This window comes from Varanus komodoensis, unplaced genomic scaffold, assembly GCF_004798865.1.
Source record: "Varanus komodoensis strain SLA01 unplaced genomic scaffold, ASM479886v1 scaffold12, whole genome shotgun sequence".
Lineage (NCBI taxonomy): Eukaryota > Metazoa > Chordata > Lepidosauria > Squamata > Varanidae > Varanus > Varanus komodoensis.
In genome coordinates this window covers 25,238,338-25,354,136 of record NW_025335349.1, presented here as the reverse complement: position 1 = coordinate 25,354,136, position 115,799 = coordinate 25,238,338, and the positions used below count along the sequence as shown (strand labels likewise).

The 115,799-nt window shown below is 43.5% G+C and overlaps 3 protein-coding genes across 11 annotated transcripts; all 3 read left to right on the top strand.

Annotated features, from left to right (window-relative positions):
- The first annotated feature begins 5,633 nt into the window (after positions 1 to 5,633).
- Positions 5,634 to 63,385, top strand: TIMELESS (timeless circadian regulator). 9 transcript variants are annotated; one of them, XM_044421951.1, is made up of 30 exons: positions 5,634 to 5,726; positions 23,608 to 23,733; positions 25,737 to 25,890; positions 26,465 to 26,579; positions 26,956 to 27,018; positions 28,273 to 28,374; positions 29,102 to 29,257; positions 30,050 to 30,183; positions 31,142 to 31,229; positions 34,559 to 34,738; positions 35,366 to 35,583; positions 35,721 to 35,824; positions 36,695 to 36,864; positions 38,938 to 39,072; positions 40,827 to 40,978; positions 42,001 to 42,098; positions 44,093 to 44,216; positions 44,535 to 44,736; positions 45,628 to 45,779; positions 46,456 to 46,541; positions 48,222 to 48,345; positions 49,947 to 50,029; positions 50,417 to 50,559; positions 51,253 to 51,484; positions 53,547 to 53,615; positions 53,860 to 53,978; positions 55,914 to 56,022; positions 58,683 to 58,731; positions 59,862 to 59,941; positions 63,148 to 63,385. In XM_044421951.1, the coding sequence occupies exons 2-30, from the start codon at positions 23,637 to 23,639 to the stop codon at positions 63,321 to 63,323; spliced, it is 3,714 nt and encodes a 1,237-aa protein (XP_044277886.1). In that variant the 5' UTR covers positions 5,634 to 5,726; positions 23,608 to 23,636; the 3' UTR covers positions 63,324 to 63,385. The 9 variants fall into 9 exon arrangements, with proteins under 9 accessions (XP_044277886.1, XP_044277894.1, XP_044277893.1 ...); XM_044421959.1 differs by having other exon boundaries at positions 38,941 to 39,072; positions 62,095 to 63,290; XM_044421950.1 differs by lacking the exon at positions 5,634 to 5,726 and adding an exon at positions 6,566 to 6,981.
- Positions 63,386 to 64,347: 962 nt separating this feature from the next.
- APOF (apolipoprotein F) lies at positions 64,348 to 68,829 on the top strand. Its single transcript, XM_044421924.1, has 2 exons — positions 64,348 to 64,374; positions 67,554 to 68,829. The coding sequence occupies exon 2, from the start codon at positions 67,573 to 67,575 to the stop codon at positions 68,647 to 68,649; it is 1,077 nt and encodes a 358-aa protein (XP_044277859.1). The 5' UTR covers positions 64,348 to 64,374; positions 67,554 to 67,572; the 3' UTR covers positions 68,650 to 68,829.
- Positions 68,830 to 70,813: 1,984 nt separating this feature from the next.
- On the top strand, positions 70,814 to 108,460 carry STAT2 (signal transducer and activator of transcription 2). Its single transcript, XM_044421474.1, has 17 exons — positions 70,814 to 70,894; positions 80,394 to 80,563; positions 83,647 to 83,806; positions 85,621 to 85,719; positions 86,973 to 87,065; positions 88,128 to 88,206; positions 89,602 to 89,690; positions 89,912 to 90,060; positions 92,887 to 92,901; positions 93,049 to 93,412; positions 93,508 to 93,596; positions 94,791 to 94,930; positions 96,048 to 96,236; positions 97,943 to 98,000; positions 100,569 to 100,939; positions 101,152 to 101,267; positions 107,417 to 108,460. Exons 2-16 carry the CDS (start codon positions 80,433 to 80,435, stop codon positions 101,265 to 101,267), a joined length of 2,142 nt encoding a protein of 713 aa, XP_044277409.1. The 5' UTR covers positions 70,814 to 70,894; positions 80,394 to 80,432; the 3' UTR covers positions 107,417 to 108,460.
- Positions 108,461 to 115,799: the final 7,339 nt, after the last annotated feature.

Below are 115,799 nucleotides of genomic sequence, written 5' to 3'. Positions count from 1 at the left end.
ATGAGGACAGGGCTGCAAACCTATATGCAGTCATCTTAGAATGATTCCCATAGAGGTCAGTGCAGCTATTTTCACAATACAGCAGGACACCAAGAGTTATTTAACTCACAGTGACGCTGTGGCCTGTATGACTGTCATATTGAAATGTAACCTCCACATGGAGGTTGTTGTGTCATATGAACTCAGCAAGCACATGTTATGCAAGGCTTAAACAACTCCAGCATAAGCTGTGGTCTGTTTTAGGATTATTCAAAATGACTAGCACTGCAGCTCATTCAAGCCTGGTTGATAGAACTTATTTCTGAGTGAACATATATAGCATTCTGCTACAAGTCCATCAATGTATGTATCAGAGGCAGTATGCTCCTTAGCAGCAGTTGCAAGAGATCTCAAAAAGCAACTTTTTGATCAAGTATCAGCTCTTTCATTCTTCTGTATCCAAGCGGAAACTCTTCTAAACACTTCCATCAGTATATTGCATGGTGAGTTGGGATGGTTTCCCAGACTGTATCATTCCTGAAATTAAAAAGAAATAACCAAAGGGTATGGGAAAGGTACTTTGATGTTCTTTTCACCCTTCTACTAGGACTTTCCATATTATTTCAAAGGCACCCAAGTCTTTGCTTTTGGCATTGCAAAATCCCATCTATCCTCACATACTTCATGTCTGGACAACAAGCCAAAGACATGATGTCAGTTAAAAGATTGCATGAGTAGGATCCTCATGTTTACTACCATGCTGCTGCTGTCTTGGAAGTAACCTTCAGATATGTGAATTTTAGCAGTTGCTATAAAATAGCTAACTGTACCATTTAAAATGGCAATGCCATGTATGAGTTAGCAAAGGTGCCAGATATTGAATTAATGAGAGCAGCCCAAAATCCAGCTGCTGCTGCTTCCTTACTGTGCCACAGATAATTCCATCCACAGTCTCTACCTGACAATGAATTATCCCATTTTAGTGGTGTTGGATGTGAATTTATTTAATTGTTCGTTTCTTTGGGACCCACGTCAGTTAGGGCAAGAGGGGAGAACATGTGGCCTTCCAAATATTGTAATACCCGTTGACCCTAGGCAGAATAGCAAATGGTTAGGGAGTACGGCCACATGTTCCTCAGCTCTGAACTAGAGTCTCCCTGTCCACTGCTGCCATGAAAAGTAAGATCTGTCCATGAACTTGGGAAGATAAAATGGCTTTACTTCAGCTAGTTATGATTGTCCCTCTGCCCCCAAATTAGCTGTACATCTATTTTCATGTTCCCCATTAATTGTAGGTTTTTAAGGTGCATTATCAGCCCCCAAATTACACTTCTCTGTAGCCTCAGAAAACTTCAGCTTCTGGTGTCTATTGAAAGAAGCCATGACAAGAAAACTGGTTTCTGTTTCAAGAAAACTGGGTACATATTTGCCCCATGACAGCTTAACTGAAGCACAAATGCCCACTATGTCCATGTAGCAAATGTCTCTAATTCCTGCAACTGTTTTCCTTTGGTTCCTTTTCCAGATTTATCATGACAATTTAATGAATAAAGCCCCATATTCCCCGTTTTACCTGGTTATTTAATCACAGGACAGATACATTTTCAGCACTGAGCATCATCTTGTGAATGCATAATTCACTGCAGAGTGCAGCTACTTGGCGCTTTTAAAAAATACTGTTCCTGTAACAGTGACATGCTTGCCAAAAATGCTATTGTGAGAGCAGACTACCTCCAGCTCTGCATCATGTCACATTTACTGTCCAGTCCTATCCAAAGTTAGTTACCTCCTCAGAGTTCACTAGCCTATACGCCCAAGTAAGAGTGCACAGGCTTGCGCTGTCCATTTGGGCCTGATACTGGGTCATCAGAGGCACACATGGAGAAGCACAGACATGCATTGAGGCACCCTCCATCCTGCTAATTTCACTTTAAAACTGCCATCTGCCTTGACCTTGCTGCGCAGTATACAGAAAAATGTGAGCAAATAGAATACAGAATAGAATAGAGGGGGAAGGGCCTGCAAGGCTATTGAGTCCAGTCCCCTGCTCCACTTCCACATGTGGTCATCCTTCCAGCTGCAAGATCATACTTCAGCAAAGACGACTTGACATGCTAGCTTGATAGAGAGCTATGCAGGCAAGTGAAGGGGGATCCAAAGGGGCTTTTATTGCAAGGTTGAATCAGTTCTAGTTTTTTCTTTTCTCAGCTAAGTAAGGTATCTGGTCCATAAAAATCCTGATTATAACAGACTACTTATGGTTTTCTTCTAAACACTGGCATATGTAACAAAGCAAGGGGATGTTAGTCTGTTATACTTATGTCCTACTCTTCATCCAAGGACATTTGAAACATGTAAAGCGAATGATCCCAGGGGAGACTAGAAGCACAACAGGTCCTGTCATTCACCTGTAAGACTATTTGAAAGGTCGCCTGTCTCAATACATACCTAACCATACATTATAAACTTCAGTGCATGGCTCCTTGCAGGTTCCTCCACCATGTGGGAAGGGGCACAACATTATCAGGAGGATGGCCTTCTTGGTGATGGCACTCCACTTGTGAAACACTCTCTCTGGAGAGGTTTGCCTGGTGCCTACCCTTTTTGAGCTTTTGAACCCAGACAAGTAAATTTCCCCCAAATATTTTTAGATACAATTTTAATTCTGATGACCCTTTCATGCTACTTTTGTGCTCTGCAGCTTTTATTATCATTTTAATTGGTATGTTAATATTTTTGTAAACATCCTATGCAAAATGAGTGAAGAGTAGTTGAAAAACATTTAAAATAACAATAAAACGTGCGCACACTAGGCAGCCTGTATAGCCCATTTGCTACAAAAGCAGGGTCCAGAACTTCAGAACAGCCCTGCTGGATGAGACCAAGGCTTTCTCTAATCCAACATCTGGTCTACACCATGACCAGCCCATGAGATTCCACAAGCAAGACATGAGAACAACAGCCCCCCACCCAAATTCTCCAGCAACTGGTGTGTATAGGCACACTGCCTTTGATACTAGAGGCAGCACAGAGCCACCAGGAATATGGTTCATAGATGAATCAATAAAGGTACAGTTTGTATATGTGTAGGGTTCTGACAGATAAGTGTGTGTAAGTGGCATGGACTGCATTATACTTCCCTGATCCCAGTGATGCATGTTCTTTGTAGCAGTGCTAAATGTCAGCAAAAGGTTACGGTCCCCCAAGTAAACGGGCTTGTCTAACTTCAACAGTAGAAGTGTTTTATGTCCGTTCAGACTGTTCAGTAAGGCCAAGTGCACACCCACCTCCCCCGTTCCATAATGAGGAAGCAGCAGCTACCCAGCTGTGAACTGCAGTTGTGCACTCCCTCCTAGTTACTCCTGCAAGCTACTACCACTGTTTGGCAAGCTCAGCACAGAAATGGTTCAAGGAGTCTAGGCATACAACAATTCTATGTCATATGCCATTGCTGCTATGTTCCCACAACCCTAGATAAGAAGCTGAGGACAAGGCAGAGTAGATCTCCACAAACCTGGAATGTATTCAGTCTTTTATCTCACGAAAGAGCTCACAGCTAAAGCTGAGGTAAAATGATATAGGATGAGGCTTTTCTGATACCACTGACTTACCTCATTCACGGAATTTGGGGGTGGCCGGGTGTCCAGACAATGATGACAGAACCAAACTAGTTCACTTTCAGGAAGATGGCCGCCTTATGAGCCCCTTGACCTTCTTCCATTTGGTGCCCTCCACATGTGTTGAACTGCAAGCTAATTATTCCCAGCCAGCACAACTGGATCTTCCACTGAAGAAACCTGGGACCTTCCACTGACTTGAATCAACTGAGCCTATTTTAAGTTTCCAACTTTAAGATAATAAATCTGCATTGAATCAATGAAAAGCATGCTCTGCAACATAATGAACTTTGAAAAACAAACAAAGACACCTTCCAGAAGGACAACTTTAATTGTACACTATTGACAACAAATAACAAATGGCCAGAAACAAAAAGTCCTCATCCAGTTTAGTTCAGCCCTCAGAAACCTCATATACCCCACAGAAGGGGTTCTCCATATCAAATGGCATGCTGAGAAGGTCACGGAACTGATGCAGTTTTGTGCAGCTTCAGATGACTGCATTATAAAAAAAGAAAACGGGTCACATCGTAACAATCACCCCAGTCGATTACAACAGCAACTGTTAAAAAACCAAACAAAATCAAAACCAAAGCACATCTAATTTTCAAACCAACAGCTCCACTACACAACTTGAGACGTAGGTCCTGCAGGAAGCCCATACTCAAGTTAAGTTGGTCACATATGGAGATAATCAAGGGAGTTGTTCCCGCAGGCCACCTCATCGCATGCCATGCCATGGATGTCAGCCTGGAGTCTTTTCAGTGGTTGCGCGCCGATTTCATAGAATAGTAGAGTTGGAAGGAACCAAGCAGGCCATCGATTTCAACCCACTGCTCAGTGCATTACACAAATTTACACCACCCCACTCAGATGTCTCTCCATTTCTGGACCTCCTCCTCCAAGATTTCACTTTCTGTTATACATACGGCTACGGAAGACCATTTTCAGTTCCCAGGCTTTTCAGACTTCGAGCTTGAGACCTGTTTTACCTGCAGCTTTTTATTACTGTGATTTGATTGTATGCAATTGTGCTGGTTTTATCGCGATATGTACGTCACTGTAAATCACTCTAGGAACCATCTGGCAGATAGGCGGTGAATACAACTCGGATTATCCAAACAAATAACATCGTTTTAAAGGAATGGCATGGGCTCTCGAGAATGTCTGAAGTATCTTTTTGCATGACCCTCCCCAGCTAGTTGCAAAATTGCAGCTGCGCAAAGAGAAGGCGGGCGTTGGACGGAAAGAAATTAAAAGGGCAATGTCAACATCTGGCTGTGGGGCTTGAGCTAGAAACGAGATGTTTATATATTTCTGTCTACTTGGAGAAGTAACTCCCATTCATTTCAGTGCTGCCTATTTCCAGGTAAATAGATTTAACGTTGCAGCCAGAACTCGAACGCGTGATTCCCTTTGCAAGCCGCCATTTGGGTATCAAGGACGCAATGTAAATAAGAAAACCATTAGTATCCGTAGAGATAGAAAAGTTATGCCTAACGCAAGCTCAACTTGCATTGCTTGAAATGTTCGTCGCGCTCCGTCAAAAGGGAAAGCATAACGCATCTACAAACAAGATTGTTGTTATTGGCTTCACATTAGGCGTACAGCCACTGGTCTTTGTTTTGGTGACTAGTTTACAGCACTCATCCCCGGTGATGCGTAACATCTTGCATTACAAATGTGTTCATTAGTGACTGAAATGAATAAGGTATAACCGATTCCTATTTTACTATGTCTCTCCTTTGTCCTGTACCCATCCGCAACCATCTACTTCACGTATTCGGCATTTGCCTGTTACACCCAAGAAAGAGTAACTTCCCTCTGATGGGTTAAGGGCCGACAGACTTCCAGCTCTGTCAGTAGGGCTTGCTTCCGATACTGGACTTCACTGCTGCAATCTTGTTCAATCATACCTATTAAATTTAGTGGACTTAGTTCAAAGAAAACATGCAAAGACGCGAGTTGCACTCTGTTGGTGCTCGCCCTTTTAAGGAGCTAGGGAGAATTTGAGCGCCATTTCGAGTTTGGGAGGCGGAAATCGGTTCAGGTTCTGCATTAAGCATTGAGCTGTTTGCCCGGTACCAAGTGAGGGAGAAAAAGAGGAAGATGGAACGGCTCGTGGAGTTGGTAAATATATACTGATGAGGGGCGGGGGATGCTTAAGGCTGCAATCGTATGTACACTGACTTAGGAGTAAGTCTCACTGATTTCGGCGTAATTCTTTTGAGTTAAATTCAGCGAATTGAACTCCACGATTACAGCTCCCTGTACGTTGCAGTTTCACTTGGGGCCTGTTTGTGGGATACCTGTGGGTCTGATCCAGTATGGTTCGTTCATTTATAGGGCTAGGAGTGAGTGCCTATGAATTCAGTGGGACTTAATTTCTGAATAAAAATATGTTCAGAATCGTTCTAATAGAATCAAGTTCTGTTAGTTTGGGATAGACGGTTGGAAGACCGATGATTGTTATTCGAGGCAAGTCCCACTGGGACCTCGTGGGTAGGTTTAGAACTGCGTCGCTAAAAGCCCACTCTTGCGTATTTATTTGGTAATACGTCTCACTAATCTCGTGGGACTAATTGCCCAAGCAAATATGTGCAGGATCATCAGCGCTTGGAAAGAAGGTGGAAATGGGTTGTTGAGAGAATAAACATAATGAGTTAAGCTGATTCTCGGTTCACACAAAGTTGTTGCAGGTCGCTGGTTTAAACAAGAGCTGGGTCTCCATTTGGGGTTGAGGAAGTATCTGAGAAGAAAATAAATGTACTCCAGTTTGCTAGATTGTGGATTCTCAGGCTTGTCCTGTGAATCCACAGGGACTGTGTTCACGCTAGTTGCAATCACTCCATCTTACTGAATTCACCGGGACTTAAAGGTCCCAGGCGGGCGTACGATTCTAGCCTCAGAACAGGCAAAAGATGGTGTGGATTCCTGTTCGTAAAGGCGTCTGTAAAAAGAGGTATTGCATATCTTGCTGCCGATGCTGCTTCTTCCGTCTTTATCCCTTGTGCGCCGAGCAGTTTAAATTTCGCAGACACAGTAAAACAGATCACGCGCGTGTTTCTTTGGAGCTGCCACATTTAACCCTGGAAAAGAGGGCGGCTTCTGGCCGTACTGAAGAGCTTCCGCTATTCTTTCCACGGGCTCTCATTGGCTGCTGCTCGGCTTGTTAACTCCTGGGGACAGACTGGTGGCTGTCCGTAAGATCTGAAGGTACAACCTATCTCCCACTTCTCTCTTTGTTCCGCCAATACTGTAATTGACTGGTGGCCCCTTCCCCCGGACATTACAATAGGAGAAGGCTTCTCTTTAAAATAACCACCGCTGTACAGGAACACAGCTTATTAAAGGTTCCATAATAAAGGTTCCAAGGTGATTCGAGGTAAGGATAGCACCTTTTCTGCCGTTCTTGCAAGCTCTCGTTGTGTGTTGTGCTGGCTGTTCTTACTTCACCAGAGATGGCTCTTGAGTTACGGTGCACGTTGCCATTGCCATGGCAAGAAATAAGTTGCCTAGATAAGAGAGGTCCTGGCAGAGTAGAAATCCTTTCCCATGTTTTTGGTTGCAACAAATTTGGGGATGCTACCCAATCCGCGTTAGTTTAGTGTATCTTTGTGGGCTGTCTCTGAAAATGAGCCAATGGATCCCAGAATTATTCTTTTAATATGTCTCCAGTTATTCACTTGTTTGGGGGATCCAGATGCCTTTTCTCTGGATACTATTTTTGGAAGTGTTGGATTGTATTTCCCTCGCATGTACACTACATTTTCACAAAAACACAAGACACCACCATCAACACCAGAGATATAATGTTCTAACATATTTGTTGCATTATGCAAGGATCACAGGGCACCCACTGGTGTTGATGTACAGCATATCTCATTATTTTACATTTTCATGGCAAATTACAGAAACAGTCAGGCTGAAATAATAAAAAAGACATCAACACCAGCCACTCCTGGTATGATTTGGCTATTTTGAATTTTTAAAAGTTAACATGTATAAAAGCAAAGTTAAAGTTAAGCGTGCCACTTAAGTGTGAAACTGCAACTCCCGAATTCTGTCTGTCCTCCTCCTCGGCAGGAATCCCCTGCCATTTCATTCTCAATATGTTTTCTTAGTTTTATGAAAACTTTATATTTCACTCTTCAGTACTGTGATTTGCAGCTGTGTAGAGATGACTGTCTATCCCTGTCTTTTCCTCCCCCTCTCTTTGCAGCCACATAAACCTACCGGCTTTCTGTTACACAGAAGGTATTAGGAATACAGCATTAATACAAGTAATGTGAAAGGAGAAAGTGTACTTCATAAAAACTACTGCATGGCTAGGCATGTCAGCTCGAATTTAGGCCTCAAGAATCATATATTTATTTATTACTGTTTTATCCTGCCTTTCCTTGAAGGAGTTCAGGGTACAGTACATGCCACCTAACCTTCACAACAACCTTCCAAGGCAGGTTAGATTGAGAGATTGTAATCTAACATACCTGCAGAGCACCAGTTTGGGAAAGGGTTCCTCACATGTTTATTGCCTGAACAGAAAACAAGGTAGTGCATACTCTTACTGTATTAATGCAGATACATATTTTATGGCTGTATAAAATTTAAGTTGGTCAGGTCTACAATCCTTTATCCACATAATCGGGACTAAATCCTATTGAATTCAGTGGGACTTGCTGCTGAGTAGACATTGCACTATGGCCTTAACTAATCAAGCAAAATCTTCCTGTTTGTTTGCTTGATTTAGTGTTTGGGCAAATGCTTGACTAAAGGTAAATGCTGCCCTTAGCATTCATGGCTTCACATGATTAGGGATTCCCTTTGCACTATGGAATCTGAAGCACTTCTTGTAACTGCTATTATAGACCATCCTTGTCATTTCCACACCACAGGACCCAGTATGGAGTGCCAGCCTTCCACATGGAGACCTGTTTCAAGTACCCTGTAGTTCCCCACGTACACCAGGGACTGCTGTATGTAATCTACACCCAAAAAACAAATTTTTCAATCAGAGCACCATGTTTAGGATTTATTATGAACACAGTGTTTCAATACTTCATGTATCTGCAGTTCTGTTTCTGATATCTATTATTTTTTGACAAAAAGAACAGAAAGAGGAAGGGCATGTATTCCAACGAGATGGATTTTTTTTCTTTTTCTTTTTAAAGGTTGACGGTGGGGTGGTTATTCCATGCATTTGTAACAAGACGCTAAAAGCAAGCAAGAGTTGTTTAAAAAAATCCTGTGAGGATATGCCTGTTAGGACTTGGAAGGGGAGAATTTCTCTGTAGATAGCAGGTGAAAGAAGCAATCCTGTCCTTATTTAGACAGAGAAAGTCTAAGAAACCTTCTCATGACTGGGAGGTTTTTTGGCAGGGCCTTTGTGCCTAAACTCGCATAGCATTAGGCCCTGAAGGGGCTGCCAACGTCTCCAACCCTCTTTCATGCACTTTGGGGTAAATCTCGATGAATTAGTGGGGACCACTTCCTGAGACATCTTGCGCGGGCGTGCGCTGAATTCCTTGGAGAGAGGCACCCGCCATAAATTATGGTGCAGTATACTCCAGTTTTTAAGCGATGTGCCCAGTTTTTGAAAAGCCTGCAGGAGCCATGTGCATTCACTCCTGCCCCTCTTTCTGCTACGGCCTCTTTAGACCGCGCCGCCGCTATCGCATTCAAGCGCCCGCCTCGGTTCCTCTCACGTTGAGCTGTTCACGCGGGACTTGCAGCAGCGCTCGCCTCCCGAGGGCCGCGTCAGCCGCAGTTGCCTCTCCTGCCGCAGCGCGGGGAGAGCTCGCGTTCCCGGGATTGAGAGTGAGCGGCTGTGTCACGTGGCGACGCTAAGCCGCATCCTTTGGCTTTGAAGCCTCGCCCCTGCCGGGCCACGTGAGCCGCCATGTGGCTCACGTGGCTCAGAACAGCCGGGGCTCGTGGGGTGGGGGGAGTCGTAGGAGCACGTGGCTAGATGATTCCTGCTCTTGGAGGCTCGCTCAGGTCCTGGGTTCATGTGCATCGGCACACACGCGAACGCAATCCAAAGGGCCTGTCAGAACTGCAAGGATGAAGCATGGCAGAGTAAAATGGGACGCCTTACAAGCTGGAGGCATTTGAGTCATTGCCACTGGACACCAAAAGCAGCCTTCCGCAGCCTGGTGCCTTCCAGATGTTTTGGACTTCAACTCCCATTAAGCCCAGCATGTTGGGAGATGTTGTGCAAAACATCTAGAGAGTACAGTGTTGGGGAAAGCCTGCCAAGTCATCTGGCACTTAAGAGCGAATCCCCCCACCTGGGCTCCCTCCCCTTTCTCTGGGTCCTGCTGTCCGGGTCCTACTCTAAATCACGGTTCAGGTCGTAGCTGGTTTAGTCTGGGAGGCACATTGTGAACAGAGTGGGAATGTTTCATTCACATTATTCCAGCTGTTCTCCCAGCCTTTAATTTACAGCACGGACAGATGAGGAATTGCTGTGAAGATAAAGGATCAGAATGTGTAAAGTGAGGCCATTACTCTTACCTCTTGCAGTTAGGACTCTTCTAATTCAGAGCAAAGATAGGAAGGCAAAGTGTACAGATGTGTTTGTGGGAATGGGACAGTGATGGCCAAACTGAGATGTTTCTTTGCATTGTGTTAGTATTTTTTCACTTGTTGGAAAAAATAATGAGTTTCCATGATCTTCTAAGTTCACCGCTTGCTACACACTTCAAGTTCCATCAAGCATATTGCTGTTTGGTTTGCATATTTGTTTATCAATTTATTAGAATATTGGGCATGTAGCAATAGGCAGCTCTTCTGCTAAGCACAGGATATAGTTGCACTTTGGACATGCATGTCTCCTGCTTTATAAGGTTTTGTGATTATTCAGCTTGGATGAGGTATGTTTCCTGCCCTTTCTGAAAAGAACATTAAAATTTGGCTGGGCTGGAGAATGAATTTCAGAGTAAATTTTCTTGCCTTGCAACCTGCATGCATTTTCATTAGCTGTTAAAAAGCCTGGGAAGTGAGTGAGAGAGATCTGCAGTAACAGAACAGTAAAAAATGTTACTAGATAGAACATAACAAGCTGTCATGGTGCATAAAGAGGATATATACATTGTATGAATTTATTTATTAAAAATCCATAGCTGGACAGTGCCTTTATAAGGACATTTAAAATTCTATAAAAATGTGCAGGCTTTGAGTTCTGCCAAAGACTTAATCAGTTTTTGTTTACTTGTTTCTTTATTTGAAGGATTTTACACTGCTCTTCAACCAATAAAGTATTCTAGAGTGACTTATAAAAATCCGTAATAAACATTCCTTACCTTTAGGTTCAGGATTTAAAAGATACAATGCAAAATGAAAAGGGATGGAAAGTGGGAGGAAAAAATTCTAAATTGAGGTACTAAGCCATGGTTGCCTAGAACAGCAACAGTTCAAGGACTGGAGGACCCTGTCTTTGCTGACATCAGCAGAACTGATGGATTGGCTGCACTTCTTTTCTCTTTCTCCTGCTATCACAGCCCCATACTCCTATTAAATTATGGCATTTGTCCACATCAAGTAGTCCTTTGTGCCATACTTGATGAAATCTTACTATTGGTTTTCAAAATACAGTGGTACCTCGGCTCACGAATGCCTCGTGAAGAACAAAATTTCATAAAAATTTTGACTCGGGTCTCGAACTCTGCATTCGGTGGCGACTGTGATCGTGGCCATCTCCCCACCCCAAGTGGGGAGATGGCCACAATCATGCTGGGGGCGGGGGGGAGATAGTCGTGATTGTATCTGTCTTTCCTGCACAAGCACAACCGCGATCTCGGCTATCTCCCCCCCCCCCCAGCACGATCGCACCTGTCTCTCCCCCACAGCATGCCGGGATGACGGGCATGTGCAGGGATGATTGGCGTGAATGCAGTCGGGCTGGTGGGGCGGGGAGATGGCTGTGCTTGTGCTTGGGTTGGGGGGTGGAGATGGTCACAAACTTTGTTGTTTTTTGTCACTTTGCTTCACATTTTTCTGATTTAAAAAATATAGTTACAGAATGGATTAACCTTATTTACATTGAAACTTATGGGGAAATTTAACTTGGCTCATGACCAATTTGGGTCATGACCAGAGTCCTGGAACGGATTAAGTTCATGAGTCAAGGTACCACTGTATAATAAGAGCATGGCACACCAGTGAAGTATAATGCCTGGAGGCAGGCACAGGAATGGTGTATTTAATAATTATCCTAAGAACATGATGTGCGAACTCAAAACAAACCTGTTTTAGCTGGCTTCCATTAATTTCAGACTTTTTGGTTGATGGACCATTTCCAGTTTTTGTCTATATATCCATTTGTGATGCTAGCTCTGCTTTTTCCCTGCCTTCTCCCCTTGAAAATAATGAAAATACTATGAGCCGCTATCTCCCTCACTTTGTGTAGATGTAGAAGCTCTACCCCACATAGCGGGGTGTTAGTAAGCAAGGTATCCTCCTACACCCTTCGGAGTGATGTATGCAAGCAATGCTTTATTTTGCAAATATGAATTAACCGATTTTAACCCATAGGGTGTCCAAATATGTTACTGCTCCGCAGTGGTAAAAAGCCACCACTTCCTCTTAAGTAACACTTTTAAGTGAGAGCCTATCTGTTTCTCAAAGGATTGAACAGTTCATATTGTGAATGTGTATACGCCTGCGCACACCCACACTTCAGTGGCCAGCCCATGGGTCCTGGGTTACTTGTTTGCCACAGCAACAAGCTAAACTGCCTAGGTCATAAGTTGTCATGACCAACCTTTGTTGGTTGACTATTCACTGTGCCAGCTGACACACACCGCAACCCATTGTGGCTTATCTTCATTCTCCTATAATTGTGTTTTTGATGGAGATAAAAACAAGGGATTTGAATGGCAGTCAGGTGCAGAAACCCATACATGGTGTGGGGTGAGTTTAACATTTGACACTAGCTAATTGATTATTAGTACTCAAGAAGCAGATGGATGCAGGCATGACAGATACCTGCAGGAGGCACTTCGCTGTGTTAATTCTTTTCACAGCATGTGTGGAGGTATTTACCAACTGCAACAAGACATTCATCTACACCTGGGGATCAGTATTTCAGGATTCATTCTTAAAATTTTAAAGACTGAATGAGGTCACTTCCACCACAGGCTGTGATTGGTTCAATATTTCCAGCTACATTTTGACCTGGATTGTTAATTGCACTTTGTGGAAGAAGATGGAGCGCTGATGTTTTAAACTTCCTTGAAATAGCAAAAATACAGAGCTTGAATTTTAGAGTCTGTATGAAAATCATGAATTGCAACAATAACCTGAGCTGCATCAGTTTATGAATGGGCAGTTAAATCACAGCAGTGACATGTATAAAAATGGGTGATGGGTTTTTGCCATCTCTGTTATGCACCTAAAGGTGACATTTTGGGGGCATACTTGGTTGGATCCAATATGATTTTTAAAATATGTAGAAAACATCTGTTGCCCAAACTGGAATATGTGGTGTATCAGCTACGGCATGATTATGGATGGAGAATATACAGAAAGACAAAATATGCAATCATATATGAGTCTGTAAGGAAGTCCACCCATATATAGTCCAGGTTTGGAGAGTGGTGGGAGCTCATCTGGATCTTAGGACCTAGAGCAGCCGTCTCCACCCTGGTTTCTTCTAGATATTTTGGAGTTCAAGTCTTAATCAGCCACAGCCAGCATGGCCAAAGGTCACGGATCCTGGGTGTTGTAGTCCATAGTATCAGCACATTGTGCTTGCAGTGGCTGGCCTAAAGAGAAGGAAACCTAGAACTGTGTCTCTGTTAATAGTATGAAAGCTGTTTATGAACTTCAAGGACCTTTCATGTGCCCTTCTGGTGCTTACTAACAACCTGAGTGTCTTGACCCTTTAGGGATAAACCTGTTCTTTGTGCTCATGGCTACAGTTATATCAGAAAATGCTGGAGGTTTCCAGATATGTCTACCCAGCTGTTGTTTGATATAACACATTCCTGAATCTAAACCAGTTACACATGTTACAAGTCTATAACATAACCATTCTTACATATACACTTGATCACCCATACCAGTGTGAGCCTGGGGAGTTGCTTTATAACCGATCAGAACACAATGGGGATGACTTCATTCTGATATTAGGTTTCCAGGACAGTCAGATGCTTGCTTTGATGATTAAAGAGCCAAGATGGCAAAGTTCTTAGCACATGCCTGTTGTGCACTGCAGGCTCTGTATTCATAAAGCTGGAGAAATAGTTGTTCTTACGCTTGTATGTTTTGCTTGTGCAATGTGGAAAAAGGTTTGGTACAAGAAGGGTTAAAGCATCGCAAGAGTATTGTGAGGATACAGATACTGTGAGGACCCCTGTCATTTGTTCATGTGAGTGTGACTTGCAAGCAGATTAGCCAGTGGCAAGTTTTGGAATGACTGTCAGCACCTTCTCTGTCAAGAGTGATAGAAAAGGATTATTTGAACCTAATTTAAGGTTATTGCAACCTTAGCAGCACTTTGCATCTAATCACATTCAAAAATGTTGAATTTTTTATTGTGGAATGTTGCTCCAACTTCCAAGAGACTGGGGTTTATTTCAGCTGTGCCAGAGGAGCAAATACTGGCAGTGCTACATTGACAACAATACAATTATGCTGGAGTGGAGGGGGGCATCCATGCTTGATCCTAAGCACTGTGACGAGGAGTAGAAGTCACATACTGGGATTGTGAGCCTCTTTGTAGTCTGCAGCAGAGAGAATGTCCTTTCCTCTCCCTGATAGCTCAGAGGAGATGGTGGTAGAAGGTAGATGGATCTGACTCAAAGAATCCCTGGGGATTCTGCATTCTCGTAGTGCTATGCCTCTCCTCTCTCTGCTGGTTAGGATTAGCAGCATTGTTTCTAAATTCCTTGCAATTACCGAAGAAACTGAGGTAGTTCAACCTTTATTTTTTCCTAGAAAAAAATCAATATGTGTTAGAAAATAAATACCTAAAATAAAAAGTACATGTAACAGATCAAAAGCAAACCTTACATTAGTTAAAGTTTGCTTTTACAATTAATATAAGTAATCCAGTTTTGAAGAAACCTTTTATAAATCTGTTTCCTTGTCAAAACCCATTATGCTTGCATACATTATAGCATGTTCATGTTAATGTTATTTCCTGTTTAGCCTCTTTAGATATTTTTGAGAGCTTCCAGGATCTAGCATAACATCTGAGCTGCAACAATTTCATAAGATAATTGCTTTTAGTATGCCAGAATTCTATTCTGTGTAAAGGCCAATAACAAAAAGGAAAAAAAAAAATCAAAGAATCAAAAGTTTGTTCGAAGAAATTGGTTATTTCTCCAGTTTATTTATGATTTTTAAAAAGTCTCAGCTAATTCACATTACCAAATATTGAAGTAGTTCTTTTCTCTTTTTTGCAATTCTGATATATATGACTGCATGAGCTAGATACTTTGTTAATAATGTATTAATAAAATATTAATTCTGTATTCCATTTTTATATGTTAAACATAAGGAACTAGTTTCAGAACAGCTTGCAAAGGTTATGATAGGAAATGCACCGATGGTGTAAGCACAGGAGTTATAGAAATGCTTGCAAATAGGAGAAATCCAAGGGGTCATGGTAGTGTCAGTCATCCAGGCTCTGTGAGCCTGTCACACATGGCCAAAGTTTGTTTTAGACAAAAAGAGGAACACTTTCTGGCTGCCTAGTATTGTGTGAGTCCTATGCTAGTCTGGAAATATTGTAGCAGGGGGTCTTCCTTGACCCAGTTGTTTGTGTTTACCTGGCTTTGTTAGAACACAGCAGTGTGGACCATAAATGGTTGAGAATGAGGTCTGTTATGTAACTCACATGTGCTTCTTCTGATATGCCCTAGCCTGTCCCATTTATTTCCAGGTGAATGACGCTGGGTTTCAGTCATGGTCAGAGGTGGGATCATGAAGCCATGCTTATCTCTGATGGTGCATAGTGCAGACTTAGATTAATGAGGCTGCATTACAAAAACTGAGATCAGTTAAAGCTGAAAGCCAAAAATCCTAGGGATTCTGATCTTTTTCACCCATTGCCATCTTGTTCCCATTCCCAAGTTTGAGTTGTGTTGAAGGGCTTATGTGTGCAAACAATGCTCTTCTTTTGGTGATGTTTTATCCCGTGATAACTGCTTCTTTTTGTATGTTGCCATTAGCCATTTGTGGTGACTATCATTAATTAGATTGATATTAAGTTTTTATATGTGGTGTGAGCATTTATTGTGCTTTACATATAGTGTTTTGGCAGTTCTTGTGACAACCCTGTAAAGTAGCAGGTATTTCTCCATACTGGAAGTAGGGATATAAAGTGTTCAAATAGTTGCTTAAGGCCGCCTACTTATGAGGTATCATTTGTTCTGGTCCAAAAGTCACTCTCCTAGACGTTACGTTATCCTAACAGTTGAGTGGCAGAATTTCTCTTGCTTTTAGTTAAGTAGGTCCAATGCCTATAAACTAGCAGAGCACCCAGGACCTACCCTGTGGCTTTCCAGGTTGAATTTTTCTGCATGTTCCTGAAGCACTCTTCTGGCATGTTGCAGTGGCATAAAAGCTACCTGATGCCTGTGCATGGGACCTTAGGGTGCTTCTTGTGCTGAGTTAGACCTTCATTCAATATTTCCAACACTGACTGGCAGCAATGACTTTGCAGGGCTGGAGACGCTACACATTGAACCTGTGACCTGTTATGTGGAAAGCAGATGCTCTGCTGCTGACCTGCACCCATTTTGCACTGCGCATGGTCACCTGGCCATGAAGAGCAGCTTCCTCATATAAAGCAGCTGTAAAAAGTAGCCCTTTGAAGTCTCTTGTTCAAAAGTTTCAGTCTCTGGTTTTGAAAAAGAAGCCATGGCGAGGGTTCAGTTGATCTTCCTAATCCTGGGTACTTGTGAGCCGGTGTTACTGTTTATTAGTGAAAGCAGAGTGCTCTGTACACTTTTCTTTGGTATGCTGTTTCATCTTTGTTATTTCATATATACTGGTGTTCAGAACTGGTTCTATGTTTATACTTTGACTCAGACATTGAGCTGTGATTATATCACAATTCCTAGAACAAAGTGTAGGAAGAACTCATTTAAGTTTGGTGTGATTCATCAGGAAATTACAGCAATTTGTACAGAAATGGAAGTGTTATCTTAGGAAAAAGTGAGGAAAGTGACTTAACTAAAGCAAATTGTGAAGATCTGAGTTTATCCCCTTCCATGGAACAGAAATTCATGGCTACTGAGTGTCCACAGGAAAGCTAATGTTATTCAGTACTCTCCCAGAGTAACAGGAGGGAAACTAGGAATAATTAACGCAAGGAATTGCTATAGCTGAACTTGTTAGTGAAGAAGGAGATAGAGTGTTAAATTAAGTCTTCTTGTACACAGGTTTTGCCAGGTTCTCTAGAAACTGGATTGGGGGTAAGTGTTGCAAGAAGTTATATTACATTTTTTTTTGACTTCATGCTGTTGTGAAATGCCCTACAGCCATGGAACTGAAACCTGATTGTCTTCTCACAGGGAGGTGGGCAGAGGAAGAGCAGAGGAGTGGTTTCCAAGAAAACTCTTTCAGACTGCAATGGATATATGTGCAGTTTTTTTTGAAAAATGCTTGCTTCTCTTCCTCAATGTCTGTTAGCAGAAGCATGCTCTTCTAGAAAGAGTATGTCTGTCTTCCCCACCTTTTGCACACTCAGGCATGAAAGACAGGTTGTATAATCTTGTTGTGGTAAAAGATGAAGACAACGTTCTTTGAAAGATGTGGCCTACTATGTTGACCCTTACATTTCTAGTTGATACCTTGCTAAGAGGGGGTGATTGGTTGAGTCCATGAGATGGCCAACGCCTGATAAAGAGAGGCCCCAGTTGCCTTGGAGCAAAGTTGTCAGATGACTCCCAGAGAAGTCCTCCCTGGACCTGGATTATTTTGGCATGGCATTGCCGGTCTTTGCGTTTCTCCATCTCAGGCAAGATGCTTGAGCCAGTGGTGGTAACTCAACTCCAGACACTCTTGGATGACAGAGGTTACCTTGATCTAATTCAGTCTGATGCCTGGCCTGATGTAGGCATAGAAATGAATGTGGCTGCTTTAAGGAAAGATGATTCTCATGGGCCTCTCTGTGACTTTTTCCCTTCCTGGCAGGCAGATTGGGGAATGTGATTCGGGGGAAGCATGCTCTGTACCATGGTAGTTGTGCTACATAGTACCACAGGATCCTGTTCTGCCCCGGTCTCTTAAAATCTGTAACAGGAGCAGGCAAGTTGTGTCCCAAATCTGTAACAGGAGCAGGCAAGTTGTGTCCCTTCAGGTGTTTTGGCTTGCAGTTCCTTTTATCCCTCATTACTGGTTTTGCTGGGGCCACAGGTTACCCACCCTGAGCTGTTGAGAGATTTGGGGTGAGGTAGCATCAGTATGCTGATGACACCTGATTTTCCATTGGGTCCAGATGAGATAATGGATATGCCTGGGGTTGGTAACAGGTAGAATGACAGCTACTAAACTTAAGCTTGATTTACACAAAATGCTGCTAATCCTATCCTGGTGGTGGCATCACGACCCCCCTTCCCTTATGGAATAGATTCACATCTTGCATTGCTTCAAAATCTTGCTCTGGCTATGACTGCTCAATTGTCATCTGTGGCATGCATGAAGCATCACGTAATTCTTATTTTACTATTTATTTATTTATTAGATTTATATCCCACCTCTTTTTACCAAGAACTTAAAGCAGCTTACATTATTCTCTTCCTCCTGCTCTCAGTCTTATCCCTACAACAACCTTGTGAGGTAGGTTGGGCTGAGAGTCTGACTAGCCCAAAGTCACCCAGTTGGCTCCATGGTCAAGTAGGAACTAGAACCCAGGTTGCCTGGGTCCCATTCCCATGCTCTTAACCACTATACCATACTGGCTCTCTTGTTTTTTGTTGCAGTCTAAGGCAGTGCTGCCAATAAGCCTTCAAAGGATACTGTCTTCCCCTTTTTGTGATTGCCTGCCTCTTTCTCGTTGCCCAATTATTACTCCCATTTTGCCTTGAAGCTAATGCCCTCGAGTGGCAAATGGTGGCAGGAGGAGACTATGGTCCCTATATTCAGAGGGACTGTCACTCTGTATGCAGAGAGGAGGGAGAGGTGTGTGCCTGTTTGCAGCTGACCTGTCTTGGCTGTGTTGTGCAGCTCAGTGTTTTGCTTTCCTTTTCCACTTTTTGGTTTTTTTAAAAAAAGAGACAGGGTCACATGACCACTTCCACTCCTACGGGTTCAAATAAGCCACCAGGGTTTGTGGCATGCTCTGGGTACCTGTAGATGTTCATTCTGTAACCCAGTCCCTGTTCATAGGTTGTGTCATCCGAACCTGGTAAGGGTGAATTGCTAGGCAGTTAAACAAGCCTTGAATAACCCAACAACAAACTCAACAAGTTGTGGCCTCATGTTGAATATTCCGGGTGACCGCCTGGCTGCACCATAGTGCACTATGAATGGGCCCCCACACAGGTATGCTTTCTTTGTGTGTGTGCTTACAAATGATTAAGACAAAGCACCTCTTTGGGGATGTGTATGAGAGACACAGTGGTGCTCATCAGAGAATCAGGATTGGCTGCACCTCACTGGTGGGTGTGCACATTGTGGCATACAGGGCTGCATGCACACCTAACGTGGCACTGCAGTGTATTTTTGAATCTGCTGTTCTCCGTAATTACATTGAAGCTGCTACTCAGCTTTTTTGTACTAACATGCTAAACTGGATGTCTGTGCAATACTTCTTAGTTAAGTTTTATTTTATAACTAAGAATAAAAATTATTAAAGTTTTATGTTTTAAAATTGTATTGACTTGGCCCTTTTTTGCAAGCGGCACAGAGAGTGTTGGGCATTAGGGGGTATGTGAACCAAACTAATAAATAGAGTTGAGAGTTGGTGTGTTTTCCCAGCCGTCTAGAACCCAGTACAAAACTACATCCAGTGCCTTAGCCAATAGAGTATTGCATTCTCCTATTCAGAGTGTCAGTACTGAATCTGAGCATGTGCCTTCAGCTATGTGCTTGCAGAAGTTCTTGGTGTTCCTGAACATTTCTGCAGCACCTCTCACACCCCCTCTCAGTGCCTGACCTGGGTTGTAATAACCTCCTAGACTGCTGGAAAGTAGGTTAGCACCATGCAGTACTCTGGGTAAGTGGACTAGTTGCATAAGCCAAGTTATGTGATGTGCTATCACATAAAATCAGTGATGAATAAATTCCTGGTGATAATATACATTTAGGGAAGTTTGCCTTGTGGGTGGGGAAAGCAGTTTTGTCTTTTTTGGAGCTGAGAGTTTTGCCAGCTGTCAGCAGACCTGTTGCTCCCAGCGAGTCCTCTGCTCCCCCTTGCCTCTCTCTGTCCCCAGACATTTTGGAAGGATTCCAGCTGCACATGTGTCTCAGGAGCTTGTGTGCATGAAGGTCACAGGAGCCAGAATATTTTGCTGGTAAAATAAACTACACAGTATTGTGTACACAGAGTCTCCCTCTCTCTCCCTCTCTCTCCCTCTCTCTCTGCCTTTTGCTCTGTAGCCCATGAGGAATTATCTGTGCTACCTTGAGCTCTTGCTTAAGCTGTGAAAATTCTGTAATGTTGATTCTGTTGTTGCTTCAGGTTTAACTCCTGTGCTGAAGTTTGCTTTTCTTTTGTACTTTGCAGTCAAGAGGAGTCTGGAGGATTCTGTTTTCTGGTGCAGGAGGGACTCATGTGAGCCAGAGCACTCTGAAGACTTTTACCTCTTCCAGTGTGTTCAGTACATGTAACTGCTGAGCAATTGTCTGCAGTTTGGGGCTGAGCATAGTCACCAACAGCTTTCCCTAGGAGCTGGAGAGGCTCAGCTCTCTTGCTTCCTTCGGCAGAGGAAGATATCAATTAGAAAAGTGTGCCTCTTTTGCATCAGCTGCTTGGCAGAGGAAGAGTGGCAGGTGTAGTATAGCAACCCCTGTGTTTCATCTTTTAATGCTGATGTTGTGTCCCAGCAAATGTGCAGCCTGGCAACATCCTGAAAGAAATAATTTCCACCTCTCATTACCGCTGGTGCTTTTAAAAAGCCCCTCTGGTATACTGGAGGCTTTCTCAGTTGGTAGCAATAACTAAATTTCCCACTGTGCCTCCAAATGCAGCTTTTATCATGCAATGGCTTGTCTCATTCATGGAATTTTATGGGAGGGGGTGGAGATGTCATTGTTCCACTTGTAATCCTTGTTCTATCCTTTTACTTAGCATATTGCATACCTTAAGGAGGAAAGATAAAATAGCTTCTATACAATGTCTTTTGATTGGTAGCACTAGGAGTGGACTGTCAGGAAGCACTCTGTATTTGTAGATTTCTGCAATTCCTGAAAGCATAGGTGCTTGGCTGTATTTTGGACTCTTTTGCAAGGCTACTTAGTTCATGGGATAATAAGGAAAGGAAAGAAGCATTTCATGGTGAGAGACCATGGGCTGTATAAATGTAGATTATTGAGAAGGGACTGAATAATGGTACAGTTGTGGTTTCCTGATCACCAGTTTGTGTGACCAGGAACCTCGGAAATGATAAAGCTTGTCTTTGCATGATCTCACATTCATTTGCCTAACCACAAAACACAAAATGTGATGCCTTGTAGTTTATGTGTCTTTGACTGGAAAATTCTTTTTCTTTTGAGATGGCTGTGTGGAATAAACTCAGTGTTGCCTGGCTTTTCCAGGTGGATGGGTTCACAGAGAGTGGTGCAGACTTCTGACATCTGTATCCTCAGGAAACTGGGGAATGAGCAAGAATCTCTTGTAACATAATGGGTAGCAAAGCTGTATTTAAATTCTTATTTATTCAGACTGAACTGCTGGCATGTGCTCTGTCTTCCTCTTTTGAACTGGATTTTCTCCAGACTTGAAGCAAAATTTCATCCTCCCATTCCTACAAAAGTAGCCTTCAGGTTCCACTGTATACAGAGGGGTTCAGTCCCAGGTATGTTTACATAGGAGCAAAGCCTTATAATGGAAAGAGATTTATGTCTACCAAGAAGGAAGCCACATTGAAATCAATGTGACTTACTCTGAGGTAAGTCAACACAGTATTGCAGCCTCATGTGACAGTGGAAATGATGTTTACTGGAACCAGAATGATATCCCCATGAGAGCAATGTGCTTCATCATGCAATGGTAGCTGTCACTAGAATGAATTTTGAAAATTGGAGTATGGGAGAGGGTTGTGAAAGAAAATGGTTTATTCTACCATGCTATGTGATGCTGTAGTACTGTTATTTCAAATTAGAATTCCTACCAGATGGTAACTTAACATGAGCTCTTTATCTCTCCAAACGCTTTAACAACCTCCTTCAGTCGGATTGCATGTATGGTGACTTCTTCCTTTTAACTATGCTTCCAGCGTGTGACCAAAAGTAAAGTGGACGTCCTAATCCGTATCTGTGATTTGTGACTATGATCTAGAGTGACTGATAATAGTATACAGTAGGGAGAAATCGAAGGGAGTAACATTGTTCAGCTGAGTCATGGGAGTGTGGAGACAACTGGTTTTATTTTATTTATATTATTACATTTATATCCCACTCAAGTTTCCTCTGGCAAGGAACTCAAGGTGGCGTGCATGGCTGTGCTCCTTTCTGTTTAACCCTTGCAACAACCCTGTGAGGTAGGTGAGGCCAAGAGTCAGCAACTGGCCCAAAATAACCCAGTAAGTTTCATGGCTGAAAGGAGGCCAGAACTTGAACTCCCAGGTCCTAGCCCAGCATTCGAACCTCTGCATGACACTGGCTGTAGGTCTGAGAAAATGTAACATTTAGGGGTAGCAGATGGAGAATGTAGATCTTTGGAAGTACAGACATGAGCAGCAAAACAGAGTTATGTCTGATGGCTACATATTTTCTTCTTTGTCTAGAGTAGTTGATCCTAGAATGGGGGTAGGAGGTGCTTAAGATGTGGATCAGGCGCCTTGCACTAAATCTAGAGCATAAAATAAAGAAAAGACTCATGTCTGTTTTGCCTTGGAGGAGAGAGAGAATGTTATAAAGCAGAGGGAAGTGCACCATGGGGATTAACAGATCATGGGATTAACAGAACATGGAACATGAAAGGCTATGGTTGCAGTCCTATATTTACCTGGGAGTAACTCTCCTTGAACTCAGAGCTTTGAGTTAAAATTGCGACAAAAAGATTTCTGTGCTTAATACAGTGAGATAGTTCTTTTGGATTTTTTTAAAAAATGTGTGTGATGTGGCTCCAGCGAACCTCTGGTGTAGAGAGAGTGGAAATGGGGTCAGAACACCGCTTCACTTTAGGCAGAAAGGCCTAACTGCAATGTAACCGCATCATGAAGAATGGGCAGGACTTTAGCAGCAGTGTGGCTTCTGTTCGAAATATTCCTTCTTTTGTGACTAGCATGGTGTAGTGGCTAAGAGTATCAGACTGGGACTCAGGCAGTCTGGGTTCTAGTCCTCATTCAGCCATGGAGCCAACTGGGTGACTTTGGGCAAGTCACAGACTCTTAGCCCAACCTACCTCACAGAGTTGTTGTGGGGATAAAATTGAGAGCAGGAGGAAGAGAGTGAAGTAAGCTGCTTTGAATTCGGTGTAAGAAAAAGCACAGAATAGAAGTCAAATAAATCACTCCCTGCTTTGTGCATTTATGGCATGGTGAGGGAATAGATATTGATTTTTTTTGAGAACTCTACTTTTTGAGAGAGTGATTATTTTGAGAACTACTTTTTTGAGAAAAGTAGACTGATAAATTAGCAATTGGAAGCTGGACTAGAATAAAATTTCAGGCCAGCATCAGAATTTGAAGTGCCAATCATGTTCAGATCTTTTGTGTTCATTTTCCTAGTACCTCTAGGTCCTAGTATCAGTGCCATCAGGCCTCTAGAAGGCCTAGCAGCCAAGCATCCCAGATTTTTTTCTAGGCTTTGATAGAAAATCTGAAGCAAATGCTGCTTTGTCTCACTCACTTAGGACCTACAGCACTTAACTGTGCTCTTTTTTTTCTCACAGGCTGTCCTGTTTCACTTAAACTGAGCTTTATGGACTTGTACATGATGAATTGCGAACTCTTGGCAACGTGCAGTGCCCTTGGCTTCTTGGAGGGAGACACATACCACAAAGAGCCAGATTGCTTAGGTGAGAGACCTGGGGTGGAGGAATGTATATTGGAGGTTGAAATGGGAGCTGTGTCTGTTGCAAGCTGTGTGACTCTTGAACTGGGATCCCTGAGCTATAAAAGAGGAGAAAATGGAGTTGGATGTTTTTATTATGTATTTTTAGAAATATTTAAGTTAGAAGCCTTGCACTAGTTGCTTATCTTTGGATGCCTCCGCCCCTCAAAGCAACAGTCTGACTGGATTTGCACTGCACAGCGACTCCATTTGGATAACACATGATGAGTTGTCATGTTGCCTGGAATAAGCAGTTTCTCACAGGATGGTATTCTTTAGTAACAAGCCACCCTGATCAACCATGGCATATTCTAAGGGTTGTGAGTTATGATGTCCTTTAAGCCCAGCAGAGCAATTGCATCATGGGGTACAGGGATTGCCTAGCCAGCCACTCAGCAAAAAGGGCAAGAGCCACTGCGGCTCCTCAAAATCTTGCCCATGGTGGCACAGCTGACAGGCCTTCCAGTAGTGTCCAAGCAGCACTTTAGGGCAACTGTTGCCAGCTCATCACTTTTTCCAAGCCCTAGAGAATTTAGCAATTGTGTTTGTGGGTTGTGTGTGTGTGTGTGTGTGTGTGTGTGTTTTTTTTTCCAGTCTTTTGCAAGTGCACAGGAACATCCTTCAAGCTGTCAGATATTTGCAGTTTTAACTGGTTGATTTCCTTGTCTTTTTTCAGCTGACAAAGGGAGTGACAAAGTGAAGTAGGTAATGAACTGACAAAGTGAAACTGCCTATAGGCAGCTTGGCTCACAGTTACCTAGCTGTTTATTGAAAAGCACTAATAAAGGGAGAAGCTGGTCAGGGAGACACCATTACTGCCTTAGCAGTGTAATCCTCTAAATCTTACATGTACAACCAACACTTCTCAGTGCCCTCCAGCTTTTCATCACTTCCCTGAATCTGCAGCTTCTCCAGAAAGGGTGGGGAGGGTACCAACTTCCCTCTCCAAACTTCTCAGCTTCTCTTTTGGAGCACTTTTTGCTGTGGTTACTGCAGTTCTCTGAAAGTTCTAAAACAACAACTGCCCTGAGAAGGCAGCCGAATGAATGGGATGAGTGTAAATATTAATTAATTGTTCAATTACTTCAGGTGCACCCCCTTTTACTTCTCAGCCACTAAATTTGCATATATTTCTGCAGTGGGGTAACCTTTGGAATCACCTTAACTGCAGTACAGAGCGCTCTAAAAAGGAGCCATGAAAATGGAGTAGGATTATCTCTCTCTTTTCTGGAATGGCTGAAGACTTGGAAGTGATCAAAAGGTGGAGGGCACTGAAATTTGTTGGTTCAACACTAACAGTGGTAAGGGCAAAGGGGTGATGCTACTCTTCTCTCCTTTTGGAGCTCTGACATTCACTGCTTTTCCCCCTTTATAGGTACTTTTTGGTTGACTGCTAGGCAAGTTGCACAGATTTGCCTGTAGAAAATCTCAGCTTTTCAGTCTGTTTTCTATGCCACTTTGCTGTTCTCTTGGGTAGCTGAAATGAACAAGGAAATGGACTAGGCAAGAGTGTATTTATTGACAGCAGCAAGTGCACTTCTGCATAATTTCAACAAACCCAAGACAAAACTAATAGCAATTAAAAAATTACAAGTGCAGTTGTACAATTATCTGGGCCCAGAGAAAAACTCAAGCCCAGCTGCACATTTTTGAGGCTCCAAAAAGAAAAAAAAACAGCAAAAGAAATGCAGTAGCAGGTATTGGGAGGCTGAGAAAAGATGGGATACCAGCTGCTGGACTGAGAGGGAAGGAGCAGGAGAACAAACTGTGCAGAGCCCTGTCATCTGTCTCACCAGGTAGCTTAAGGGTAGAGTAGCATTGCGAGTGGTGTGAATGTGGCCCCTGTCTTGCTGTTAAGGTATTGAAGTCCCTTCCTGATGCGTTAGTGCTTTAGAGGGTGGGATGGGAGCATCACATGCTCTTGCTTCACACCCGCTTCCTTGCCCCTCCCACGTGGCCTGTATCCAGAGAGCGTGAAGGACTTGATCCGCTACCTTCGTCATGAGGATGAGACTCGGGATATCCGGCAACAGCTGGGAGCAGCACAAATCCTGCAGAACGACCTGATCCCTATCATCATCCAGTACCCCCAGGAGAAACAGCTCTTTGATGCTATTATCAGGTAACTGGGTTGGGGGAGCAGTGGCTGGCTCTAATCAGTATAATGCAAGGGTGGGCAGCTTCCGCCAACTGGATGTTTTGGGTGATGGAAACTGTAGTCCAAAACTTCTGGAAGGCCCCATGTTGTCCACTGTTTTACGAAAGCTTAATCATGAGGGATGTGTGTAGCTGATGACAATGTCGAAATGAAATTGGTAGCAGTCCAGGGTGTGGCAGCACCTTCTTTCTGAGCATGGCTTTATTAAATGATCTGAGCAAATGGGTCTTCTTTAAAATGCATCCCATAATTAAGAATTTGTTGGATCTTAACAGAGCCCCAGGGAAAGTGTACATATACTCAGTCCACTTGGGTTTAGAGTGCTCCTGATAATATGTGCAAGTCCTCACCCTTTCTTCTCACCCCCACTCTGCATCAAAAGAATAGATTAACTAGTAGAAACCTCAGCTCTGTAACTTCTGTCTAGTAGCCCAGGTTTTGCACCAGTATCTTATTGAAGTTGAAGCTTGGTTTGGACTTGAGTTATTTTGCAATAATTGACAGGTCGTCTCTTTGCTTCCTCCTTTTTCCCTTCTAGGTTAATGGTAAATCTTACCCAGCCAGCTGTTCTCTGCTTTGGCAAACTCCCCCAGGATGCCAGCTTCCGACATCACTTCCTACAAATCGTCTCTTACCTGCAGGCTTACAAAGAAGTGAGTAGGTGGTGCTGCCCCCTCCTTTGTTCCAGTTGTTTCTGGGATAGTGAGACCATAAAGAAATGCCTCATGGCTTTTAGAGGGGCACTATTCTTGTAGTCATTTGGAAGGACTTTCAGCTTAAAGTTTTACCCCATTCAGACTGAAGATCATAGGTGGGAGGACAGGGGGAAACTGCAGCCTTCTTGAATTCAGCTTTCAGCATCCATGACCACTGGTCATACGGACTGTAGTGAAGTGTCCAACATCCAGAGATCTACCTTCCTTTTTTTTTTACTATCTAGCCATCTTTTTAGGATCTTCCTCCTTGCTGTGTTGAAGTTGCACTCTTTCTTTCCCAGGGGAACTGATAAACTTTCTTTCCTATCTGTAGGCGTTTGCCAATGAAAAGATATTTGGGGTGCTGAGTGAGAAACTGTATGACTTGCTGCAGCTGGTGAGTGTGTTGCAAAGGAGCTCGGACATGCAGGTTCTCAATCCACATATCATTATGCTTTATATTTTTCACTGATATTGCCCTGGCCTTTTGGCTCAAGAATCCATTTTGTTCTGTAAGAAGCCACAGAGCTGTAGGTGTGGAAAGCTGCCAAAAATGACAATATCCTGGAAGTTGGCTTCATGGACAGAGTTACTGTGTAGGTGCTTCCTTGGTTGATTAGGTTCCCATGAGTCTGCTGAATGCAAATGTTGGCCTGACTGTCAAACCGCAACCTGGTTAATCTGCGAGGGCACCTTTAAAAATTGGCCATTCCAGAGTCTTGATGGAAATGTGGCCCAATTTTAAAGTCTCACAAGTGTATGAGTTTAGATAACATTTGGCCATCCCAACCCTCTTTTGGCTGTCCCTCTTGGTTCATCTCTGAGAAGTAGCCAGGGTCCTCTTGGCTTCCAAAATAGTTCCTTATGATCTTCCTCTAGCATAATCCCCTGCTCCGCTCTGGTGCGTAGAGCACATTTCCGGGGCCAAGTCCCTTCTTCTTTTTATTGAACCACTTTGTTGCCTCATTTGCCTGGAGAAACCAATTTCTCTTTTACACATAGAAAGCTTTACTGCGTGGGAAATTGCACAGTCGTTCCAAATATGGATTCCATACATAACACAGCACCACTTATGAGATCCCTCCTTCCATTTTGGGTACATTGCAGGGAACTGCAACTTACAAATTGTCATTTTTGAGTCCAATGGTAATGGTCAGAGAGGGAATCTGTAGCATTATCTGCCACCAAGTTTCTTGAGCCAAATGCAACCATTTTAGTCACCTTTTAAACCTTTTTGGGGAATTCTTGTCTAGTACATTCCTTGCCTGTTTTTTCCAGTCTCCCTGCCTCTATCCCCATGTTACTGTTTTGACTGGTTTAGTCAGAGACCTAAGGAGAAGCCCCATTCTAAAACTCCAAGTTCAGACTCTTTATAAACCAAATTGTGTTGTCTCCGGGCTTAGAACCCAGTGATCCACCCGTGGTTTATTCTAGGGTTAACTGCAGGGTTGTTGGTCCCCTAAACAGCCCAGGGCTCAAGGGTTGCACATCATGCTCAGCAGTCTATGACTAGGCTTATCACAGGGTGTTGATTGAAAACAGACACAAGGAACACACAGGGGGCTGTGTACATGGCAAATTGTGGGTTGAATGCAAACTGGGTCAGTGTATATGGGGATCTTATATAATGATCTGTCCATTCCTTCCTCAGGACTGGGAACAGCGTCAAGAGGAGGATAACCTCTTAATTGAGCGCATCCTACTTCTGGTGCGCAATGTGCTGCATGTTCCAGCTGATCCCGATGAGGAAAAGGTACTTGTGTGAGGGCAGGTGCTTGGATGCGGTTGGACTGATACCCATCTAGGGCTCTGCATGAAACCATGGAAGAACCAGTGCTGGAGGGTTCACGGTGCTTCACATGCACCATCTCTAGACACTTGCAATAGCTGCTGCTGTACTGCTCCCCCTGTTGCAAGGGTGGGACTTGGCTGGGTGACTGTCACTTGCCTAAGCCATCATCTGAACCAGAGGCTAAGCTGCAGCTAAGCCTCGGTCACTGACCAGTCAAAGAAAGAGGGAATGAGTTGTGCTAGCTGCATGTGAGAGCCTTATCTCCTTCTGTAAAGTTACAAAACTGAGAGCTATATTTTGAAAAATACTCCTTTGAGCTGCGTTTTGAAAAATCCTCCTTTGTTGCTGGCTTCCTCAGTCCTTGCAGCCATGCTTGTATTGGTGGTGGTGTAGATTTCCATGTGCAGGCAGAGTTTAGTCAGTGAGACACCTCTTCTGCCATGTGGTGTCAGTTAGAGTATACATTGCGTTCTATTTCTTGACACCGCAGTTCATTCCCAAATCCTTACCTTATTTTGAAGGACCTTGGAATGTGTGTTGGAATGTAGTTTGAAAACTGCTGTTGGAGATTGGCTTTCTTCTAGGCAACCAGTGGGGTTCTCCCCTCCCTCCCTTGAAGGAAGGTCCTCCTTCAGTATGAGAGCCCCAGTGCCCTAGAGGACTCAAGCCCCGACGTTCTCTTCCACAGAGCATCGATGATGATGCAAGCACCCATGATCGTGTGTTATGGGCCATGCACATAAGTGGCATGGATGACCTGCTGAAGTTCTTGGCCAGTTCCCAGAGTGAGCAGCAGTGGAGCCTGCACGTGCTGGAGATCATTTCCCTTATGTTTCGGGACCAGGTAAGCAAACAAGTGGAGCTGGGGCTGAGAAGCTGGTCTGAGCAAGGCAACTGATTTCTTCAGGTGGCTTCTAAGTACCTGGTGGGTCGCCAATTGGCTTGCCTGTTGAAGAAAGGGCATTGGAAGCAGTTTCCATGTTGGAAGTGGAAATGAATCCTCAGGAATGTCATGGCATTCAAATAGCTGTCAAAAGGAAGGGGAGGAAATGGGAAGGTTGCGTATTGATATAAGAGGGAGATGGCAAGAAGTTCCCCTCTAAATGTTGGAAGCTATGTGTGATGGCTTTGTGGTGCAGTGGAGTAGAAAACAGAGGTCATTAACAGTAAAAGGGAGGAAATCAAAGACAAATTTGATTCATGGGTATTATGCCTTCAGTTACTACGTGCTTACATAATAGAAACCAAAGGATGTCTTGAGAATACTCAGGTTGTCTGTTGTCTGAGATTGCAATGGGTTAATTGGTTGAAACTAACATGGCTGTTCCCATGTTAATGTTTTACAATACCTCCATCAATGGAAGTGTTCAAGCAGAGATCAGACAGCCATCTTGTTAAAGTGCTTTAAATTGGATTCCTGCCCTCCACAAAGGGTTGCAGTTGATGGCCTAAGGGACCCTTCCAAATCCTGATTCAGAACCTTCTCCAAATTGATGCTTGGAAATGAGGGAGATGGATCAGACTAACTAATGCAGCTTTGGCTGACTTATTCTCGTCTGAGATGGAATTCTGTGGAGCTGTTTGGATCAATGTTGCTTGGGTTTTAGAAGGCCACTAAAAACAATGTCCCCCATAGAAACCAGAGCAGCTGGCAGCCACAGGGCAGGGCTGCTCAGCCAAGGACCGAGTCGCAGATGTAGCAGAGCTGGAGGTCCTGAGGCAGAAAGAACTGGCTGAGAAGAAGAACCGTGTATTCCAGCGGAGCAGCAGGTGAGGGTCAATAAGGAGGCTGTGTTTGGGGCTTGCTATTGTCTTCTTCCTGAGGGTTGTGGATCACCTCGGTCACTGGACCATCCTAGATTCAGAGTCTCTTGTCAGGGACGTTCGGAGAAGGCTGTTTTGCATCCCCTACTTTCTCATTCTTTTTAACTGGAGATGCCAGAGATTGAACTTGGGACCTACTGCTTGCAAAGCACAAGCTTGGTGCTTGGCCCTTGTCTCTTCCCAGATGAACCTATGGGAATATCAGGAAGGGAAACCCCACCAAGAACTGCTTTGGGGAGGCCTCTCTTTCCTTATGAGTGCTGCCTGTTTCTGTTCCAGCCCTGATGTCCTATTAGCCTGAGTTCTGTAATCCCTCACCTGTCCTGGGGCCCTGGTATATCTGGGGAAGCAGTACTGCCCCTGTTCCTGACAGCTCCACAACCTTGAGTATCATGCAAAAAGAGGCAGGAAGTACTGCATAGATGAGCAAGCTCTTGGTTGATTCTGACAGTGGGCTACCACCGCAAGTACTGTGCACGGGTGGTGAATCACACTTGGCCTGTGAATTGTGAATGGGCATTCAGACTGTGAGTAGTAGAATGGGAGAGTGGAGGAGTGCAAAGAAGTAGTTTGGGAGGCACTGACGTCCCACCCTGCAGTTATTTTACCTTTGATCTTTTCAGTCAGGCACTGTGTATATACCTACATGCCTTGCTTCACAAAGCCTGAGCGTTAGAACTGTGCTTAAAACAGGGAGATAGAGAGGGAGACATGACAGTAGATATTCTCTGCCTGAGACTCTAGGCAGCCACTGGCAGTCAGATAATCCGTGGACTGGGGGACAGATCATCTCAGTTGTCCAAGACAGCTTCTTCTGTTTCTCTTTCAATCAAAATGTGCTGTTCTCCTAAGAAATGCTTCTATTTGGATGTCCATCCTCCCCTTCTTTTTTTCTGCGCTGCAGGCACTCTCGGTTTGGTGGCTGCTACATCATCCAAGGCTTGAAGTCTATTAGTGACAGAGATGTGGTGATACACAAGGGGCTACATAATGTAAGTCAATTTAAGGCGTTGTGCATTGTGCACGGGGTCTGGGAGGGCTGGGATTTGTTTGTCTACTATAATTGTACCATGAAAGCGTGGAATGCTGTGGGCAGACACAGTGATTGCATTCACATGTCACAACAACAACCCCACATGGTTTCCCTGGTGTGCAGGTTTTTGCTTGGATGTGTCTGACAGGCAATTAAGTGGTTTCTACACTAGCATAGTTTCTACCCTCCTCTCCCAGTCCTCCTGCTGTTCGCATGTATCCAATCAGCTGACATGCCTGAAATGAAAGCCATGCTAGATGGCTGGAGCAGCTCTTGCAGCAGCTGCCACCCTTTCCAGGGAGTCTGTGGTAACGGTGTAACAGGTCTGTAGAAACCATGATTCCTCGTTCCAGTGATCAGAGAAACCATGATGAAGCACAGAAACCATAGAACAGATTGTTGTTTCTTATTGCACTTTCTAAAAGCCAAATGTACCAGGTTGGAATACTGTTACAGGGTTCAGATGACACAACAGACCACCCTGTACAAGAAACCGCAATGGCTAATCATGTCATGCAAGCCTTCCCATTACCTAGTTTGCTCTGAAGTCTCTACCACACATTTGTAGCCCTAAAGTTTGCTTGTGGCTGTTCTGGCAACATGAGATTTGGATTAAGAGAAAGTGTTTCTACTCTCAAATTCCTTAATCATGAGTTGATTTTTTGCCACATCTATAATTGTTTATGACCAGCCAGTGGAACTTCCCAAACCTTGTTATTTACACACTTTAGAGTGTCATATAATTTGTTTGATTTTCTGAAAGGGAAACTAGATTTGTCATGTATGTGGTACATAGAAAGCTCCTGTAACACTCAAACAAAGCAGTACTTCTGGAAAAAATATACAGCACTGTCTAACACACATGCTCTTCATAATCATTTTCCACAATTAAATAGATTGGTCATTTTGATTCCTGGGATCTAGCAGGAGGAGGAGGCTATAGTAAGCCAAGTTTTTCTGTACAGTTTCATTTTCTTTCTCATTGGTGGAATCATATGGAGGCATATACTGAACCTGATATTCTCTAAGAATTTTAAACACATCATGATGTCCAAAGGGCAAAGCTTCATCTGTAGGAATGTTGTTTTGGGGAGGGAGGGGGGGATGGACACACCTTGCAGGCTTCCAGCAAGACTTCAGCTCCCTCTACACAACCTTCTGCAGCTGCTACATGCAATGCTGTCCAGGAATCACCAACTCTCCGCTCCATGTCCAAACTTGTTCCTTCAAATGTTGGTAAGTTTCAGAAGGGCAAGGGGGGCTAGAAGAGGGGGATGAGTGAGTGAGGTGTGAGGAGAGTGAAATAGATGCTTTCAATCAGAAAGTTCCAGTCTGTCAGCAGTTACAGTTAGTTGGAATCAGCCAGCAGTCTGCAAAATCTGAAGAGGCAGCCTTCTCTTTAGAATCCTAGATAGTGCCATGGAAGGAAGGCAGTTAGGATTCATATGGACAAAGGAAAAGAAGTAGAATACTTTTAGGACATACTAGTGACTAGGGAGAGTCAAAACCTAATATTGTCAAGTATTTATAAGGGTGTGAGAGAAAGAAGCTTACAGATACCTGAGTGTGGAAGAGAAAGGAGGATTTATGAGTGAGGAGTATTTGAAGGGAAAGAGCAAGATCAGAAGTCTTTATTATACATGGTGTTATTCACTAAGGAAATAAGTTACAGAACATCTTGAAACCAATATGCTTCTTGTACAAATAAAGTTTTATTTTGTTTATTGTTAATTCAGAGTCATAGGCTGTTTGAATACCAGGCTTTGACTCTCCCTAGTTGCCAAGATGCCCTCTAAGTGTTCTGCTTCCTTCTGAGGAATCTTAAATGCTTTTCACAGCACTACACAGGATCCAGTGAGAAGGCTGTCTCTTCAGACTCTGCAGATTTGCTGACTGACCAACGCTCTGACTGTTACCTGCTGGCTGCCTGACTGATAACTTTCTGTCTGAAGCCTCCTCTCTCCTCACACATTTCCAAGCCCCGCACAGACACTCAGAGTCACCAGAAAATCACCTCACTCACTGATCCCCCCTTTTTACCTCCCCCTTGCTCTTCTGAATCTTGCTTTCAAGATTTTAAGACCATTCAAAGAAACACAGTCTCACAACACTTCAAATCATTACATATCCCCCCTTTCTCCTTAAATGGAACACATCTCTTTTCCCAAAGAGTTGTGTGCAGCTTTCTCTGGCATAGGGAGTATTTTATAGTCTCTGTAGGTTCAAGTAAGTTCATTTCTCACTCTTCTGTGGTATTTAGTTTAAAGTCTTTGGTTCCTTTAACTCATGGTCCAGGGTTTTGTCCTCCTCCCTTTGGACTAAGGTCATTGCGACTTTGGTCTTCTCTGCTAGGTTGTTTGCTTCTACTGGACAATCAGTATTGTCAGTATTGTGTTTGATCCTGATTTCACATCTCAGTAAGTGTTGGCTATTATGTTATCTTTGCCTTTGATATATTGGGTGTTGATATTAAATTCTTGGATGTACCAAATTGTATTACTCTTAACTCAGAGTCACAGGCTGTTTAAACACCAGTGTCTCATCCAGTGGACCACATAGTCCAGTGAAGGACCCTTATAGCTTGGGCATAACACTGTGAGAGAAGTGAATAAGATTGGAATTAAATTCCTGGTGACAGCATTACATACTGAGAGAAAGAGAGGGGAACATCAAGAAGCTAAAGGTGCACCATGTCCACACAAATTAAAGGAAAGTACTAGTGACACGTATGTTTACATCCCACAAGCTGTCTACAGCTCCTCTCTTACTCTTCATAGCAGAGGCGCACAACCTGCAAGCCACGTGTAGTGCCCAGGTGCTTAGGTGCTTGTTGTGTGGTTGAAACTTCTTCCACCTACCAGTGATCCCAGAGCAGCTGGAACTGTTGATTCTGCACAGCTACTGTGTGTGCGTGTGCACGTTCCACTCTAGTATATGCACACGCATGTGTCTCTTCCTCTGCCCCACCCTTGGGGTCAAAAGCTTTCTGTGATGTGGTCTTACACTGAGATAAATGCTTTTCTGAATTTTCTTGGCCTGTCAGAACCTGGCTGTACTCGAAGTTCAGGTCTTTTCTTTCCTCCATTGCTACAAAAGGTTATAAGGTTTCTTTCTGAAAAACCCATGACTGCCAAAATGGTGGATTGTTTTGTTGTGTTCCTCCCTGTGTTTCCGTACATGATAATGCCAGCAGGACTTGTCCGTAGGTAGAGGAGTACTAGTTATGCCTTCATGCTCTCTCCCCACTGCCCCCAAACCTTGTCTGTGCTCCCTCCCCTTCCCGCACAGCTGAAGAACTACAGCCATGATCTGGGCAAGGAGGTCCATCGGGTGCCCAGGAGGCGCCAGCTCGCTCCTGACAGCGAGGGCACCCCTCGCCGCTCAGCCCTCAATGTGAGAATCTTCCTCAAGGAGTTCTGTGTGGAGTTCTTGGAAAACTGCTACAATCGACTCATGTATCTGGTGAAGGTAGGCATGAACTTCGTACTCTCTAAGGAAGCAGAGGCATGGCTAAGGGCAGGGTCTCCCAAGAGAGGGTGGAGAATAGTGCTGGGAATGAAGGGCAGTGCTGTGGAATGGACATTTTGGTTCCTGCATAGCAGGTCTTAGGTGTCATTAAAGGGCAGCTTATTGTCTGAAAAGCCCAAACAGCTGTTTCTTTGCCAGCTGTGCTTTGCATCTGAGGGCCTGCTCTGTGTCCCACCAGCTTAGAAGGTGTGCTTGGTGGAGCCAGCAGAGTGGGGCTTTCTTGGCAGCAGCACCCAGATAACAAAACTCCCTTCAGAAAGAAGCCTTCTGTTTCTTGAGTTTTTGAAGGGCAGCAAAACAGTTTTTATGCTGCCATGGCTTGAATCTGCATTAACCTAGTGCTGAGCAGTTTTGTGTTTTCATTTATAAATAAACAAATATTTTAAAAGTCACACATTTTGCAAAATAAGAAGAAGTGTGTCAGTTTATATCCTTGGTATGGAATTTGAGCTGTTCTGAATTAAGACTTCCGGGAGTTCAGTGTGTGCTTAAGAGGAGCACCAATGAGAAGGGATGCTACAGGATCAGCTACTGCCTTCCAACATGCTCACCTTTCTCCTTCCCTAGGATCACCTGGTTAGAGAGAAGGCTCAGCAGCATGATGAGACCTATTACTTGTGGGCCATAGCCTTTTTCATGGCATTCAACCGGGCCTGCTCTTTTCAACCTCAGCTGGTTTCTGAGACTGTTGGAGTCCGGACCTTCCATTTCATTGAGCAGAGTCTGACCAACTACTATGAAATGATGCTTATTGATAAGAAGGAGGCCACGTCTTGGTCCAGAAGGTAAGCTTATGGCTGTATGGAATGAATGGTCTTGTGGTTTTCCCATTCTTCCTTCAGCTGTGTGGCTGTGAACAAGTCCCACCGCTCTGTACCTCCAAGGGATTCTTGCCTCTCCTCCTCCCTTTCTTGTGTCCCAGGATGCATCTGGCTCTCAAGGCCTACCAAGAGTTGCTGATGACTGTGCATGAAATGGACCGCTCGCCAGATGAAGCTGTGCGCCACAGCAGCCACATCTTAAAGAGTGAGGGTTTTTCGTTATAAGTAATTACAAAACAAGCTTAGAAACCTGCAGTGCAATTTTCTGGAATAGTATTCTGGGTTTCCTGGCTATGCTAGGTAGGGATGTGCCAAGTCTCTCTGGAACCTGGTTCGTGCTTGCCCATTGAACTTCCAGTGTTTCTCCCTCCTTAAGGAAGAGAACTTAGCCTGGAAAAAGCCTGTGAGCGTTCACAGAACCCTGGTTGCACAACCAGAAATCTTCCCCAGTTGCCATTCCTGGCAACCAGCCTCCCTCCCCATGCACTGCTGCTGCCACCAGTGGCAACATGCAGGGAAAACGGGAGTGCAAGCAGGCGCGCCTGCCACCATTCCCAGTGACCAGCCATGGTGCTGCTTGCACAGTGCATGGGGCTCGATTCCTGGGGACCCTTGGGGCACTCGTCAGGGACTCTGGGCCACTGCAAAGCAGACTGGAATCCAAGAAGCCAGAAACCAGGAATCCAGAGGATCTTCCACCCAACGCAGATTCCTCACATATCCCTAGTGTTAGGACCCAGTGGCTGCTGTGTTCCACAAGTGAGGACTGTGTCTGTTTGGAAGCGGAGGGTAACTTAGGAAGGCTGGTATCCTTTGCAGGGAGGATGCAGTTGGCTGCCAAAGGTGTCCTTACTGATTACATGGACAGTGGACAGAAGAAAAGATGGTTGTCTCTCACTTCTGCTGCTCCTCAGCTCTTGCTGTCATCTCCCAAGGACCAGGCAGAGTTGGGAAGGAATCGAATTGCAAACTTTTCCTCCTATCATAGTTTCCTAGACAAGGAAATGCTGTCATTACTTGTAGGTCTGGCTCAAACCACTGACAGCCACTTTTATTTATTTACTTTCTCCCCTAGATAACATTTTCTATGTGATGGAGTACCGCGAGCTGTTCCTCACTCTTTTCCGTAAGTTCGACGAAACTAAGCAGCCCAGGTCATTCCTCAAGGACCTGGTAGAGACCACGCACCTTTTCTTGAAGATGCTGGAGAAATTTTGCAAGGGGAGGAGCAACCTAGTGGTCCAGGTATCTTGGTGTATGGGGGTCAGAAGATCTTATTTAATTACCATGAGAATGTTTTGGCCGAGATACCCCACTAATGTGTGGTTTTTATTTGCTTCATTTGTATCCTGCCCTTCCTCCAAGTAGTTAAGGGCAGTCCAAGGGTCCCTCTCTCCCTTGCATGTTATCCTCATAATGATTTATCAGGTCTGCTCATCTGATAGGGAGTAGCTGGACCAGAATCATCCAGAAAGTTTTGCAGCTGTGTGGGGATCTGAGCCTCTCTTTTCCATCCCTCTTCCAGCCTTCCCCCACCTAGTGCCCTCTATATGCATAGGTCTTTGATTCCTGGCAGCCCACATGCAGTATTTGTGCCATTTGGCCAGTCCAAAAAAATCAGGAGGGCCCCAGGCCAGGGAAGGCTATCTGAGTTCACCATTTAAAACACTACACACCATATCAGCAGGGGTAGGGCTACAAGGGTGTTACAGGGTGATTGTCCCACTGGAAACTAGTTTTTGGACTAATAAAATCCCTCTCCATTTCTGAGGTCCTAACTAGCTCAAAGCTTTGTATCCATTTTTTAAACTTGGTGTACTATTTTCCACATGTCTCAAGATAGCTTATAGAGTTAAAAGATTACTGTTCTAAAATACCAATGAGACAAAATGAATAATATTAGAAAAACCTATTAAAATTGCAGAATATTCAAATTTTGGCATCAAGTGTAGTGTGGTGGTTAGAGTGTTGACTAGTGCCCAGGAGAACCAAATTCGAGGCCCCACTCAGCCATGAACTAGCCTAAACTGCACTACTGCAATGCATTCTACATAGGGCTGCCCTTGAAGACTGTTTGGAAGGTGCAGCTTGTGCAAACTGAGGCAGCCAGATTATTAACAGGGACCAGACAATCTGAACATATAACACCAATTCTGGCCTGCTTGCATTGTCGGCCTATATGCTTCTGAGCCCAATTCAAGGTGCTGGTTTTGACCTATAAAGCCCTACATGACTTGGGACCATGATAACCGATGGAACAACTCTCTCGACCTCCGTCTGCTCTGACACTATGATCAAGTTCTGGGGCTCTTCCCCAGTTGCCACCTCTGAGAGAGACTTGGATGGTGGCCACAAGAAGAGCCTTTTCAGTGGTGGACCCCAGTTACAGAACGAGCTGCCCACTGAGGCCTTCCTGATGCCAATTTTACTACCATTTTGGTGCAAGGTAAAGAACGTGCCTCTGCTGAATTAGTTACTGAGTACTGCTGGTTGTTAGACAGGGTTTAACAGGGACTTTTCAGCATACAGTTTTGTTTTTCTATTTTTATTTGGTTTAAAATTTTGTATTACTAATTTTTATGTTTTAATTGGTATAATTTATATTGTTTTTAAATATGCTGTTGTGATCCACCCTGAGAGCTCTGGCTGTTGGGCAGTATAGAAATTAATTAAATAATTAAATAAATCACTGGCTGACTTTGGGCCAGTCACGAACTCTCAGCCTCACCTACCTCACAGAGTTGTTGCTCTGAGGATGACATGGAGGGAAGGAGAACCTTTTAAACTTCCTTGGGTTCCTTGCGAGAGCAAGAATGGGGGAAATTAATGTGGTGGTGATGATGTTCATCAAATATTCCCAGTTGTATCTTCATCATTTTTTCTACTTATCCTTCTTGAAGAGAAAGTCCTTTTGTTTTTAAGATCTGTGCTTTGTCATATGATTTTCCATCAAAATGGCTGTCAAAGCAGCTTACGGTTAGATAAGTAATGGCAGTATCATTTTAGAATTAATTAATGCAATATGTTCTGTCCAAACGAATGCAATTAAAACTAACAGCAGCAACCTAAACAGTCTGACACGCCTTCAAAGGCTCAGTTTTGGGGGAGGATTCTGAGACCAGAAGTGCTGGTCAGCCAGGCATGGTTTGAGAAGTGCTGGTCAGCAAGGCATGAACCACAACCATGAAGACTCTTGTTTCTGTTGCCCTGAGTTCACCTGAGGGTCAAAACCTGTGTGGGGAAGGATTCTGGGAATGTAACACTTCTCTCCCATGTTTCTCAAAGGCTGGCTCAAAGACAAAGTGACTTTTATTGCAGCAGAGCAAGAAATCCAAGAAGAAGAAGAAGAAGGCCCTGGCTCGCCATACTGGGTCAGATGTGCATTCCCATTCTCCCGAAGAGCTGGAGGAGATGTGGCCTAGGCTGGCTGAGCAAATCAAGAAATGCACAGAGGTAAGATCTTAGGCTTGGTGCAGGAGCCAGGATTTCTGGGTTTTGGTTTGTTTTTTTTAAACTTTCTCAAAGAAGGGGGATTTTCTCAGGTTTATATAGTGTATAACCAGATAATGGGACATGCAGGAAATAGGAAAGCAATTCTACATTCTGTATGGTGTCTTGTGTGCAAAGTCCTTTATGACCTTTGAGGAGGAAGTGAGCATAGCTCAGCTGCTGCAGCCATGCTCTCTATGTAGGACGGTGCAGGTTCAGTTCCTGTTATCGCAATAGATGTGAAAGAGGCTCTGCCTGAACCTCTGGAGCGCAACTGCCAGGCAGTGCGGAGTACTGGCCTAGATGCACCAGTGTTCTGGCATGGCACCCATGGTAGCTCCCAGTGATTCAGAATCTGCAAGTTTGATAATTTGAGCACACTAAAGAAGAGAAGCTCTGGCAAATTACAAGGGCCATTCCTCTCCTTCAGTTGATTTACAATAAAAACGTAGTATTTTGCAAAATGCAACTTTGTTACTTTTTAAAAATAAATATCACCCAGTGATGTGATGCTTAGGATGCTGACCTTTGTGCAAAGGCCAACAGTGCTTTGCAGAACTTTTTTCCCAATGTTTCTTCCTGATGATGGCAAGAATGTTCAGGTGTGCATGCAGTTCTCTATGGCAGCTGGAGAGAGGTGCCGTATAACAAGCTGCCTCACTTACTTACTTACTTACTTACTTACTTACTTACCTACTTACTTACTTATTTATTTATTTAAAATGTTTCTTGGCCACCTTTCAGAACAGCAGCCTTGCCAAGGTTCTGTTCTAAAACACAGACTATAGCCCAGTACAGCATCAAATACAATAAAAACAGGAATAATGCGATGTAACCATCAGCAAACATCAGGAAAAGGCCAGAGTAAAGTGCCTTTTTCAGGAGTGTCTTAAAAACCTAGATACCCAATGGCAGCTTTTTCTAAATGAATGGGGCTACTGTGGAAAAGGCCCTCTTTCATATGGTCACCCATCCAATTGCTATCATGGGTGGGTAAATGAGAGGGGCTTCTCTTGCTGATCTTAAAACGCAGGCGGGTTGATACAGATACTAGTCCAAAACTGGGTCAGGTGCCTTCCACTCCAAATCCAGGTTGACTTGCAAAATTGAAGTACCGTATTTTTTGCTCTATAAGACTTACTTTTCCCCCCTCAAAAGTAAGGGGAAATGTCTGTGCGTCTTATAGAGCGAATATGTGTGTGCAGTAAGTCTGTCAGATGTGCAGCCCATGGGGAAGTGATGGGGAATGTGCCTGTAATTATGTGCCCATTTGATTCAGAATATTTTTTTCCTTGTTTTCCTCCTCTAAAAACTAGGCACGTCTTATAGAGTGAAAAATACGGTAGTTTCATAAATGTTCAACCCAGTGCTGAGAGTGTGGGACAGTGCTTTGTCAGAAGGCTTGATAAAAAGGGATGTATGGAATATTGGCAAGAGCAGAGATGAAGAGAGAGAAGGTGGTGGTGGTGAATTAATGGTGTTTCCTTTTTAGTTACTTTCAAGCTGGTGGACTTCTACAGTCCAATTGCTTTTCTAAAATTCTTCTGTGATTGGGTAGATGCTTGCAAAGTCTTTGTGGGATGACCGGAAACGTATATTGGACATGACAAAGCAGAGGACCTTTTGTGTGAATCTGCCTTTACTCCTCCTTCGGCATCTTCTACGTTCAGAATCTCGCACTCCTGGGAATTCATGTAGGAATGTGTTCTCCCCTTCAGGGTTCTGAGCCTCTTCCAGAGAGCATCGTTCCCTTTGATGCAGCCTCAGAAGTCTCAATGGAGGATCAGAGAGCTGAAGCTATGATACGGATTCAAGACAGCCTGCTAGGCGGCCGAGCATCTGAAGCACTGTCCCTCTTACATTCAGCGAGGTAAGAAAGCCACTCAGACTGCTTTTCTGTGTCATTATAGCTTGTGGATCAAACCTACAGTTCTGTATGTTGCTACCTGTGCACACAATTCCATTCTAAGCCACATCTAAACCTGAACCATGGAAGCAGGACAGTTACAAAAAGAGCTCTTCCAGATAAGTGAGAGCCAGTGTGGTGTAGTGGTGAAGAGCATGGGACTGGGACTCAGGCAATCTGGGTTCTAGTCCCCGCTCAGCCATGGAGCCAGTTGGGTGACTTTGGGCCAGTCGCAGACTCTCAGCCCAACCTTCCTCACAGGGTTGTTGTGGGGATAAGATGGAGGAGGAGATGTAGGCTGCCTTGAGCCCCTTGTAGGAAAAAGGCAGGATATAAACCGATAGATAGATAGATAGATAGATAGATAGATAGATAGATAGATAAATAAATAAATGGGCTTTGAAGCTGTTTCAAATCTTTTTGCCTCTGGTGAGGGGTGCCTATGACTGTGCTTCAAGACATTAAAAGTTTATTTTGAGGAGCTATGGGAAAGGGTGCTCTGGCCCTTCCACTGGCTTAAGGAACAAGAGCCTCATTTTCTTGACAATGCTAGCAAGGGAAGATCACCCTGGCCAGAGTGCATTTAATTGCCCACTTATAGTTCACCACACACCTTGTTCTGACTTTGAAAAACGGATCTCCTCAATTTTCCCTCCACTCCCTTTCCTTTGTGTGTCCTGCTCGTTTAATTCTTAGGTCTGACTGCTGTTTTTGAACTAAGATATTTTCTGGAATGCTAGCCATGTGGCTATGTAGTTCTGTTTCTAAACATGATCATGAAAAATAGTCAAGATTCATTCAAGACACTTAAGTAGTGATATTTCCTGGACTTGTACTGTTGTACACATACCAATACATGTTAAAGGGTGTGTGCGCGCATTTATTTTGATTTTGCCCATATAGATTCTAGTGTTTGGGAGTGAAGAAAGTACTGCCCATTCCCGTTGTGACCAGCTAACCCTCCTACCTTCATTCTGTTCCCCAAGGGAGGTGTGGCCAGAAGGTGACATTTTTGGATCACCCACCCTGGATTCAGAGGAAGAGACTGAGCTGCTGAGACGCATCTTTTCTGCCCACCTCACTCGTGAGTATCCAGTCTCCATGGGAGGAATAGAAAAGGAGCAGGGCGTACCTGAACCCACAGCACAGCCAAGTGCTGAAGTCAGCTTGTTTTCTGTTTACCACTCTCGGACAGTTGCCCTTGATGCTTTTCTATTTAAATAATTGTTTTGAGGATTTTCCAAATGTGACATATGGTCATTGTAAAATATTTTAATTGTTTTGGACATCAGTTTGAAACATTAAGACTAAGAGAGCATTTCAATCCAGTAATCCAAACAATAAACATTTTAAAATAATTTAAGAAGATTAATAACTATTTAAATTCAAACCCCTCTCCCTCCTGCTCATGAAAATTTTAAAAATCTGTAAAGACTTAGCTAAAGGGAAAAAGGGAGGGGAATCAAATGTAGGCAAACAAAATAGAAAGGGGCAGAATTCCAAGTTCCTTTCCTAGAGATATAAAAAAGAACATCTTCTTCCTAACTGACTGAGAGCAAAGAGAGGAAATGGGATATAGCAGACTTCTGTCCTCACATCGCCCTGTTCAGCTTTAATATCTGTCTCTTTTTCAAAGGTGATTGTTTAGGATTATAGGAATGGGGGGATCTTGGAAGTCAGTTGAGAAAGGTGCAGTGGCTAAAGAATTAAGGAAGCATAATTGAGTGGACTTTCTTAGCTATTAATGCTGCCCACACCCTCAAACTACCCAGGCCCATCTAGTGCAAGCTAAGTCCTGTGATTAATGAAATGCAGTATCTCAAGAGTTAGAAAAAACCTTCCAGGCCAGCCTCTGCCAGGCCAGGAGATGCTCTGCTGCAGCACTGCTGAGAGGCAGCCATCCAGCCCCTATCTAAAAGCCTCTAATGGAAGTGGAATCCTCTTCTGCTGTTCACTGGCTCATACCATCAGCAAGTTCTTCTTACTATTTAATCCCTTGTCTTGTAATTTGAACCCAGCAGTCTGGGTTCTGCTTCCTGGAGCAGCAGAACACAAAATTGCTCCACCTACGTGAAAGTCCTTCTAATATTTGAAGAAGGCTTTCATCCTGCATTTGTAATTGTCTCATGATGGCCACTTCACAACTGGCAATTGTTACCTTGGGTTGGGAGAGCGTCACATCGGTCATGTTGAAATGGGGAGAGGAAGGAACCTGCTATTGGATGTGAGCTGGCTTTGGCATGCTGACCCTGTGCTTAGTCACTTTGTGTTTCTGAGCCTATATTTAAAGTGCTGGTTTTGATCTTTTTAAACCTGCTCACAGCTTGGGTTCAAAACCTGCCACTGCCGGCTGGACCCTGTTTTGCATACTTCCACTGTGTAAACTCAGAATATGTTGTGAAACCCTTTTGTTCCCAGTCTGTTGACTGGTGCTTTTTGTTTTGGTGTTCAGTTAGTGCATGGATGTAGAACCTCTAGTCTGCATCCAATTTGCAAAGGCTTCCTCCACGGGCCAGGAGCTTGGCTTTCAAGTCTTAACCCTTTGAAGAATCCCCTCCTGGAGGAATCCTCAGTGTCATCTCCATATCTCTGAGTGGAGATAACAACAGGTGCATAAGTGAAGGAGGATTCAGATGGTGCCGGGGTGGTGGGGGGATGAAAGCTCTTCCCAGACCCTGCCAAGTCCCTTGTACCATGTGCATTCATCCTGTGGGGCTGGTACATGTTGTCTGAAGCCAGGGACTTGGATGGGGCTGGTCATTTACTGGAACACTGGCACCTTAATTCCTTTTTGGCATCAAGGACCAATTCACAACTCTAGCATTCCTTGGCTTTTTTCCTGGCTGATCTGGCAGTTCTACTCTTGGAATAATGGCACACCACTACCCATTACCAAGTAGTATATGGCATATATGGAGAGCCCTGGCTACTGGGTGGTACAGAAATGAAATAAATAAATGAATAAATTTATAAATGAATGAATGGTGCCCTCTTTTGCTCAAGCAAGACTCAAGTGTAGCTGAATGGGATGGGAAACTGTCTTCTTTGAATGTCATACACCTCTTCCAATATATGTAGGTCAAACAGCACCAGAGCCAGATGAACCTGAGGAGGCAGCTGAGGAAGAAGAGGTTGCTGAGGAAGAATTGGCATCAGTACAAACATCAGAAAGAGAGTTCAACTTTCTGGACTACGCAAAGCAGTAAGCCAGCTTTGAGGGTGCATGGAACAGCCAAAAGGTGTTTCTGTCCTCTCATCTCCTGGGTGCACAGGGTGTTCTAAAAGTCACAGGGTTGTCTTTCTGCTGATATCCTCAGCCCAGGTACTCTGTGATGCCCTTTTTTTCCTGTCCCTCATAAGGGGTAGAAATGTGTTTTAAAAAACAAATACTTCAAAGAGAGAAATCTTCTTGTTTTTAGAAGCTGAAAGCTTTGCTCATTAGCACAGTCTGTCTTGACCCACAATAGTGTGCTTTGCTCTTATCCTTAAACAAGTCCCATGTGTATTCCTGGGGATGCAGGTTTGCCAGAGCTAACGTGGTCAAGGCCTACCTTCTGCTCTTCAAGAGCTATGCTCAGAACAGCAGCCACACCAACCACTGTGTAGTCAAGATGCTGCACCGCATTGCCTATGACCTCAAGATGGAGGCCTTGCTCTTCCAGCTTTCTGCCTTCTGCCTCTTCAACAGACTCCTCAGTGACCCTGCTGCCGGTGCGTACAAGGTGAGGGCCCTGGAAAGGGAGAGGTTTGCCAAGAGCTTGGATGGTGCGGCTGTGTTTGACTGCAGGTGTTTGGGCAGTGGTTCCAATGCGGGGTGCTGCATGCTTCCAAAAAGTTACTTTGGTTAAAGGGTGGTCACTATACAGTGACGGCGAATCTGCTTTCTGTGTATAAAGTCCTATGTTCATTGCCTAGCAAATAAGTAACAAAAAGTTATTCATTACAATAAGTAATAGATAGGATTTATTTATTACTCGCTTAATGCCATTCCTAAGTCAAACAATAGAAATACAATAAAAATATTAAAGGGCAATGAAAGCAAAGGCCACAGAGAAAGCATATCCGCTACAGGAAGCAACAGCTGCTTGACAGACAAATGTTTCCCAGGTGTATTTACCAGCCTGCAAACCTCCATGCTTCACAGGGCAAGGAATTTCACACTATTCATACAGCCACTACTACAAGGGCTCCATTTCTCTTCAGCATCTGTTGTGCTTTTACCTTGCTGAGTGTAACACTTAACACTTTTGTGAACTACTCAGACTTCAAAAGAAGAAAGGCTTCATACAGGGAAGATGACATATTCTGCAAAAGGGAAACTCAAGACACAGGGAGAATTATCTGCCTACACAACTTGTCTGCCTAGCAAAGCCTTACTATAATCTTATTTGATATTATCTCCTGAGAATCAGGAGGACTGTTGAAAGAAATATTTCTTCTGCCTGAAAATTGCTGAAAATAGTGTGCAGAATCAAGCTGCAAAAGAATTCATTTAAAATTTTGCTTTTCTCATCACAGAATACTAAATCTGGGTAGTGGTGGGAGCACCTTTGGATTTTGTCATGAAATATTCCCAAAGCAACAACATGTCTTTTCTTTGCCAACAACCTTAGGAGCTGGTGACCTTTGCCAAATACATTGTGGGCAAGTTTTTTGCACTCACATCCACCAACAAGAAGGCTTACATGGAGCTGTTGTTCTGGAAGAGCACTGCTGTGGTACGGGAGATGACTGAAGGATACACCTTGATGAGGGAAGAGGGAAGGTGAGTGCCTCAGGCCTTGGGCAGCAATTAGTGTCATGGTGGACTACCTCCAGAAATGAGGGAGTGGCTGTCCAAGGCCCTGACTCACACCTTCACAAATTGGCTAGTCCCTCTACTCCCCTGTTCTAGTCTTAGATTGGCAGCAGAGCTAGTGCACACTTCCAGGGCCTCCTTCCGTTTGAGGTTGCCACCTCACACCCTGGACACCGAACATTGCTCTCTGAAATCTCGATCTGAGGTAGGAGAAATAGCAACTCGGTCTCCTTCTCCCCACTTCCCCTGCTATCCAGACTTCTGCATACTTTACTCCATTTACCTTTGGTGAGCAGAATGCCAGATGTATGTAAACTTTCAAAGCCAGATTCATTAGAGAAACAATAGTTTATATTCCTGTGTGAAAAATATACTGGATAATATTAAGAGTGAGAAAAATCAGCTTTATAAAAAACCATACTAATAGAGTATTGTCTCTTGATGTAAAGTTTAAGGATTTAAACTTAAATCAAAATACAAGTAGGTATATCACAGAATATCTAACAGCTTTTGTTTCACACTATTCATTGTATATTTCTAAAATCCACAAAATACTTCCATCTCTCTACAGAACTTCCCAGTTTTGGAGGGTGGGTTATACTTAAAAAGCCCTTTTCAGTGCAGTGTCTCTTGTCTCAAACAGTTCTGCTACTTGCAAGGCCTCCCAATGGACTGAGGAAGAGGAAGAAGAGCTGCGGGAACTCTATTACAAGTACAAGGAAGTGGAAGGTACTGAATCACATTTGCTGGGAGACCTAACTAGAGAGATGGTATAGGAAGAGGGTAGAGCTAAGAGCTATGGTTCAGCTGAAAGTTCTCAAAATATAACTTTTAGGTCAAATAGGAGGACTCATGATGAAAGAAGGGATTGAAACTGCCTTCCTTTTTTTACTTTTCAGAGGGAGTGGTTTGGGGTGAATTTCAAGAGCAGGTAGCACAAAATTTACCTGCATTCTCCAAGCTTTTGGGCCACTGGTTGCCATTTTAAAATCAGGAAGGTGATGTGTCATCTCTGGCTCTGTGAGAGGGAAATGGTCTTCTTCACGTAGAGTTATGCCAGAGTTTGGCAGCCAAGACTTTCAGATTCTGTGGTCAGTTCTGGGATGGAGGAACCGAGAACTGTGCAGTCTTATATAATCATTGACTGGTCACCTCAGTCAATGATCTTCAGTTGGTAGGCTGAGACTTGCATTTGGATCACACCCTGACCTAAGGTGCAGTGATATCTCCATCACTAAGTTCTTACTTGGTTGGTTTCATGTACAAGGTGGGGACCCAAAAAACCCCAGAAATTATCTTCTGGAGGGTAGGCCCCTTGTAGTACAGGCTTTCCCTGCTAGGTGAATGTTCTAGGAACTGCATCAGTGTACCCAACTAGGTGGTTGTGAGAGACTGAGTTTGGCTTTAGTGAGGGGGGTTTTTTTGTTTGTTTCTGAGACTCTTTCAACACGTTTGCCTATTTCGTGAAGGCTGATTTACACAAACCACATGTGGCAGTGAAATTTTGTTCAACTGAGTGTTCAGCAGTTTTTGACCAAAAATGGCATGACCCTTGTGCCCCATCCTCCCTCTTCACAAGCCCCGTGTGACTTCTCTTGTTTTCCTGGATGAAAAAGTCCTCAAAGGGAAATGTTTTGCTGATGTGGAAGAGGTAAAACAAAAAACGGCAGAAGCACTAAAAGGCAACAAAATCGGCGAGTTCAAAATCTGTTTTGAGCAGTGGAAAAAAAAGTCTTGATTATTGCATCAAATTGGAAAGTACTTTGAAAGTGACTGAAGGTTGAACATGTAAAAATAAATGCATGGTTTATTCCTGGGGGTTTTTGGGTCTCCCCTCATATATTTCTAAAGTGGAGGAAAGAGAAAGGGAGGAAAACTTGAGGGAAAACAGTAACCGAATATGGAGCAGGGTAGTTTATCTTTTTGTTTTAGTAGTTGTATAGCTGCTGTTCTTGCATTTTAACATTGGCATAACAAGCTGTACCTGCAAAAACTGGTGCAGCTTGTCCAGCCAATGCAAACTGTTTCTTTGTATGCAGTTCTCAGAAAAATAGGTGTATTGGCCTCTTACACATGTGGTCATCCTAAAGAGAGAAGGATTAAAATGGGCATATATGAGTGGTAGTTGTTTTATAAAATCCTTCTCATATTGTATTTTGAGGTTAGGTAATAGATCAGATGAGGTTGAAGATTTCTAGTTAATGGAAGACTACCAGTTAAGATTTTACTAATGTGGTTGTTTTTAGTGCTACAAACATGTATGTAGATGGGTAGGCTAGTAAAGTCTGGAGGCTAGTTCTTCAGTGGAGAACTCCTGCTCTTCTCTTCCACCACTGCTGCCTCCTGCTTCTTGTTTTTCTCCTCCTCCCAGCTTAGTCATCATACCCCTCTTTTCTTTTCCTATATCAGGTGAAGACATCCTGAACAACATCCTGGCACACCTGAGCACACCCAGCCGGACACGTAAGCAGGTGGCCAAGCAGCTGGTGCGCTTGGGCCTAGCAAGGAGTGTGCGAGACTTCCCCCAGGAGCGGTAGGTCGTCCTTCTCCCTGAAGAGCAGTGGGTGGCAGTGAAGGACGATTGAGGCTGATAGACTGCATAGGGCCACTAAAATGATCAAGGGGCTGGAGCACCTCCTCTGCGAGGAGTGGCTACAACTGGGACTGCTTAGCTTAGAACAAAGGCAAGTAAGGGGAGACATGAGGGAGGTTTACCGAATTATGTCTGGTGTGGGGAAAGTATAGGAAGGAGACATAATAATCCTAGAATCTTATGCCATCCCATGAAGCTGATTGGTGGGAAGTTTCGGACAAATAAACGGAAGTACTTCTTTACACAACATACAGTAAAATTATGGAATGTGTTGCCATGGATGTGTTGCCATTCTGCAATATGCATGGCAGAATGTATCTGCCATGCATATTGGCAGATAATGGCTGCCAATCTGGACGGCTTTAAAAAGGAATTAAGGAGGAGTCCATCAGTGGCTACTAGCCTACTGGCTGTATGTTACCTCCTTTAGCAGAGGTGGCATGATTGTGTGCACCAGTTGCTGAGGAGCTTGGACAGGAGGAGGTCTTGTGCCCATCCAGTTTGAGGGATCCTGTGCGCATCTTTTTCTGCGCCATGTTCATGGATTGCTAGACGGACCTTTGGCCTAATCCAGTATGGCTTTTCTTTTGATCCTTATGCATAAGAACGTTCCCCTTTGGAGAGAGTGTGTGGCATGTCCCTTCTCCTCTTGTGTATTTATCCAATTCCTCATAACTTTTATTATACATGAAGAATTTTAATTCCCTTAATGCAAGAGTACTTCAAAGGTAAATTTTAGTAACGATTCAAAGGTATACCAATGATTTGAAAGCTGTGAAGTTCCTGGCCACAGTTCCCATGGCTCTGTGGGTTGCACTGTAAGCAGACACAGGCAGGTCACATGTTGTGCACCATGAATGTAGAGGAGTGCACTTTAAATTCAGGTTAAATTGAAATTTTAGCTGCTCTTTGTAAAAGGGCATATAAACCTATCTAGATCTGCATATGAACCTATCTAGATCTGTGTACCAAGCTAGTAGCAATGCAAGATTTTGTGTTGAAAAGGCACTAAGTGACATGTACAAAGTACAGTTATAAAACATGCATGCATATGTGCCTATTTTATATATTTCTGTTACACTTGTGCTAAACAGAAAGGGCAATTCAGGGTGCAGAAGCATTTCCTCCATAGCATAGGAAATCTTCATGCCCCTGCCTCCCCCAGCTTTTATTAGGTCACTAGGTGTTTCATGTCTATTAACATAAGGGCTAAGAACTTAATTATATTAATCAAAATTGAATATAATTCAAGGTACTAATTCTTTGTCTGGTATCTGTGTAAGCATTTATGCATGGAAATTACAGAATTTTTGCAAGACTGACTCCCTATGATTCTTTTCAGACATCCCTTTCTCCTTGGGTGCATCTTACTATTCATTCATTCATTCAATTTTATATACTGCTTGATAGCCTAAGATCTCTAAGTGGTTTGTAGAAAAACACACTGAATACCAGATTTCCCTGCTTGCAGATGAATCCTAAGATATGGGAGGAGAAAGGCAAGCATCATGATTGTTAGTACAGTATGATGTCTTTTACAGGAAGGGAACACGGATTGTGCTGTGGACACAGGATCAGGAGTCAGAGCTTCAGCGGCTCTTTGAGGAATTCCGTGACACAGATGGTGAGACCAGAAGTGGGAGAATGGGAGACTTGAGTCTGCAACTGGAGATCTGTCCTTGTAGTTAGTTAGCTGGGACTGGAGGCAATGAAGAAATGGGGACTAATGTCCAGAGCAGCCTTCCTCAGTCCGGTGGCCCTCTGGATGTGTTGGATGCTCAGTCCCATCATTCCCAGCCACAGACATGCTGGCTGAGGATTATGGAAATTGCAGTCTGGCTCAGCTGGAGGGACACAAAGTTGAGGAAAGCTGGCTTAGAGCCACACTTGAAAACTCGTTTTGTGGCAAGTTCCTTCCTATGCAGAGATTCTTTTCTATAACAATACCTCTTCCTGTAAGTACGATCGCGAACCCATCTCATGCTGCCTTTGCTCTCGTTTTCTTCTGCAGATATCTTGGCCAATGTGATGAGGCACATCACAGCCAAGCGCTCCAAGGCCCGCATTATCGACAAGCTGCTCAGCATGGGGCTGGTGTCTGACCGCAAGGAGCTCTACAAGAAGCGCAAGCGCAGGCCTGGCTCTCTTGGCGCGGTATGGTACCCACCCTCTCTTCCCTGTGTGTCTGTGCACTGCAAGCATATGCTCGTGTTTTGACGACGGTTACGCGTGTGCCTACATCTGCACTTGCACTGGAACCATGACGGTCTGACAAATGCTGGGCTAGTTGGGTCTCTTCATGTTTCAGGTGGAATTGGGAGAGAGGAAGGGAGGGAAGGAGGAAGCGGTTGATGACCCCCATTCCAGCAAGCACATTTCCATCACGTGACTATCCCACAGCTTTTTCCTTTCCATTCAGCTCCACCCTCTCCTAAAGATCCCCGCTCTCTGTAGGCACTACAGGGCTTCTTTTTAGTTTTAACGGACACTTCCCATGCCTTGCAGAACATATTGCAACAAAATTCTATAGCTGAACTTTTCTGAACAGCATTTAGAGTGTGGATGGATATTCTATATCACTGCAGCAAATAGGTGAAGGAGGTGGACACAGACTTGATGGCTGCTTTCCACCCTCCTTCCATCCTCTGAGATCTTGGTGTCACAGAGATTAGGCAATTGAGATTGTCTCTGATTAGGCAAAAGTGTGTTTGGGTGTGTAGGACTTGCTAAGATTTTTGGGACTGTGACATCCGTGAAGAGGTTGTGTGGACTGCTGAGGAAGGCGGATCTTGTGGGTCTTGCGTTTGTGTCTCTTGCTGCTCTGTACTGTTGCAAACTTTCTTTCAGAACAAAGAGGTGTTACCCAAGGACTTTGGAGTCCCTGACCTGGATGAGAATGATGACGAGGAAGAGGAGGAGGAGGAGGAAGATTTGGATAGCGATGAAGAAGAGGAACCATCTCGGGGGGATAGTGACAGTGACATGGGCAACAGGCCTGTGAATGAGCGGACTAGCAGGAAATGGGGGGCTGCATCAGATAGAGATGCCCAGGAGCTTGTGCAGAGTCTGAGGCAGGAAGGTGAGTGGGTTTTAGCATCCCTGGGAGTGGGATATGGAACTGCAGTGCATCTCAGTAAAGCTCAGCAGCACTTCTGTTGGTCTTAGAGAGGGGTCACTGCATAGTGAAAGAGCACCTGCTGTGCATGCTGCCAGTCAGTGTTGACAGTAGTAGCGTAGATGAACAAATGATCTGACGATATAAAACAGCCTCCTGGACTCCTAGGATAATTCATCATGTTGCTTTGGGGCAATAGCTTTTAAACTGCCTGATGTCAAGAAACACGTCGTCTTCAACAAATCTGTTCAAAAACCCTCAAATGTTTGCTGCAGAATCTTCCAGGGCAGTGCTGGGTGTGCTCACCGTAGTTTGTACAGGTGCTGGCCAGATCCCTTTGGCATTGCTGTCAAGCTGCTAGATTGATTGATTGATTGATTGATTTATAGTTTTTTGTATGCCGTCCCCTTGCTATATGGCCTTGGGATGGCTCACACAAATAAATAAATATAATACAAATACAGTTAAAACCTGGAAACACCCTGGCTGCACAATTAAAACCTATAAATATTAAACGTTGTTAAAATATTGTTTGAATAAACAGGTCTTAGCCTGGCGCCAAAAAACAAATAACGACGGCGCCAGGCGGACCTCTCTGGGGAGCGCATTCCACAGATGGGGCGCCACCACAGAGAAAGCCCTCCTGCGGGTACTTTGCTTCCTGATGTCTCTCACAAAGGGCTCCCGAAGGAGGGCCTCTGCTGCCGATCTCAAGGGGTGGGAGGGCAAATATGGAAGCAGGCATTCCTTTAGGTATCCAGGTCCCAAGCCGTTAAAGGCTTTATTGGTGATTACCAACACCTTGAATTGAGCCCGGACTTCGATGGGGAGCCAGTGAAGCTGGTAGAGGACTGGGATTATGTGAGAGTAACGCCCAGTCCCCGTCAGCAACCTGGCTGCTCTATTTTGCACCATCTGAAGTATCTGGACTGTCTTTAAGGGCAGCCCCACATAGAGCGCGTTACAGAAATCCAACCGGGAAGTAGCCAATGCATGCATCACTGTCACGAGGCAGTCGTCCTCCAGGTAGGGACGCAGCTGATGGATCAGCCGAAGCTGAAGGAAGGCGCTCCTCACCACCGCCGTCACCTGAGCTTCCAAAAACAGCTCCGGGTCGAGGAGCACTCCCAGGCTGCGGACCCTGTCCTTTAGAGGATCTTGCCTGTACCTGAGAACACAGCCAACCTTTCCCTGTGGTCATGCATGGCAATGGGAGATCCACTGTGGCCAGTAGGCATTCAAGCAGTTGTGGGATTGCTTACAGCTTTTAGGACAAAAGTCCTAGGAAGGCAACTTGCAAGGAACCTAAAAATAATAAGATCACAATAAAATTCGGCATGGTCCTTACTCGGGACAGCAGGTGGAAGGTGACTGAGGGCAGAGAGAGATCGGCTGGAGCAGAAGCCTGTATGTGGGGTCATGCTCACCTACCTCCCCCTCTTTCTTGCATCCTTTCCCACAACTCTCTTGATGGTTGCTGGCCATGAGGGTGAAGTTGGAGGGACAGACCAAAAGGGGAAGGTTCTGGGGGTCTTCTTCACCTGCCTCTGTCCCTCTCCCTGGAACACCCGCTAAGCAATTTGACTCAGTTGCAGGGAATCGGCATTGGGTCTGTCTTTGGACATGACCCACTGAAGTACTGCAGTGCAGCTTTCCCCAGACGTCTCTGTTTACCCACACTTGGTAGAATGGACTTTACCAGTTTGACTGCAAGTGGGAAGTATCTTTCTAATTCATCTCTGCATAAAAGATTCCTTGTAAATAGAAAACTCCCACATTTCTAGCCCAGCCCTTTACTTGCTTTGCTGATTTTTTATTTGCAGAGAGATTTTAATATGGGAGGAAGCATCTAAAGATGCAACCTTCTCCATCCCCATTCTGAGCCAGGCAGTTGATTCTATTGCCTTTTCTTTCTTTGTGTGTAGGCCAGACTTCCCTTGATACAGTAAGGGTGGGCATGGGGGTTTCTCCAAGGTCACTGAGAGAAGGGACTTGCTCACCTGCCTGCTCACTTTCATCTCCACAGGTTTGTCTGGCCCCCTGTCATGGCTCCAGAGCTGCTTGAACCGAACAGCTGCTGACCGGGAAGAGGATGGTAAGTACAGCAGGAACTGGAACTCGTGCAGCAGTACTGAGGGTGAAGAACTGTGGCACTGCGGCTGTATGGTTAGCTCTGCCACACTCCTGAAAAGGAATAGGGGTGGGGGCACTCCATATTGAGCTCTAGTTTGCCTCCATAAGCAAAAGCTGCCCTTCTAGCAGGACCATGGAGACAAGAATAGTATCCTGCTCTTTCTAGTAAGACTGGCACATAGATTGACAGATTCCTCTTTCTCCAGGATCTGCCCAGCCTGTACCTCTGGTGCCACTCTCTGAAGAGAACGAGGATGCCATGGAGCACAAGGATTTCCAGAAGCTTCTACGGAAAATGAGGCTGCGAGCCCCAGCCAGCGAGCAGGTACCTTTCTTTTGCTAGTGAGGAAAAGGGAGATAATAGAGTTCGCGTAGCAGGGTTTTATTATTCTGTGTATACAAAAACATTTTTGTTTGGATATATTTTAGAAGTGTATTTTGAATGGGAAGAGTGACTTTAAAACTACCCAAGAGTTTCAGCTAATCTGAATCTTGGCTGTTGGGGGCGTGGGGGGGGGCAGGGTGCTGTGTAAACCAGGGGTGGGTCACTTGTCTCTCTCCCAGGTGTTTTAATCTGTAACTCCCATCATCCCTCCCTACTGACTGCTGGCCAAGGCCGATAGAAGTTGCAGGCCAAAAGATTTGGAGGGCCACAAGTTGCCCCCCCCCCCCAATTTAATGCCTGCTTAGAATCACTGCTGGAAAGTGCAGCTTGTCTTTATGCTCAGCGTTCCAGCCTTGGTTTCACTGAGCCCGGGTTTCCCAGAGTGTTGTGTGTGGTGTTTAGGTCAAAGAGATCTAGAAGAACTGGAAATGTGGCCAAGATTTAATTGTCAGCAGAGATAAAAATTGAGAACTTCCAGGACATTTCACTACAGTCCCACCCCAAATCCCAGGGTTAACATTATTAGCACACCATTTGTGAACCTGTTCCTTGCATGAACAACAGGGGTTCAAAAGTTTCCGCACTTTTTAAAACTCTTATTTATTAAGAATTGCACAAACCAATTCCATCACTTTTCTACATAGTTACCTTCCCTTGTGATGCATTTTCCCTAGTGTTGCACCAGCCTTTTAATGCCATCAGCAAAAATATATAAAATATATTTATAAAATAAAAAAGTGCGGAAACTTTTTGAAGACCCCCTTGTACATTTTTGGAGATGTTGAGGCCAAGTGTTCAACATAGGTTGATGTAACTATGTAGAATCAAATGCTGCAATAAGTGGGAGAAGTATATAATTTCAAGACGAATTAGCAAACATTCCTGATTTCCAAAGAAAGACAGAGGTTCCTTACTGTTGCCAGGCAGAACTACATTTTGCAGAGGAATGTTTAATTAATTTATTTAATGTTGGTTCAGGGTCTCCCACAACAGAAGCCTTCTGCTAGGGAACTTTCTGTTTATAGCTTGCATAAACATAAAACTTGGCTGTTAGAATGTTATTTTGTTTCTAAAGTTCAGTTATTAAAAGTCCGGCTTATATCCTCTTATTTGCCCTTTCTTATTTGAGTTTTGTCCAGTGTTTTCACCCAGTGATTTACAACTGGAGAAACAGATAGTTAGTAGATTATTGTAACAGGCCGAACTTGGATGTTGTCACTCTGGCTGAGAAGGATGGCTTGTCTGGGGCAATCATTCTCAAGAACTGCTGGCTGCCTCCCAGATTATTCTTTGGAATCAGAATGTGAAACAACTTCCAGTGATTGTGGAGGATGGGCTAGGGTGAAAGAGGCAGTGGTGATTATCTCAAGACCAGGCGCTTGGCTGAGCCAGGCAGTTTCTGGGAACAACCAAGTGGGAGAGATCTCTGAGGATAAGAAATTCTCAGACACAGACCAGTCCCCCATGGTGGGGCATCAGTAGAGGCGGGAGGGTCAACTGAATGAGTGTGTGTGGAGAGGAGGCGTGCTCACCTTCAGAAAGCCCCTCCCAAGGGGATGGGGCCCAGGCATGCTCGTAAGGAGAGTTCCTGGAGGAGAATACTAGATTGGGTTCAACAAACCCCTCGGTGCCTGCTCAAAGATCTGATCTGAGTGATTTATACTTGGCAGCAATAAACAAAGTTTTGCAAGGAAAATAGTCTGTGGCTTTTGACTGCCCAAAGGAGGAAACTTGGGGTAAACAAATTAGCATCTCACTGCAGTAACAAGCTTTTAAGTGGAGATCAGAGACAGGAGCAGATGACGTGCTCTTCTGGCAAGGGGCTAGCAGCAGTTGAGTGATGGACTGATTTGCCTACCTTTGTACTTCCTACAGGAATCTTTCTGGCGCATCCCGGCCAAACTCAGCCCAGAGCAGCTACGACACATGGCTGCTTCCATTGCCCCAGAGGTCATGGAGGGAGAAAGCAAAGATAAACCAACTGGTGAGCTATACGCAAGGGCATAGATGGCAGGAAGGGGGGGAAAAGATGAGTGGTAGTAACTGAAACCCTGACTGCTAATACTAGCCTCTCCCATTAAATTACACAAATAAGAATAATCATTAAAGACCTGCAGGCAAAGATTAAATCAAGTATGTATTTATATCAAGTCACTGCTAAGTCCTGCCTCTTGGTCTTTCTCACTATCTCTGTGCCTTACCAGCTGCCAGGCAGGCCTTCTGCCTGTCTCACTGAATTCTTGTCCCTTTTTTCTGAGATGTTTCTGCAGCCTCTCTTTCTTGTCCTTCCTTGTCCTTCTTCCTCTTATTTCCCTTCCTGGCCTCCTCCAAATATCCTTAGGTGCTAGCTTCCTGGAATATTTGTGAACAAACAGTGACATCTCAGCAGTGGTGGCTGGAACAGGGCTCACAGAGAAATGGCAGACACTTCTAGCACATTTTGCATGCACTCACACCCATATGTCCACCTATACGTAAAGCATATGTCTTAACTGATTTAGAGTCCCTTAGGGTTGTGCTTGTGCTTTCAGACAAGACCGAAAGCTACAACCAGATTCAACAAACAAAACTCAAAGCGGGTTCAGTCTCAAACGCAGACCCTGTCCCAAGGAAGAGAATCCCGTTTCTCTTTCCCTGCTCCCCTGGCTCCCGTGTAGTGGACTGTGATGCACGTGGGCCACTGTAAAATGTGCCTGTTTTGGGCTCCAGGGCCTTACCTCTCAGTGAAAAGGGCATGATGTATTTGTTTTTGCATCGAGGTGCCAAAATGTCTCAAGTAAGTGGTAGACACAAAAATAAATGCTAATGTCCAAGCTCAGCTCTTGCAAGTATTGCAAGTCTACCCCAAAATAAACAGCTAATTAATCAGTTACCCAGCTTAATGTCCCAGTTCCTGCTAGCACCACTGCACCTCCTTAAACAAGTGGGCCTTTCATCAAACTGCAGCTTTGTCCTTAGTTTTGTTTCATGATAGACATGTGACTTTGCAGAACTGATTATACTTGTCTCACTGTAAGTTATGCTTTTCTGTCCAGCAGAAAGGAGTGTTCTACTAAATGCTTTCCATTCTTGTTTGAACAGCAGAACCATGAAGTACCTGGGCCGCATTATGTCCCGCTCCTGTAATCAGAGTAGTGTATAGTCCAGATCTGCCCAACTTGCAATCTCTCAAGGAAGGAAGCCTACTAGCCGTGTATCCAGGGCCACTGGGACTTGATATGCCTGCCACTTGGTTGCTTGCCTGGGACTGGGGAGGACATCAGCCCCCTGGGGTTGTCAAGGCCTGCCTGGAGGAGGATTCTTCAAATGAAGAAAGCCAGCACAGTGGGCCCCAGCCACGATCAGATGCAGGGGCTGAGGCTGCAGCTGGCCGCCTTCCTTTGGGGGCACAGCCAGAACCCTCTTGGGAATCCATGGAACGCCTGTGCCGGCTCTCTTCCTTTGAAGAATTCTCCTCCACGCAGGGCATGACAGGCATGTACCAAACATAAACGCCACGCTCCGTTCCGCTGAGAGAGTCCTGCGTTGAACAGGCCTGGAATATACATGGCTCTGCCTACAGGTGCTAGACATATGGAGGACTGGCTCTCCGATCAGAGGTTGAAATTGATGTATATAACCTAAATGGAGAGTCAAGTATCTTGAGGTCCAGACGGGCTTGGGGTTGCTCTGCTTCTCCTGATTGTAGCCCAGAGTCCCTGGCCACTGGCCTGCTGTAGATAATTAAAGTCGTCATGGGCGTACATCTGCATAGTTGATCAATTGGCTTTTCTCTGGCTGTCCATGAGGTTTCCCGCCCCTCCTCATTTTCATTTTATTTCTTTAAAAAATAATAAAACCTGGATGCAGAGATGCTGCAAAGTGAAGTGTTGCCTTCTAGCATCCTCTTCAGCTGGGTTCAAAAGAGTGGTTTTGTGTCTTGGAGCTGAAATACCTCCCTTGCCTTGTACTTAGGTCCTTTGGCAAGTTATTTTTCTTTTAGTTTTACCAGTTAAACATCCTGGAAATGGGTGTTTTTTGACTTTCCATGCCTGTCAGGTAACCAGTTTATGAACAGGCAGCTCCACTCTTACGGCAGCCATTTTGTGAAACTCCACAGCATGGTCTCAAAATTCCAAATATGCCCACCAACTTTAAAAGTTATGGAACCTCTGTATAGATACTGTTATGCCTGTGATGTTCAGTCTCTTGAGATTTTTTATTTATTTATTTATTTATTTATTTTTCTATTTATATCCTGCCTTTTTCCTGCAAAGGGCTCAAGGCAGCTTACATCTCCTTCTCCATCTTATCCCCACAACAACAACCCTGTGAGGTAGGTTGGGCTGAGAGTCTGTGACTGGCCCAAAGTCACCCAGCTGGCTCCATGGCTGAGCGGGGACTAGAACCCAGATAGTCTGAGTCCCAGTCCCATGCTCTTAACCACTACACCACACTGGCTCTATTTTCTCTGTGACCATAAGAAAAAGATGCCTGTGTTCTGTGGATGAGTTTGGGAAGACCTGCTCTGGAATGTGCCTTGGCTGGAAGTCTCTGTACTTAAAATAATGGAAAATTTGAGCTGAATTACTTTGTCTAGGAACCATCTTGCCTCACTATCTTACTATCCTTCAGTTGACACACTGTCTCTCTTTCTGGTTCCAGAGGAAGACCGCCTTGATACAGGGGAGCCACAGTGCCTGATACTAGAAAAGTGAGAATTTGGGATTATGCATGTGAAAATGAGGCAGGGGCTGGGAAGGAGACTATCTGCATACTGAGTACAGAAAGCTGACTTACAGATGGAGGAGAATCTAGCAGTGATAGCTAGAACAGGGGTGCTGCAGCTCTTTCACTGCAAGAGCTGACTGTTCTTCCGGGGAAGTTTTCAAGGTTTGCATTCCTGGCAGAGGCACAATTCCAACATATTTTCATGTTTACTGCCACAACGAAGGCTTAGGAGAGGTGTTCCAAGCTTTTAAAATGGGTGGAAAGCCATACAAAGCTGGGAAACCACCAAATGATCTGTGGTTGAGAGAAAGGGGGTGGGGCCATTTAGGGAAAACTGTAGAGCAAAGCTGGCTCCTGGGCCTGAGGTTTCACCTGTGGGTTAGAAGAGATCTGTGTTTCAGACTCACAGTTGCTTTCTGTCATACACATCCCCATCTTCCCTCTGGAGCACATTTTTTCCCCCTGTTGCTTTTTTTGCTCCTTTCTAGAGGAACTTGGAACGGAGCTGCCCTGTCCTTCAAGCTCAGGAGTGTATGTGCAATTTGTTGAGACAAAAAGATATTAGCCTTGGACAGCCCTACACTTCCAGCTGTAAATTTGAAATCTGCCATATTCTGAGTAGGAACACAACACTGATAGAAGGAGAAACTTTTTCTCTTTTCCTTCCTTAGCTGTGGTGCTGTGCACATAGGTACGCTCAGTGGAGGACCAGCCAACACCACTCGCATCCTGTTGGTTTTGAACTTGAAGGACAGGGCTTATCAATTCCAAGAGAGAAGAGAATTAAAATTCACCCTAAAACAGGGAGGGGGATATATTTTGTAAAAAGCAAACATAGATTTAAAACACACCTTTGTTCAGTGCAAATTTTTGTACTCTTTTTAGGAATGTTAATTTTTATACCAAAATTAGCACACGAGGTTTAGGTTTGATGGGAAATAGTTCAACTTCTGGGACTGGGGGATGAAAACAAGCCTAATGGTTATAAAACCTGTCTGAGCTGGTAGGTCAGGTGCTGCAACTCCTGATTTGGATTCTTGGCTCCCAGTGCCGTTTTTTCCTGCAGTTTTGGTGCTTGTGGGTGACAGGCATACCTCTTACTCTGTTTTCCAGAGAAGAACCCATCCAGCACTCTCAAGGACCGAAGCGGAGCCACTTGATTAATGACATGGAGGAGGAAAGTCATAGCCAAGGTATGCCTCCTGCCCCTAGCAGAGCTTCTTCTATCCCATCTCTCCCTCAGCAGTCATCCCCGCTGCTTTTGCATAACTCACGATATCTGCTAAGCACACCTCCTGAGCCTGTAGGACAGCCATTTCTGACCTCCATGCCAGGGACGGCCCTCTTCTGCCTTAGAGGAATTACTAGCATGCAATGGGAAATAAATTTAAGTAATTGAAAGGCTTCTGTGAGCCCAGAGTCCCCCAGGCACAGGAAACCTTCTGCTTTGTCTCTGTGTAGTTGACTAGACTGGGCTCATCCCAGTCAGCATCTGTGTGGAGGGCTCAGACCGTTCTGCCATGTCTCTACATCAGGTGCGATCTGACTTTTCCCCCTGAGCTTTTCCATACTTATATTTTAAATAAGTAAAAACAACAACAAAGAAGTAACAGTAGTAACAGCAGCAGCAATAATGGGCTAATAGAGGAAAACTAATGGAGGTAGTCATAATAAATAATAAAAGGATAAAGGGGAGTAATATAAGTAGCAAGAGTGGGAGGGAAGAAGTAGCAATAGTAATAATAATAATAGGGTAATAGAGTACAAGTAGTTAGCAGTCACTGTGTAAAAGCTGGGCAGTGAAGAAAGCTGACAAGAATAAAATTGATGTGTTCAAAATATGTTGCTGGAGGAAGGAGAGCTTAGCGATTACCCTGGACCAACAGAAAGACAAACAAGTGGGTCAGATCAAGCCAGAGCTTTCCCTGGAAGCAAAAATTATGAAACTGGGTCTGTTAGACTTTGGGCATATAATGAAAAGGAAAAAGTCTTTGGAAAAGACTGTTGTACTTAAAGGAAGTTGAAGGCAGAAGAAGAGGAAGACCAAGTATAAGATGGACTGATTCCACCAAGGAAGCCACAGCCTTGAACTTGGAAGAGCTGAGCAAGGCTGTCAAGGAGAGGACATTTTGGAGGGCTTTCATTCAGAGAGTTTCCATGAGTCAGAGATGACTCGATGGCAAGTAACAGAGACATTGTAGAGATGCAGTGGAGAGGTAATGGTAAACTGCAAAAACAAGCAGCCAGATATAAGATGCAGGAAAGGCAAGTGGCTGGGTACAGAAGAAGGAAAAATGGGGCATGGGATGTAAAGCAGGGATTGGATCATTCAGTAACTCCCAGTACAGAGAGACTCACCTCTCTGAAGAAGGCCCGTTGCCTCTCTGCTTGAGTCACTGCTCTGACCTCCTGCTCTGACAGTCAGGATGCGTGCCAAGAATCATACAAAAACTTAGATGTGAGTTCCATTGACAGTCATAATTCTTACCCCTGTGTATCTGAAATGTAAACCTTCTTAGGGGAATAGAGATGCAAGAGTCAAGTGTGCCTCCAGTTTTAATTTAGGAAAAATTATGCTTCAACTTAACAGTAGTTTGGGAAACATTCCTAAGTAGATTCTAGTAAGATTTAAAAGGAAAAACTGGTTACCTTTTATATAGGAATGAACAACAGCTTATCTAGCTCTACATACATTTCCTTTGCTCTTCTATCTGCCCTGCCGTTCCCCAGTGTCCTGAATATTCTGTTTTGTTTTTAAAAAACTTTCTAATCTTTCAGAATCCATATTATGTAATACCATTTATTAGGCCTGCTCAGGATCACCAGAAACATGGGTGGGAGTGGTGCAGAGACTGATGGGATATTTATTTATTTATTTATTTATTAAAACATTTTTATGCCGCCCCATTCGCCAAAGCCTCGGGGCGGCTTACAACAATAAATAAAACCACATAACAGATATTGCAGTCAGGATGTTTGCATGATCAGAGTCTAAATTATATGAAGGAGGAGAGGTTGAAGGTGCTCAAATTGGGCTTTGCCAGGTGATGCAATAGTTTCAGGTTTCACCTGAAAGTACCCTCAGGACCTCTAGGTACAAAAAAGAAGCAGGCAGTGATAAATCCTGCATTTCAGAAAATAACACAACCCTGCTGTTACTCTGAACTATCTTCATCCTCGATGAAGCACACAAGCGTCAATGGAAGACAGAAACAGAGACACGTAGATGCTCTTTGTATTAAGAGCACTTGATATGAACCATGTGAAAGCGACTGCACGGATGTCCAGTGCCACTCTCCCTCCTTTTCTGCTCTGACACATACTGTATTTGGCTTTGGCACTGCAGGCTCCAGCGATGAGGAAGGGCCACGTCCCTCCAGCAAGAGGAAATGCCTGCGAATTGAGGAGGAAGAGGAGGAAGATTGATGGAGTGGAGCTCCCTTCCTACTGGGTCAGCAAGGCCAGTTAAGCCCACCACCCACCCTGGGGCTTTGAACTGTCACCTCAGGCTGTGGTATCTTGGATAAGACCATATTGGAAATGACTGCAATCCCCATCTCCCCAGTGCATGGCACTTTTGCTTTTTGCAGGGGAATATACAGGATAAACTCCTGGAGGTGAAAATGGAGTGTGAGATGTCATACAAAAAGAAGAATAGGAGAAGAGGGAGCAGGCTTGTATCCATGCTGCTCTACTTCAAGAGACACTAGATACTAAATCTCTTTCAAGAAGAATTCTTCCTTTAAACTGTTCCATGTTTGTAGATGGCTATTGGTAACCTACTCCCTAAGTGGCATTGTTCACATATAACAGTGGCAGATTGTGAGTTAATTAACAATTAGAGTTAGTAAGGTGAACTGTGAGTTGTTTAACCCACAGTTTGCTTATAGCGCCCCACTTTAACCCGGATCAGCCCAGCTAGGGTTCAAAAAGGCTGTGGAATACACGCAACAGGCACCATGGAAAATTTTCCCCTATTACAATGACAGCCCCATTGTCAGCCTAGAGCCAAAGAAAGCTATTCTTGCAGATTTGGGTTGCCCAGCAGAAATGGAGCAGGCTGGCTCTTCCTGTCCTTGGCTTTTGGATCTGCCTCGCACCCTCCCCCTGGGCCTGCCCTTGTCCCCTTGTTTAGTCACATGTTGCCTTAAAATATTGGCACACTTCCTTTTTTATACATGCTCTTTCCCTTGCATCTTGTTTTCCCGCTTACATTCTTTCCCCCAAAATGGGTGCTGGAGCTGGAAATGTACCTTCCCATTTAATAGCATGCGTTGAGAGTTAAATGGGGGCAAGTGGAGGACAGAATTCAGAAGTTGCAGCTACACAGAGAAGAGGAAGTCCAGGGCTGCTTTCTGCACTGAAGGCTTCCCAAAACAAAATTTCTCCCTTGCCACAGGCTGCAGTTCTTTCGGTCTTGCTCCCTTTGTCAGCTGTTTCATTGCTTGGGCTGTTCCTGTTGGAGGCAACATCAGAGAAATTGATACAGATTGTCTTCTACCTGACTGTTCAGGAGCTACCCCAGTGCCAGCCGCGTCATGTGCAACCTTGACCGTGTGTATATCTGTGTGTTGAACTTTGATATTAGCAAACAACACCTGGTGAATTCCAAAAAAATAAAATGCCTTTAAAGTTTATCTGCCTTTTCCCATGTCATTACTGAAAACAGCAAAAGATTCTGGGAAGGGATGGTTGATCATGTGGACCTTCTTTGTTTTCAATAGAAGCAGGAGAAGGTGGATGACAGGTTGTATTTTGGAGGATTTCATATATTTTGTATAAATGCTCTTCCTTTCTAAAAGGGTGAATAGTTATCTCTATGTTTCCTATGCGTGTGTGTGTGGAGGGGAACCTATTTGTAAGCCTCACCCACCCAGACCCACCCCTGTTTTTGTCCTGTAAGCTGAACAATACATTTCCATATATTCCAGTAAGATTCCCCAGGCAACTCTTGCTGGCATTTGCACTACTGGGGTCTGGGCAATACTGGAGCTTGGACAAGCCCTAGACGCATTGGATCAAGATTATTCCTGTACCATTTCCACTTTTCTGGAGTGCAGTGTGCCTCCTGAACACTTCTCCCCATTATATTGGAGGACTCTATGATGCTTTAACCACGACAAGAAAGGCTGCCATTCTTTAAAACATTTGGGACATTTGACAATGGTGCAATAATTACAGACAGTCATTTGTCCATAATGGACCTGCATTCCAGAGCTAATGTTAGGTGCTGTGAATGTGGATATGGAAGTCAGTTAGGCAAACGGGAGCAACCAACATGCAGCAACTCTTGCCCCTTTCTCCTGGATCCCGATCCCACCCCTCGCTTATCACCTCCTCATTGTTTTCGAACCATTGTCTGATTGCAAAGGAGATAACCTGCTATTTTTAAGAATCCCTAGTCACGTTAGCTGCTAAATCAAATAGGAACAGGCTTTAGTTGGAGTGATGACTTTGGAGCCCTTGCAAAATGACAGGAAGTTTGCCGATGATGAGGAGTGTTGCAATTGCAATTGCAATGAGGAGGGTGTGCTGATAAGATTGACCAGCTGGGATATAAATACCAAAGCAACTACTTGAAACAGCTCCTCATCCTACCTCCTCATTGCTCATCTTCTCCACCCAGGTAAGTTATCCCCCCCGCCGCTCCCTATGGCAGAGCAGTGAGTGGGAGCAGACAGGCAGGCTGGTGGTTGGAGATGGGGGCAAAGGTTTGGGAGCACTTGTTTTGGGGAACAAGCTTAAGGGCCTCAATTGAAAAGGGGGCAGGATGGAGCAGTGTGTCAAGCGGATTGGAAAACTCCCTGTATTTCCACAATGGAGAAATTGTCATGTGTTAAAAACACTTTAGCAAACAATTTGAATGTGCAGGCAATCATCAGACCTTGGCGGTACTGGTTCCTAGCAAGGCTTTTATGCTGCTGTTGCCCAGAGAATTTACCAAACCTTACATGATGACATCATTCTGTTCTTTGCCCATCTTCCTCCTTTGGAAAAATCTGTTAAGGAAGAAAAGACAGGATTGCTGTGCAATGCCTTCTGGCCAAGGAGCTCTCCATATTACGAGCCCACTCATAATAAAAGATCTTGTGTGTTCTCTTGTTCCCTCGTATTTAACCTTACCTTGCTAGAATCTGCTTGCTGTTATGCCAAGACTCCCAAGCCTATCAGCATGATTCTCAGGGTGCTTTCAGGACTTCTAAGGCTAATTCTAAAAGCCTTGCCTGAAAGCTCTTGTGAGTTCCTCATATAAGCAAATGTAAGCATTGAAAATTATCTCGGCTATCTTACTACTAGTTTCTTCAGTGCCATTTTGTATTTATTTTGGTGGAAAAGCAGGGCATAAATTTAAAAACAAGCATAGGCACCAGAAAGCGAGTTCTGCCTTAACGTAAAGGTCTGGTTTTGGTGGAGCTTCCAGTTTGCAATCATTTGTTTAAACAGTTCAGATGGCTCCATGATGGAACTGTGACCTTCCTTGCATGCAATCTCTGGAATGCAGCTTTGCTCGCGTAATGCTGCGTCCTTCATTTCACCCAAGCACCATCACTTCTGGTCCTGGATCTCTATGTCTCTGTATACATACTCATACGCATGTATTTGTGCATGATGCACACATGGAGTAATGAGAGGGTGACAGCATTGTCTGTAGATGGTAAACTGGGGTCAGCATGACAGAATGCATTGTGGTGAGCAGAGTGAGAGGGAAAAAGTGATGGGAGAATTGGTGAAGAGGCAGAGTGGGTGGAATGAAAAAGGGTAAGGGATGAAAAAATGAGTAAGTTTCCGTTGGCAATGAAAACTGGGTTCAGTTGGGTTTAGTGTGTTGGGGACCTCACTGTTGTATGCCGCGGTTTTACGAATGAGACCAGAGACTAGTTGGAATTTTCGAGGGGGGATTTATTTACCTGCAGGGACCACACTCATTGGAGTGCGGTCTCGAGCAGAAGAATGCAGCTTTTTTATACTCTCTTACAACTATGCAGGTGCTTGAATAACAGCGAACAATAGGGGAACCCCACTGAGCCACATTTGCACATTTTTCATGCTGAAGCAAGCAAGCGAGGGTACAAGGGCGTGACATCTGCGGTTATGCTTGAGCGTAGCCTGCTCTGTTTTCATCCTTGCGTAGCGTGCACATTTGTTGGGGGTTCTTGTTCTTACGCGCACAGAACACCCTGATCATGCTTTTTACCCGTGACGAGCCATGCCCTGGCTGCATGTTTTGATTATGAGGGGGGGTTACAACACTCACCTCTGTCATATTCTGACTTTTGGACAGGTTAGTTGTCCAGTGCAACTAACCACCCTTCCCGAGGCAGATGGTGGTACTCAGGACAGTTTCTCAAATAGCCAAGTATAGTTGCCTATGCCTGGCATAGACCACCCTTTCCTAATCTGGAGCTGGCAAGTGTTTTGGCCTCCAACTCTCACTGGCTCCAGCCAGCATGGCCAATGGTCAGTGAAGACTGGATTTGTAGTCCAAAAGACGTGGAGACCACCAGAATGGGGAAGGTGGGTAGGGGCAACATTTAGCTGAATGAACTAGGGGCCTGGTTCCAAATAAGGCAGCATCCTGTGCTCCCAAATCAACAATGTGCTCAGTGTTTTTTGCTAGAAAGAAAAACCTTCCACCACTGCCCCAGGGCTTCAGTTCATGGCAGAAGTAGTTGCTCCTTCCCTTTCAGAAGAAACAGCAAAAAGAGTTGGAGGATACCAAACAGGATCCTGTAACTAGAAAAATATAGACCTGTATATTTACGAATGTGTAATCAGGTGTGTATAGGTATGTATCAGGTATATTAGGTATGGTGAAAGAGCCATTCTAAGCCACATCTTTGGAAACCCTTTGAACATGTGGATTCAGCTGCCTGCATGAGGCCACTGTTTAATTTGCGACCTCATATCCAATGCAGGTGAAGAAAGAACACAGGAATGTTGGGCAACATGAAGAGCAAAATTCTGGCTAGTCCGACATTCTGACACTAGAATGGTGCAGCTCCTGGGCAGGGCATGAAGGTCCTGCTGTTGCTCATTTTGTCACCAATATTTGCCATCCAATCTCTGGATGTGTAAGAACTGTTTAGCTATAACGGTGAGTAAGTTTTGGCAGATGTATCCTCTGTAAAGGGTGTCATCCAGTGCGGTTGTCTGTATCCTCTGAACTTAGAAGATTACAGGCCACAGGAGCATGGAGGAAAGGATTGCTCAGAAGAAGAGGAACCAAGGGCACTACCAGAGTTCCTTGTAAGATGGTGGTGCTTTGCTCCTCTGCTTCCTGCAAATGAAACACATGGAAACGGGATGGAAAAAACTGGAAGAGCAGATGAGGGGCTTTGAAAGTCTGAATTCCAACATTGATCTTGAAGTGCTGTTCTGAGGTTTGAGATGGGACTTTGACTTTCCCTATGGCTGTCTAGACAGCATATGGTGGATTTAGGATTGTGCCCTAAGTTGTCTAATGAGAATCTTGGATGTTCTGAGTGTGGTGTGTCAGTTCATCTATTACCTAAGGTCGGATGCTCCAGGGCAGGTACAAATGCAGCTGTTTGGAAAAGTCAGGGGTATCGGAAGCTGTCTTATCCCGAGTCAGAACATTGGTTCATTTTACCTAGTGTTGTCATCCCTGACTGGCAGCAATAGTTCTCCAGGGTCTCAGGCAGGATTTTTGCCAGCCTTACCTGAAAGTGCTGGGGATTGAATGAGAGGCCTTCTGCATTCAAAGCAGGTGCTTCACCACTAAGCCATGGTCCCTACCAGTTCTAAACTGGAGCCAGATAGTGATAGTTTCTTCTATTTCTACAGGGCTCAACAAAGTGTTGAAATGCGCCTGCCACCACTTGCAATTGCTGCAACTTTCTTTGTCCTCCTACTGGATCACACACCGGGAGGGCACTTACTGCCTGTGGCTGGTGCAAGAGGAAGTGCTCCTGAAGCCCACCAGTCCACCTCCATCTCCAGCCATGCGCTTCCTACTCTTCTCAGTTCGATATCCTCCAAATCCCTCCAGTTCCAACTACCCTCAAAGGGTGTTTCCTGTGAAGACTTGATGCCTGATGCCTTGGATGATTTCGACAGTTTGCCCCAAGCAGCCCAGATCTTCATTCGAGCTGCACTAGCCCTTGCCTTGCAGAGCTCAGGCTGCAGCCAGCATGCAGAAACGGCTGTCTTGCAGCTCTACAAGGTGGTGGGACAGGAAGATGCAGATGCAATTTTGTTTATGTTGGTAGGGGCCTTTAATGCCATTCATTCTCCGGATGAGAGCAAGAAGAGTGCTGCCTTAGATTTCAACCTGGACCAGCTAGCATCTCCACAAGCTTGGCACTGCCATGGTTTGATGCAGGTTGATGGAGCTCTCCTGTATGGACAAGTGCATAGGACTTACAGCAGCAGGTTTGCAGCAGCTGCTGCTTGTCACCGTCTGGGAGACTCCTGTGCTGGAGTAGCTTCCAATGGTACCAGTTTCTTCCAAGTGGTGGGCCGGGCTGGAAGCTACTTCCTACCACATGATGGTGCCCATTCCTGGCTGCATAAGTGCCACAGACTGGCAAGAGTCCAGCGGTCCACTGGCTGCTTTAGCGCAAAGGAACAAAATGTACATTCAGTCTTAGAGTGGGTCCCTGGGGTCAGCACTTACTACAACTTTGGGACCAGCATCTACTTTGCAATCCAGGGCTGCACACACCTAGCAAAAGAACGTGCTATAGAGGGGGCCATGGACCTGGGCTATGATGCACTGATCTCTTTGACAGGCGGGGTGGGTGGCATAGGTACAATTGGGGGTTTTGCATTAAAGCCATTATACAAAATTGGTGTGCGTAATTTAGCAAGCTACTTTAGCCAGGGAGAAGACTCATATTCTGTTCCCTCCAACTACTCAGGTCCAGTTGTCATCATCTAGTTGCATCATGACACTGTCAACCCCAGATGAAGCCTCCTTTGTGATAATCATGGATGTTTGCAAGCTATCCAAATGCTGCGCTTAAGAAACCCAAATGATCATACTCCAATTTATGTGGTCAAAAATTGGGTATCTATTTCCATATGTGGTAGGACTACAAAAATGGGAAATTTTGGATAATGGTTTTTAAGGAAATCAGTAAGATATAGAATTCAAATATTGAAGATATTTGAATAATGCCTGAAATGGCATTATTGTCAATATTTTATGAAAAGAAAAGCATTGGAATATCAAAGAATAAATAACAAATTTTGTAACTGCAGCAAAATAATAGCAAAGAATTGGAAGAAGAAATGGGATTTCCAATAAGCAAATGGTATAAAGAAATCTGGAATATAGCTGTTAACAATAAATTAACATGTGGAATTAGGGTGAAAAAAGACTGACAAATAAGAATGAGTTGAATGATACCTGGGTGTTGTTTATTGAACACATGTAATTTTTTTTATTTTTACATTTATAAGCTGCCAAACAGTTCAAGTCAGCTCCCTAGGTGTGTACGGAAATAAAATTGTAACCAACAGTTTAAGCTATCATTAAAAATAACAAATCAATAACAATGCTAACATACGGAAACCAGGTGAAAGGTAATAAAAGGGAATTAATAAAGGGAAAGATATCAAACCTTTGTGTGACTTAATGCAATTTTGAATAGAAAGGAGTGTGTGTTCTATTTGTAGACTTTTAAAAAATTGTTGTAGCTATTGGGTTTTTTTGGTATTTGTATTATTAATAAAAACAGGACTGCATTCTCGTGAGTGTAGGTATATTCTAGGGATTTCAGGGTGATTGTAATGTAGAGGTTTCTTTATTCAGCTATGACAGCTATGCTATCCTGTTAGTGTTCTTGTAAATGCTTATTCTGGATAATATTAAGCTCTAATGATCACAAACTGTACTTTTTGCAAGTTACTGCCATCCCATGCCAGTTTTACAAGTTTTCCCTTGTAAAGTTAGGCATCGGCCATGACATGAGGTTAACATTTTCATGCATCAATGAAATGGACCATAGCCCACCAAAGTGTTCCATAATCAATTTGCTGGTTTTTAAAGTACAGTGATACTTCTGTGTTGGTGGTGGAGTTGCTGCTTCAACAGTCTAAAATGGCAACCCCTCCCAACGTTAGTAATGTAGGCCAGGGATCTCCAAGCTTTCTACATTTTTAAAGAGAGGGATATTTACTTTGGTTGTTTTTTAATTTACATACATGTCTTTGTATGAAATGCATACAACCTTCTAGCAATTATATACAGGCTTCATCTAAACAAGGCAAATATTTAAAAAAGTATCAATTTGAAGCTGGCAGCCTTTTGCCAACCCTATCTTATATCGAAAGCATTGTAAGGACCTCAGTCCATCGCAGAGCAATCTCATACACGTCTACTCAGATGTAATTCCATTGTATGTTCACAGTGAAGTCTATCTTGGTAAGTCGGTATACAGGATTGCAGAATCAACAAGCTAATTTCCTTCATATCTCCTCCAGTGTAATACTTTTCGATGGACTGACTCAGTATATATTTAGGGTGTGCCCTTCGACTAATACTTCGGCCACCTAATGAGAAGGACTTACTGGAAAAGACCCTGATGGTGGGAACGATGGAAGGCAAAAGGGGAAGGGGACGGCAGAGGATGAGGTGGCTGGATGGAGTCGCTGGCGCGGTGGGCGTGGGGCTGGGTGGGCTCCGGCAAACAGCGCAGGCCAGGAGAGCCTGGCGGGCTGCGGTCCAAGGCGTTGCGAAGAGCCGAGCACGACTCGGCGACTGAAGACTGAAGAACAGCTTCCACTATAACTGAATCACATTCGGCGGCCTTCCAGGACAAACCACTCCTCATACTGCAGAAGACCTTTCTCCTTTTCCAAGGGCAGCCAAAGAGCTCAGCATCGCCCGGGAAAAAGTCAACCACCTTTCCTTTCGTTTACATAACCCAATCTAAGCCCCGCCCCGCCGCTGACATAATTCCTGGGAAATCGAAAACTTAGACCGTGAGGCCCGGCTCTTCCACTAATGGGCTTCTCCTCCCGCCGGACCTGGGCGCGGCTCAGGGCGTTCTTCCAATCAGGCGAAGGGTGGGCGGAGCAACCTTTGCACCTCGCACAGCTCCGGAGGGCGGTCATCCAATATCGGGAACTGAAGTCTGTGCAATAGCGTTTGTAGCGAGCAAGAGCGGCTCGGCTTGCAGGTAGCTGTTTTGCACCGGGAGCGGGGGAAATGCAAAGAGGTCGGGCTAGGGCAACGGAAAGGTAGGGAGCAGCGCTGGGCTGGGCTTGGTTTGGTGTTGGACGATGGACGATGGACGAGAAGGGGTGGGCATGCTTTGCGGTGGGTGGGGAGGGGCTGCGGTCTGCTTCGGTGCGAGTGGGTCACTTGGGAGCAAACTCCATACTTGAAAGGGATGCACCTTGATTTTTTAAACAAACTACAATCCCACGGTCCACTAATCGTATTCCAGGTGCAAAACAGCGGTTCAGGTAGGTGGTCGTAATTAAGAGCCAGGGTACTGCTGAGCATCTGTTCGGCTTAATAATTGGCGATCGGTTCCAGAACCAAGTTTAGGAAACCCTTTCAAGTAAAAAGCCCTTTCCGATTTCCCCTGCATACACGCCTAAATGTTCTTTTTCAGCAACCTAATTTTGGGGAGCGGGGAAAAGTTTTAAGTTGTTGATGATGATAGACAGTTGGGAACCCCTTGCTGATCTACTGCATATCATGCTCATCTACTAAATGGGCAGAAGAGATTTACGAGTTGATCCCGGAGAACTGCCCATCTCTTGTGAATTTAACAAGTCCCAAAGAGTAACAAATGGAAGGTGGTGGCAGGAGGGGGCCGATTTGTGGGAGAAAGAAAGGTTCAAGAGTCAGTGCGAGTAAGTCAATTTGCCTTTTTAGACAGAATAAATTCTATTGATTGCTGGCTGGGACTTAAATTTTTTTCTGCATAACCATATAGTAGGATTGTTCCTCGAAGAAAGTTCAGGGAAGGCAAGCATTCTAGTCTTTTCCTTCTTTCAACAATCCCACATCATACATTGTTCAGGAAACCACTTCCTGCCAATGGATGATGTGGAGACTGAAATTTTCAGCATAAATTTTGAGTATATGACCCCAGTCTTGCTCATTTCTTGAGCTTAATTTCCACTTTGTTCTGTGTAAAGCAAGTCAAGGTTTTTTGGATGACTACCTTATTTCTATTTAAGCACTGGGTTACTTCCTTTTTTAATGTTTGTCCCATTACAGAGGAGTGGAGTTAAGCAGAAGACAGCATAGATGTGAACACACAGAGGGTTACATAACATTTCCAGACAGTAAAGAAAGCCTATTCAGAAAATTCTGTTCTACTTCTAGGCTTCTTTCTTGCTTTGAAAGTTACTTGGTGGGAAACTACTCAGTACAATCCTAAAATTTCTCCAGGGAATGTTGTAAAGACAGTTTCTTACCTAAATAGACAATTTATCCATAGCTGGTAGTATCTTCATTAGACCCCTCTAATGCCATGTACGTGGATCTTCTTTTGAAGTCTACTTGGAAACTTGATTGGTTCAAAATCTATCACTAACGCTGCTTGCTGATTGGCACAGATTCATTGGAATATATCACGCCAGTCTAAAAAACCAATAACAATATATGAAGAGGTGTCGCTTTGGTTTATGATGTCAGTAACTGGAGTAGCATAGCTAGGCATACTGGGGGTGGGGAGAAACCTATGGCATTCATTATACCTTTATAGTAGGGGTGGGGAACATGTGGTTCTCCAAATGTGGTTGGATTCAAACTTTCATCAGCCACTGCCAACCTGATTTGCAGGCAAGAATGATGAGAGTTCTTCCCTGAGGTCAAACCAAGAGGATAATATTCTGACCAATAAAGACTGAACTGAACTCTCATGTAGAAGAGACTGTTAGTTTGCTGTCTATTCAGTTTTGTCACAAAATTCAGATTCAGACTCTACACAAAGAGCCTTTCCTTTCATGCTGTTCTGCCAAATAATCTCTGGGAGGCTCTGTGCTGTAGTAAAGTAATATAATTGCACAAGTTTCAGCAACAATACTTCATTTTCCTTGCTCTTAACATTACATGGCCTGCACAGGATGGTGCTCTTAAGAAGCAAAACTGGAGAATCACTAAATTGTTTGAAGAACCATAAGCAATCATGAACAAATGGCTCATGTAGAAAATTTGCCTGAGAGTGAAATTTGCCTGAAATTTCTCTCCCTTGAGAGTTCCTCTTCAACATATGTGTCCCTCACTATTAGTCTTGTTGGATGGAGCTGCTGGGAAATGTAGTTGAAAACATCTAGAGGGCACCTGGTTGGGGAAGCTGCTTTTAGGTATAATGCTTTCTTCTGAGTTTAATCCCTCGTCCATAAAAGCAATATTTGAGCTGTGCCTTATTTACCATTCATTTTTTCCTGTCTTGTCTTTACTCCCCTCACCTGTAAACCTTATGATAGATTTAGACCAGTAGCAGATGGGGAGAAGAATGGGTTGCAGGATTTCTTTACACAGCAATAAGCAGACTATAAACAGGGATCCCTGTGAATACTGTGTGCTAATGTATCAAACAGCAGAGTATTTGTGTAGCATGGCTTAAACCAAGAAGGAATGTTGGGTGGAGTCCCACTCAGGTCCAACTTTGCACAACAGCCCTGCTTTGACGAGCATTTCATTTCTACCTGTGACAGCAGCCTGGTTGAACAAATTCAATTAATTAGCTAGGAATACAAAATGTTCAGTCTTGTTCTGAATGAGACAGTGATCCAAAAAGACACTGCTGCAACCTGCCATGATTACAACTGGAAGGACTTGCCTCTGTATCCAGAGGACACGTGGATAGTGGTTTAATATTAAGATCACTTTTCCTTCCACTCCAATTATTCTGAACTGCTGTTCAGTCAGAGTTCTGCCAACAGCCTAATAGTTCTCAGCTCTTGCTGCCTGTAGTACAGCCTTCCTCAAAGTGATGATCTCCAGATGTGTTGGACTGCATGGCTGTGTTGACTGGGGATTCTGGAAATTGTAGTCTAGCATATCCAGAGGGCACCAGTGGGGGATGCTTGCTCTTAGGGTAACCTAGGGAGAAATAGAGGTTCATTCTGGCCAAATGGTTATGATTTAATCAGATACATTTAAAGCAACTAGAAAGGGCTGTATTGTGGCAGTCCATGGTACATGTTTGGAAATGGAACCAAGGTTCCATTTAGATGCCAGGAAGCACTACCTGACAGTTAGGACCCCAAAGGTGTGGAATGGGCTTTCACGGGAGGTCATTGAGGCCCCATCGGTGAGGGTGTTCCAAGATAGGCTGGACATGCACATGGTGGGCATGTCGTGAGCAGAGCCGGGGGTCAGACTAGATGGCCTGGGAGGCCCCTTCTGACTCACTCTGTTTCTATGTTTCTATTTCATTCGATGCAGAGTGCTGCAGGTAGGCTGTTCAGGAGCTTTAACTCTTCTAAACAAGTTACTTCGATATTAAAAGGTCTTTGCTGGCTTGTGGTTTGTTTCTGGCAACAACTCAAAGTGCTTTTTTGTCACTTAAGGAACAGTCCTGTATACACTGGCCTGGGAATAAACTTCATGGACAGCAGTGCAATTTATTTCTAAGTAGTCAAGTGCAGGATTGGGAAATCACTAGCTGAAAAGCATATGGCGGATCATCTGTTCTATCATCCCTGATTATTGGCTATACTGACTTGAACTGATACAGGCTGGAGTCCATCCAGCAATGGAGGGTAAGGAATGGAAAACTGACCCTCCATCAGATGTCTAAGACAACATTCCTTGAGATCTGTTGGAATGCTGTCTTCCAAGCAAATGTGTAAACTTGTATGGAGAGTCGTCTAGGTAAGGCAGGTAGTTGTCAGAAAGTTTTCTATAGCTGCATGGAAATGTGATGCAGAAATGTCCTTTGAATAATCACATTGTAGCCTGCCAAAGCAATATAACATTGAATAACAATGATTATTTTTAACATTTAGTTTTAAGCTTAGAAGCTCCTTGATCATTAGACTTTTTATTGGATATTGTTTAGATTGGGACAGATCTAATAGTTTTACCTCCAAGTTCAAACTATTTTTCCAGAATTTATATAATTTGTTTTACATATTTTTTAAAAATGCATGTGGTTGCGACTCATGGTTGCACGATACAATGCTGCCACTCTTCTAGGGCAACGTTTTAGGACACAGAATTATCAATTCAAGTTGCAAAACCCAGATTCAGGCTAGATATCATAAAAAGTTTCCTTACTGTCAGAGCAATATGACAGTGGAACCAGCTGCCTAGAGAGGTGGTGGGCTCTCTCTTAGAGACATTCAAAAAGAAACTGGACAGCCATCTGAGTGGGATGCTATAAATTAAAAGAACAATCCTGTGCATGTTTAGAAAGAAAGACTTCGTACAACTTACAGCATTCCCCAGCTAGCCATGTTATCTCTTGCATGAAAAGTGAAGTCTTAAGGCCTACAGGAGAGAATAAGATTTTTTAAATGTTTTAATTCAAAATTTTGTAATATATATAATAATACTGCAAACTGTCCAAAACTACGAGTCTGCCCGGAAACTCCATTAATTTGAATAAGCCTTACTTCTAAGGAAGGATGTATTGGTCTCCAGCCTTAATAATAGAATTGAATGGGCTTGGGGGTCAAGAGTCAGACTAGCTGATCGAATGTTGGGACTTTTCCATTCTGGTACCTCCCAGGTCACATGCATTATAGAACTTCAACTGGCAGGCTTCATCCTGTTCTTTGGGGAAAAGGATTTAGATAGTATTGAAGTTTCTGTTGTTAGATTCTGGCTCTGATGTTGGTTACATGCCTGGATCCAATGTCTTCTGTTTTTTTCCCTTATACTTCTTTTGATTTGGCTATTTCTGCCACAATTAGGTCTTATGTATTTTAGCTGTTTTGAGTTTTCTTTGGCCAAGATAAGACACGATAGAAAAATATAAAAGAGATAATAACTGAACATCATGGCACAGAAAATGTGTAAGAAGTTTAGGCCATGCTGCTCTCTAACTTACGTATCTCATAGTTTGTAGGTGAGAGTTAGCTTTTTCTCTTTAGTGTAAGTGTGTATGACCCCAGTTTGGATCAGGACCACCATGTGCTGGGAAGGAAGGATTAACCCTTCAAGCAGTCACCATTTGCTTCCTGAAATCTAACCAGCAAACCCCCCCTCCCCCCCCAGCCGCACACACACTGCTTATGTTAATAAAGAGAAGAACATCTGAATGGATGATAATTGGGACTTTTTTGTTAATTTTCCTGTGGGATGGAGTGAGGGAGGACATTTCAGGAAGCAAATAGTATTGCAGGCTAAGTTGAAGCATTTTCTCTCAGTTCCATTCTGAATCGGGATCATACTTGCTTCGGCCAGAGCAAAGAAAAAGCTAACCGTCTGCTATGGAGGAGGTTCTTGAGGGAGGAACCACAATGCTCTGCCACCCATGGTGGACAATTCCTCCCTCTCCCATTCCTTTACTGCATGAGTTCTTGGGCTAATGTAGTTTCTACCTCTTTTCAGGGATGTATCAGGGAATAAGATGACCGATAATTCTGCAAGTCCTCAACCGCTCAGACATACCCCAAATTGTCCCATTATTATTTTTTACCCTGTCACGAGTGGAGATGCAGCAACAGCAGTAGAAAACTCTGCCACTGTCCGGAGAGGACCTCCATGGGCAGAAAGGGCAATTGGCATAGCCAAAGCCTGTCCCAGCAGTCTTCGCAGGGAGCAAACAGTGGCTCCCTTAACTAGTTGAGCCAAAATGAACGTTTCTTAGCCATCGCTAATAGGGGCTTGAGCTCTTCCACACCACAGAGACTCTCCTCTCAGTGGAACAAAATCTCTCAGAGTGCCTTTCAGTCCTGTGCCTGTGGTGAATTGTTGTTGAGACATGGGCTTTATGGTCTCTGAAACGCCATTAACCCACAGGCCTGCCCTTTTTGGTGTGACTTGCTCTGCTCACCCCGTTGCCCGGCATTTTTTGTCTCAGGTTTTTACACTTCTTTTCATAAAAAGAAGTAAGATACAGATAAAGGAAGGAAACATATATATGTTTGAAAAAGAGTACCAGGGGATATCACACAAATATAGCATATAATTTCAGCATGTGATAAATTCACAAAAAAGAAAAAAAATCTGCATCTTCTACCCACAGTTAAATCAGCCAGTTCTTAAGACTTACAAACTGATTAATCTAGTTTATCATACTAATGGTAAATAATATCAGAGATTTAGTGTTGAAATAATTCTCACTGATAATATTTTTACAAATGTTCTTTTCTGGAATATTAGTTAAATTGTTTATGATAAGCTTTCCATTTTCTGTTAAAAGTCTTTGGTGGGTCTTCTATTTATTTAATTAGTTAGTTTTGTAGTTAATGCATAACCAGTTTATTTTTCCAGTCTTCAATAGTTGGGCAATCTTCTACTTTCCACTTTGATGCAGCTGTAACTCTTACTGCTGTTATCATATATTTAAATAACTCTGGCATGCTCTTTGGAAAAGTCTGTGGTTTAATACTCAATAATGTACTCTTTTCATTCATAGGGTAACAATTTTAAGAATTTTTAAGAATTTTTTAAGAATTTTAAGAATTCTGTATTTCCACATATTCCAAAGTCTTATAATTTTATCACATGTGCATCACATGGTAAAAATACTCATCTACTTACTTACATTTCCAACATTTTCTATTTTCTAATTTTTGTCCATTTTCCATATATCTTGGGGTAATATACACGTACCACTGAAAAAACATCTTATACCAATTTTCTCTTAATGCATGACTGGCTGTTAATTCTGTACCCTTAATCCATAGGACTTCCATTGATGGGACTGTACTACTTCTTCAGAACTCTACATCAAACTGATCATACATAGTTTAACTTTTTGAGTTTCAGTATCATATAGGAGCAAATGGTTATAGATTCATCCTAATAATTTGTCTTTTTGATGTTTAATCATCATTTCAAAGTCTGTTGGTTGTCTCAGTTTCACAACCCCCTTTCTTTCCATTCTATAGACAGTTTTTTTTAATTGCATGCTAGCGGAGACCCAGTGGAAACTGAGCTGAACTCAATCACGTTTTCCCAATTTGAGAGTCCTTCCTGTAATTTGCTTTGCACTGTTTATTCATACTGAATCACAGGAACACCAAATTGGCTCTGTGAGATCAAAACTTAAAGCCACAAAGAAAATCTGACTTTAACCCATAAAAGATACGATGCAATATGATTGTCAAGTTTTCTTGCTGAAATGTATTTAAAAATTATGGATAAGAGCTTTTTCTGTGATGGTTCCTGGCACAGGGTTCCTACAGGCCGCCACACATTAACCAGAATGCAAAGCTGGTGAGCTATTCCCATACAGCCAGCCTTTCTCCTTTAACCCAGGGTCCAATTACCTGGGGCTGCAGGCTGGCCTGGAAAGGTGACAGAGAAGGGTTCTGCTGAGCCTAATGCTAATCCCTCAATAGTTGTAAATCTGAAGCTGCATGGGAATTTAGCTTATTTACCTTCCCCCTTTTTTGAAAGATGTAGTAATAAGGGGTTGGATCCAATGGTATCATTTCCAATTCTATCCCCGGAACCAACAGTGGACAAAAATTCCACACCCTCAGATTTCTGGATAGCTGAGAAACCCTCCAGAACACATTTTTGGGTGTCACAGAGGGCCACAGCAGGAAAGAAGGAGGAAGTCTCAGTTCCTCTCTTGGGGATGATGCCTCAGGCTCCATGGGACCAGAACTGGCCCTCGAGTTTACCAGAAAGCAATGCCCGCCTTCCCCAGACCACTTCCCTTTTGTGCTAGTCATTGAGTGGTTTCCCAGGCTTTGTGCAGCCTTTTCCCCAGTGTGAAAATTTGAAATGCCATTCTTAAGGCTTGGTTACTGGCAGGGAGAGTGTAAAGTTACAAGAGGCTGGTAGGTTTTTATGTTTGGCCCCATCCCTTTTGCCCTCAATTGGGCCTCAGAAATGCATCTCATCTCAAGGGCTTCTCCAAACTGGAATTTGGTCCCTGGGCTGAAAGAGGTTCAGCACTAATTTTGCTAAGGAAATGTTGGATTTAATTCAATGTGCACAAGCATTTGTAAATCTAAATATTTTGAACACTGGTTAAAAAAATCACCCTGGGAACCATGGGTCCTTCTAGTACTATTGAAATAGCTGCATAATTGCATACAAACATGTATTTAAATTAAAGTTTATAGTTGTGCATTTTATTCTCAAATTGTTGAAAGTTCTCTCGACAAAAAAACATATTTTCGGAATAGAGATCCTGCCCCCTTCTCCTTTCTTTTCTTTCTATCTCTTTTTTTGTTTTCCTTTTGTTCTTAACTCTAGTGTAAGTGTGAACAATTCCAATTTGGATCGGACCACCACTTGCTGGGGAGGAAGGATGATTACTGTATATGTTTCATGATCAGAATTTTCCTTCCACCCCTTTTTGCTGTTTTGGTTGGCTCTTACTGTTGTTATAAATAAAATGATATTCTTTTGAAAAGAAATAGAGCTGTGATGCCTGGAAAAAATCAGAAAAAAAGTTCTCTGTTGTAGTTTTAAATTGGAACATCTTTAGTTTATGGAATATTTTATACAAGACAGTGTGTTTATACATTGTTACCTGACCTTATTTCCACAAATGATTTCTAAAAACTATATACAGGACTTCTATAAAGACTTGAGGTGTAAACTTTATGGAAATAATGAAGCCATGTTGAAAAATATTTTAAAATTCCCTCTGTAACATTTCCAGCATACTTTTTCCATTTTTATTAACATTATTGCTCTAATGTATGCTTTGCTGATAGATATTAAGGAATATTCCAAGTCATGCTTGATTTTCCATGTAAATAGAGTCATCATATAATATGAAAGATGTGTAGTCTCAGCAATTCAGTTTTACTCTGCAGAATCCTGTGCTGCTGAACTTGTTCTCATTGGAGGCTGCAGTTGTCAATTAATGTAAAATCTAATCTAAAATCTATATGTGAAAAAGTACCCGGATGTTTCTTTTCTAAAAGTTAAAACTTTGATCTATGGAACTCACTGCCACAGTTTTTAATACATTTCTTTATTAGACTTCACTGGTAAGGAAAGCTGCCTTGGCTGTGAAAAAGTTACCTGCTGCCACCACTATAAATAGGAACATATTAGGAAAGTTCCCATAACTTTCTCCCAAACAGGAACAGATATGGTGTCCTAGTCTTCCTCAGTCTGCACTTTTTCCTGTTCCTTCTGGCTTCTAGGGTGATTCAGGATCTACTTGCTGAAGTTCCCTCTGGTCAGAAAAAGAATGGAACCTAAAATATGTGCTATGCAACTTTTAAAAAATACTGTGTTTACATTAATAAATTATTATTAAATTTAGAAATATAGTGTATTCAAACAATAATTAAAACATTGCTGAGGTCACTTCGTGCAGTTTTTAAATAGAATGTTAATTCCATGAGCAAACCAAATTACATATAACATTAGGAATATCTATTATTATTATTATTATTATTATTATTATTATTATTATTATTATTATTACATTGCATTTATATCCCTCCTTTTTTTATATCGCTAGTTCAGAATGAAGTGGTGTTGTCCATCTTATCTTTTTAGTTGTTTGACTTCCTACAGAAGGGCTCCTTTGCAACTCTGGTTTTTCTTGCTTGTCTCCTTAGGCGGTGTCTACTAGGAAGAGCTCAACAGCAAACCCCATCATGTCCCAATGGCAGCAGATCCAGATGTTGGAGAGAGTTTATCTGGAGCAAGTTCACTACCTCTACTCTGATGAAAACTTGCCCATGGAAGTGCGACAGTATCTAGCCTATTGGATAGAGGAACAGAACTGGTAATGCCACTTTATCAATGCGAAAAAAGGAGACTCCCATTTTCCTTCCCCTGAAACTAGTATTTCCTTCTGTGAATTTTATTCATTATTCCACAGCAGAAATGCACACAGGTTGCTTCCAACTAGCCCTTTTGTCTGAGAAGACCCTTCTTTACTCATTCACTTTTTGCAGGGCATCTAGACAAAGTAATTACATTCCAATTTTGTCGTCCTCCTGTTTTTTCAGACCTGATTGGGATGATTTTATTATCCAGGATTGCACTTGCAACACTACTTACTGCCTCTTTAATTAAATGCTCCCTGCTTGCAGATCCTGCCCATTTTATTGCTGCTTGAATATTAGTTTCTTCTTAATTGTTCCTTGAATTTCCTCAGTACCAGCTTCTTGCAGGGAAGGCTTTAGCTGCTGGTCCTTTTTCTTTGCATATAGTAAAAAAGAGCTATTTTGCTACAGAAAATTAAAAGAAAAAATGAGGGGAAGCCAGTAATTAGAGTTTCTACCCCACTCTGTCCCCATTCCATCTTGCAAAGAACAAAAACTGATATTGAGGTAATTAAGATTACCTCTTTAAAAACCCTTTAGAAAATTGGTTATCACTAATGTAAGAGCCATAGTCAACAGTACTTAAACTTGGTAATAATAACACAAATAAAACAAGCAGCACTTGAAAACAGGAAACTACTTCTCAACATCCCAAAAGACTTAAACCATTAGAAAATGGTCAGCCATGCTTTAACAGTGAGGCAGACTGGCCTCACCGAATGCTGCTGAAAGCCCCACCTTCCGACAGCCCCTGGGGTTAAAAAGGACTTAATCCCTGCCCCTGACAAAGAAACGGCGCTGGACTGGCACACGTTGGCCCAAGACTTGGGGAAAAAGATTCTTTATTGGACTGCAGCACACACATACGCACAAAGGAAAAGTACAAATAACTTCAGCTACTCGAGTAGGGGAAGGGGAAAAAGGATGAAGTATGCAATTCAATATAGTTTCCAGAAGTTTACCCCCTGCCCCAAGGGTCGTTTGACCATCCCAGACTCTAAAACAACAAGGACTGAGCTAAAAACCTATAAATCTGTCTCACTGCACCAACCAGTCTCCTCAGAGTAACCGTCCAATCTCCTGGGCCTCAATGACTGATAGCTGACAAACCTCCATCTCTCTCCAAGGCGAGGCACACCAACCTGGCCATCAGAGGTCTATTTATTTCCTCCCCAAGCCAGCATAACCCTTTGAACCCAAGGGATCATGGAAAGTTCCCAGCCTTTTGCTCTTCCCACGGTCCCAGGCCTGCAAAGTCATCTGTTTTATTGCCTTTATCTCTCTTCCTACCTTCTGGCATTCATCCTGGGGAGAATGATATCTAGCTTTGTGAATTTTCAAGCCTTCACCTCTTCTCTTCCCACATCCCTCGGCGCCAAAGCGTCCCTGTCAGAACCACCCTCAGCGTCCCTTCACTGCTCTTCTCACCAGGCCAGCCAACTCCAACTTTTAATCCCTGCCATTCCTCAAGCCTCAAAAGGCCCTTTCCACTACACATGCTGAATGGCATTACTAAGCTAACAGAGTTTATATTGTGTGTTGTGTGGAGTTGTCTGTTTTAATTCCAATGAATTATGAAAAAGCATCATATGAAGAGGAGGAGAACCATGTGAATTGCTTTGGATTCTTTTCTGGAGGGAAAAGGGCATTTTACATATGTAATGATAAAAATGCTTCTTTATCCCTGAAGGGCTCTAGTTTGGAAGCCAACCAAGCTCACTTGCTTTGGAAATAAAATCAAATATGTTCTCAGAGTTTGCCAAGACAGTCATTGGTGACCCAAAGTCTGGAACCTATATCAGGCAGAGGAACAGGGTGAAATTATTCACAGTTGGTCAAGGAATTCCAGGAGTGTAAGACTAACAGCTGAGACATTGCTCCAGAAGAGTCCTGAGCTAGCCTGCCTTGGGAGGGAGGGAGGGAGGGAGGAAGATGTCCTTTGGTTCCATTGACTGTTGTTGGCTGTCTAGATTTTAAAAGACAAGGACCTTGATGGAAAGTGAATTAAGGACATGAGAACTCTGTTGGAGCAGACCAAAGGCCTGTCTAGTCCAGCATTCTCTTCCTGCAATGGTAAACTAGATATCTCTGAGAAACAAGACATGAGGGAACAACCTACTCAGATTTATATATCCTAAAAGCAGATATAGGGCATCCTGTCTCTTGTACTGGAGGTAATATATAGCTAACATGACCATTCATAGCCTTATCCTGTTTGAATTTGTCTAATCCCCTTTTTTAAGCTGTCCAAGTTGTCAACCATCACGCCATCCTGTGGAAGTGAACTTTAGCTGTTGAGCCATGCAGCGTGTTGCATCCTTTGCACTTCCTTGATTCTCCAGCCCTTCAGCTTCATTGAGATTACTTCATTGAGAGTCTAGTATTATGGGGGTGGGGGGCAATGTCTCTCTATCCACCTCTGAGTATATTGTGTATTTTGGGGGGGGGGTTGTTGTTTTGCTCAGTCCAATGTGATTGCAAGGGATAGCTGAGTTGAAAAACCTAAAGAAGATGAAAATATTCCATTCTGTTCTCCTGTGATTTCTTGACTTTGACTTAATCTGTTCAAAAAGTATAGAATCTGTTGCTGCTGGGTGTCTGAGAACAATCTCTAGCCATGTTTTAGTGGCTGTTCCTCAGTAACACTATCCGCTGAGCCCCATCTCCAAACTCTGCTAGATATTGTTTCTTGATCGTACTTGGGGAGATAAATGTCCAAAGGAACTTAATAGTTGAAGAGGCTCTTATTCCCACAGATATGGCTGGAGAAATTTGTGTAGCCTTAATGGGAGGAAACTCTGCACGCAGAGAGTTGATCTGCAGCTGCTGTCATGGAGCTTCAGAACAGTCCACACTGTGGTGAAGCAAGCAGGTTGGGAATTGGGAAGAGCTTGCTCTTTCTTCCATTCCCTTTCTAACCACCACACAAGCATTCCTTCCATCTGTATAATGGTGCTTTGCCTGCTGCTGTCCACTTCCTTTTTTCTGTGCATCCAAGCTTCACTCTTCTTCCACCTTTTCTCCCTTGCATGCATTTCAGGAGCCAGGCAGTACACTTGGACCCCTCACAGGCCTGCTGTCTTTTCCACACCATGCTGGCTTTGTTGGACGATCAGCTAGGGCGTCTGGTGCTGGCTGAAGAAAACAACTCTAATATGGTGCTCAAGCACAATCTGCGCCGCTCCAAGCTCTTTCTACAGGTATTCTCCCAAGTGTGTGCTTGCACGTCTCAGGGCTGAACTGCAGGGAGCATTTAGAAAGGGAGGTAGAACTTAGGACCTGAGTAACCGAGAAGGGAGCCAGTATTGAGGAACACGGTAGGGCAGGGGTCATCGACCTGTGGCCCTCTGCACGAACTTGCACTGTCCTACACCGTTCACTAGACTAAGTGGAGTTGTTGGCCATAGCATCTGGAATGCCACAGGTTGCTTTCTGCCACTTTCTACAGTACCAGAGGTGGGTAGAGTATTTGACTGCTGGGAACCATGCAGTTTGAAGGCAGGCAGGAGTGCACTTTTAACGGTACAAGGATGATTCTCACTGTGTACCGTCTTGTTCAGCGCAATGGAGACCACATTTAGTGGTGGGGAATTCAGCCAAACTGTGATCAGTCTTTCAGTATGGAAGTAAATCTGACCTATGTTTGTATAAATGTATTATCTGATGGACATCCTTTTCTTATCCATATGTAACATGCTTTCAATGCAAACTTTAAGCTTAGGACAGTTTGCTCTTTTTTTCCTCTTCCAACTAAGTGCTAAGTTTAGTATGGGAGCAAATAGAAAGCACAGGCTCAAGCACATTTTTTCAGCTTTTATTTTGAGCCTGCATGGAATAATAATAATAATAATAATAATAATAATTATTATTATTATTATTATAACATTTCTATGCCACCCCTTGCCGAAACCTCGGGACGGCTTACAACATGATAAAATACATTGAAATACAATAGTACATGTATAGCCCATGATATATGCAAAAATCTATTCGTTGCTTCACAAGATTGCAAATAAAAAAAGGCTGTGTGTCCTTCTAAAGATCAACATACTCTGGCTGTAGATCTCTGCACACTTCCATGAGAAGTTATTTTCAATTCAGTGGTGCTTGTGCCTGAGCAAACATGCATAGAATCGCTCCATCACTGTGGCATAAGCTTTTGAGAATTAGATCTTAACACTGTTCTCCATTGCATTCTCTGTACCACCAACTCAGCCCCAAACCATTTAAAATGAGTTTTGAAATGCTTCTTAACATCTGTTTAGAAGGATACTGAGATTTTGGGACATCTAAAAATGGTATAAACAGACTGCCTCTCTTTAAAAAGCATATAAGGCACTCAGCTGATTTGATAGGCTATTCTAAAGATGGAAACAGAATGTAGATCAGATCTAGAGATTCCACTCAATATAACGATGTGGCCTACTCCTGATCAGCACTAGAAATCTCACCCTGCAGTTTGGTTCATCCATCAGAGGTGACTTGAAGTATGTTTTTCATGTCAGGACTCAAATTTCTAGTCTGGCTGAGGAATCCAGAATAGTCGGCAATCTTTCTAAGTATTTTGAAATAGGAACTTGGACAGCTCTGGTGATTTTGTTTCCTCAGCAGGCAGATGGCAGGATTGCCCCTGTGAAACCCAGACAGGATGAAGCCTGAGTTTGCACAATAGTTATTTAAGCCATGGTGCGTTGCAGAACGTACCAACCTATCCCAGGTGATTTGAGTATTCAAGCCACAACTGCAGCATCGTTATATCCAAACCCAGTGAGACTATGTTGTTGGATTGAGGGTGGGTTAAATAAGCCACAGTCGGCTGCTCAGTTGTACCAGGTGGCTGAGAGATAAAACTGTAGGAAGAGTGGCCAGGTGGCTGCTAAATGTAAGAGGCACAGCAATCTGCATGAGGAACCCATGAGAGGATGGATTATGAATTGTGATGAGGAATGTGCATCTTCCTCCATCAGACTGTTTGAAAAGCTACTGTTGAAGATCTTTCTGCCTTTCCTTCCAGGCCAGGTATCAAGATCAGCCGGAGCAGTTGGCCAATGTCATTGCTAATCTGCTGAAACAGGAGGAGGTGATTCTGTCTGAAGCCTTGGCTGCTTCCCAGGTAACAGCCTGCTCGGTGCTCTCCTGCTGGGCTCTGTCACAATGACGGGTCACATGTTACATCCACCCCCTTACTTTCCTTCTAGCAGCTTTGCGCTTTCAGCCATAACTTGCCCAACCCCCAACTTTGTTTTCCACCCACCATATAGCATAAGATGCCTAGCCCAATACTAATAACCTTTTCTCCAAGATCTGCAGCAAAAGATCCTCATGAAAGTCACTGAATTGTATCCAAATGTTCTCTTGCTTCCCTACCTCTGGACTTGGTTCTTGTTTGCCAGGCCTGGACATCTTCCTCCTCCTGCCCACCATGTACTGTTGGGAGAAAAGGGGATTTAAATAAGTGAATGGCAGGACAGAGGTGTTGTATAGGCAGGAGAACAACACTGAGAGAAACTTGAAGTATTTACAGAAGATGAAGGCTATCCTTTTAACAAAGGACTAGATCAAGGGTTCAGAACCACTGGCCAAGGGCAAAACCCAGCCCTCTGGGTTTCCCTTGCCATTTTTTCCTGGCCCCAGCATTTTGTGATTCTCCAGCATTGGTGCAGTTGTTTCCCCCTTCTAAAAGTTTGAAATACCTCTCTTAAGTCTTTGCTACTGAGAATAAGAGCTGGTCTCTTTTGTATTTTGGTTTGGTTTTATATTTGGCCCACCCATCACTGGAATGTAGTTTTTCATTCTCATTCCGCTTTCATGAAATGTGGCTCTTGATAATTTTGGACTAGATCAATTTCAAATGAATTTTCATAGCAGTGAGGATTAGAAATTTTATTAGAAGTTGCTGCCCTTTTTCTGGTGTACTAAAGGGAAATTTTCCACTTATCTATTTTGTTTCTCTTCTATAATTCTCATTATTGCAGTGCCTTGCCCCTTTTTTTCTTTCTAGTGCTAGATTTTTTAAACTGTGTTCAGAAATTTCAAATGTTCCTCCATGTCAGTAATGGTGAACAAACATTCCTTAAAAAAGCCAGTGTACCAGTTCTGAAATTCCCCCACACTATGCACCTGCAAAAGACTGTTCTAGAGTGCACTTTCAGTTCACATGAGGTGACAATGAGGACTAGAGACTTATGACTAGTACTCTCTAAGCTGTACTCTCTAACACATACCCCAGAATCTTATCTAAAGTGTTTGGCTGATAAGTCATGTCAATGTCAATCCTGAAGAAATAAGTTTGAAAAGTCCTATGCATCTGAAATGCATCAAACAATAGTAGAGGTTCCTAGGGATTTCCTCTTTCTCCTGTTGCAGGAAAGGGCACAGCCCCAACCAAATGTTCCCGTGACTACGAACCATGAGCACAATATTGAGGATCGGCTAATGGAGATGCGAAAGACAATTCAGGTGAGAGTCCTGTTGGGAAAGGAGCAACGTGTTTGGCTCTTTCCTTTCGCTTAGCATACTTTTTAAACTGAGATTTCCAGTACCTAGATAAATTTAATTTAGTGTTGCTGAATCCTACTAGTGACATATTTTATACACAATATACTGTGATTCTTTTCCCACAAGCTCCCTCAATCCTATACAATCCCTAAACGGAGGAACTACAATTGACGCATGTAAATATCCGGCCCCATCTTTGCTGTCCTCTTATTGGACAAATATTGATTGATGGAAATTTTTAGTGTTTTATGGATTTTGGGCATTGCCCTGAAAGGGCTTTTTTGTCCTGCAGGCATCTTTAGAATAACCTGTATCAAGATGGATGTGGGCACAAATCCCTCTTCGCACAACCTAGTATAGTTGTTCCATCCTCCCCTACAAAGAGGTCTCTAAGTGCCTCTTTCAAGTAGAGATGCGCAGGCTTTGTTAAATCCATTCCGTCTGCTTTTCACAGATTATTGGACATCTTTTGTTCCACCATCAGCTCATCGCCAGAGTTGGATTTTGAAGCAGTGTGCACTTCCAAAAACATGCAGTCCTTCCAAATAATGCATTTTCATGCTATAGTCTATGGAGGGAAATGCACTTCCCACTTGGTTATTATTTTTATATCTTTCTATGGCAATGTTTGTGTAACATTACAGAATGTAAGGGAGAAGAAATCCATGAGTCTCTGGTATCTGTACAACCCAGGAGAAGCCAGTCCGCTATAGAATTTGCGATTTTGATTCATGGAGATTCTAGATTTGCATATTTCCACACACACACAGTGATCTTGTGCACTCACAGTGGTTTCTGGCAACCTCTTGTTTCAACTTTGTTCCCTTGTTCGAAATGGGAAATACTAGAAATGCTGCTGTGCCTGTGCTTACAGGGGTTGGGTAGAATGTGGGTGGCAATTGCAAACTGGCAGGGCTTGGTTTTTCTTAGATTTTGGATGGATGGGTTGATGTGTATCCTGGGCAGATTGTGCCTTGAAGTTACTTGTCTTGTTTGGGTATAATGCCTGGTTCTACTCCACAGGGCCTGAAAGCTTCCGCAGAGACTCTTGAGGATCTGCAGGACACCTTTGACTTCCGTTTTAAGACATACAAGATTTTAGGTGAGGAAATTTGGGGTGGTGGGGAAGTGGAAGAACCACCCTTGGCTGGAAGAATGAACAAGATGGAAAGAGGGCATTTCTCTTCATATATCCTTAAAACAGGTGGGGAGGAGAAAGATTGGGATCTGCTAGTGCAGTAGATAAGCAAGGTTTTCTAATAACAGCAATATATGTTTCCTCTCCCTGCTACCAAATTATACTGCTGGAAGAAAGAAAGGTGGGATAACCAGGTGTATATTGCTCTTTGGAGGGGCTGTGAGCTCATTCCATTTCTAGTACTTGAAACAGATTTAGGGCTCAAGATTCTTTTTTTCTTTTTAATTCTAAGTCTTTGCAGCTGCCTGTAGTTCAAGGGTTGGCAATTGATGGCCCTCCTGATGTCTTTTTGACTTAGAACTCTCATTAGCCCTAGCCAGTATAGCCAGGGGTGATGGGAGCTTTGGGCCAAGGCATTTGGAGGGCCACCCCAGTTGCCATCCTGGACTAATTGAGGAATGTAGGTTTTAATTGGTGTGTAAAAACCACAACAACCAAGAAGAACCAACTGGATTCTACAAGACTGAAGAATCCACCTAGCCTTCAAACAACAAAACAACTTTCCCTCCTTTTTCTTGATAGCTCTTGCCTACCAGTCCTTCTGATTTCTTTGTTGACTACCAAACAACATCTGGGGGAGGGGACGCCTTGCGAGGTTCCTGTTTCCCCAAGTTCAATCTGTGAGTGCCCCAAACTGCATCCGGGCATCCTCCACTGTCCTGGCCCTGAACTCAGGGAGGGCAGCTCCCTAGATAGGAGAGTCTCCTGTGTCCAAGGAGGTACTGCACACAACACAGAACCCAGATTATGCACCATAACAATGAGAAAGGGCTTCCAGAGAAGCCTCTCCCCAGGTATCCCAGAGGATTCACCATGTTAGGCACATCCTATGCATGATTAGACAGAAAGTCCTGCAACTCCTACGCTGGCTGGGAATGCTGGTAGCTGCAGGACCTTTTTCTGTCTAAATAGCTTACGATTGCAAAGGTAGGAATGTATCTAAGTTCAAAAAGACTGGAACATAGAGCATGTTTGAATCAGAGCATTACTCAGCTGTCGCCCACATGTTTGAGCCGTGACCCGGTTGCTGCTGGTTCCCACAAGCTAACAGGATTGGTGTCAGAGACAGAATGTGTGTTACGCTGAAATGGTGATAGTCAAATCACGGGCTGCAGAGTAGGATGAGCCTCTGTCATGAGGTGCCTTCTGCTTCCTGTCTGCCCTTGTTTGTAGGAAAGATGTAGGAAGCTGGACTGCCTCTAGGAAAGAGTTGGGAGCATCAGCTGATTTCCATCATCATTGAACTCACCAGTGGTGTGAGAACATGGTCCTCCTCCTAAACATATTCTTCCATTGCAGAGAGTATGGCATCCATTATTGATCCCGTTCAGGCGAGACGGCACCAGGAATTGCAACTCATGATCAATAATTTGGACTGCTCCCGCAAGGTGAGTCAGGGCAATTGGCCAATGCATCATGAGGGGTTTTGGGGAGAAAAGGCTTGGGCCTTTTCTTCAGATATGTCTCTGTCTTCCTCAGTATCCTTGCTAAAGCAGAGACCCTAGGAGGCATGCTAATGGCACCATGTCCTTCCCGTCCCAGTTCTCCTGCCTGCTTGCTGAGATCTTTGGATGAATCCACTCTTACCTAAGTATCCTCTTTCTGTCAGGACATCCTGGCCCACATCCAAGCCCTGCTGGGGCGCTCTGACACTCTGAGGGGCCTACTGCTGGAGCAGCTTGCTGCGTGGCAAGATCGCCAACGGCAGGCATGTATGGGGGCCACTTGCGATACCAGCTTGGGACAACTGGAGAAGTGGTAGGTCCCATTGATGGAGCTAAGCATGGTCCAGTTCCTTGTCACATTGGAGACTGGGGATGGTCCTTTGGGCCTGGCTGTTTGAGGAAAAGCATTTGGCCCACCTGCTGATGATTAAGTGACATAGCAGTTAACTTAGTGCTTCAGGCAGTTTAAGAAGCTTCAAGTGGTCTTCATCCAGTCATTCCAAATGAAGAGCTAAATCAGGATTACCCTCCTGTAATGAAAGCTGCCCATTACATTTATGTGTGAGTTACCTTTCTGGGCTCACTTTGTAGAAGGCCTGTCTAAGCTGGTGACCCGAAGCCAATAAAACATGACACCATTCATACAGTGAGCAATTACATGAAAAGCTTTAAAATTATTTAAATGGAAAAGATGCAGTGCAGGCAGTCTGGATCAGGATCACAGTGGGAAACAAAGGGTTAAATGCCGCTATGTGATCATCTTGACCCAGACCGGGATACCTGTGGCTGTTGTTTACTCTTAAGGAGGCATTCATGTAACTGCTAATTACATCAGTGGTACATTTAGTTCAGCCTTTCCACCAAAATCAATGCAAGAGGTCTGAACCTTTGTAGATGCATGGTTTTGAACAGCCCATGCTTTCTGTGTCAGTCTTTTGGGGTATAAGTGTGAAGTGTGGGTTCAGTTTTAACTCAGTCTCTACAGACTGTAGAGACTCTGCAGACAGTCTCTACAGAAAAGTGTCTCTACAGTCAGCTTCTTGCATTCCCTGTGAAAGCAGAATGGATGTTGCTGTCTATGTGGCCTTTGAAATGGCCATGTCCCTTGCTTTTCTTTAATGCCATGTAAGAGCTGTGACTCCTTCATGGATCACTGCCTTGTCATGGCGAAGGGGCTTGCATAGCTCAGTGAAGCTATGAGCTATGCTGTGCAGGGTCACCCAAGAGGGACAGGTCATAGCAGAGAGCTCTGACAAAACGTGATCCACTGGAGAAGGAAATGGCAACCCACTCCAGTATCTTTGCCATGAAAACCCCATGGACAGTACCAAAAGGCAAAAAGATATGATGCCGGAAGATGAGCCCCTCAGGTCAGAAGGTGTCCAATATACTACTGGGGAAGAGCGGAGGGCTAGTACTAGTAGCGCCAGAAAGAATGAAGCGACTGGGTCAAAGCTGAAAGGACACTCAGTTGCAGATGTATCTGGTGGTGAAAGGAGAGTCCGATGCTGCAAAGATCTATACTCCATAGGAACCTGGAATGTAAGATCCATGAATCAAGGCAAGCTGGATGTGATCAAACAAGAGATGACAAGACTGAACATTGACATCTTAGGAATCAGCGAACTGAAATGGACTGGAATGGGTGAATTTAATTCAGATGACCATCAGGTATACAACTGCGGGCAAGAATCCCTCAGAAGAAATGGAGTAGCCTTCATAGTCAATAAAAGAGTAGGACAAGCAGTACTGGGATACAATCTCCAAAATGGCAGAATATTCTCAGTTCGAATCCAAGGCAAACCATTCAACATCACAATAGTCCAAGTCTATGCCCCAACCACTGGTGCTGAAGTGGCTGAAGTTGACTGGTTCTATGAAGGCCTACAACACCTTCTAGAATTAACACCAAAAAATGATGTCCTTATCTCCATTGACTATGCTAAAGCCTTTGTGTGGATCACAACAAATTGTGGCTAGTTCTTAAAGAGATGGGAGTACCTGACCATCTTATTTGTCTCTTGAGAAACCTGTATGCAGGTCAAGAAGCAACAGTGAGAGGGCACGGAACCACTGATTGGTTCAAAATTGAGAAAGGAGTTTGGCAAGGCTATCGCCCTGCCTATTTAACTTATATGCAGAGCACATCATGAGAAAGGCGGGGCTAGATGAAGCACCAGTTGGAATTAAGATTGCTGGGAGAAATATCAACAACCTCAGATATGCAGATGATACCACACTAATGGCAGAAAGTGAGGAGGAACTAAAGAGCCTCTTGATGCAAGTGAAGGAGAAGAGTGCAAAAGTTAGCTTAAAACTCAACATTAAGAAAACTAAGATCATGGCATCCGGTCCTCTCACTTCCTGGCAAATAGATGGGGAAGAAATGGAGGTAGTGACAGGTTTTATTTTCCCGGGTTCCAAGATCACCGCAAATGGGGACTGCAGCCAAGAAATTAAAAGACGCTTGCTCCTGAGGAAGGAAAGCAATGACAAATCTAGACAGCATACTAAAAAGCAGAGACAATCACCCTGCCAGCAAAAGTACGTATAGTCAAGGCTATGGTTTTCCCAGTTGCAATGTATGGCTGTGAAAGCTGGACCATAAGGAAGGCTGAGCGTCGAAGAATTGAGGCCTTTGAATTGTGGTGCTGGAGGAGACTCCTGCAAGTCCCTTGGACCGCAAGGCGATCAAACCAGTCAGTCCTAGAGGAGATCAACCCTGACTGCTCTTTAGAAGGCCAGATCCTGAAGATGAAACTCAAATACTTTGGCCACCTAATGAGGAGGAAGGACTCCCTGGAGAAGAGCCTAATGCTGGGAACAATAGATGGCAAAAGAAGGGGATGGCAGAGAATGAGGTGGCTGGATGGAGTCTAGCAGTTGGTGTGAGCTTGGGTGGACTCCGGGAGATGGTGGAGGACAGGAGGGCCTGGAGGAATGTTGTCCATGGGGTTGCGATGGGTCGGACACGACTGCGTGACTAACAACAACAACGTAGGAATGCCATTCACAAAAGTATGTATTCAAGGCAAAAATGAATATTAGAACGCATGTATCAGGAGAAATGTGCACAAATGTGGGAGACCTGCACTGAGCAGGGAGTTGGACCCAATGACTTATTCGCCCTTTCTTACAGTTTAGCCTGCAGAGTGTAAAATTAAAATATGTTAACATTAGGAACAAATAAAGCTTAAGACTGAAGAAATGCTGAAACTTTGTAATGAACCATACTTAAGATTAGAAAAATTAGATGCTGAGGGAACTGAAATTGACCTATTTGTCCATTCCTCTGACACGGAAACATTAGAGTCAGCCCTTTAGTGCATCACTATATTCATCTGTCTAGTCCTGTGTTATCAAGACTGGCAGTAGTGGCTCTCCGAGGTTTCAGGCAGGAGTTTTCCAGCCCTGCCAGGAACTGCAGCGATGGAACCCGAGGCCTGCAGCCTGCAAAGCGGGTGCTCTGCCCCGGAGCCAGAGCTCCTTCTTGCCCAAGTCCCTCAGTTCTAACCCTCTTGGGTGAGGATGCTCAAGGAGTGTCCAGGTGCCACCACCCCAGCCTTGTCAAAGCAATTTGTCTGCTTCACTCTTTGCCCTTTCTTCCCACTGCAGGATCGAATGTAACACCACAGAGTACTATCACCTGGGACCAGTTTGCTAAGGTAGGTGGCTCTCCATCCGGCTGTCATTCCCCATCTCCCCAAGCCTGCTGACCACCTCTTCCCTAGTTAATGTTTTCTCCCTGCTGTTCCCACAGGATACAGCTTCCAGCTTCTCCTTCTGGACTTGGATTGATGGGATCTTGCTCCTCATTCAAGAGCGCCTGCTGCAGCTTTGGCAGAAAGAGTAAGAGGGAGGCAGTAGTGGAGCGGTGGGGGACCTATAGCTCTGTCCTTAACAAGGACAGGTTGCATCTCCCGGTCTGGATGGCAGGCTCAGGTCCCAGCACCTTTTTGCCGCGCAATTAGAAGTAACGCCTTCCATTTGCAGATGGGAGTGGGATTTGGTAGTGGGAGGGAGAGCCAGTTCACTACGCCAAACAGGTCACCCATTGAGGGAGGGGCCACAGCATAGAGACAGAGCCTGTGCTTTGCATGCAGCTGGCATCTCCAGGACCAGGCTGCATGAAACCTTGGCTAGTCATAGCATTGAAAAGGGAATATTAATCTAGGGCAGCAGTGGGTAGAAGGTAGATCTCCATATGTTTGGAACTTCAGCTCCCAGAAGTTCCTGCCAGCTTGGCCAATAGTCAGGAATGCTGGGAGTTAAGTCTAAAACATCTGGCTATCCACTTTCTGCCCATCTCTGCTCTGAATAGACCTAGCATCTGGCTCAGTATGGGGCAGCTGTGTTCCAGAAGTTTGAAACAACACTTCTGGGCATGAAGAAGTACAAACACCTCAAGCACAGCAGGAAATGGCTCTTCTTAAGCAAGACTGACAGCTCTTATTTCATGTTCTGGAGCTGACTGCCCTACTTAGGTAGTATTGAGTCAGACTCCCTGTTCGTGCCAGTTACCCCATCCCTCACCATAGTAAGGCAAGGCAGAGCACTTTCTGATGTAGATAGAAGGAATTTGGACAGGGGTCATTCATAACATGCTGGCTTCTATTGAATCAGAGCAATTGGCCCTTTAACTCAGTACTGATGACAGTGACTCACTGCAATGCCTGTCCAGGGTTTCAGCCTGGAGTTTTTCCAGCCCTCCCTGGAGACGCCAGGGATTGAATGCACGAGTTCCTGCATACAAGCAGCTGCGGTACTTTTCAGTGTTTTTGGCACCTGGTGATAGCAAACAGCAGCCCATATGTGCCCAGTTGCCTTACTGAAAGATGCAGAGGGCAAGAGGTGAGCTGCTGGCAGAAAACTGTGCTTCATCTTCTGTCTGGGGTAGCAGGTCACCGAGGCTGCCTTGTTGATGTGAGCCAGGAGAAGGAGAAGGAGAAGATGGAGTGAAGCCAGTCTAGCATTCTTGGGCAGGAATTCAGGTCAAGCAAAGCTTTTCCTGATCATTCTCCCCCTACTCCATTCTCATTGTAGTCTCATCATGGGATTTGTGAGCCGCAAGCGTGAGAAACATTTGCTGAAGAGGAAAAGGTCGGGTACCTTTCTGTTGCGGTTCAGTGAGAGCATCGCAAATGGTGCCATCACCTTTACCTGGGTGGAGTATGACAGTGAAGGTCAGTTTCTGACATTTGCTCCTCAGCTGTACTTTTCCACGCATTTTGCAAATACTTTGAGGATTGCAGGATGTTTCCTTTCACTTGTTTAGTCAAAGCATGCTTTGCACATCCATGACATGGGTTTCCAACAGTAAATGATCTTTCATGTCTTTAAGCCATCAGCAGATATAGCATTCCTCTGATCGGACCTGTAGAGCAGGAGTGGCAACTTGTGCTTGTGACCCTCTGAATGTTTTGGTTTACAGCTCCCTTCACCCTTAGCTAGTGGTGAGTGATGATGGAATTTATAGGTCCAAACAGATTCTCTTCCTAGTCAGCAAATTCAGAAGGAAAAAATAATATGTGTACATTAGACATGTACAAGCCTTTGAAGACTCCCCACAAAGTCTCATTAATACAGAATGGAGTCGCTAGGATGCTATCTGGGACCACGTGTATCTTGCCTGCATGTAAAGAGCTCGAATGGCTTCTAGTCCCTTTTGAAGCCTAATTTGAAATGGGGGTACTTATCTTTCAAAGATGCAAAGATCACATGGCTTGTGATTCAGATTCCTTAAAGAAGCACCTCCTTCTGTATGAATTGGCCCTAGCACTGAGACAGCCTTCAGAAACCCTCCTCTGCATAGCTCTGTCACATGCAGAAATGTGGATGGTGACCAGGGAGAGGAACTGCTCCCTCGTGGCTCCCTCTCCATGGGATTCTCTTCGCAGGGGTGCTGTTTGCCTTGTCTCCTCTTTGAAGTCTTCCCAGTAGTAGGCAAAAGTCTCCTTTATATTCTTGAGTACATAAGAAAATGGCACTACTAATTTTATTTGTTTAATGTTCTTTTAAATATATAACTTAGTTCACCTTTTTAACCTTTCATCTTTTAAATATTTCCATCATTTTGTAAACTGATCCTGAAAATGTCCATTGAAAGAAAGTGTTCAAATCTAATAATTTTAAACAAGCATAAAGCAATATGTGGATCGTTTTAGGTCAGGATTTTCCCAAAACTTCATTTCAGTCCATCTCACCTTTTCTGAACTCATTCTACATATCTGACATCAACAGACAAGTAATTTTGTTCAAGTCTTCAAGGTATGGCTATCATTGAATTTGTAAACTCCACAGGCTCTGCCAAGTTCTGCTCAGTTCAGCCTTACACCAAGGAGGAGCTCAAATACTTAGCTTTGCCTGACATCATCCACTCCTACCAGCTCCTGGCAGAGGAGTACATCCCCGAGAATCCACTTCAGTACCTCTATCCTGACACTCCCCGGGATGAAGCTTTTGGTCCTTACTACAGTGAACATCGAGAAGGTATCCCTCACTGTCCGCCAGCTTCTCCTTTGTGGCTTTGTTTATGCCCTGACCGCTGGGGTGTTCTGATGCACTGCCTTTCATATCAATCGGTAGGGCTTGCATGGTGGGGAGAAAGGAGAAAGTAGATGCCTTGGACTTCCATTCCCAACTTTCCCAGCCACTGGCCATGCTGGCAAAGGCCTTGTGGAGGTTGTAGTCTGAAACATTTGGACTATGTGTATTGCATACTTCTGTCTGCAGAATTCATCATGCAGAGAATTTCCTTGTCTGAGGATTGGGGTGTGGGGGGGTGGTTAAAACAAATTTGATGATTGCTATGATCATGATGCTGGCTACGACTTCCTTCTACAATATCGCCAATGTTGTGACACTTGACAAAGCAACAAGGGGGAAGTTGGACAAAATGGGAAGCCGTAGCAACTTTTTCAGCTGTAGCTTGGGTTCCATGTCTTTCCAAATTGGCAACTGAAATGATAGGTGTGCCTGTCAATAAAGGAAAGCTACTAGTCTTCCCATTGTTCCCCACTTGATCCCCAGTGCTTTAGGCATGCTGTTAATCTTTAAGATTAGATCGTTTTAGATGTGCTCGTACATTAACATTTCTCATTTTATTTGTCACTGAATTCATTTAAAGCATGAGCCCTCCCCCACCCCAGAGGACAAAACTGCCCCACAGATTTGCTCCCCCTTAAGGAACCTCCCCTTCCACACCAGTCTGTGCTGTGCACTGCTGGTTTCTGTTCCTGTGATGAAGAGCAGGAGTTCTAGCAGGGGGAAAGTGCACCTAGACAGATCACAGGGATTGTTCTTCTCAGACTGGCTCCACAGCTCTGCCCCTTAATCCTAAATCTGAATTGAGTGGCTTTTCCTGTAGATACATGAACACGAACTGGTGGCGTTCCAGAAGCCAGTGGGGCTGAGCCACATTTCTTACCCTTGAGGAGCTGGACCCCACTGCTCTCTGAAATTGCTTGCCTGTTAAAATGATAGCAGCCATAGCAGGGTCTCTATCTGTGTTTAACCTGAATCAGGACTGAGGGACGGATTGTGGGAATTTAAGTATTTAACTTTCCTCACCCCCTCCAGACTGCATTCACCCCATTCCATAGTGGCTGTTTGCATGAGAAGGCAACACTGGGATCTTTGCTCCTCATGCAAATATGTATTATTATTATTTTGATTAATTAATTAATTAATTAATTAACGAACAACATTTATACCCTGTCCTTTACGTCCCAGGATGACTTACAAGAATAAATAATTCACAACAAAATACAGCATAACATAACAAGCGTAACAGAGCATGACTAAGTATAACAATGTTGAAACCTAATTAAAATAATTAAATATTTAAATAATGGGCAAATAGAAAGGTTTTTTTTTTTAATTTATTAAAATAGCAGCCAAGGAGAGATTTGACTGGGACTGGGGCAGATGGGCAGGACAAGTTAAAGCCTGCCACGTCACTGTCACAGTCACAGCTCTCTTGCTGCTTACTTTTAAACATTTGTACATTATTAATTGTGTGAATAAAATCATCTCCTCAAAGTGCCCAAATATATAATGGCAAAATGGCGCTTCAAGATATCCATGGATGCCAGATTTCAGAGCTCTTCTCAGTATAGGATTTGAGTCATGTTTTGCAGATTTTAATGCAGAATTGCTGAGCTGGTTCATACGGGCTGTTTCTGTTATCTTTGCAGCAGACCTGACAGCACAGAAGAAATACCTAAACCGCCGCCTGATTAGAGTCTCCTGTAGGTGAGCAACCCTACCTTGTCCCTTCTCATCCTCATCGAGGACTACGTTGGGCTGATTCTTTCCTCCCCGGAGTTTCTTTTTGCCCAGTTTAATCCACCTGTGCCACTGCAGTGGGCTCAAAGATCCTAAGGAAGTGACACAGCAGGTCCAGGTTTGCTTACAAAGAGATTTTATTAAGTAATTGTCAACACAAGCAACCTGCAGCCAGCAAGGCTCCCCTCAGCAGGAACAGACAAGCAGTGAAACCTCCTGGTCTTAGCAAGAAGTTCGAACAGAGGACTGGGCCAGCTGGCCAGCTTATGTACCTTCTCTCATGCACAGCCAAAGTGTGGAATATTACAGTTGTGTGCCCTTTGAAGTCACCTGGATGTGTACTTTAAAGTGATATATACAGCTGTGTCAGCTGTACACAGTGCCTAGCTTTGCTAACTGCCATGATAATCCTTCATCATATGGCATGTGGCTGGAATACAAGCTTGTAAGGAAGCCCAATAAGCAAACACCTGCTTTTTATTTCTCAGGGTGCCATGTATCTGTCCTTTCTCCATCTTTCCTGCCGAAAGGCCTTAAAGGCCAGGCAAGGTGAAAGACACCAACAGCCTAGGCCAGTGATGGTGAACAGAGCCCTCTGTCGGCACGCGAGCTGAGTTGCCCCAGCAGCCAAGCATTAAGAGCACACATAGGGGCCAAGTGCATGCTTGGAAAGGAGTAGTGGCGTCGGGTGATGATGTCACAAGCTGTGACTCAATACCCGCGACTCGTCCAAGCGTTCACATCACCGATCAGTGCGCTAACAAGAATATATATATATATTTGCTTGGACTGGCTGTGAGTTGTTTTTTCTAAACTAAAACCTCAGTGCAGAAAAAGCTACTCAAAGGCGGCATTTTCAAAATTGCCCTCTTTTCCATGGAACTTTAGCCCTGTATTAGGGTTGGGATGTGCACAAGGATAGGGCTAGGGTTAGAAAAATGGGGTGTCCTGGCATGATTTGATGGTTGGAATGTGTTTAGAAGGGGCAGAAATGTTGAGCTGTGCAGAAAAAGCTACTCAAGGAAGGCTTTTTCAAAATCACCCTCTTTTCAATGGTATTTTACCCCTATATTAGGGTTAGGGGTGTGCACCAGGGTAGGGTTAGGGCAGTGGTGGTGAACCTATGGCACACGTGCCACAGTGGGCACACAGAGCCCTCTCTGTTGGCACGTGAGCCAAGTCACCCCAGCATTGCCCCAGCAGCCGAGCACTGGATAGCAGCGCACACAGGGGCCATGCGCATGCTCGGAAAGGAGTAGCAGCACCAGGCAATGACGTCACGAGCCGCGACTCATTAGCTGCAACTCGCCCAAGCTTTCACATGGCCAGTCAGTGTGCCAGTCAGTGTGCTGCCAAGATTATATATATATATATATAGATAGTTCCTTGGACTGGCTGTGATTTGTTTTTTTCCAAACTAAAAACTCAGTTTTCAGGTTTTATTGTAGTATTGGCACTTTGCGAAAATTAGTGGGTTTTGGGTTGTAGTTTGGGCACTCGGTCTCTAAAAGGTTTGCCATCACTGGTCTAGATAATCCCATTTCTTTCAGTCTCTGTGACTATTCCAGGGCATTTGAGGCTGTGCCATGAGCCATGCATCTCTAGCCTTAAGGGCCCCCTGCACATGCCTTCTGTCATGGGGGCTACATTAGGGCTAATTCCCACTGCTACTGTTGTTCCCAAACTGGGATAGATTGGTGTCTATCCTGTAGTAAAATGAATGTATTTGAAAAACATGTTAAACATCTATATTTTTAATAAAATATCAATACACATCCACACAACATGTATCTGTTTGTTAGGCAAATTTTCTTGGTGTCTTTGCAAAGCGTGGAGGGGCATGGGTGGGGGGTTTTCTTCAGCTTTGCGGCTGCTCTCTTATTTCACAGGCTGGCATTCTGTTCTTCCATTATCTTTTCCAGATATTGGAAAGAGAGATAAAAGTCTTGTGGGACTTGCAGAGTTTTGAAAGTAGAGGGGCCGTCTACTAACATGGGATTTTCAGGCAGGAAATTCACAGGGTTGTGGAGTGAGGGGGCGTTGTTTGTCACTGTGTACCTAAACAGCGGTGCAGCAATGAATACCCACATCCTAATTTTGAAACCCATTCCTGCAAAGGTGCACACAGTCAGAAAACTCAAAAAGGAAAAGGCAACAACATGGCAGCCTGGTTTCCCGTTGCTCTCACAGTGGCAGCACCGTACTGTGGCTTGCAGTGTGTCTTTGTGCTTTAAATGCGAATGCTAAGCTGCACATTGCTCGTCATGCTTGTGCTACTTCTACAGCTGCAACACATGCATGGGAGCGCTCAGATACCATGCAGACATAGTTGGCACTGTGCTGTCTCACCACAGGGTGCCTTCATTGCTGCCGTTGTCTTTAGGAAATGCATCAGCACAGTGGTGCTCTGCAAACCACATGGGCTCAAAGATCACGTCTCTTCCATTCTCACATCCCCGCCAGTCATGTTTCTGAGCATGATGGGATGCTTCCACTTTGCTCCTTTGCACTAACTAAATGTTTTCATCCATCTAGGCAACCAGGAGAGGCTGAAACTCTTGAGACAAATGGTCTCCCCATTGTAAATGATGTGCCCTTGACCAATAACATCAACATCATCAGTGAGAACACCACGAGTGACATCATCAACGACACCATCAGTGATACCATCATCAATGAGAACACCACGAGTGACATCATCAACGACACCATCAGTGACAACATCGTCAATGAGAACACCATGAGTGACAACATCAATGACATCATCAGCGATAACATCATCGGTGACCTCTGCGATAACATCATCAGTGACAATATCATCAGTGACATCATCAGTGACAACATCCTGAGCGATACCATTGACCAGCTGGAGCAGGGCCTTTCAGCCCTTTTCTCAGAGAAGCAAGGTAAGTGGTGACTCTCAGGCCGCGAGAGGGTGAACTCTCAGCAATCCTGAGGTGTGGTTGGAACCCACCTTGGGACACACCATGATCTCAGGACCTACTGTTTGTAGGCTTCTGGTTTCCCATTTGGCTCTCCCCACAACCAGATCTTAATGGCTTTCCCATTCCACTCCTTTCATTCCCACTGATGCTTTGCTTCCCTCCCATTTTCTCAGATCCTTTCCTTCCACTGCCAAGTGAAGATCAGCACCTGGCACAGTTGCATTCTAAGCTGTTTGAGACACAAGACATGCCGGAACTAAAGGTGGATGAAGAAGATTTCCAGTGTTAGGACTTCCAGTAATGGCGTCAAGACAAAACAGACGTGATTAACGACCCTCCGTCGTTATCATGCTGGTAAATGTCCCGTGGTGGGCTGTGAGCCCAATCTAAGCCCTGTCGGGGCGGAAGATAAGTGCTGGAAATCTCCCAGGTGGTGTGGAACAGCAATTCCATGCCTGCTGGGGGAGAATCAGGCATTTTCAGCTGGACAACACAGGGAGGAGATTAGCCTCCCATTAGTTTCTGACATACCAGAAGATTAGTTTTAGGAATTTGTCGTTGGATTTACTGGGACACATTTATTTTCTGGTGTTTTTTTTTTTTTTTTTTTTATTTTTTTCCTTGTAAATTTTTTTTTTTTTTTTTTTTTTTTTTTTTTGGCTAACTGAAAAAAAAAGGGAAGCCCTCCTTTCACAAAACTGCAAGCGGCAACTGAGATGAAGGAGAGAGCTGGGGCTGTTTGTAAGTAAAGAAAAGACTTTCTTTTTCTAATCTCTCCAGGGCAAAAAAAAAAAAAAAATCAAAAAATAAGCAATTAAGGTGGAATTGATTGATAGAAAATCTTTATACTGAACTCCTGCCAAGGATATCTGGATATCTGCCAATAAACTTTTGTATTATGTAGCATTTTTCTCTATTTTATGATCATGCTTGGGTGAGCATTGCTTTCCTTTCTTAGAAGCCTGTTTGTGAAAAAGCTGTACTTGTTACTAATTGGTATGAGAACAAAGAAAGTAAGTCCCTTTGAGGGAGGGAGGAAGCTCCCCCCCCCCCGCAGCAATCTAACGTTAGAGGGAGAGGACTTAAGGCTTGTGTAAAAGCTGAAATCGTGTCTCTTAAACCTCCTCAAGGGCAAAAACTAAAGTAACAATTACGGAATTAAGCTATACCAGAATATAACTTGTTGAGAAGACTGTGATCTGCTGATGCTCGGTGGACATTTGAATTATTGCAAGCTTTTTTTTCCCCCCCTAACAATTTTCTGCTGACACCCGGTGGACATTGGAATTACTGCAAGCTCTCTCTTTTTTTTTCCTCCCCCTTTTTTCCTTTAGTTCTTCTTCCTTTCAACTTCACCTCTCTTTTCTATTTTTTTCTCCTTTTTGGTGAATAACCTTCATCATGAGGAAAACACAGACCTCTTCCTCAGCTCCCTGTTCAGCGACTCAGAGCCCAACTCACCAACCTAAGATAGAAGAGATGGCAAAAAGCTTAAGGGAATTGCAAACGACGACTTTGGCGATACAGACGGCCTTAACAGCTTTGCAAGCATCCCAAGAGAGGATGCAAGCTTTTCAAGAAGCGATGGTAACACGGCTGGAGAGTATGTCAAGTGAACAGAAAGAGCGATGGGATAAATTGGATAACTCTGTTAAGGAGATAACAACTCAGCTTTCTGATGTTCGATTCAAAGCTGAACAGAATACACAAAAATTACAGCAAACACAGGGAAAGCTAGAAATGGTGGATAAAGAAACACAGTTAATCAAACAAACATGTAAGTCAACATGGGATGCCGTGACCGTATTAGAGATGGAAAAAGCATCTTATTACTTAAGATTTCAGAATATATTAGTGGAGAAGAGTGAGAGCCTGCGGGAATTGATGACCAATATGCTGGCAGACCTCTTAGGTGTAGATAATGAAGCCATGGAATTGGGGATCAACCTGATATATAGGGTCAATTCAAGCTATACTAGAAGAAACAAACTGAGAGAAGTTCATGTCAGATTTTCTCTAAGGGACAATGTTTTGAGGGCTACACGTGAGAAACCATTAAAGAGAGATTATCATCAAGAAGTGAAGGTTCTGAAACAAATACCATGGAGAGTTAGAGATGGGAGAAAGAAATACTTATTTCTTACCATGAAATTGATTAAGAAAGAGATTACTTTCAAGTGGTTAATACCAGAAGGAATATTTTTCACTTGGAACTCTGTAAGATATAGATTAGACTCAATTCTGAAAGCCCAAGAATTCTAGGAAAAATTTAGATCGATGCTCGAAGAGGAAGAACCCAGCATTGCAAAAGAAGAAGGAAAAAGTACTGAAGCAATGGAAGTAACAGAGAAGTAACGAACCTCGACGTACAGCAAGAAGCACAAATTTTGGACCCAAAGGAGAAGAGAAAGGGTAGAGCTGTAAAGGCGAAAAATAAGTAGATATGTATGTGTACATATATACATATATAGTTATATAATTTTTCTTAAATATGGCTACAAAAAGAGAAGGGAGAATTGAGTTCCTCTCCTTAAATGTTAATGGACTGAATGGACCCGCTAAGAGAAGAAGGGTTTTCGCTCAGCTTCAAAAACGAAAATTAGATATAATTTGTTTACAAGAAACACATATTAAGAAGCAAAGTGTTAAACTTTTGGAATGTTTAAAACTGGGAAAATTGTTTGTATCTTCTACTTCTCAAAAGAAAAGAGGTCTAGCACTCTATGTTAAGGAAAAACTGGAACCTAAATTTATTCTTGCTGGTGAAGGTAGAATTCTGATGGTTGAAATTACAATTAAACGGAAAAAAGTACTTTTAGTGGCAATATATGCGCCAAATGATCATCAGGAGACTTTTTACCAAAAATTACACATGTTACTTCTACAAGTGGATTTCCAGACAATGTGTCTAATGGGAGATTTTAACGTGATTGTGGATAAACAAATGGATTATAAGAATGTTAGTAAAGGAAAAACGGGCAGGAGGATACTCCCAAAGTCTTGCTCTAACATGATTGAGGAATTTAGACTGACAGACACTTGGAGGCACAAAAATCCATCTTCTGCCAAATACCCTTTTTACTCAAATAGACATAGGTCGTGGTCTAGAATTGATATGGTTTGGATAACTTCAGACTTAGTACCAGATCTGATAGAAGCTGAAATAGAGGCAAATGTCTGGGCAGATCACAACCTGGTATTCTTATCACTAAAAGGAACTGTAAGGGCGCCCAGATGGAGCCTAGATAAAGCATTGTTAAAAGATAAAAAATTCACAGAAAAGATGAATAAGGAAATGCAAGTATTTTTTCAAATAAATAAACCAGAAGAAACTTCTTTACAGAATGTCTGGGATACAGCCAAAGCCTATGTTAGAGGAGTGATAATAACATACTCAGCACAAATAAATAAAAAGAAAAAACAAGAGCAAGCTCTGATAGTAGAAGAATTGATGAAATTGGAACAAATGCTGCAGGAGGACCCATCAAAACAAAGTCTTAAGTCTCAGCTGGATATTTTAAGGCATAAGTTAAACCTTTTCGATACAAATGAGCTTACTAAACAAATGAAATTGACCAGACAGAACTTCTTCAAAAATGCTAATAAACCAGGGAGATGGTTAGCACATAAAGTTAAGAAAGAAAGAGAAGAGATTGATTGTGAAATTGAAAGACAGAGAAGGACAGCTATATTCACAGGGTGCACAAATCAAGAAAATAGAGGAAGACATTTTTACAAAGCTTTATCAGAAGGAGGAGATTTCAATCGAGAAAGTTAAAGAATATATTCAAAAGGGAAAGTTACAAAAACTACCAGAGAAATATTAAAAATTATTAAACCAAGAAGTCATGATCATGGAAGTAATAGAAGCAATCAAGCGACAAAAGAATGACAAAACTCCTGGCCTGGATGGACTACCAGCTGAGTTTTACAAATCTTTGGAAGCAATTTTTGCTACACTCTTAAAAGACATATGTAATGAAGCATTGTTAAATGCTAAGATACCGACTACTTCGACCGAGGCAAATATCACATTAATACCAAAAGAAGATATGGATGTAGCACAGATTCAAAATTACCGACCTATATCATTATTAAATGTGGATTACAAAATTTATGCTTCCATACTCACAGAAAGATTAAAGAAGTTATTAGTAGACTTTATCCATCCAGACCAGAATGGCTTTTTGCCAAAAAGACAAATGAAGAATAACCTGAGAACTATCTTGGATATTTTAGAATATTATGAGATACATACCGAAAAACCAATGGCCTCACTGTTTTTAGACACCCAAAAAGCCTTTGATAATGTTATTTGGCAGTTTATGAAACAGCAGATGATTCAAATGGAGTTTGGTGAAAGATTTATGAATGTGATATCAAGTATTTATCAAAAGCAATCGGCCAGGATCTTAATTAATGGAGAACTTTCAAACCCTATAGAGATTCAAAAGGGCACAAAACAAGGATGTCCTCTGTCACCCCTCTTGTTCATTATGACTTTAGAGGTACTGAACAGATGTGTTAGGGATGATGAGGACATCAAAGGAACTAGAATTAGGGATGAAAGTTATAAATCGCAAGCATTTGCAGATCTGGTTTTTATAACGGAGGGACCTTTTTCAACAATGCCCAAACTACTACAATGGATTGAAGAATATGGTGAAGTTACAGGAATGAAAATAAATAGAGAAAAAACGAAATTGTTAGTTAAAAACCTTACACGAGTACAAAAAGAAAGACTCCAGGAACAAGTAGACTTGCAGATTGTTAAAAAGGTTAAATACTTGGGAATCTTACAGCTAAATGTACTACCTTGAAAGAAGACAATTACGATAAATTATTGAAGGATATTAAAGGCTTTTTGGAAAAATGGGCCAATTTACAATTATCTTTGATGGGAAGAATAGCTCTTGTCAAAATGAATATATTACCTAAACTTCTGTTTTTGTTTCAAATGATTCCCATAAAAATTGATTAAAAATTCTTTGATGACTTAAGCTTTCATATCTCGAGGTTTATCTGGAGAAAAAAAAACCAAGGATTAAATTAAAAATGCTTCAGGAAGCTAAAAGAAATGGAGGTTTTGGTCTTCCTGATTGGATGTTGTATTATCAAGCGTCTGTTTTAACTTGGTTAAAAGAATGGGTAATGTTGCGAAATAAGAGAATTTTGTATCTTGAAGGTCATGACTTGCAGATGGGATGGGATTTCATATATGGTATGAAAAAGCTAAGTCACATGGGTCCTTCCTGAGTCATTTTATTAGAAGATCTTTAATGTCAGTGTGGGAAAAACTAAAGCTAAAACTGTGTAATAAGTTACCAAGATGGCTTTCACCTATGGAAGCTTTTGTATATCCAAATGTATTGAACTTTGAAAAGATCATAAGATATGGCAATATCCTGGATAAGGATGGTGGCCTGAAACTGGAGCAAGAGATACAAGAACAGGGACTTAATATTTCCTGGTGGTATAAGGTGCAGATGCAATCAAGATATGCTAAGGATTGTAAAACATGGGGGTTCTGTAGAGACCTAACAGAATTTGATCAAGTGATGCTTAAAACAGATGAGAAAATTGTTAAAAGGCTATATGATTTTTTACTTGACAGGAAAATAGAAGGAGAACAGGTTAAGGAAACTATGATAATATGGGCACAAAACCTTGGATTTAATGTTGAACTAGAAAAGTGGCAAAAACTATGGGAAAGAAACATTAAAGTAACTTTAGCAACTTCGTATAAAGAAAACTTATATAAAATGTTCTATAGATGGTATTTGTCACCAATTCAACTAGCTAAGATGTTTCCAAATATGTCAAATAGATGTTGGAAATGTAAACATAAAGTGGGTACTTTTTATCATATGTGGTGGACTTCTGACAACACAAAAAAATATTGGATTAAAATACATAGATGGATGGAGGAAATATTACAAAAACCCTTTGCTTTTAAACCCGAAGTTTTCTTGTTAGGCATTATACCGGAAGATGATAACGGACAGGAAATCTATTTGATGTTGCATCTAATTACAGCGGCGAGGATTGCATTTGCTCAGTATTGGAAAAGTGAGGAGCTGCCCACCAATGGATTGATTCTAAGAAAGATCTTGGACTGTGCAGAAATGGATAGACTAACTTTATCATTGAAGGAGAAAGAGGATACTGATTTCTGTCGAACTTGGGACTCTTTATAATTGGCTGGAGAAACGGGACTTGGCGTAAATTTAGAGATGTTTTTCAAACTATGATAAACTAACTGGAATTTGATATTAGAATGTTAAAAAATATGTAATAGGAGGTTGACCCAGTGAATCCAATGTTAATGTTTGTGATGTTTGATAGGGTTTTTTTTTAGTCTTAGTTTAAAAATGTTAATTTTATTTTATATATATATATATATATATATATATATATATAAATGATTTCCAGTGTTAGGCTCTCTTTGCTCTGTCTAGATTGTTGTGATAATCCGTGTCCTTTTTCCCATCCAGCTGCTAATGACCTTCCTTGTGCCCCAGCATTAATCAGTTCAAGAAAGCTGAACCAACATGCAGTTTTGAGCCTCCACAATTGCTCTGAATGCCCAGGTGGCATGACTGGCAGGAGCAGTGTAGCTGACTTTCTGCTGGGTTCATAATACTGCATTTCAGGAGCAAAATTTGAATAGGAAAGGGAAAGGCTCACCTAATTTTGATGAAGGGCTTGGTGGCCAACTGTATTTCTGCTAAACAGCAGAAGTATGCTAAAAGAGCTTCCAAAAGAGCTTACAATTTATTATTTATTTGGAGTTTTTGTATGCCATCCCAGTCGCATGAGCCTCGGGATGGCTTCCAATACAATAAATAAAGCGTATAAATAGTTCATATAAAATCCAGATTATAATGGGTGGAGAGTCTTCAGCCTGCGGACCCAATCTGGCTTGCACAACTTTTGGGAACTCCTTAGGGGGCAGGGCTTAGGTCCTGAGCCTAATCCCCTGGAGGAATCCTTTAGGATTAGTGATTCAAGAGCAGGGGCTGGTCTTGCACCCTGGCATACTGACTCAGGGAACAACAGCAGGTTTTCTGCAAGCCAAATACCACTGCCGTTGTGGGAACGGTGGGGGGAGCTTCCAGAAGATTTTTTATGGTGGCAGCACTCTTTCTCACTCAGATAATGTTTGCAGGGGGTAGTTCAGATGCTGTTCTTCTCCTCTTGTAACCTTTTGACGATTGTTCATGGCTGCTTTCCATCTTTTTTCTTGCCAGAGAAAATCAGTTAGGGTGACGAAGATGGAATGGCTGCACAGTTCCTTTTCATTGGTAGTGCTAGGAGCTCTTCCTCTGGGAGCTTCTTGCTCCCTAGAATTAAATTCATGGTTGCCGGGGTGACCATAATTGTTGACTGCAGGGAAAAGGTTTTGGAGGGTCTTACTACTTGTTGTGTGTGGCCTGCCTGCTTACCTGTGAATTTGTAAATAAACTGATATTATCAAGACCATTTATGTCTCCGTGTTTTCATGGGAAATCTAAATTCATGTGCTGCTCTGAAATTTCCTATCATTTTGTGAAGTTGAGTGCAAGTCAACTAACTATCTTGCAAATGCAAGCACAGATGGCCCTTTTTTCTCCTTTGGCTTTTCTCTTCATTTTGGGATTATAATCTTTTTTCTTGGTGTCTCACTTTTTAGACCTGTTCTTGGGGTTTTGGGGCACTGATTCAGAAAAGCACATTGGGTAGATTGCATCAGCTCTAGTTTCTTAGAGATGGTCAAATTTATATAATTTTTAAGTCAGTTTTTGAAAAGATCTTGCTCTTCAACTTGTTCTCCTGCTACCTAGCTTGTGGTTTTGCGTACACGTTAGCAGATATAGTGAGAATGTTTACATACTTCCAAATGTAATTTTACATCAGAAACATTGGATTCTAAAGGATAATTTATTAACTGTATTATAGTTATGATCATACAGGAGGTGTGTGTATATTCCCACTCAAAAACTAGAGCTGAGAGGGGGGAAATTGCTCTTATTTTTGGAATCAGCAGGTCAGATATACCTAGGAACAAGTCTAACATTCAAGGCACCAAAATCTGTGTTGACCAGTGTCACAGATTGAACTGGTTCCTGGAATACCCTTTCGTTCACGCTTTTTCTTTTCTGTTTTTACACAGAGCATCCAGGGACTGTAGTTGTCAATACATTGCAACTGAATGGCAGCTGCAGTTCTTGGGTTATCCTCCCATATTTTTCATTACATTTTTGCAATTATTACTATTTCACTTTTAAAAAGAATAGAATGAATCAGTAACTAAAGCCTCGAACTACAGTTCGCAATTGCTTATTAACTTCTGTGGAGAATACCAGCACAGAAAACGTACTTCTGGAAAGCAGCATACAGTAACAGACACATCCCAGCAGTAGCTAATGGCCTAAGCTTGAGAACTGGGAGTCCTTTCTTTTTTCCCATCCCCTACAAATGTTTTCCTCCCTTCATTGCACAAATGAAATTACAGTTCAATTTTAAAAGCAATACAACTTTTATTTGCACAAATTATGCAAAATAAATATACATTTCTAACCATATTTATGAAATACAAAGTTCAATATATATCTATAAAAATACAAATAGAGTTAAAAATAAAATAGTTGCATATTTTTCTAAAGTGATGGACAGATAGGTTTTTTTTTCTCATTTTGAAAGTTTATTTTCCAAAACCTGTTTCATTAATAAAATGGAGGACTCTGGGCAATGGTCTCACAGCTAAAAGGGAAAAGAGCCAGGCACTGAAAATAGCCTTTATCATGCCTAAATGTGACTTGTTCACATTTTGCAACTTGGGAGGTGGATAGAAGTTAAATAAGAGATAGTATGTTTACTAGGTGAAATAGAAAAACTCCATACTCTCCATTAGACCACATTTCAAATATGAAACGATGTCAACTGAGAGAAGCATTTCAGATACAAAAATGTACAAAACTATTTGCAGAAATACATACTATATTTGGAAAATAAAAACAAAATACATTAATGTTTTAATACTGAGACAACTTGGTTTTTCAACTCTGGATTTAGTTACATTTTTACAAATACTCTGCCTTTTTAAGAGATATTCAAAGTATCAATTGTGGGATATTTATTGAGACCATTTTGATAAACCAAAGTCTGCATGAAGTTGGTGCTTCATATAGGCTTCACTATTACCCCATATACCAGGAAAGCAGTATCTCCTCTTGATCACAACCAGAGGGCAGTGAATCAAAGTCCCCACACTCAGAGCATCATCTCATATCTGGCCGAGAAGACCGAGTCTAGAGTATGCCCTGCCACATATCAGGCCAATGATACGTTGGGACAGCCCCATAGTTACTACGGCAGCCATGGAACCCTGAGCCGTTCCAGATAACACACCCTCAGCACAAATGTTGAAATTCCTCCAGAAGCAACAGCCTGGGGGCGGGGGACGACAACTTCACATCTGAGACCGCTTCCCTCAGCTCAGGTAGGGAGACTGATGGGATGCAGGGTGGGCAGTACACCAGCAGAATCCCCAATCTATCACGCTGGCCCAACATAAGGTGCAAACACATGGAACTGGTTGTTGGATGGACAGCGCACCTGGAGGGAGAAACTGAATACTCCCAGACCATGGCACCCCACCCCGCAGCCCTCACGTTGCCTCAAGTATCCCGGTGAGCACAACTGGGGGAGACTAAAGTACAGTGCAGGAGTCCTCTTCACCACCACCTGGGAAGTGCCATATCAGTACTATTTTTAAATAAATAAAAATATAGTGTGTTATATATATATATACACACACTATATTTTAAAAACCCATAAATATGTAAATAAATATATAAATAAATGCACGTGTGCACAAATTAAATAAATAAGTTGAGACTTGCAATGGTGCGCATGTGGGCTCCCTTCTACCCACTTTCGAGTTTACGCATCATTTAAAGCTGCGCAATGAGAAAAGACTCTCGCCACCAGAGTGGCAAAGGACTGTAGACGCCACAGGATCAAAGCCTGCATTGGCTCCTCTGCCCATGTTCCCTGAGAAGCAGATGACTTGATGTTTTCGGTGGTTCCTTCGTCCTGTTGAAGAATAAAGCCTCCGAATTAAACATGTTTCCTCCCTTCTTGGACTCCTACATTGGCAACATTCTTCCACAGACACACAGCTATATAGTGCTGGGTCTCTGATACCTTGTGGGTTTGTGATACCTTGCTTGGCGCCCCCTAGGCTCCTTGCCCCTCCCAACTTTCCTACTATTTCTTAAGCCTTTTTTTAAAAAATTATATCCTGCCTTTTTCCTACAAAGCGCTCAAGGCAGCTTACATCTCCTCCATCTTATCCCCACAACAACAACCCTGTGAGGTAGGTTGGGCTGAGAGTCTGTGATTGGCCCAGTCACCCAGTTGGCTCCATGGCTGAGTGGGGACTAGAACCCAGATCATCTGAGTCCCAGTCCCATGCTCTTAACCACTACACCACACTGGCTTTTCAAAATTACTGGTTTTAAGGGGAGATGGTCATTCAAAGTGTGGCCCTGTAGCACCATCTTCACATTGGTTCAGGAGAGAGCTTTCGTCTATTGGAGTTCAGAGCCCACCTCTGCCTTGTAACTTAGTTTCTTGGGCAAGTTATTGCTAGTCCCACCAGTTTGCCTTCTGGGAAATTAGTGTTTTATGGTGCTGAGATAGCGCGCTACTCCTCCCCTGTGGCACACATAATTTAAGCATGCCCATCGACCCCAAAAGACTGGGGACCTCTGTTACAACGGGAAGATCAAGTTTTTCTAGATGGAGAAAGCAGATTCCCCCAAGTGATTCCATGAGCATCATCCTATGGCTGGAAGCACACCCAGACTGCAGGACAATGTCCAAGCTGATGGCGCCCCCACTTGCACATCTAACCCACACCCAGTCTGGTCTCAGTACTGACTGCTCCTTATTCCACATTTAACTTTTTTGTGTGGACAGGTGTCCACTCTTACAGAGACCTGTTAGAAGATACCTGTTGGAAGGTATCATCTGTTTGGAGGGCTATCCCATCCAGTTCCAGTTTTTGAAGATAAGGAGCCACCAGGAGGGAGACTGAGGAAGAGCCCTGAAGTTGCCCCTCAGCAGTGAGCACCTGAGCCACAAGGTCAGCAGGCCATCTTCCCCATTATGAAATTGCATTTCTATTTAAGAGTAGCTCCTACATCTACTTTTCTGGGTGCAAATTAGCATGTGCAAACTGCATGCAAGGTAAGTGCATCCTCCTTTGTCTTCTTTTGATGAGGAGCATAAGAGCTGTGCTGGATCAGCACGAGGTCCATCTATTCCAGCACTCTGTTCCCACAGCAGCCAACTGGCCGCTTGAGGGAAGCTCTCGAGCAGGGGGCTGCAGCACCCTCTCGTTTGGTTCATGCCCTCTTTAGCGTTTCTAATCACATCCAAACGAAATGCTGTCCTCCACCAAGTGTCCTATATGGCTCTTCATCTCTCGAGGCTGAGTGGGATGCTCCTTGCCCACACTCTCCTGCCTAGATGGAACAGAGCCCAATATTGCTCACAAGAGGGAGCCAAAGGCTTCTCTTGACTTCACTGAGAAATTTCTCTCAAAATCTTGCAAAGGAATTTTGCTGGGGAGAAAGAGGGTGGCTTATTTTGATTGTCCTACCATGAAGCGGCAGTTGTGCTCGCCTGGGAGAACTCTCTTTCTTTCTGAGTAAGGAAATCTTAAGGCACCAAAGCTGGAGCTGTTTAGCTGCAATGTTGCCATGTGGCCTAACTATACCCCACATCTGAGTTCATGTGCCTTTCATGTGTTTCCACCTTGAATTTTACTGCCTTGGCACCCCTTTTACCAAATCCCTTCCAACACATAACACACTTACATCTGAGAGTAGCTGTAACAGTTTAGTTAGGGTGTTTTGGATCTGAGTGGTTGACCGTGGGCTAGGAAACTCAATCAGAAGTTTGCGATAATGGTTAAGTTCCCGATGGATCTTCTTCAGGCAAGGCTAGGAAAGAGAGCAGAAGCCAAGGGTTATTTTATTTTAATGCCAGGCTTAGAATCCAGGAAGCTGTCTGGTCTGGAAACAAGACAGATACAGACCTCATCAGTATCTTGGATAGGAAATTAACTGAGAATCTCACTGAAGAGCAGAATATAAATCTGGGACAGCTTTAAATTTGCCTGTAAGGCACATCCTCTGATCTGGAAAATCTTCTCCCTAATGTTCTTTTAAAACCTGGCTCTGTTTAGGGCCACAGTAGCTTATTTCCCCCACCCGCTGCATATGCTGACAGATATGCAGAATTCCCCTATTTAGCACTAGCAGTAGGGAAACACAGAAGGGGTGCAATGTCTAGACTGTGCCCATTCCCATACAACTCTGTGAACCTTGTCTAGAAGTGAGGCAGAACACTGCACAGTTTCAGAGGCATTCTCAAATCTGTTACTTGCATCCTCCAAGATTAAGTTTTGGCATTCAGAGTAAATTCTGGGACTAAGCCTCAACTCAAATTAAATCCTAGAGAAAATAAAGATGACATTGCAGAGGGAAGAATAAACTCCTTTCCTCTTCTCATATCTCAGGGATAGGGAATGAGCTGTTGTTGGGTTACAACTCCCAACAGTTCTCACCCTTGGCTATGCTGACTGGGGCTCATGGGAGCTGCATGTGCCTCACCCCTGTCTTACCTCCTAAGGCTGAAAGTTTTTTTATTCCATTCCATGTTGGTGTTGGCCATAGACAATAAGAGCTATAGTTTAATACATTTGAAGAGCACCAAGTTGGGGAAGGCTGGACTAACAATGAGTAGCTTCCCATCTTGTTGCCTTCAGGAAAAAAATATCATATCTGAGTTACTGTCAAGAGACCCCTGAGTGTTGTTGTGGAACCTCCTACATGGTGCAAAGGATTCTGGGAATCCAGTGTGCTGTGTTCCAACTGATGCATTTATGAATAAATATACCTTTGAAACATGATAGCAATTGTATTGCATGAGCATATCTGTAATGGAGGGCAAATCATCTCCCAGGGATAATGGCCTCCTTTCAAAGGAGTATGGGAAATTTGCCAAAACGATGATAAGCCTCCATCCAGGAAAACCTCAGTTTCCCCAGAATGCCATTTCCAAACCTTAATTCTAATGCAGCCTGTCCCAAGCAGAGGGGTTGGATTACCAGTCCCATTATGAAGTAAAAATATCTGCTAACTTTCCTAGAATTAAGCCGTGGACGTTGCTGTTAAATTAACAAAACCTGAAGTCAGAAATACACCAGATGCAAAATGTTAATGTCCTTGTATTATTTTGGTAATAATAATCCAATATGGCTGCCTGAGTTTAATAAAACACAGTTACCGTCTTGTCCTGGGCAAGAGAATCTGGATCACAGTTGTCTTGGCATTCAATTCGCTCAGGAAGCTGAATTGTGTTTTGCACCTAGAAAAAAGCAAAAGTATTCAAATGTAATGAGTGTATTTCTAGCATGCTCAAAATCGAGCCCAATGTAAGTAAAACACAGCCATGCCTGCAGCCTCACTGTCTGTCTTTCTCACCCCATTTCCATCACTAGCACTTTCCTTCCTTCACAGCCACCCAGATCATAGGGACACCCTTCCTTAACATCCTTGCTTCCTGCTCCCACAGCCCCTGATGCTGCTGCTCCTTTTGTGGGTCTGGAAATTATACATGGCTCAGCTTCTGCTCAGCTTTGGTTGTCTTATAATATTTTGCTGAGTGGGAAATCACATTGAGCAGTCAATACTTCCCAGAGTTTGAGCATTTGTCAGCCAACCTGTTACTTGCTCAGGCCTGGTGCCTGGCAGACCCTAGGCCTGGAAACTATTGAACAGGCTGCATTGATGGGAGTGCCCTAGCCTACCAGCAGCAGAGCAGTTGAAACATTTAACCCAGGCTGGGCAGAATATAGATTGTCAAATTTGTGGACTTTCAATCCCAGAAGCCCCAGCAGCATAGCCAATGGTCAGAAATTCTGGGAGTTGAAGTCCAAAACATCTGGAGATCTATTTTGTGCACACCCCTTTGATAGTATTTTCCTCACACATTCAGGAGCACTGTTGGTGCTGAATTGTCCTCTTCATACCCTCCTAATTTTTCAAGTTATAATTTATATATACCAAAGCAGTAGTAAAGAAAAATGCAAATGTATATCACTTTAATTACTGTGAACCCCCACAAAGAATCCTGGGAACTGTAGTTTCTAGTACCAGAACTACAATTCTAACGATACCCTGAGAGGAGTAATGTGCATGTGGGGATCCAAGGGGGGCAATTTTGAGCCATCAAGAACCTCCCCCTGCCACTGCCTTTGTCCACTGCCTTCCCACTTGTTGCTTTTGGTTGTTTTCTGAAAGCCCCTTAGGAATGAGGAACACCAGTTTGTAGGGAATGCCTAGTTTTGCCTTATTAAACCACCAAAGTCTGCAATGTATGTTTTCTGACATCTAAAGGGCTTTGGCCTTCAGGTGGTAGGTTGCTTAGGCTGTCCCTGGGCATCAGCACTATTTTGTAGTTTTGCTGAGGGTGTTAACCCTAATTAATTTCATGCAGGGGTGAGAAAAGCTGCAACTACTGGCATTCCCTTTTCTGTAGTGGCCTGGCCCATCTCTGGCACATTCACACACCCAAGAGCAGGGCAGAAGAACATGTAATCTTCCAGATGTCCTTGAACTGCAATTTCTCACATGCCTCATCATTGTCTATGCTGGCTGGCGCTGATGGGAATTGTACTTCACCAACATCTAGCAGGCCTTGTCTTTTCCCACCCCTGTTCCAGAGAAAGAGAGCTGAAAGACTAGTTCAAAAAATTAAGAGGACC

Bases quoted from the DNA above. Each gene is read 5' to 3' on its own strand.
- TIMELESS (XM_044421951.1), top strand. From the start codon at position 23,637: ATGGACTTGTACATGATGAATTGCGAACTCTTGGCAACGTGCAGTGCC. The intron at 45,780-46,455 runs GTGAGTGCCTCA...TGTCTCAAACAG, and splicing joins TTGATGAGGGAAGAGGGAAG to TTCTGCTACTTGCAAGGCCT. The intron at 58,732-59,861 runs GTGAGAATTTGG...TCTGTTTTCCAG, and splicing joins CAGTGCCTGATACTAGAAAA to AGAAGAACCCATCCAGCACT.
- APOF (XM_044421924.1), top strand. From the start codon at position 67,573: ATGCGCCTGCCACCACTTGCAATTGCTGCAACTTTCTTTGTCCTCCTA.
- STAT2 (XM_044421474.1), top strand. From the start codon at position 80,433: ATGTCCCAATGGCAGCAGATCCAGATGTTGGAGAGAGTTTATCTGGAG. The intron at 80,564-83,646 runs GTAATGCCACTT...CATGCATTTCAG, and splicing joins TGGATAGAGGAACAGAACTG to GAGCCAGGCAGTACACTTGG. The intron at 98,001-100,568 runs GTGAGCAACCCT...TCATCCATCTAG, and splicing joins CTGATTAGAGTCTCCTGTAG to GCAACCAGGAGAGGCTGAAA.